The sequence below is a fragment of the Cinclus cinclus genome, chromosome 21, assembly GCF_963662255.1.
Source record: "Cinclus cinclus chromosome 21, bCinCin1.1, whole genome shotgun sequence".
NCBI classification, from domain to species: Eukaryota; Metazoa; Chordata; class Aves; order Passeriformes; family Cinclidae; genus Cinclus; species Cinclus cinclus.
In genome coordinates, this window is record NC_085066.1 from 504,264 (window position 1) to 648,442 (window position 144,179).

Consider the following 144,179-nt stretch of genomic DNA (forward strand, 5'->3'; position numbering starts at 1 on the left):
TCTGTCCTTATTTGGCTTAAGGCCATTGCCCTTGTCTGGTCACTACTCAACCCTGTGAAAAGTCCCTGTCTGGTTCTCCTGTGGGTCCTCTTTAAGGGATTGGAAGGCCTCCCAGAGCCTTCTGCTCTCCAGACTGAAGAGACCCAGCTCTCTCAGCTTGTCTTTATACTGTTTGTGGAGCTGAGAATGCTCCATCTGAATCCAAATTTTCTGACTGATGCTGTCTACCACTCTCTACTTTCTTTCCAGTCCAAATTTTAGGTTTAGTGATATACATCCTAATTTGGGTACCCACCGACCAGTCTCATTTTCTTTCAATGCGTGGATGATTCCATTAAAGTTTTGTTCTCTGTTCTAAGCAGTGAAATTTTAAGCCCACGCTTCATTTTTCTGGAAGTCTGTGTATACTTTTATTCTTTCACTGCTGGTGTAAACCCTTCACTGTGCCACACAGATCCTGCCCCACTGCTGTTTGTGGGGCAGGATCACCATACATACTCTCAATTTCCTTGTTTGCTAGCATGAGGTGTTTCTTTTGTGGAGTACTGTTTATATAGTGCTTGTAGTAGTGTGCATACTTCTTGGTGTGAGACTGTCTTCCTCTAATACTGGATAAGATTTTAAGAGTTATTAATACTTAAAGAAGAAGCTACAGAATTTAAAAAAAATTAAATGCATGCCTGCGTCCTTCTTGGGAATGAGTTTCATCTTGCCTAACCACAAGAATTATGTCTGCAAGTCCTTCTTAACCTGGATTCTGTTGTGATTCTACTATGGATGCAGAAAAATAAGCTTTCCACAAATAAAATTTAGAAAAGGCAACAGAGGCTGGGTTTTGCAGTGTCTGTGAGCAGCCTAGCACTTGCGTCTCCAGGGTGGCTTTATATGTGAATCTTCACACATCTACTTCTGTGTAAAATTGGGCTGCACAACTGGCATTTAGTATTGCATGGCTGAGATAGGAAACAGTACTTCAGGCTCTGATGCATATTTTGTTAAGGGGAGAAAAGACAAGATTAAGAATTTGGGCAAAATACTGATGTAGTCAGGTTAGAACCAGGTCCTTGACCAACAGAAGCTGGAATGCCCACCTCTTTAGCTTAAGCTTTTCTCACAAGAAGGGTTGGGCAAGAAAGATTATGGTTAGATAAGAAACTATTGTAAAAAGAGTGGGTTTCTCTTGATAAATAAATTGGGTTTTATCAAAAGCACCACGATATTTGAGAGCAGTCCAGTTTAAGTATTTAATTTAAAAATAATTTTGGTATTGTTGTTATCTTAGAGAGTCATTGCTGAAATAAATTTCAGTCTCTCTAATCAAATGCATAATTTCAAACTATTATGCTTCTACATCCTGCAGGGCACAGAGTAATATTTTCCATGAGTCAAAAGAGAATGGTGAGAGTATGAGCAAGCAGCAAGATTTGTTGTTTTTTTTTTTCAAACTACACCTTGGCAATCAAAATGTGCATTTTCTTCTGTTACTGTTTCTGGCTTGCAGATGTGGGATTAGATTAAGTGAAATCCACACTGAGGACAAAACTTTCAGAAAAACAGAAAAACTGCTAGTAAAAAGCATTAAAAAGAGTTTTAGTGAAGAGATGTCTTCAGTTGTGATGTGCAAGAAGACTTCTCCTTTTTTCCTTTGGTTTTTAGGACATGACTTATCTTCTGACACAGCTGGTTCTTACCATGCTGGCTATGGTAAATAAAGCATGTTAGCTGTGTTTTTCAGGTTGGCATAGTTGCTTCTTTTTGTTTATTTGTGTCTCCCTGGAGAACACGTCACCTTGTTGTGTTTAACAACTCAAATAACTTGCTTGTGCTTATAGCTTTAAAAAGTCATATTTGGAGTCTAGTGTTTTTTTTCTTTTTTTTGTTCCCTGACATGTTTCCTTTGTTAGACAATGAGTCGCAAGCTGTCTCATCCTATTAATAGCTTATTAATTTTTAATTTAAAAGTCTCCTTTTGTAAATGTACTGTACTGAGTAAATCATTAGGAGTTCTCTGCTTCTCTAAATAATTATGAATTTCAAGGTAGTTCTATCAGTTTAATTCACTAATTTCACACAAATTGTATGAATTAACAAACAACATGCCAATAAAATCTGCTGTTTATTGCAGGGCAACAGTTCTTCTCTCAAATAAAACGTGGCTCTGCAAAACTGTTCCTGGTAGCTTGCTCATAGTGTTCTGTCATTTGTTTTTTTCAAATCCTAATTCCCAATGGTATGTACTAAAAATAAGTAATTGGAAACAAGATCAATAATATGAATTCTGACAATATTCTTCAATCTTTTTTTTTAATAAGCATTTTGAAAGTAATTTAAAATACTCACACAGTTCATGGCAATACAGCATGAACATCTCTTAGGTGCCAGCTAGAAGTGTCAGGGATGCTGTGAAAGAGAATTGAGGAGAGCTTTATATAGAAATTCTCAGTTGAATGCGTCAGGAGCATTTAAACTATTTTCTTAGTGTATCATACTTCAAAAGGTGTTTCAGGGCTGGTTAAGATGATGGTGACAAATTCTGATAAGGAATCTTGAAGCAAATGGAGGACGAAGAGCCCCAAATCTAGAAGTAATGAAAAATATGCTTTAAAGTAACAGTAATTTCTGTGGTTTTCTTACTGATTTGACAGAATAACATTAGGAATAACATTAGGACTGGGAGTCTCCTTATTTAAGAAACTTTGTTACACATATTCAGAATGCTCTGACCAGTTCATGCCTTTTCACTCTGCCTTTTCTACTCATTCCCTAGTAAACCTGCACTATGTGAACTTAAATTATCTTAAAAATAAAATGCAACTATAATTGTGAGGCTGATGTTAGATGTAAAATAGATCTTGTATTTCCAGTATCTCAACTACTTCTAGTTTCATATTTAGCAAAAAGAATGTCATGTTATGAAATGCAGGGTGTCTGTGCACTGTGGTTTTGACTAATTGGAAATCACAATGCTTAAAAAGGCCACGAAAAGAAAAAAAAGGAGAAAAAAAACCCCAAACAAACCAATTCCCCCAAAAAAGCTCCAAAAACACCCACACAGTAACTGTTTAATATCTATTAATAATGAAAGAGTTTAGTCATAACTGAACTCAAACTGTGGATTAATAATGGAATAATTACGAATTCTAGGTAAGAAGAAATGACCACCTGAGCTATGGCTCTTATGTACGTTATGAGCTTCGAGTTAGCCTTGCATTGGAAATGACATCTTCACCTTGAAAATTTGAAGTGAGTAAAATCATATTTGCTCCATGAAATGTATTTCTGAGCTTGTTTCGTTTGATGATTGAAACAAAGCGAGATCTCAGTTTTGTCACAGCTTTTTGTCACGAGAATGCTCTTTTATTTGAAAGCCCTGAGGCACAATGCATGTTAGGCTTTACCCTGGTGCTGAATTAAGCCTTCCCATCTGTTTGTGCTCCCAAGCACTCCAGGGCCGAGAGGGCCCTGTTGACTTCAGCAGGTATTGAGTTTGCCTTTACCTGGTCAGCAATGTTTGTGTGCGTGCTTGAGTTGACCCAGTAAATATTGGGGGGAAACATGTCTGGCTGCAGTTGGAACTTTAGGAATGATGTTTCACTGGCCATACTGTTTCTGGATAATGCTAAGCTGCATTTCACCGTGTGCTCCACCCAATATAACTGGAGTTACATATTTGTGCCTTAGCACAGAAAAGTTTCCTCAGTCTGTATGTAGATTGTAAGACAGCTATAAAAGCCCATGTTATATTTAGAGCTGTTCAGTTATTTCTCACTAAATATAGACAATATCCAAAATTATACTTTTTTAGTATTAAGGGCTCATGTATTTTTCACTAGTTGCTTTTCTGGTTCCATACACTTAAATCACTTTATTTCTGTTGCCCGGCTATATGACATCCTATGACACCCTCTGCAGCATTCTGTAATCTCCAGGAATTTCAGTGCCTGTTTTATCATGCATACTTGATTAAATCCTCCCAGTAGCCTGTAGGCAGCAGAAGGTAGTGCCCCTGTGGCTTAAATTTTCAGTAGGCATGCCTACTGATGAAAAATAAACAGGAACAAACCAACAAAGAACCCCTTCAGACATTTGTTAGTGTATCTATCATAGCTGGATACTGGTTCAGATGTGGTGCTTTTCCAAGGATGTGGTTAGAGCATAAAGGCTTTCAGCCCCTGGGGTCTGGAGACACCCTGCATTCCCTGTGCACACAAGGGAAGGGGGAGTCTCAGAAGAGTGAAATGTAAGAATTGGCAGGTTCTGATAGCTCTGAAAGGCTGGTGGCACGACATGGGAACTGTTTAATTTTCTGACCCTCATGGAAGTTCCCTGATCAATCTGTGGCAAGTATTTTTCTGATCTTTTAATTACCACATCTCTCCCCCTGCAGAATAGTCTGTCCAACGATCAAGTGTGCTATTAACACTTTTTAACAGCCCATCGATTTGCTTTTGAGTAGCCGCTGCTCACTGAGCATCTGCTGGGCAGAGCTGAACTCCAGCATATCATTACAGTTCCCCTTGCTTTGATGGGGAGTGCTCTGGGAAAGAAGACGACAATTCCACACTGAGTACATCTCAGCTTGATGTAACCAGGCACGTGCAGCCTCTGGCTGCTTCTGGATGTAGCTCAGGACCTGAGAGGTTTGCTACATCACTAGGGTTCATAGCAGAGAAAGTAAATTTTAATATTTCATCTTGGGCGCTTGTGCAATCCTTCAATTTTGAAACTGCTTATTGTTGTGCGTGCCAGTCCTTTGTGTTTATTCTAAATTAAGTATTTGCCAGTTTGTATTGAAGTTTGCAGTATTTTCCTATGGTTTCTTCCCTTGTACCAGAAGTATGAGTTGGCACATCTTAACCCTTAAATGCCACAAGCATGCTGTGCCACTCTGGGTGTATCTTTGCTAGGCCTTGTATTGCGATTTGCTTCAGGAGCTGAAGCTCTGAAGTAAGGTATTCAGGAAGACACACAGTTACGGGGATGTGCTGGTTGTACCTCGAAGGCACCTGAGGGGAGGGCGTATGAGGAAGTTTTTCTCCACGAGAATTGCCTCTGTGAATTGCTGGGACCAACTGGAGGCTGGTTTAGTTGTTGACAGCCTGAGAAACCAATTGGAAAAGTCAGTTCGCTCCGTGAATCACATCTGAACCAAGTAAACGCCGGGAACACTCTTTTGCGTTTCCAGCCTCTCACAAGGTAACACCGGCCTGGCCCGAGCCAGGCAGGACTGGGCTCGGGAGGCTGCTGGGCCCCGTTCCCAACCAGGAGCCCCAGTAGCCAAAAGAAGAAACACCCATTGCCAAGATCCTAGCCCTTCCCTGCTCCCGGTGTGGCTCGGAGCAGCCCTGGGGTGGCCGAGCCCGCCCAGCCGCCCTCACGGCCTGGGGGGAGGCAGCTCGGCCCGGTTTGGGGAGCCCCTACGGCTTTGTGTGCTGGGCAGGGCACAGGGAGAACCCCCGGCCCGCGGCTGGAGCTGGGTGCCGTCGGTTCCGAGGGGCAGCCTTGAAGACAGAGCCTTGTTTTCTGCTCTGAAGCCAGAGCCAGATTTCTCCTCTGACTGGACTGTGCAGTTTTTATCTGCCGCAGCACCCCCCCCCCCCCCCCCGGGCGGCCTGAGATCCTGACACAGCTCCGGCATGGCCTGGCCAAAACCATGCAACTTCTGCGTGAGATTTTAACTTTTTTACCAATGCTCAGATAAAACTTACTGACCTTCCATCCTTCCTTGTGTGAGAGGAAACACAGGATTCACCAAAGTGAATGAAGCAAAAGCTAAGTTTCTAGATGCAAGGAGAATGAGAAGACGCCATGAAGGTTGGCTGTTTTTTGTAAGTTACGGGGGCAGACGGTACTACACAAACAGTTCCTTTAAACCATGGAAAAAGACATTGAGGGGAGGGGGTGTTGCTGAGGTGTAAGGTGTTCAGAAGATCCTTTGCCCTGGGGGAAAAAAGGGGATCTCTGTTTCTGGGAATGAAGTGTGAACAGAGAAAAGTGAGCTGAAGAGAACTTTGGCCTTTGAGCAGCTCATCCTTAACAGTAATAGCCCATGAGTTTAGCATGGCCCACAAGCACAGCTCTGGGAAGGCTCTGAAGGTGGGAGCAGTTTCATGATGGCAGATCCTGGGCGGCTGCTGTTCATGAAGAAAAGTGAACTCAGGAGAGAGCTGTTTCTTTTTTTTTTCTTTTTTTCCCTCTCTTAAAAAGATCCCTATAGCTGAAAAGAAGAAACTCCTCTCCCTAAAGTGAACTGGAAAAGATTATTTAAGTAAAGAATTGACTGAAGCATCTCTATGTTACAAAGCATGAAAAGGGGAAGGAGAGGGTAGTCTGAAGATCTATTCTGAATTTATTATTTTCCTTTGTGTTGTTAATAAAGTTTTTCTTTATCCCCAGCTAAGCTTTATGCCTGCTTTGCTTTTTACTCCTAATTCTATTTCACAACAAAATGTAAATATATTAAAGTAGGCAAACCCAAACGATAACGTTTTTGGTGTGTTGGCCGGGAAACAAAAATACTAAACCAAGACAAGGGATAATCCAAATTTATACTGCCAATGCACTGCAGTTGGGGTACGCAGATGATAACCCAGCACTTTTGGTGGTAATTCTGTAGAAAATGCCAAGAAACAAAGTAATAGGTTCAAGAAGTTACTTTCATGGAGAGCTGTTGGCATGAGTGCATGTTGTGTATATCTGCTCAGAGTTGGTCTTGACTTCTTGTCAGCTGCAGTGGGAACCACTTTTACCTCTCTGTTAGATTGGATACAATTGTAAAGTAATTTTTTTTTCATACAAGAAGTACTAGAAAGTAAATTTGAGAATAACGTGTTCTATAATTGAAGCTCTTCTTCTGTTTCAGACAAGAATGCTGCATCTGATGGGATGTCAGCAACACTGGTATATGTGTTCCTCTGTGATCAAGGAGAAATAGAGTTAAGTGTGTTAAGGACTTAAAAAATGTGCTTTGTTTCCTACAGTCAATGCTTGTAGAAGATTACAAACTAGTGGTTCAGTTTTATGACACCTGGATTAAACACTTCTGCCATGTGGAAGATGGCTATTAATTTGAAGTTAGCTAATACAGTCTATGTTACATTAGTATTAGGGCTTGCTGAGCCATTTTCAGCAGTTGTTGCTTTTGAACTGCAGTTGGCATCACTGATGTGTATTGGGGGTATTCCAGTGAAGCCTTTGGAAAGAATTGAGTGATCTGCTTTCTCAGTGTGTATAAAACTGCTGCACTTCAACAGCAGAGCTGTGTTGTCACCCAGACATTGGTTGTGAGTGCTGCTTTTTATGGTGTTTGATTTTTCTGAAGGGTTCAGCTTCTGGGCTCAGCATTATTTTTAAATGTGTTTTTCTGTTAATACCACTGCTTTCTCTAGAAGCTGATATTCTTTTGCAGTTCCAGCCTGCTCCACAAGTTTTTGGTGTCGTCATCTGTAAGACTTGTTTGTGTGTTAATCTGAGGTTTGTGTTTGCATTACAGTGTGGTGGAGGTGCGGGATTGTTAGTGAAGTACAGCAACATCCTCTGCTTGATTGGTTGCTGTTGCAGTTCAGGAAAAACCTCTTAAAAGTGCTCTTATGAAACTTAATGGTTTCATAAACAGGTTTCATTGCCTAAACCTGGTATTTTTTATTACTGACCTACTGGACTTGCATCACAAGGATAAAACAGTTTAGTGGTAATAAACAGTAATTTGTCTTTAATCATATGGCCATATAATTTATTTGGCAAATTATTTTTCAAAAATCAAAGCAGTCTCAAACTACATAGAAATCCACCAGCTAGCCAGCAGTGTTGATAGGAGACTTCATTAATATCTTTTCAAATAATGACATTGTAATTTTTGGCAAACTAGCAAGTCCAGTCATTATGTGGGTATTTGTTTTGAGTGATTTCTCTTTAATTCTGCTTTGTAATAACCTACAACAGAGGTTGGCGGTGGTAATTTGGCACAAGTGAAGGGCTGACACAGAGGCAATGATATTATCTAACCAGAAAACTGCATTGCATCTTGTTTTTTTTTGGGAAGGTCACTCTGTGAAGTCAACTTCCAAATGCAGGACAATGCAGGGATATTTCCATTAATAAGGAAAAATGCAATCAACCAGTATAGTTTTTCTTTAAAAACTTTGGGGGCCCCCCCATGTTTTTCATATTTTATTTTGTTTATGTTGTTGAGTTTTGATCATGTTGTATATAGTAATTTTCAGTCTTTTTTTGTCTTTTTTTTTTCAATACTGAACCACTGGATCGTGGATGATAGGGGAGGGAGGACAGTGTCTTTGAAGCCCAAAATGCATTTATGAATAGTAACAACATAAAAAAAGAACAAAATATATTGATTTCTTTTTCTTTTTGATTCTGTGGTTCTGTGATAAAAGACTGATTGTTTCTGAAAAATGTGAAAAAATGGGTGTTTCTGGTCGTTATGAGTATAACACATCATAAGAAAAGCAAAGATAAATCTGGAGTGTTTACTAGGCTGAATGTGGAGAAGCAGGGAAGAAATATACTTTATAATATTCTGGGTTTCCAATAAATCATGTGAATTTTACTCTGAATTATCAGTTTAAAGTATGTCTATGCAAAGCTCAAATCATAAAGAGCAAGCTAAAGACATTTCACTAAAAATCACTCTTGTGTTATTGCATCTGTTTTACTGTTCCCCCCAAAAAAAGATTAAAATAGTAATAAGTATGTGATTTAAACTTCATTCACAATATGCTGAAAGTTAACCTCTGCTCTAATGTGGTTTGGTTTTGCTTTTTAATTAGGTATATATCTGATGTGGATTAAATTACATTTTATAGTTGCACATTGAGAAATGGATTACATTCAAAAATCAAACAATTAATTTTAAAACACAGATTTCAAAGTAATTTAAGGTGGTACTGGGATGCAGTGTGATATGATTTGTTTCTTTTTGTCACACAGCAGTTAGCAACTCTTTACTCAGCTCAGTCAATGCAAATCCTTTGGTTTAAATACACCAAGGTTACTTTAAAAACATGAAGGCACAACACGACATGTCCAAAAAAAAAAAATTCCCCAACATAAATAAGTGTAGGAAATCTAGGCCTCCAGATGAGATTGTATGAACTTCTGTTTATACATTTGGTGGTATGTGTGCTGGGATTTCTTGGCTGTATTTATAAACACTGATTTCAATCTTCTTCCTTTTCCTGGGGCTGTAGCACCTACACCCTGGGGTGGATGTATATAGAATTCATGAATGTGTGTTCCTGAATGTGTACACCCTCTGCCAGAACTAGTGCAGTCTTTATTAAAGTCCTTTGTTCTGTTGTATCTGTAACATGACTTGATGTTAAAAATGAATGTTAAGGTCCAGTCAGAAAATTTGAAGCATTTTGCTCAGTTTTAGATTTCCTTTCTTGGTGGGGGCCCAAAGTAATGAGGAGAACACATTTACTCTGAAAATGAAATATTAAGATGAAAGGATAAAGATTTATGTAGTTACTTCAGGGTTTTTTGGTAAGTCTAGTGAATACATCTGCTGCTGGTTACTGTTTGTTATCCAGTGCAGGAGTCTTCCTACTAATGGATTCTTTCTGAACAAACCAATTGCAGATTGGGACTGGGCTGTGAGAGACCTGTGCCTGTTAGGAGATAGATGAGGAGACTTTACTGCACGTTCTGGAAGCCTTATGACAGAGGCTGGAGCTTTTCAGAATCCTTTATGCCAAGATCCCAGAGGCTGGGGTTTTTTGTGGATTGATGAATTAGGGCCAGAGATAGCAATGTAAAAATGTGCAGTGAGAATCCCTTCAGCAATGGTCAGTTTCTTTGCAGGATGAAGATGAATGAGAATTGTACAGCCTGGAGAAATCCTGTGATACACAGTTCTATTTTAGCTCTACTTTCTATTTTTAGCTCTACTTATTAAAAACTCATGCATATTTAATAGTAAAAGTATTAATTCATAGTAAGCCTCATCTTTATATAGCCCACTTTTTATTGCTGTCTTTTCATTAATTGTTCATTTAGCTTCTGAAGGATTTCTGCTTCATTTACTGCAGAAACTGAGGAAAGCAGCAAATGCAGCATTAATCCTGCAAGGAGAAAGAACGACAGCATGTGCTCACTGAGCTAAATAATGAATTGTAAAGTGTACACTCGAGGAGGGGAGGCACGGCTGGTGACAGCTTTGGTGTCTCTGACTCCTCAGTGGTCTGTGCTCTAGCACAAACAATTTCTTCATCTCAAGAGCACAGACCAGACACAGCCGAGTGTGTGCACTGGGATGCATTTGCAGGTGATGATGGAGTGTGCCAGTTACCCCAGGAGTGTCTTTGCTGTAGGAGTGGTGCTCCTTAGGACTCCTAACTAGTGGTCTCTTCTCCTGAGTGTGGTTACAGATTGTAAACTGTAAATCAACACACTGTTAAGTAGGGGAAGTTTTTTCAGTCTGTCTTCTTCCTTTCTAGTTGAGATGTAGCATGTGTCTCTGGCTCTGAGGCTGTTCCCTGGCATAGCCTGTGTTTCCTCAGAGCTTCTCATGTCTGACCACTGCAGTGATTGTCCTGCAGCCATTTAGCTTTGAGGAGAAGAGGAATTTGTATGGCATAGAATATGCCTAAGAGTCCTACTGGTGTCTTGCTGCACCTCAACAAATGCAGGCATCTTCTCTTAATAACCTGTTGATATAAATTATCTGACTTACACAGCTGTGGAAGAGAATTTATCCAGGGCACAGAGTAACTACTTACCAATCTGACTCTTTTTACTGAAATGATAACGTGGTCTGTTTCTTGAATTAACCAGCTAAAATGTTTCCTTAAAATTATTTTAGTGTTAAAAAAAAAAAAAAGTAAAGTAGTTGGTGCATAAGAGTTCTGACATAGTGTTTCAAGCCTGAAATTCTGACCTAAAACATATTTTGGAGGAAAATTTGAAGCAGGACATAAGATTGCAATCTTTATTCTTTTAAACAAGCATTATTATACTTGGAAATATTTGTATAGTGTTATTTTGTGATTTGTAAAAGACAAAACTGTTGCTGTTAAGCAACATAACTGGTTTGGTTTAGAGCTGAAGTGTTTCAAGTATTAAAAGAGATTTATCCTGTAAGTAGAGAGGGTGGTATCATTAATACATTCATATAAGCCCTGCTTGACTTTCTGCCTGGATTAATTTAGGCTAAAGATCAGCATATGTGTTTAAAACAGACAAGCAACCTAATTTTTTTGTTTTCTTTTTCTTATTCTGGACTCTTTCTGTGGATTATAAGGAAGTGATTTAGAGAAGTTAGAACAGGTGTTTTCTGGAGGAGGAAATCTTTAGGGCTTTCAATCTCTGTAGTTTCTGCAAAGATTGTATTCATAGCTATTTGATTGTGTGCAATATTTCTAGCCTAATACACTGGACACCTTAAGTTGAACTCAAAAAGGTTTATATGACAAACATAATATTGACATTTTTGGTAATGGCACCTCCTCCTTAAGGACATACTTGGGACAGTCAGCAGGCAAAAGCCATTGCCTTTGGCCATCAGTTCTTCCCGTCTTAGTGTCAGGGATACCTTTGCTAGATGTTTGCTTAGCGGAGTTTCATTCATTCAAAAACTCCATTAAACTGCTGACAAGCAGAAATGTTCTTGTGTTTTAATTGAGCTAAATAGTCTCCCCAAATCTTTATGGAAATGCAGGCTTTGTGGGGGTAAGATTATAACTGGCAAAATTATCTACATTGAAATATCAAAAGGGTAACAGGGGCAGAAGTTTGGAAATTTGCATTTATACAGACAGACAGTTAAATTCACTCCAGCAAAATTTGTCAATTCTTAAAAATAATTGTTTCCTGTTTTTCTCATCTACTGATAATATCTACAGTTTATTTATAAGACTTAGGTACACAAAGCTTTGGGTTGGTTTTGGTTTTACTTTTCCTTTTTCTTTAAGGAGACCAATTGGTCTTTTTTAAACATCTTCCACACCCACATTATGACCAGTTTTACAAGGCTGGAATTTGAAAAAAATGGAGAATCAGGGAAATTGCTTTGCTATGGACTGGGCACTTTTTATTCTACTTTTAGTCTACCAACATGTTTCAGTCACAGAACTCTTGAATTTGCCACCAGTTGATACATATTTTGCACAAAGAAATGCCTTTTTTCAAGTTGATAATACCCCTTTGTGACAAAACTGAATAAATAGCATCATGAATTGAAGCATGTGCTGCTTTGAAAGAAACAGCATTCCTGTGTTCCCTGGTAATGTGGGAATCTCTCAGTGGGAGAGGTGTACCTGGTCTGTGGTGATTTGTTAACATTTCAGTGGGTAAAATCAATTTTATGTGGCAGAAAATTGAGCTCAAACAGGCTTGAAAATGGGACTGACTGTATTGGATTTGGGCTTGCATGGGTGGAACAATGAACGTTCATTCATACTCATTGTATGTTCCAATGACTTCCATCAGCACAGAATGGATTTCCAGTTAAAAACTGAATTAAAATTAATTTACAGAAATGCTTATTGCATATCTAAATATATATATATAGATACCAGGTTTTAATAACTGCCAAATAAATGCTTAAATCAGGCTCTGTTCAGTGTCACTAAAATACAGCTGTCATTCATGGATGTGACACTCATTGAATAGTTTCTGCTTGGGTACTGGTTGCAGAGACTTGGAATGAAACTGCAGAACTACTCTCATAGTAAGCAGTAAATATTTGTACTACTTCTTCTGTCAAGTGCATTATTTTATAAATGGCTTTTTTGGCCTGGCAGATTTCCTTTCTTTTTTCAAAGGAATACATATTTTCTTTTCTGTTTGTCAAGGTTTTTGGCATTGTACTCTTTCTTCTGGTTCCATGTTTATTTCCTTTCCTGAACAGGCAAATGCTAAGTTTTTCTTCTCTGAAGAAGTTCTTTATTTTGGTCTTTACTGTCCCTTGTGAAAAAGCCTTGGGAGAAAACTTACAATTGGATAACTCTGGGCTGTTGCTGTTCATGTTCAGGAAGTCCTGATGACAGGAGGGATTTCAAGAGAGTTGAATGGGTTACCCATTTTCTTTTTTGTCATTTATAGGTTCCTGCAGGCTTTCACATATATAAGTATGAGCATATATTATGGTTTGTTCACAGAATAATTGAATTCTAATTTTCCCATCCTGTGGCAAAGTAGCTTCTCATAAGAAGAAGCTATAAGAAGACAGACTACATTCTGTCTTTCTAGTATAGACATTTGAAGGGGGCTGTATTTTAGATGGATTGTCTGACCTGGCATCAGAAGTCTAAATTGGGAGCAGCTGCATCAGTACTGGAAGGGAAATTCCTGAATACAACCAATCAACAGCAACTAGCAGGAGATGTAGCTGTGTCATGGACACTCAAGATCAAAGCCTGGCAGTGGGGATTCTAGTTTTTAAGTTTCTGTACAGTACCATTGCAACGTGAATTATCCAAGGCCACAAGTTCACAATATGGAGGGTTTATTGGCTGTACCTCGAGTCTCTGCCTCAGCTGTGAACTCCACTCTTGAGGGGTGGTGCTGCAGATAAGATTACTGAAATAAACGAACTAGGGTAAAGTAGTTGCCACACCAGGAGGAGGTTAAGGAGAGCATTGATACATATGAAACATAGCCTGTTGGCTGTGAAATTGCCCCACAATTTCCAGTCAAGTTTTGTTTCTTATGTGAGTAGTCTAGAGGATAGGAGCCTATCTGATATGTTTAATTTAAATTTATGTGCCATTCTTGTATTGCTACTTCACTGAAAGACAGGAATGAGTTTTAGTCAATGGACATCCTCCTGCACGTCTGCAGAGCAATACTAAGATACATCTGCAGGCCAGATGGATCTCACAGCCTGGCAGCTGCAGCAGAAGGGATGAGATGAACTCTCTGTAATCCCTTCTGAACAATTCCAGACAGGTTATCCAGGCTCTCAGTATTCAGCTCCATAGTTCATGTGGCTGAGTTAGCTTGAAATGTTTTAGGGCTTCTTACTCCACCTGAGCTGTGTGGACAGTCCTGTGAGGACATGGGACATTTGTCTTCCTTGACAACAAAGTACATCAGTAAGTACCCTCTAAAACTGGTGTGACTGTAGGGTGCTGGGCTATGCATATGTGTATGGATGTGTGCACTGGTCTCTGTGCACATATTTATGACTTTCACTCTTTTGACCAGAGCCAGTGTACTGTATACCAGCTTGCTCCATGCTGAAGCTTTTGCCTGGTAATTAATTCACTAAGTTGTACTAAAAGCCCAGTGCCTGGTGGGCTACTGGCCAGGGTATGTGGACCTGTCAGAAATATGCACAACTCTTCAAACTGCTGGCCATGATAACAGGGTTGAGCAGGAACTTCTGCCTGGTGTAAGGAAGTTGCCGTTGTTGGGTGGAAGATGGAAGCCTTACTCAAGCAGCTAAGGTCATATGAGAGTGACATTTGTTTCCAGGTTGACACAAAAGTGTATAGGACTAACTTTACAATGAACTGTACAAAAATCTATTGAAAATAGATATTCTTGTACAGTCTGAAGTAACGAAGCCATTCTCTGGCCAAATAATGAACAGACTGTTTTGTTAAAGTATATATTTATGCTGAACTATATGTTGTTTTTTTTTCCCTTAGGGTAGATTTTCAGCCATATTAAATTATATGGTAGTTCTGTAATCTGACCTGATGTTTAACATCTGAGCTGAGTCACCAGGTTTGAGTTCCAAAGCAGACTGGAGATGCATGAGCATGTTCTTTCCCTTTTTCATCCCTCTCTTGAACAGCAACATCCTTGTCAAATTACAGTGCACTCATTTTTAGCTTTACCTTAAAACACCAGTTTCCAGAAGCTGCTAGTTGTGACTTCCCAGAAGTGAGTTCAGAGGATGAGCTGGCATACTAAGGCAGAGTTTTCTCAGAACAGTTTACTCCTGGCATGGCTCAGAGTTGGGCAACAAGGCAAAAGGACATCCCAGCAAAATTCTGTCCTCTTTTGCTCAGTCTTGAGGAACTGCAGCTTCCTCCACAGGTTTCTGCAGCTTTCTCCACAGGAGAGAGAAGGGGTTTGGTTCTCTGAATGGAGGACATTTTTGGAGGACCTCTGCCTCTTCCTCTGAGGAGACCAGCTGCTGGGCACAGCCAGCATAGCATCAGGCACATCATTTACTCTGGCACTCCTGTGGGGATATTTTGAATGGAAATTCAAAAAATCTCTCTTGGGAGAAGATTTACAAACTGCTGTGTCTTTCAAGATGCTTAAGTTGACCTTCCTGGCAATTTTCTTGATTAAAAAGGAAATCTGGTTAAAAGATCATGCACATATAGGTTTGTTTCTGGAACCTAGGAAATGTTTTAAGTTCTCATTCCTTCAGGCTAAGCCTCTTCTAAGAGTATCCAGCAATTGTCCTATTATGAAAGTCTGGGGGTTTTGTTGAAGGATGAAGTAAGCAGATCAGTATAAAAATAGTTTTTCTGAATTTAGCGTGTCTCTGTGTTTCTGGAAAGAACAATTTCTATTTCAAGACAGTTACTATGAAATTAATTTAAAGCTGAATTAAAGCAACTTTTAATTCTATTCCATTTTAAAAGAGAGATATTAAAGAACATATAAGTATTTCAGCTGTATCAAAGTCCTATGTCAGCTGTGATGGTAGCTACCAATAATGTTTAATATCTTTCAAGAGCTTCCCAAATAAAAGTAATATCCAGAACTGGCTGTTCAGGGAAAAACAGTGAATACAAATTTACTGTCAAATGTGTAAAATAGAACTGGGGTGAAAAAAGAGACTTCTACTTTCCCTTTTAATCTTTTTGATATATCCTGAGTATCCTTGTAATTAAAAAGAAAAAAGGTGTCAGAAGTGTAATGATTTGTTTTTTCTAGTTTATTACATGTCTCTTTTGATTTTCATCGTATCACAGATTCTCTAGTTTTGGAATGGTCCCTTTTTTGCCTCCAGGATAGCCATCCCTGAACTTGTTTGTGTAATTTACCTGCAAAAATAATTATTTAAATAATGCAGACTTAATGAGCACTCAGGAATTCTAGGTAGCAATATTGATCAGCTAGGACTATATTTTAGCTGAAGGAACTCATCATTTGCTGCCTGCTGTTGATGCTCAGAACTGTGTGGTTACATAATATGATGGTAGTTGTATTTTTGAAATACTGAATTTAATGATCTACTGGAATAAAATTAAATTTCCACTATGTGATACAACTTAATTCATGAACTAAATCATCCTAAAGACTTAGGATGTAACCATGGTCATGTAATTGAAAAGGCTTTATTACCCTCTCCATGTTAATCAGTGGAGAAAAATAGAGATCCCAAAGAACTGATTTTTCTTGGCTCTTGAATACTGTGACATCTCTTATATTCATCTTTATCTTGGTGATTGAATGGGAAGCATCCAAATGTGTGAGCTTAACTTGGATCTGACAGAATGTTAACTAATGGAGAAAAGTCCTACTAATCAGTGAAATATCTTCTGAGAGAAATTCCATTATGTGGACTGCAGAAAACTTGATGAGTAGAAATTCTTGAAAATATTCCAGCAGGAATAACAAGAATAGGACATCTGGGCGGAAGGGTGAACCTTTCCCTCATTTTTTCTGCAGAGAAAGGGATGCCTTGTGCCAGCTTTATGTGATTTTATTATTTTGTTGTGTTTTCATTTTATTTTATTTTATTTTTATTTTTCATAGACTAAAACTGCTATCTGAAACAGTAGAATACAGGCCTGAGAGGAAGCTATTTAGTTAGAGCTGTCCAGTTAATCCCTTTGTCTCCCGCCAAATGACCTCCTGATGATCAGGCTGAGTCAGTAGCTGGTGAGTTTTACAGGGAGGGGCACATCTGTCCTGCTGGCACAGGTGCACCACAGCCCAAGAAAAGAAAAGCGCTAGAGAAAAGCTCTCTAGTGCTGAAGCGGGCTAAGTGCAGAGTGGTGAAGCATATGAGTGAATCACGGTTAACCATCACCCAGCTGCCTAGGCAGGTTTTGCAGCCAGCAGTGAATTCTGACTATTCTGCTTTTGCCAGAGTTTCTAGCAGGTTTGAAGCCAGTATAGGGACTGGAGTCATACCTTATCCCAGAAAATATAGTATTTTTGAGTTCTGTGCAGAGGAGGATCTTCAAGTTCTAAATTTATTCAAGAAGCGTTTTCTCAGACACTTTGAGCTCAGACAGATGGTCAGTTTGAACCTTACACTGTAGCATTTATAAATCTTTGTACTGAACAAAGCAGTGTCACGCAGTGTGTAAATGGAAAACCAGCATGTTTTTTGTTCTTTGTATTCTTAATGTGTTCTTCAGCCTGTGTAATTGTGGGGGTTGCTTATCTCAGCATGGGAGAGGCATTTGAGAGATACACCAAGCATGATCTGAATGCGTCCTACAGAGAACAAGGGAGATGGTGAAGGTCCCTGAGGAGCGGCTGAGGGAGCTGGGGGTGTTTAAGCCTGGAGGAGCAACCTTATGGCTCTCCACAACTCCCTGGAAATAGCTGGGTGCCGGTCTGTTCTCCCAGGTAACGGGCAAAAGGACCAGAAGAAACGGCCTCAGGCTGCCCCTGGGGAGATTTACATTGGCTATTAGGGAAAATTTCTTCAGCAAAGGAGTTGTCAGACATTGACAGTGGTGACCCCTGTTAGGTTAATGGTTGGGCTGGATGTTGGTAAAGGTCTTTTTCAACCGTAGTGATTCAGTGATGCCGTGAGTGGGGGCCTTTTGGGTAGGACTTTAGGGTGGCAGAGCAGTGGAGCCCGCCGTGTGCGAAGCCCTCGCAAGGGCAGGGAGTCTGGCTCGCCGTGCGGCGCCCCCGGGCCCGCACCTCGGCCGGGCCGCGGCGCCGCCGTGACCGAGGGTGCAGTGGGTTAATGAGCACTGACTTCTCCAGCAGCACCCTGAGCCCGGCTCCGAGCACAGGCCGTGCCCTCCGGGTCCAGCCAGCCCTGCCTGCGGAGCTGCTCCGCTCTCAGTGCTGTGGGAAGAGGCTGGGAGTAGCGCTCATCAGCCACACCAAAGAGCACCACGTAAATAAGCAATTAATCACTGGTGCAAGTGAGATAAAACAGGGCAGCATGTGAACTCTGGCTTGTTTGGTGTGCTGGGGTGGGGTGTTTTTTGGTTATTCCTGTACTGGAACTCTTGGACTTCCATTCATGTATTTTTTTTAAATGGCCTGACATTTCTTTTCAGTCTCCTTTAGTGAAGAAGGTTGGGCAAGAGGATTTTTCCCATCTCTATTTTGTGTATTAAGTGGAACTATTTCCCATTTCTAGTCCCTCTGTGATTAGTAACTGGGGAGTATATTTAGATAGAAATAATCCTGAACTTGGGCCACTTAGAGATTAAGAGGAAATCAGTTCTAGTTCTCTCTAAGCTTCTTCTCAAGTACTGAAGAAAATGCTGTGATACGGGTAAGAAGCTTTGATACAGGTTTCACTTTTAAACTGAAACAGTTTGCTAAAGTTAGTATCTGCTAATTTCCTGCATACCTATATTTCCCTATGCTTTTAATTCAGGTTGAACATTTCAGTTTGCCTTCATGAAACAGTATGTCTGACCAGCTTGGTGTGATGCTCACTGATATCACCACTGCGTTCAGTCTGATGAGCTGAACCTTCATGGCAGGGCAGGTGCACACAGCAAATCCTGGGCATTATCTTTGCAGCACAGGCTGGGTGCAAGTGCTGTTTCTGTGGTGCTTAGCAGGAACTGAAAGTGGGAGGATAATTCTTATTTTCAGTCTATGGTAGGATGTATGTGTTGATGTTCTGTTAGTTATGTTATTAGTGACAGACATCAGGAATTGTTAACCCAATGAACTAATTTCTTTTGTAGGCAGGAAGGCACTGTGTAAGGTTTTTGTCTCTTTTCTGGGTTGCCAATAATTGAAGTGGTGGCTCTTTTTGCCCTTCTGTCACTTTTTATGGCTTGGGTTGTATGACAATCATCTTTTCCCCTTTTACAATATGAGTGTATTTTTCTCTTTACAAATATCCTTAATTAATCTCACTGTGAGCTACTACATAGCAGTGTACTGACATGAGGGCCCCTTCACAACCTCTTTTAATGATTTAGGAGACATTTTAAAAGCTTATGAGTCCTGAATTCTTTTAGGTTTTTGTCTGTTTGTTTGTTTGTTTTTTACCCTGCAATAGGAGCTCATTTGCATGTGAGTTTAACTTGTTGGTTGCAGTTGATTTCAGTTGCTTTATGTGGTTTGTTTGGATCACACTTGGAATTATGAATAGGATCAAACAAGTTACTCAGCGTTAAGATTTGTGGCTTACTTTACTTTCAGAAACTAATGTGTTTTACCAGAGTGATAGACATTAGGACTTAAGAAAATGGACTGTTGCAAAGGAGTTAATGTTTTTCTCATGCTATTTTCATCTCTCAAACTGTGGCATAGTCCTGGTCATAGTACAAGTTAATTCTCATATGTCTTTAACCTTAGATGAATTTGTCCATCTGCCACGTGTAAATTTTCAATATGTTCCAACAAATGCCAGTGCTGCTCTGGGTACAGCATAAGGCTGTGCAGATGAAGGAAATTTCTTCATCCCTCCTATTCAAACTTTGTCTTTAACCTGTAGTCTGCCTGTACGACACTTATTTCACAGTGATTTTACTGCCATAAACCACTGCATACAGTAGTTCAAAAATACATACGTCTGTGGCTGTGGGACAGAAGCAAATGAACTTAATAGCTCTCTGTCAGTCTGTTAATTAATACTGCCCAATATCCTGGCACCGAGGGCTGTGGTTCCCAGGCAGGAGCATGAGCTGCTTGCTGTGGTGGGCAGCCTCAGGAGCAAACTGGGACATCCTGACTCGGGGGTAGAACTCTGTCAGTGTGACATTTAACACTTAAATGTAGTGTGTACTGTCACATCAGAGGGCTGATCCCTGGGTGTTTCACTGGCTTCTAGGGAAGGTGGTGGCTGTTTCTTACCAACCTTTCTGGTCTCAAAGCACTCTGGGATTTTCAAATCTAGTGAATAAAACTTTGCATAGAGAAACAAGATACTAACTTCCCTAACCCTCATTTAAAAAGGCCCTTTTTACCAAAGTTTCCCTTTTGTCACTGACCCCAATATCAAAGGCAGAGTGTGCAGGAACATGGCAGAAAGGAGGTAATGAATCCTGCTGACGTCCAGCAGCAGAAATAAAATGTGTATGCAGCCAAAATATTCCTGATGTCAGGAAAGACTGTGTTATGTACTTTGTGAACTAAACATGGTCATCTCTGCCACTTCTGTGTATGTAGAATTAGCAAACTGATTGTTTGTTTTCTTCCTTTTTTGCATTATTTGGTGCTGAGTCACATATAGTGCATGATGCACTGCACACAACTGGATAAGTTGAACTCTTTTTTTTTACTTCGCTTGTTCTTTGTGTTTCAAAGCATCTCGCATTACATAAAAGCTGAAAAGCAGCAGAAAAAAAAATTTGGTGTGCTTCAAGAGTCCATACACTAAAATGTTATTGAAAAGAAAATTGAAGATGAGTTATGATTTATTGCAAGTTGAGAGTAATGTGAGGGCTTATTTCCAAATGTCAATAATTTAGAAGGAAATACAGGTTCTGATTCTGAGTGTATGGTGTGATGATATTGACATGGCCCTTTCAGGGAAGACACTTCAGGGACGTGTCTGCTCAGGGCTGGAGGAAAACAGCCAACGACAACTCCTTTTCTGAAGAGTTTTTAAGGCCTCTGTTTTCCAGTGGAGGGAGAAGGACAACAAAAAATCTGTCTGCACAGATGAATGGACTAATTGGATGTATATCCATAGTCTAAAGCACCTCAGTCAATGGCTTGACATGTTTTTCTGTGGTATAGAGGACCTCAGAAGCTATGCTTTGTACCCTAAAAGATGAAATTCTTACAAGATGATTTTATAGTAGTTTAAATCTGGGATATGGTATTTCTACTGAAATATGTCCAACCTTACTATTATCTGCAACGCTTAATTCATGCTGATCAAGCAGTGCCTGGAGAGTATTGTTGAAACTACCATAAACATCGTGTATTGCTGTGACTGCTGTAATTTTTATGGTAGAAGATGAGTACATTATGTCTTTGCTCTTAAGGCTACTTCACTCTTAAGGCCAGACTTAAATTAGCTTTGTTACTGTGGCTGTCCTTGCTTCATAGATTGTCTTGGACAATTTGCTTTCTGCTGTTTTGTGGCTTATAAATGTTATTTCATGGTGTATGGCTAACTCTGAATTTTGTTGTAAGTGAATCATGGAGTTTTTTAATGTACAGACACTCAGTTCTTTGCAGTGATAGAGCAATAATGAAAAAGAGTGTACTCAGTCTGTTTCAGGCTTCTGTGGGAACATCTTTGCACTAATACTTCTCCATTTAATAACTGACTGAGTCGCCTCCTGTCTCACTTAACACTTTCTTTTTTCCTTCTTTGTGATAGATCTCTGAACAACTTTTTTACATGAATTGACAGAAGTGGAGATGGCCAGCTCAGCCCGCGAACACCTGCTCTTCGTGCGCCGTCGCAACCCACAGCTCCGGTACACCCTGAGCCCCGAGAACCTGCAGAGCCTGGCCTCTCAGGGCCCCATGCCTGAGAACATGAACTTGCAGCGTGCCAACAGTGATACCGATTTAGTGACCTCAGATAGCAGGTCCAGTTTGACAGCCAGCATGTACGAATACACCTTGGGACAGTCTCAGAACCTCATCATTTTCTGGGATATTAAGGAAGAAGTAGATCCAACTGACTGGATAGGACTTTATCACATAGGTAAATCAAAATTGTGTTGTAATATTTCTGTGTGTTTCTTGCTATTTTGCCTCTTCATATTTTCTTTTCTGGCATGCTACAGAACTAATCTACAGATAAAGCTGAGGTAAGACTGCAGAGAGTTACTGTGGATTCTTCTTTGCTTTTGTCCATGCAGTGAGCCATGTAAAAACATGATTCTAATTAATGTAAATCTGATTCCACAATGACCTGCTGGAAGATGAAATGCCTTATTTCTAAACAATGAATATACATACAGTTTCCTATTTCTGCCCTTGCTGGTGACTGGCTTACAGACTGGAAAATTTGAAGTACCGTACTCATCGTGTAACTTGATGTGCTTACAGTCCAATGCTTATACATTATCTTGGACAAGTAACCTCTTATCATTTGTGAAAAGCAACATTATCATTCGTAAAAGTCTCTGATTTTGTAGAACTGAAATAACATCAGTTCTGAGGGAGCGAAAATTTCTGTTTACGAGGAATTCTTGTCGGAGGAAGTACTCTCCAGAGATTCTTCTGTGTGCTTTCTTTGTGCTGTGCAGGCTTATTTCATAGGAGGAGCTGGAAAGAGCTCTAGGCTGGCACATAAGGGCCTGTGGGTTGTGTGTGGATTAGCAAATAACGTGACTCCAAAGGGGTGGATCAGCAGGTCAGTTGGTGCTGAGAGCATCAGTAACCTGTCTGAGTTGAGATTTTCCTCTGTGTTGTGTTTATTCAAGGATGAAAATGTCCCTGCTGCATGTGTGCGGTGGAGCTCTCCAAAGGACAGCCTTTATGTCCCCGCCAGGAAGGGAGCGCAGCCGGTACCTGGAGCATCATGTGGGCTTTGGTTGCCTTCTCAGGAATCACTTCACGTGCACTAAATTTAACCAGTGCACTGAATTTCCCCAGTGCTCACTAAGTGGGACTGATGGGTTAATTTGTTCCAAAATTGTGCCGCCTCTCTGGACCTAATTACTCATGTAGAGAGAATGGTCAGTGCAAACTGCCAGAGGCAGCTGTAGCAGAAACTGGCAGAGACAGTTCTGACCCCCGAAGTTATATCTGTGCTGGGACTAAGTGGAATGCAATGAAACTGGCCTCTATGATCTTTGAGAGATACTTGCTGTGCCACCTTTTCCCCAGATGTTCCATATCTGTATCACTTAAATGTTACATTCTGTGTAGATGTTCTAGTTCTCATTTTTTTTGGTCTGATATTTTTTTTTCCAATATTACTGTTGTTCCATAAAGTGGACATTATTAATTTGTGCTATGCCCTTGCAAACCTGGCTGTAAAAGTTCTGTGGGAGTTGCTGCACAAGCTGCAGTCTCTCCTGGAACAAACTGTGGATATGCACTAACCTTTAAGCCACCTAAATGAAGTGTCTCCATAATAAACAGGAATGGATCTTCCCAACAGCATTAGCAGCTGAAGTGATCTGTGCTGTAAAATGCATGGGCTGCTAAATGAGCTGAAACATTCTAATTTAAATACATTGAGAGCTTCATCTGCATAAAGGTATAACAGTCTTTCCTGTTGTTTTTTTGTTTTTTTTTTAATGGTTCACAGCACTTCAGGATTGATATTCAATAAGCTAAAATGCAGCAACTCTGTAAAATTCTTACTGGTTATTACTCTAGGCTGAAAGAGATTTTTATTTTATAAGTTTTTACGATTAAGAATATTTCTACATTCAGTCTGTTGAGTCTCTAAAGTATAAAACAATATTAAGTTACCACAGGAAACTATAAGGAACACCCAAATTTATGCCTTCTTGACCCTAAATCCCCATTATACTACCATGTAACACCAGAGTATGTGAATGCTTTCTTGTTAAATGGTGGAAGGTCCAGAAGCTTTTGTCTTCATTGCCACTTGGAATCCATGAACTGTGGTGTGAGTTTTTTTACTGATTTTAAAATAGATCTGAGCAGAGTCTGTCCTTTTAAGTCTTGTAGTTTCATCATTTTGAATGATGAAATTGCACTTTTTTTAACAACAGAGGTAAGGACGTACTCAGTCTGATAGCATGCCTGTCTGTCTTTGATGTAAGTTTTTTGATCAATACTTTCAAGAGTTTTGTTTTTTGATCAACTTTTTCAAGTGTTAAAAACTTCTTAATTTGTATACCTTTTATAGCCACAGTTAAGGTAAGTTAAATTCTACAGGTATAATCCAGAATTTTAAGTTCTTTTTAATAACTCTTGTGAAGTATCTCCAATTTCTACTTGCTTCTTTGGAAGTTGAGAGCACTACTTTTTTGTCAGGACAAGCATGCTAGTTGGCAAATATTTTTAAGAGTAAAAGCTTCATTCTCAAACATGTCATTAAAATTTAATGTAGATGCTTGAGGTTCTCTATCCTGGTCTTTGTTTAAAATGAAAATTATTTTATTTAAGTCTCCCCTTGGGCGCAGGCTCCTGAAGGCACTGGGAGTTGTGTGTGGTCACTAACACAAGGCAGCACTGGGGCTCTGCCAGCTTGCTGCTGTGCCTCCAGTATTCCCCCATGTCTTCTAGTAAAGCACCATTTTTCGATGAGCTAGGAGCAGTTATTTTAAAACCCAAAAGCACAGTCGTGTGGCTTTTTTATTTTTTTTATGTTGCTGGTACAATTAACAGTAATGTAATCTAGATCACTGTTTTGAGGGGAAAAAGTGGTTGTTTCTGTGAAGAGAAGGTGAATATTCTAAAATGAGCATCATTCTGAGCTCAGGCATTCGTACAGAGAGATTTGGCAAAGGTCTGAAGCAACCCAGGTACATTTTCAGCTCAAGTTCTGTAGAGTTACAGCCATTATAAAAGGAACTGTCTTTGCTCTTAACTCGTTAATTTACTCAATTAGCATGTTCTCATTAGTTTTCCAAAATGAGAAGGGAGTTCTGTGCTTCTGAGTGTGGTTTTATTGCTCGATTAGAACTGCAATGGCTTATGAGGAGTCCACCAGAGTTGTTAATAGAAGTTTCTTTATTAGAGGCTGAGCAGAACCCACTGCACACGTTCACCCCGACATGGACGGGCTGCAGTTGGTTCACAAGACTGTCAGAAATCAGTCACTGCCTCTTCTGTTAGTGCTTTACAGGTGATGGATAGGCTTTCACTAAGGAGTAGTAGATCTAGCTTTTCCTAGTACAGTACAACTTCAATGAAGTGCTTGGCCTGCTCAATGGTTATGAAAATAAATGTTATCTTTTTAAAATGAGATATGGCCAAGGGGAGAAACACAGAATCATCTTATTCTGAAGGACTGATTTTTAATTTATTTTGTTTTTTAAGTTCATGTGAATATTTTTTGGGGACTTCTGGTTATTTTGTTAAAGAAAGGAAGCAAGTTATAAATGAATAAATACTTTGTAGAAAAGATTGTAGTTTATTAGATATTAATTCACAAGATACTCCTGTACAGAAGCTTTTGGTTCTTTCAATTTTAAATGCAAGGAATTGAACCTAACTGAAAAATTCTACATAGCAAAAGTCATGCTCAGTTTTTCTAGAATTTTGTATTTTAAAGAATGTTTTTAGATATATGAGTTTGCTCACTTTTACCATACTTCTGTCTCCCTCAGTTTCATCAGTGTGCACATTAAAACATGGCCTGTTTTCTTGCTGAGGGACTGCTTTGTGTGCATGTTCTTTTTCTTTTCCAGTGTAGTCCTCTAAGGATTACCGGAAGAAAAGTGTATGTGAGGTACATGGTGTATTCTGTGAAGGCAAACATCCTTTTTCCTGGCTATTGCTGTGTTTGTACTGGCTGAACTTTTTAAAGTGTCAGTAGCACTTCTGGAACAGTCTTGTCCATCAAGTTTTGTTAAAGCAGCTGTCTGCAGAGGTGAGATGTGTGGGAGTGCAGATAGCACAGCTGTGAAAGCACAGAGAGGTGTCCCACTGAGGCTGCTGCCAGGCAGAAATGGTGTTTGCTCTCTTTGGGTAAATCGGGCAGTGTTGTGTGAAACGTGAAATTGTCAAATCTCAAATGCAGGTTTATCATTTTTGGATTCAGCTTTAAGCTCTGCCTAGGATGGACCTGTTTTTTTCTTCAGGACTGGTAATGAGGATTGTCACTGAAGAGGGGGCTTTTCAGTAGGGATACTGGGCCTGTGCTTGCTTTGAGAAGAAGAGGTAAATTTTCAGTCTTTCTGTCCTAACGAGAAGGAAGGAAGAAATCCTCTTCTCAAAAATTCTTGATTTTAAATCAGGATTTAGACTGAAACCCACCATCTTTTGAAGCTGTAGAATGTCTGTTAACAGACATCCTCTTAGACTCATAAGGTTTTCTTGCTCAGTAGCAACCAGGCTTTGCTTTGTGTAAGCCTGTTTTAATTTTTATTTTCTTGTTACAAGCAATATTTAATATGTTGGAGGTTGTTTTTTATTTCCTCTATTTTTGAGGAATCTGCATATTGCTATGGTAAGATCAAGCTCTGGAATCCTGTAGTGAGTAAAGCTGTGCTAAATATTGGCCCCAGCTGGAATCAAAGAAGATAAATGGATATTCAGTTTGAAGGAACTATGAGATCCCTTGCTACTCTGTTATTATAGCAACAGGCTTCCAGAACTTCCTTGGAAAGTGAGGGCTGCTCATAAAGATGAGCAGGTGGACTCTCCTCTGCTCATGAAATGCTGAGGTTGCATCTTGGTAAGTGTTACGGGTTATCATGAAATCTAATATTAAAAGAAAACAGGAAGTACAAAATAAGGAATAAGAGGTCAGCAGGGAGAAGCAAACCTATTTCTGGTTAAAATAGATTATCTCCCGTGGCCAAATTGCCCAGGTTGGCCTATTTTTGTCCTAATTTAGAGTCCTATTTATGAGACGCATGCCCTCATTCTAGAGATCCTTAGCATGTTTGAAATGCTGGCTATCAAAGATCATTGTATTTGTTTCTATTATCTGCTTTACAGAGGCTGCTTGGCATTTTTGTAATACCTACATCATGAATCCAAAATAGCATTATAAAACCAAACAAAAATTTAAAGAAACACCCCCCCCCCCATGTGAAATTATATGGGGCAATTTAGATAGGCTTAGGTTTATACTAAGCTTCCTAGGGTAATGGAGTTTGGAGCCTCTCCTTTTCAGGTCAGATAAGATTAAAAAGAAAAAAGCTTTTGCATAAACTACCTTTAGTACACTTAAAATAGAGGCTCACATAATACAGAGAGATTATAAAATGTTACAGTACTTCATTCCTAGAAGATTTATTTGGTTTGCATAATAGAAAATGTGCAAAGTAATATCTCCATTATCTTCCAGAAAATTCTGATTATTCACTCAATTTTTTTCCCCTTCCTGTTCTGTTCTTTCTTTTTCTGTACTTTAAAATGTGAGCAGTACTGTTCATGTCTGTTGACTAGTTGCTAGGCATAAAGCTATTAATTTGTGGTTACTTCTCATTCTGGCTTGTGCTAAGGTCTGCAAACCACTGCCTTGAGTTTATGTGTGGAAGAGTCTTTACCCAGCTGGCTCCATGGGGGTCTGTGGCTTTGACTTCCAGGACACTGGCATTGTGCTCTTTGTCATCAGCCATAGTGGATGGAAAAAGCTGCCTTGATAACTTCATTTGCCAGTGACTCAGTAATATTTTGGGAAAGGCCACGTCTTGAGTGGGATAATGAAGTGGAGACAGTCTAATGTAACTACTGTGTCTTAAAATGTGGTGAAGTTTCAGCGGTCTAAAAAAATGTATAATAAACTGAGAGTCTTCAGAAGCTTTCCCTCCAGGTACTGCATTCCAATTTTATTGTCTCAGTTCTTCCTAGGTCCTGACCCAAATACAAAGCTCATTTTTCACCAACGTGGAATTTGGTACTTTCTCCTCTTCAGTTGTGAGCTGGTGAACTTTATTCAAAAATCAGTGTATGGACAGCCTAATATAATTTCTTTACTGCAGAAAATTAGAAGATGTGAATAAAGTGTTTTCTCTATGTATTTTTCATTGCATGCAGCAGATGCCTGAAAAGATGTTCATTACATTAAAATATATGCATTCTATTTATATTAAGAAGAAAATAATTCCCTGCTATAACTCCTCAAAATCCAGGGTGTCATAGGATGATATATAAATTCAAGCTGTGACAGAAAAAGTCTTGCCAGGACATTCAAACTTTTCAGTTAATAGTGTTGTTTTCTTTTCTTTTTAGTTTTGTTTTGTTTTTTGGTTTTTTTTCAGTTTTTGAGATAGCTGTGACCTGAAAACTAGACAAACGTAGCTGCAGGGAGGACATTTTCAGCTGTGTTGTCAGTATCTTTCCACTGCAAGAGGTTTTGGCATGACAACATTTATAATCCTTTGGATAGAAAGTGGTGTTCTTGCCACCCTGCATTTTTGAAGTGACTGTTCTAGCAGATGGAAAGATGGCAAATACAAACCCTGGATAATGAAAAACAATGTAGACCTCTGGATTTGTAATATTCCCTTTTACCATAAAAACGCCTTGTGTGAGCTTGTATTTAAATTTGTTTGAAGGAGGTTGGTTTTAAATTTTTTAATGATATTTCCAGTGCTGTTTTCTATCGTGAAATCAACATGCCATACATTATTTTCAAAATATTTTGGAAAAGCAGTTATTCCAAGGCAGTGATAACCAGATTGAAAAAGGAATTGCATAAATTCATCTATTGATTTTTTTTTCACGTGAGAAATAGATTATGAAGTAGTTTTGCATTATGCATAGTGCTAGAATTCCTCCTGTACATTTTTATGAAGCTCTTGGTTCCTGCGTCTGCACAGATTTATCAGTGACTGTAAGAATCTGAATTAATAGAGAAGTGTTACAAGCTGAGTGTTAAATAGAATATGTTACGGATGTGACTGGTGTAGGTAAAGCCAGTGGGACATGAAAAGATGAGACACAAACATACTAGGACTCTGAAGCTAACACTTTATTGGCAGATATGTTTAATACAGTCTTTTCATATAGTCTGATATTGGATACACGGATTCTTAAATTGTAACTGGAGGAGGTTGACTAAGGTGCCAATACTCATTTTGATAGGTTTCCTTTCCTAGCAAAGCTCATCAAGATTAATCTTGCAATTTATGCTGTTTGAAGGACAGAAAAGACCCAGAGAATGGCGGGATCTGCAGCTTCCCTGGTGGAAAAATTTCCAGGTGTGCCAGAGTGGTACCCTGCCCTTGTACAATTTGCCATCTTGGCATGAGGGAGGTTCTAATTGGGGTGGAGATGCTCGAGCTTTGCAATTGCAGTGACTGTGCTTCCCTGGCACTCACCCAGTGGGCACAGCAGGAGCTGGGCAGGTCGGCGCTGCCAGCGTTTCCTGCCTGTGCCCAGCAGCAGCCGGCGCTCCATCGCGCTCCGCTCGCTGTAATGGGCAGCCACTTCTCAGTCAAGCAGCAAATCCTGTGCTTCTGAGCTTTGTTTCAAGGTGTGCTCGAGCTCTCCTCAGGAGATCTGCTTTCTTTGTGTGGCAGTCATCGAGTTAATGTCAACCTGTTCAGTCTTCCCTTGTGTTTCAAGTCACTGTTCACTAATGTGTCAGCAGTCCATGAAAGTTCATAAAAATTAGTAGGTTCATTGCCCTTGGCATTCCTGCCGTAACCTTGGGAATAAATGAATCCCTTATCTCCCAGTGTGTGGTAATGCAAAAAATGAACCTACAATTTTATATAAGCAAGGTAGTCATTCTACATGTACTGTAGTAAAGCAATGAGGAGAATGACATGTCTATTCAGATACAGTATGAACTCTGATGCTCCATTAAATGCATCCTTCCTTGAGAATTTAAACTTTATCTGATGGTCAAAATGTAGTTCGTGTGACTTAAGTTACACTCAAGGATAATTTTCAAGAGGCGAAGTGTCATCTGTGAAGAGGACTAAGAGCTGAATGCATTCCATGCCTTGCAAAATCAGGACCTTAATCAATGTTTTATCTTTGCCATAAAATGTGGAAGCACTTTCTTGTATATGAAGGTAGTTAAGCCTAAATTGGTCTGACTTTATAGACTGAAATATGTATAGACAAACATTATAGTGCGGTAGTAGGCACATTTGGTTGTCACTGAGATAAATATCCAGTAATGACCTCATTAAAAACAGAAAATATTTCGATGTTCACTGTAGTTTAATTCGTGTCTATAGTTTCATGCATGACATAGTTCAGCAGATGGTAGCCTGCAGGCTGGGGGAAAATTCAGTTTGACAAATTTTTCAACTTAGATGCATCTCTCAGTTTTAGTAGACTTCTAGACAGGCAGTTGCTTCCCATATACTGAATAAGGATGCAACAATCTACCAAAGTCAACAGTGAATAAGATTTTTAGGAGTTATTGATGAGGTGGTACTTAATGTGCAGGCAACTTAATGTGCAACACTTTTTTATGTATTCTTAAACTTGTAAATTTGAGCAGTAGGGTGAAAAGTACATTGTCATGTTCCCTTTGAAAACCCCAGACCAAACATAGCTCTGCTATGTGTTCAGAAGTGAAATCCCAGGCATCCCACCTGACATCTGACATCAGTGCCACTGCATGGGACGTGCACAAGTGATCAAAGTGCTATGGGGGATCAGTGCCAAGGGTTGCAAAGAACTATGACTCTTGTTGTGCATTCATTAATGTGAGTCAATCAGATCAGGAAAGGTTTGGGGTTTGGAAAGCAGTCCTAATTACAGCATGGTGAACTGAGAGCACTCCTTCTCTCCTGCTCAGGCAGTGAAATACAAATCTCAGTGTTTCAGATTCGTGTAGGTGTCTGTGCTCGGTGCTGCTGTTTGCTGCCTGCTGGCTGAGCAGCGGTAAGCTGGCAGAGCATTTACAGGAATACAAAGAGCTCTGGGCTAGTTCAGCATCTCAGAGGGGCTGAGGGACAGCAGCAGAGGTTACCTGCAGGAGTGTGGAACCAGGAGTGGGAGGGACACTCTAGGCAGGAACTTGCCACTGGAGCTTCTCAGCTGCCATGTGCAGCAGTGATCCCAGCACAGAGGGTGTGGTGAGATGTGATTTGTAGGCTGCTGTACAAGGAGTGTGAGTCTGCGCTGTTTGCAATTACTTATTTATGTCTGGGTTTACTTGTACTGCTGGGAGTAGCTGAATTGGTGAGCCTTTGGTTCTACTTGCATTCAGTTTTAGGTTCGGTTTGTTTATTGAGGAATCATAGGGAATTAATGATTTTTAAAATCACTCTCCTGGAAATGGAGAAGAAATCATGGAAATATTATATGTAGGTGCTTTCAAGATCATTACAGAAATTAATAAAACTTCCTTCCCTTCATTAGTCTGCACTTTTGTGTTCTTTTTTACCGTTGCATGTTAACACCATGTGAGAGAATGCTTTTTATTTCAGAGATTTTATGCCAAAAAGTTAAATAAGCAAAATCGTTATCTCCTTTCTAGTCTTCTGATGATGCTTTTTGGCACTGGTTAAAATGATAGTGCTTCTAAAGAACTGCAGAATGACCTTTGTGTTTCTTCTGGCTTCAGTCTAATCCAGTTTAATCTGCAGAGCTATTTAGTACTTATCATAAGCAGTGTTTGGCTTCAGTTGTCTCATCTTCATGACATCATCTTAAATATTTGAGATTAGAAATAACTGTATTGGCATCCATTTTGTTGATGAGGTAAATCTTAATTGTGAAGTAGTCATTCATCTCACTACAAAACTACTAAAGCCTAAATGTGAGAAAAATGAGCTGGCAATGTATAGTGTTAAAATTCATTCCATTTACTCTGAATGTGACAGGATGGTGCTTAAGACAAGTTAGCAGCTTTTCTAGTTATTACTTGAAAACTCTGTTTATGCTGTAAGTGCATTACTCAGAAGTTAATTTATCTTGGAAATTCTAAATTATCTTCAGCTGAAGTAGATTGCAAAAATTATGGGCGAGTGATCTTCCAACCTCTTTTTTCCTCCCTCTTCTCCATCTATACATGGTGTGTCATGTGATGAAAAATAGGTTATAAGATGCTATTTTTTAGTTAATGTCCTTTTGCTTAGGACTGCTCTGCAGTTAAATGTAGTAAATCAAGACTTTGTCATAAAATTCAATTTCCAAAGGAAAACTGTCTTCTGTTTAGCTAGAGCATGAACTCAGTTCCCTTGAGGTGGCTTGATTTGCAAGAATATTTACTAGTGCCTTGAGACATTGATACATTGATACATTGCTGGAAACCCCTGAAGGTGATGAGTCTGTGATGAGGTAATTCAGTGATGTGTTACCTCACTGAAAAGGCTCTCTTGGATATGTGGTTTGACCATGGACTCTGTGCCTCTAGAGGTGAGCACCAGTGTCTGAAAGCTCTCATGAGGCACACAGGCAGCAGTGTTTTTTGTTTAAGTCTAGGGGAAATCCACCAAACTATTTAAGGGAAGGTTTTTTTGTCTTTGCAGGGAGAAAAACTTAGAAAAAACACTTCCTGATTAGCTATAGTATGTTGCTTTTAAAGTAGGCATAAGGAGAGTTATGATGATGGGAAACAAACATTGCGTTTCACAGAAAATATTTCAGGTTCTTTTAGAACTCCTTCCTGCTTGTTTCTTCAGAAATCTAAGACTGACTTATCTTATTGTGTGTGTACATTGGATGAATTTCTTCCAGGATGTGTTGGCTCATTTCCTTGAGTACTTCTAAATTTTCTGAATTTTTTTCAGTCACAACAGATAGCTCAAAAAGCTTTAAGGAAATGAGTCAACCTCCTGAAATAAATTGCTTACTGAGTAGAGGATACTGTGTTTGACATCACAGATGCCCTTGATAGTTCTATGGATACTAATTTACAGATAACCTCTGAAATCTGTTATGTGTGCTCCACCTTACAAAAGGATTTGGGAGACAAATATCCCCAGTGAACTCCTGAGCCTTCCTGTTAGGAAAGTGGGCCATACTTCTAGACTGACAGGTATTATTGTGAAAGGTGCAGATGGGGAGATGACAGGCAGGCTCTTTAATGCAAAATTAAGGATGTTATTGAACTTAAGTGTAAATTAATAGGAGTCATGTAAAGGTGCTGAGTTGAGGACCATGAGGCTTTCATAAAATAACACTGAAATCTGAAGGCTGCATAGGCAAAGTGCTTTGGTCCTTATTTTATTACTCACTGGCAATTTGCATTCTGGTTCCAGGAGCCCTTGCTGGGGGTGTCCTGAGTGTCCTACAGGTAGCCAGAGCAGGTGAGGTTGTTCTGTGAGTGCCTGGCCACGTTCCCTTTGGGTTGCAGGAGTCCCAGCAGGGAGTTTCCTTGCTTGGCTGAGTCACTGCACTGGCAACTGACTCCAGTCTTATATAGTTAGATTAAAAATAAGTAAAAGGACACCATTTTAGTAACATATCTGTCTTATACAGTAGGTAGGCACAGGATTCAGGATTTTCTTTGTTTCCCAAGGGTTACTCAGCAATTCAGAGACAGAAATGAGGATGCTGGCACCAAACACCATGATCTGGGATTTTCTTGCTGATGAGCCTAACTAAAAGTAAAACCAGATGGCCCTTAATATTTAAAAAGTTTGACATCTGGATCTGGATCTGGATCTGAACTTTGAACTCTGAGACAGCAAGTAATAAGCCAGCTTGCCCTGTTTTGTTGCATTACACAGAAAGTCCCTGATGCAGGCAATAAATACCACATCTCTAAACAGAGGTGACGTGCATCTCCAGACAGGTGATGTGCACTGGCAGGCACTCGAGGGAAATCTGAATATATGCACACCACAATAGAGAGAAGAAAGCCTGGAACATCTGCAGAGGAGTTGACCCTGTTGGTGTGTAAAGTGTCTCGAAACAGTGAGAGTTGCATGAAAGCAGGTACAAAATGCAAATCCAACTGCAGTGGAAGGAGGCAGAATAAGGTGTTGGGTTCTGTCTCTGGTTTTGTGGTTGTTGTCAGTGATTGTTGCCTGTAATTTGTGGTTGGGAACAATTAACTTGCTACTTTTCTCTTGTTGGAGCATGAGTGTTGGCCATGGTAGTTCAGTGCTATGATTTGTAAGCTTTTTAATACAACCTTTAGCAGTGAAGTAGCAGTGTGTACAGGCAAAAGGACAGAATACTCATGGTTTATTTAAAAAAAAAAAAAAAACAACAGAAAAACAGCAAAAGCATTGCATCAATAGAAGCATCCCTGTTGAAGATTTCAAAGAAATTAATTGATTTGGCAGGAATGCAGGAAAGAAAAACAATGCTTGACACAAGATTTGATTTACGGGTCAGTGTACCTACCTGTTTGCAGCTCCAGCTTGAGAACAGGGGGTGGTATATCCAAAGTGTCGTAGAGAAAATCAGCAAAAATAGGTGGCTAAAACCATCAGGACAAACTCCTGGCTCATTGTGACAAGATAGGTTTGAGAAGAAACAATAAAAAACTTGTGAATGTCTGTCAAACAAGCCCCAGGCTGCAGTCCAAGGCAGCCTGAATCAGGTCAGGGACAGTGCAATAATGCAGGCACTGAGACAGTAGTGAACACATTACATTTACTCCATCTGTATACCTTGCAAAAATAGCATCTTTGAAAGTATATGTGCAAATCTGGAATGTGCTGTGCTCCTGATCTATTTCTGGATTATCCTGTGTCTGCCTAAAGATTAATTCTGTCTATAAGCACGCTATACTTTTTGGTGGACAGGACTGAGGAAAACATGATGTGCTTCTGTAGAGTGAACTAGGTCAGACTTCAGTCATATGCTCATCCAAAGAACCTGTTCTCCTGGCGAATGCAGTGTTTCCCTAATTGTGCTGTTAAATTCTGCAGTGTCAGCATCCTAGTGCCACATCCCCAGATGGGACAGTCTGTGTTTGCAAGTAATCAGTGACACACAATATAAAATTATGCAAAAATGCAGAAACCACAGCTGGACTGAAAAATATGCCCCTGGGACTTGGTTCACAAATATTAGCAAAGTTTGCAGCTCTCTGTACAAACCTGTGGCTAGTTAGGTTAACCAATCTGAGCAGATTTTTTTTTTTTTGTTTGCAGTTTTATATGCATTTAAACCTATCAATATCTTTTGTTGTTGTTTTTGTATCTTGCTTGCCCATGTCTTGGATTTACACTACCACACTGAACAGTTCTGGCTATGCTCACTGGAACAATGTGTGTCTTTGGAAACATTTAGAGTATTTTATTTCAGGTGCAACATTATTAGGAAATGCTTTGAAAAGATGTTTGCTTTTTACAGGTTTGTTGAGCTTCATAATGAACTCAGATTCTTGGACCATTTATTCTTTTTGTTGGTTGCTTTTACATTTGGGTTAAAATACCAAGACATTGAAGCATGACAAAAGAGCGTTGTCAAAATACAAATATTTTTCTGTATTCCAAACCAGGAAGCTCTCAGAGTTTCTAATAAATTCCCTATGAAACCTGTTACTGTCAAATGACAATAGATTAGTTTGCATTCCTGCTTAAACAACTCATAATATTGAAGATAAACTCAAAAACAACAGCTGCTTAGGGAATATTAAATCCCACAAGATCCTTAAGAGATGTGTGCTGCAGAGACACAGAATAGAATGTTTTATGTCAAGTTTCAGAAACTAGAATTTCTAAAAGGCAGTGAGTAATTGCTTGAAACTGGCAAATTCTTTTTCCCTAAAAAAAAAAAAAATGGGAATGATCTTGAACACTGAAAATGAAATGCTAGCAGATATTGTTATTGTCAGAAGGTTGCAACAGGCTAAGAAGAACTTTGATCAATGTCAGAAACTGTAAGCAGTAATCAAATGCAATCAAAAGTGAAGCTGAAGAATCAAAAGGATGCCCTTTCTCTCCTTTCAGTGATGAGTGTTGAAGGATTCAACATTACTGGAAATTCAGAGATATCTGTGCCATCATAATAGATCCAGGGTTCAAGCCATCAACCATTCGAGAATGCCAAACCCAAACTAACCTCCTGGATCCCTAGATGCCAGCTTTTGTATGTAGGAAAACTCCTTTTTCTGTGTACCTGATCTGTTCTGTGGGTGTACTGCTTCTTGTTTTAGCTCTCATTCCTAGCAATAAATAGCACTTTCACACACTCACACCCCAAAAAGAGAACTAAATCTAAGTAAACACCAAGTAAAATGAGAGCTGAAAATGCAAAAGTGGTTGAGGGCTAAATGAACCTCCACAGGACTTTTGGGGAGTGTGTTTGACACATACTTTTCTCTTTGCTGGTTCATTCAAGGAAAGGAAAGAGGGCTGTGAGGAAAGCTGAAGGTGGGATTTAGTATCAAAAGCAAAATAAGAACATGCAACTAGCTGGCCATAAAAGCAGCAGGTGGATTGTTCTGTGGAGAGGCTAGGTCAGCTTTTTGGGTGATGCTGGCTCTGTAATTCAGAATGGTTTGTGCCTGGAGTTTAACACCCTTGCTGATGATCAATTTGATCAATTATTTTTTAAAATTAATTTTAAATATTAAATAGATATGTCCTAGAGAAAACTTCCAGTAATTCTGGTAGAAACTTTCACTGACAAAAGCTACTTGTTAGAACTGCTGGAGGGGGTGCATATGTAGGCAGTTAAAACACTTAATTCGTATTCCTGGTTACAGTCATCAAGTAAGTAGTTACAGGCCATCTGGCAAGGGAGTGCCTCCTCCTCCTCCTCACCACACAGCTGAGAGCTTCCCACAAATGAGATTTCAGCTCATTAGGATACTTTATGCCCTTACATTGAGAAGAAATACATACCTATAATAACTTGTGCTTTCATCTGAGTTGCATGTTGCTGCTCTGTTCTAGAAAAGAAATATATATACTGAACTTAGTCTTTTGATTGCATATATACATTAAAGATTTTTTCTGCCATTCATTCAGAATTATTATAAATAGCTAATGAATTATTTGGGCCTGCAGGTCTTTCATTGAAAGCTGTGATGTGATCAGAGGGTTAGAAGTATGAGTCCTTGCTAAATGATACTGCTCTTGTGTGCTGATGGCTTCCTTTATTTTGATAGGTAAAGATGATGAAGTTACTTCTGGGTGCAGCTGCTTGCAGTTGGTTGGTGTTTGTATCTCTGAAGCACCTGGGAGATCTTGTTGGTCAAGATGTTATACATAGAGAAGTGGCTGATCTGAAGTGACTGAGTCCATCTTTTGAGCTGCATCAATATTTTCTAGTATTTGTAAAATGTAAATATTTCTGCCAGTAGTAGGTCAGTTAGAATATGAATGGGAGAAGAGCATATCAGGTAAACAGTGCACCAGTGAATTCAGGTCAGTTTTTTTAGAAGATAATTGCAGGAATGGAAGGATTTGTATCACTTGAGTAAATTAGAATGAGGTTTTCAAATTATTGATGTGATGAGTAACTAGTTATGGCTTTTCACCAATTTTAAGGATCATCTGTCAGGTGAGTTTTTTTAATTGATAAAGTTATTAACATATAGACCACGTAACCTAAATTATAGATGCTTACAGTTTATTATCACCTCACTTTTAGCACCAAAGGATTAAAAGGGTAAATAAGCATGATACTTGTCAAAAAGTGTTTGCAAAATTTATGTGAATTTATAATGTACTCATGTATCATTATTAAGTTGTAGGGTGGGTGCTAACAATTAGACATGGAATGGCTCCTGTTAATTAGGGCAAGAAGTTTTGTGGGTTATTAGATAAGTAGTAACAGGTTTGATACTTCCCATAGCTGCTTCTTAGGGAACCCATTTTACCACTGGCTGGGTGTCAGATAATAATGTACCATTGCTACTGCAAACCCTGTATAAAATAGGGTAGTTTCTTCTGCTAGACAAAAAGCTGGAGGAAAAAAGAAAAGGGAGCTGAAGGATGAGCAAAAAAGGAAAGCAGGAAACTAGACAATGTTCTGTGCAAACCTACAGATCAATAACAGCAAATATGCTTGTAATGAATTTTACTCTGTTTCATGGGTAGCCAGCATGCGGCATATTGCAAAATGCTGTCTGGAAATAAGGGTGAGTACTCACAACTTCAAGCTGAATCTTTCAGTAATAGACAGTTGCCAAATACTTGATTCCTATCTGATTTTAAAATTGCATTAATATAAACGGAACAAATGGCACTTGGCAACAGTTTCAAAATACAGATTTAAAATAATAGGCGTATGTTTTTGAAATCTTTTCTAGCCTGTTGTGATTTTCCTACATGTGCATTTCAGTGATATGTATGGTGTTTAGATGGCAGATGTGCATTTCATAATAATTCAAAATGGTGTTCAGTTTTTAGATTTGCAAACAACAACAAAAAAGTGAAAATAGTACGCAGTCATCAACTCTGTTTTAAGTCCTCTCAGTTAAGGCAATTGTGTTTGCTGACAGTTCCCCAAGAAAAGCCTCTTTTGAGTAATTTACAGAAGATCCACATGCGGAATAACGTGCACTCAAGGTTAGTTTATGAGCTAGTAATAGCTGTCAAATGAGCCCATATTTTACTGAAATTAAGCTCAGAAGAGATCATTGCATCATTCAGTACAATCTACTGTGTATTACATGCCACTCAGTGTTGTCCATATTTCACCTCTCCTGAATATTCCCACTCTCAGAAGATAAAAATGTGACTGTTGCCAGAGAGCAGCAACAGTCTGAATGGGAATAATGTTCTGATTGCAGAGCTGGAATCACTCCAAGTACGTTTTGAGGCTGAGAAGAAGGGAAGAGGAATGGCCGTAACCATACTGCCTTTCCTGAAGTGGTTTCCACTGTTTCCACTTGAGAAATGTTTGACCAGAAACAAACACCAAGCAAAACACCAGTTTCTCTGGGACCTTTCTGCACTGCATGTCTGCACACAGGACCAGATGTTTGCTGGTTAATAAATAAACCAACAAGAAGGCCATAGAATAAATGACCCCTGACTTTTTCTGCTGGTTGTAGGATTACATGTGATGTGTATGAAGGCAGCCACAGCAGAGAAAGCCTTCTCTGAAAGTGCACCTGTGCTAGTAGCAAAATTGTGCTTTTGTGGTAGTATTTATTTACCAGCAGAATTTCATGGGGGCAGGATAGGCTATGTAGACAAAAACATGGCTTTGCTGGTATCAGGTCTTCCACAGCAGGAATACATTGTTATATTTTCGAATTTTTCTGGCAAAGATTTGTGATGGGAATGTGGCACGGATAAAAGTGCATGCCCTTTATCCTTGGAAGCTGCAATCCTCTTCTGCATGCAGCTAAAGCAAGCTCAGCAGCTCGTGTGTGCCAGCAAACAAGTGCTTATCTGACACCATATAAGGCTGTGGCTGAGGAGGAAAATGGTGAAAAACATTCCACAATAAACTTAGACTGGCAGATTTAATATGGCACAGAAAAGCTTAGATACAGATTTTTTTATTCTTTTTTTACTTTTTTTTAGTTTAGCTCTGACAGCATTTACCCCCACAATAATCTTTAATGTTAGTTAGGAAAAAATGGCTTGTGTTTCTAGATATTCTAAACAGTCCTGTCCCAAAATAACAGGACTTTAGGATATTGTTGCACACAGAATTTGTTGTTGTGGAGTTTGGTTTTGGGTTTATTTCCCTTTGGACTTGTCACTGTTAAAAGCACGAGAAACACCTTTAGGATACAGGAATGTGGGAGTGTCAGGATGTGTTTAGGGACATGGTAGGGAACAGGATATAACAGTGAGGAACATATTGAGAAGGAATTATGGTTGTGAAGATGAGTTTATCTGAGTTTTAACAAGATGTGAGATGCAGTGAAGTGCTTTAAAAAAAAAAAAAAGAAATGATGCTACAGGAGAGACAGGCTTCTCTTTTCCTTAGTATATTGCTTGTATCTTTGCTGTCTTTGTATCCTCTCATCTTTATAATGCACTAGCCTGCTGAGTTGTGATAGTACCTTAGAATATTGGTATAGTCTAGCTTTGGTAGCCATTAGTGGCTTAAATCTGAATTTCCAAACTGTTCATTGCCTGGTGGCCACTGCTTTTGGCAGTCTCCATCTTCTGCAGACATCACTTACCTTAAACCATCAGCAGCTGAGATGATTATCAGTTGACAGGAGAGGTGGTGCAGCTTTTGCCTCAGCTATGTGCTGCTTCTTTCAGGAAGAGGTTGAAGCACCCCCCATGCTGTATTTCCCCCCACATAACAGCTAGCTTAAGAATTAAGAATGGTAAAATTACTATTCTTAATAGTAAGAATTATATGGTAGGTGACTTATTAGCATTTTGCAAGGATGTTGGGAGTCTTCTGCAATATTATTCAGTACCTAGTAGTCTTGATGTCTAAGGGTGTGCAGTGCTATCTGTCAGAGTTTATTCAGTGTCATTCTCTAGCTTAATTTTTGGTGTAACGTTTATGCCTTTCTCGTAGTAGCCAGTCTGTAGTAGTGCAGTGCAGGAACAGCCAAGCATTGTCTGTGTGCTGTGCAGGATGTGCTTTCCAGGTGAGCCAGGTCAGCTGGCAGGTGGCTCATGATGCACAAGGCACTTGTGCCGTGGGGCGGGCGCATGTGTGAAACCTGAACTGAAGATGGGAATGAAGTGCACATCGTTTATGAAGGAGGATTAATAAGATTTTCAGGAAAGAGGTTAAGCTTGAGGTAATTTCCTTCCTCTTGTTATGCTTTTGAGTTTCTGCCAGGAAGATGGGTGAAAGGACTTATTTTTGTATTTCAGTGCTTTGAATTTCAGCGATGCCTTTACTTTGAATACAGAGAACTGGAATTCCACTTTATTCCTGCCATTGTACTGTCATATGTCTGAAAAAATGACTTGTATTTTTTTTTCCCTGTGTCTTTGTGTCTTGCACTCCATGCTGAAATTCAGTGTTGCCCAGCACCCTCTGGCAGTGCACAACTGCTTTCAGGAAGAGCTACAAGAGCAGCTTCTCTCCTGTGTGAGGCTGTAAGAGCATCTCTTGTACCCTTTTCTGCCTCTTTTCTGCTCTCGCTTTCCTCAGTTGAAGTCTTGTGCCTTGTGTTTCCGTTACTTTCCAAGTTTTTCCAAGTTGTCCTGAAGAGTTAAAAGAACTGTGATAGTAGGATCTTGTAGCTGCTTAGGGAGCTTTAAAGACTGTCCAAGAATTTTGTTCTCAACTTTTTTTTGGGGTTGCTCTCTTGGTATTCAACGGAGAAGTGTTTCCAGCCATTTAGTATGCTGCAGTGTGTTAGATTTCTCTTATTCTCAGCATTCTAGTTCTCATGTTCTTTCACCTTCTGTCCTTTGAAGATACAATTCCAAGAGGTGCTCATGCAAGCACAAAACAATATATTAGCTTTCATCTCTTTGTTAGCAAAAAAATCCATCTTAATTTCTTTGACTGGAAGCATTTTTGAAAAAGCTGAGTAAGAACAGATTCCTCTGTAAGAGGTGGAAGGGGTTTTTTTACACCTGAGTATTAGTAGGAAAACCAAGATTTGCTTTAAGAGCCTGAACCTACAGCTCCACAAGTGTGCATGAAATGTGTGCTGTGAAAGATCTCAGACTGTGGATCAGATTGCAGATTCCTTTAGGAACCCTTTTTGTTCTTGAGGTGCTAGGACTGCTTTGGCACGGTTTGGGTCCTTGCCACAGGCTGAAGGAGTTTTAGGTCAGCTACAGTTGTAGTTCCACCAGGAGGCTATTGGGGAATCTGGGGGAATAGGGGCTTGTCCGAGCTTGTCCCTGAGGTGACATTTACCACCCTGAAAGAGGAGAGGTGGTAATGGAAGCTCAGTGTCATGTCACCTGCTTGTCCTCCTGCCCAGGAGTGCCCTGTACAGAGTTATCCTGGATTTAAGGCAGGTCCATCCCAGCCAGACGTCATGGAGCAGTCCCGTCTTCCCTGAAATAACTGGATTTGTGGGGGAGTCATGTGGGAGAGCAAAATACTGTGTAAACAAAAGGCAGCACTTCCAGTGAGCTCCTGCTGTGCTCGTTGCTGTGGCTGCCTTGCCGTCATTTCTAGGATTTAAGGATCCTCCTGTTTACATCAGCCTGCCCGTGCTGCGGGACCGTGGCCATGCTGAGGAATCCTCCCATGGACAAGGCAAGGAAGGAAGTGGAGGGAGGATGGGGCTTCGGCATCCTGTACCCTTCGGAGGGGAGTGGCTGCAAATAGCAGAGCTTGAAGGACGTAATACCTTATGTGTTTTAGCACAGGCTGCTTGAACCAGAGAAGCCCTTGAATAAAGAAGAGGCAGATGATGGTGTGTAACTGCTCGAAACTGCTGTGGAGTTTGAGAACATCCTTCTGAGCGCCTTTCCTTCAAATGACAGGAGGAAGGGAGAGGACGGACGGACGTGCCTCGTGGAGCTGAGATTATGCAACAGTGCTAGCACAGAGCTAGAGCCTCCAAACTTGAGCTGCACGGGCTCAGTCCAAAAGGCAACTTCTGTAGAAAACACTGGTTGTGATTGGGAACGAGGATGCTGGTTTTAATAGCAATCCTGTAAGACGTTGCTGGTTTTTATTCTTCAGTTTGTTAATTGGGCTGTGATGGAGGAATGCAGTTTAGGATCCACAGGCATCCTTTGGAATGGCCAGGTAAGGCTGGAAGGTTCAGATAAGTGTTGATCTCTAATTTCAGCAATGGTGCTATCTTTCATGAGAAGTACTTTGGTTCCACCAGATAACCTGTGTGTTCACAGGCTGAGATGGGAGTTCTGAAACAGAGAAAGAAGCTCTGGCTTAGTGGGTTAATATTTGTTTATATGGTACTAACTGATACCTAGTGTATTTTAAATGGATTGACGTAATGTGATTTATTGTAGTAATTGCTTGCTGTAGAAACCCTTGAACCTGTTAATTTACTTATTGACTTTCTAGAAGAGGAATGAGGCCTCAGGTGATAAAATTTATCTTCTCCTTAGAATGTGTCCTGATACAGTTTCCAGTTTCTTTAAAGCACGTTTTGGGTATAAGGAAGAAATATATTTAGTTCATTAGATCAGTAAACACTATGCTACTTCTCTATTGGTGTCCCATGGATTTTTATTTCTGGTATTTCTAGAATTAAAATTATTAGCGGTTAAGGAAGTGAAAATATTGCACAGAAGTTAGTGCTGCAGACTTTCCCAGTCATTTACCCAAAATCCACTGTAGGTGTTCTTTGGAGTGTGCTTGGTAGTCTTACGTTTTGGTGACAGTCTGTTTTACTGCTTGGAAGTCTGTGCTCAAACTGAAAAGCAGAGTGCAGTTGCTGGCACTGAGTGTGAGGTCTTTGGAAGTAATGCAGTAAAATGCATGTAAATTAGTTTTTTGTTTTACATTGGAAATGCCATCCTAGAGATCTCCTGATGGTTGGCTCAAAATCAAGTTCGGAAATATTCTCAAATGCAGATTAACCACAAACCTGTCACTTTTAAAGACTAAGTGAAATGATGGAGTAAAACAGGTAGGGGAGAAACATTATTGGTAGGATGTTTACGAGAGGAACTGATGGCAGATCTACAGATCTCAGCCTCTGACAAAACTAGGTGCAGCCTTGCTATTCTCTAACCTTCCAGCACTGTTGATCCTCACTGTAAGAGAACACCTGCCAAGAGAAATAAATTACAGTGATGCTTTAAAAGCTTAGTACCAATATTCCTGTTAATAACTGAATGCATTGCACATGCCATCTTCAGTGCCGAAAATTTATTGACATTAACCTAATATGTGAAAGAAATCACCATTCTACAATATGAACTTAATTTAAAATTTTAAATTGAAACCAAAGAATACAAACACTTCAAAAGATTTTTGCATAAAGCATCTTCCATAAAGGGGTGAAAAATAGGAGATTGGGATGTAAATCCCAAAGGAGGATAAGAAAATTATGCAGGGATACAATTGGTGTTACCAACGTGATTGATCTTTTTTGAGCTAAGCTGCATGGATTTTTCAAGAGCTGTGAGTTAGCGTAGCCATATATGGTAGTGAAAGATGAAAATGGTTAAGTTATAGATAATTAAAGCTGACAGCCAGAATCTATTAGCCTCACCTTTGCTCTGGTATGAACATCTTTATAAATGTGTTTAAGAGATCAGAATGCAAAAGTTTGAACCTCTTAGATTGCTATAGCGACCTTTGCTTTTTGCACAAGAAAAAAAATTAAATCAGTCATGTTTCCACACCCGGAATTTGTGACTTCTGTAGTGTTTTGGTATTGTGAAGTATAGAAGTAATTTGTGTTGATGGAAGTGACCGTTTTATCACAAAACCTAACACGAGTGACAACAGCAACTGTGACCAGAGGAGTCACAGTGGTGGTTTGCCTATGACTGGTCTGTGCACCTAAGGCTTGTTTCAGATCATTAATCGCTAGCAGTTCCTCTTTTTCTGTCTTGTGAAAGACTGTATCTTATTTATTTATTTATTTGTTGCTTTAATCTCTGCAAGATGACTCTGTGACCTGATGGATTTCAGGTAGTTTATCCTTTTTTCCTAAGACACAAAGAGCAAAATGTGAACTCCTCAGAAGCCTCCTGGCCCCTGATGTCAGATACTGGCTTAGCATGGCTTCCAACAGTCCATAACATCCTTGTGCAGAACTGGGAGTAGCAGATGATAAAACATGATTGTGCAGCCAGATAGGCTGGAGAAATGGGCAAACAGGAGTAACCCCTGACATTGGGACAGGCTGGGGGTCAGCTGTCTGCAAATCAGCTTTGTAGAAGATGACCTGGAGGTCTTGGAGGACAAGTTGAGGAAGAGCCAACAGTGTGTCAGTGCAACTTTTCTTAATGCCAGGTTTGGCTGATTGTTAGTCATTGAATAAAGGAAACATTGTTTTTCAAAATGTTTTTGCTTTGCAGTGATTTCAAGGAGCATTACTCAGAGTAAAGTTCCACACAGTGATACATTTATTATTGCCCGCTTTTTGTTGTTAATAACATTATCTCAGATATTCTGATTTGTACAGGGGTTGCAGCTCTATGAAGATCTGTTCTTTAGTATTTTATGTCTAAGAATTACTGAAGGTAGAGAGAAACTGTGCATCTTGCATTGTTTTATTTCTTTCAGAAGTGTAGCCCCACCGGAAAAGATAGTGATGCAGTAAGACAGTATTTTGTTGCATATTTTATGTTCTGGGAAGGGATATTTATATCTACTCTTTGGCCCAGATTCTGGAACAGCCGCCAGTTTCACAAACAGCAACAATTTATGCTAAAAGGAGACTAGAACTGCTTAGAATCGAAGTTCCCTATGGAATATATATACGGAGAGAGAGAGAGTGTGTGTGTGCATGTATGTTTGGGGGATGAGAAATGAGGGACTGAATTGTGATGTTGCTCTTTGTGCTCCTAAAAACTGACTTTTTTTGGTCAATAATTTATCATTATTGTGTACTTCACTGCTTTCATGCCATGCAGTTTTTTTTCCTGTTCAATGTTTCTTTTTAAAATCCATGAACTGATGTTTGAAGTTATTTTTCCATATGCATTAGTAATGTTATTTCTCTCCTATGTGAATAACATCATAAAAGTAGAAAAAAACCCATCTGTTTCAGAAGTATGTCAAAGCTGACCAAAAAAAATTCTGTAATTTGAATAGATTGCTGACAGGCAGTGGTCTGTTAGCATTTTCCATCCCTTTGTCTCCACCACCTTCTGTTGCAGTGGCAGCATGCCTATGGGCAGAGTATCAATGATTTAGTCTTCATTGCTGCAAAGGAGTCCGTTCCTTCATGAAAGGGCTGAAAATCCAGGCACTTCCGTAAATGTGGGATTTTATTAAATAAAGTGAAAGAAGGTGTTCTGCATTCTTGTAACTACCAGCTCAGAATTTTAGACTCAGTTCATGGAGGATGTTTTCTGAAGCTCACTAATATCACTGTAAAAATTGCCATTGACTTTGGTGTGTGACTGATTTAAAAAACAAAGAACGGTTGTTTGTGCCTTATTGTTGGAAATCTCACCAATAAAGGCATATTTCATTGCTTCAGGCTTTGTTCATTTGTTGAACAAGATAAGAATAAAATACCTCATGGTTATGGTCATAATACACTAAGTATCCATCCTTCTGCTTAGAATCATGAGCAGACTCTTCTCCGATTGATGAAATACAGAAATTCAGAGCTAGAGCATGTTTGGTGAGCTGTTTACTGTCAGGAATACATCTTCATTTACCTAGATGAAATAAGAATGCTGAACAGTGTAAAACTCTGTGTTTCAGATAACTGGAATTTTTAAAGGATCTGCTCACTTTTGGTAGTGATATTTTGGATATTTAAGTTTGTATGGTGGACCAGACAGTCACTAATGTAGTGTTGCTGGGAGTTAAGCTGGATCTCATGGCTTCCCAGTGTTCTCTCCAGAAGAAAACAGGGGGCCTTGGGATAGGAAGGCACAATAAAAAAGTAAATAAATTCCTCAACAGTGTATTATTTTAGTTAGTGTGTCATTGCAAACCACATAGAGATTTTTTATAAGTCCTGGGATGTGGGATGATTTACAGGCTGTACATTCAGTGTTCCTCTTTATACGGTTTCGAAAAAAAACTCCAACAAAACTTGGGTGAGATACAGCTTTGTTTACTCTGAAAGCTTTTTACTGTAATGAAGAATAGATGCATGAAGCTTAAGATTTTACTGCCTGGGTGCCCGACTTTCTGGTGCATGCAGTTTGTGTCCTATCATGTTGATTCTGCATGAGAAGTTAAGCCTGTGGGCATGACAAGTGTTAGGAGTACCCTCCTGTCCCTTCTCCTTGTCTTTGAGATCATTATGAAACTCTCCTGAACTTGTCATGATATTGAGGTGTTGAGACCTCCCTCAGCTTTCTAAAAATTCTCAAAATCACCCATAGCTGGAGGCATAACAATATCAGTAGCTTTGCCATGGCCCCTTCTTGATTCTCCAGAGTTTTTCTAAGTTTTGGACAGTGTTGTAGTTCTCCTGCACAACCACAGAAGTGCAGTGTGTGTCTGGTAATGCTCTGTGTGTCAGTTTGGTGGGCTGAGATGTACAGACTGCTCTAATCATAGTTCATGGGGGGTTACACTTAGATGAGCCGTCAGGATGAAAAGGAGAAAGAGGAGCTTTAGTGCAAGTTCATATTTTTAAGATAAAGGTAAGAAAGCTGCGCTGTTTATTATTCTTTCATAAATAGTATATGGATATCTAAAATGTAGGTGGCAGTTCTGTAATCTTAGGTGGGAGTTCCTACCAAAGTGCAAAGGAGTGTCCTTGAATGGATATGAGCTTCACAACAAAGCCACAGTAGACTCGGTTCTTAGTGAAGTCTTTTTAAATTTGTAGAATGCACTCAGGTGTATATAATTAAAGAGGATTTTTTTAAAAGTAAGATTATAGACTATGTAGTACCACTAGAAAGAATTAGTATGTTGTATTTGACATCTTAGGTGTAGTTCTTGTCTAATCTAGTTAAGAAACAGCTGCTGAAATGCACTGGTAAAATGTCACAATGCGTACTTCCAAGGAACTTCCTGTACAAAAGAGTTAAGTTGGATTTGTATCAGCTTTGTCCTTGTCATCAGAACTAACCTTAGTGCCCTTTCTAACAGCTTCTTGCCCTGGTTTTCTTTCACTCAGGTGGTGTTCTGGGTGTCTGAATACAAGCTGGAAAATAAAAAGGCCCTAAGACCTGCGTTAGGAAAAAAAAAATCTTAATTTGAGAAGGGATAGTACTGACATTGCTAAGCTGCTCTGCAGATTCTGTTTGCTTTGAATGTTTTCTCTGAATGTATTTTGCTGAATCCCTCCTTTCTAGCTCTGGCTTACTGACAGTTCTCCACTTTGGGCCTCTAACTGGATACCCCTAGTTGCAATTCTGTGTTTCCTGGCTAGGGAATGAATGCTAGATTTTCACATCATGGAGCAGGACCAGTGTATAACACGGTGTGGTAACTCTGTGATGCAGTTTCAATCAGCTGTACACTCCCAATAGCCTCTCTATTGGACTAGGGAAGTTTTGGAATTTAATACTGTACTTTGGCAGGTCACCTCTTACAGAAAGCCATATATTTACTTTGGCTGTGTGTCTGTCTGCTCACTCTGCATAAATTGATCTCTCAAGTGTACAAGAGAAGCTATTTATCTTTTGCCAGTTAATTCCATTTCTTTATTTTTTTAATTTAATACAAGTAATTTTTTGTATCTGGGCCTCTTGAAACAGAAAGCCAAGAAAACTTCTATTGTAAATACTACTTGCTGAAATTATTTTTTGTCTCCCTCCTTCAGATGAGAACTCTCCAGCCAATTTTTGGGATTCCAAGAATCGGGGAGTGACTGGCACGCAAAAAGGACAAATTGTATGGCGAATTGAACCTGGCCCCTACTTCATGGAATGTGAGTACCTGTTTATGCAATACATATTACAAGGCAGGTCAGCAGGATGGCATTTGATATCCATTTCATCAGTCCCTCTGATAAAGCAAACAAATTGACTGTATTGCTTTTAAAGGGAAACATTTTTCAGTGCGGGACATAATAAAAACAGAGCTGAGCTTAGATGTACATTTGTATTCTAGTGATGTTCTTGGACAGCACATTTCACTTCAAGGGAGGAAGGAGTTGCCTTGTGTGGTGTGATGTAGTATATGCATGTTGAAAGATGAAGTCCCTTCCCACAGAAATTCCAAATTTCAGCTGGACAGATATTAATGATAGGTGTGTGGGAAGGAAAAGGTATTAAGTTAACAGCACTTGCTGATGTTTATTGGTGGGAAGGTTGGATTTGTCTCTAGGAAGTGCCAATGTCCTGTTTGGTTGCATCAGAATTTCTCAGCTCAGGATTTGATGTGCTGGAAAATCTGCTGGACAGTTTGGAAATACTGAGAGTCTCTGTATGACTGAAATAAAAAGCCTTCATTTGAGCTGTGTAAGGACTATTGGTAGTCAAGCTTCAAATTGAAGAGCTACACCACTCCCTCAGACAACCAGGATTTATAGGAATCTGAGCTACTCTGCTGTGGGCTGGGTTTTTCCTTTGTTGTTTTTCTCGTGTTTTTTTTTTTTGTTGTTTGTTTGTTTGTTTTTTTTTTTTTTTTGCTTTTTGATGAAACTATGCTATCCTACCATATGAAGCATATGATCCCTAAAGAAACTGAGGTTCTAATCATAGGATATTGTATCAGAGTTTGCTGGAAGCTCTGATGTGCCAAGCATCAAAGTGGCAATCAGTCCCAGAAGAGCTCTGCGTTGCTCTACCACCTGTTTAGCCTCACAGTAATGAATCCTCTTTCATAAGTTAAAAAAAAATAAAAATACTCCCACTCTTTACTTCTCTGCTGTGAAGCACTGCAGTGCTGCTTACTGTAGATCTTGGCAGAAATTTTTATTCTAATTAACTGATAGAACAGTAATACATGTATTTCAAGAGGTGTTGCATACCCTGTACTGAAAATAAATATTAAAGCTTCCTATTTAAGAACTCATCATTGAATCTTGCCAAGTTACCCTATGTGTTACACAACACACTTCTCAAAAAAAAAGAGCCCAAATGAGATAAAATTAAATTCCATTTCAGGAGTTCGTTACATTACAATGATTGAACTGAAGACAAGAAAATAAAGATAAAAAACATCCCTGGTGCCAAAGACACTGGTATATTAAAGCAGATTAAAATGTCTGTTCATTGCCTCATCTTTCTTTTACATGATCTCCATCAGTATTGTTGCTGACGTGGGCAGTGTGACTTCAGGGATGTTTGAACCTTTTAGCTGTTTATGTGTTGTTCCACAGTGTATTGAGATGAGGCTCTTGAATAGTACTTCCAGTTCAGGTGAGTAATCTAAACTAATGCTTCAAGAACTACTAGTTTGGACTTAAAATCAGCTGCAGCTGACTTAGCACTTTGCAAGTAACTGCACATCACAGTCAGCTGAAAGGAAGTGCAGGATGTGTGTTCTTCTGTCAGGGTGAGCTTCACTAATAAACAGCTCTGCTGCCATACAGTGAATGAGAGACAAGCAATTGTGCTGCAGCTGAGAACTGTAAAAATGAATGTTTATGAACATATGTTGCTATAGCACATAGTATGGTAGATAAATACGTCACCAGTGACACTTGTGTTTTGAGTGAGAGGCCAAAAACTGCGCTGAAGCACTACTGAATTTCTGATTCCACTTTTCGAATGAGAGGTCTCCACAGATCTGTGTCCATCTTTGCTCAGCAAGGCTTTTCCTTTTAACTTACAGGTGGTGAAACAACTACAAGCAGCTGCTCTTTTCTTTTACTTTTCAATTCCTCAGCTCCCTAAATCCCAGCAGGGACAAAGGCAGCAGGTACAGCCGTATCAGTGCGGTGCAGCAGCAGGCTGGCTGTGGGAAGAGCGGTGCTGTTGGGGCTCTTACACACCCTGCAGACAGGTCACTGCCCAGCCTGTGGCAGCCACAGATCCACACTCAGCTCCCCTGTTAACCTCCTCCTTCTCTTGTGCTGCAGATACGATTTGTCTCTCAGTGTAGCACTGCACGTGATGCCGCTGTCATAGCAAGAGGGAGAGACAAATGAAGAGTCTGACATTATCAGTAAACATGTGCCAGATTATCAAATTTAAGATATTTTAGATGCTTTAATCCACCATTGTTTTCCAAATTTGGGAAAGAGCTCTCCAGTTGTGGGTTTCTTATGTTTAGAAATACCTTTGCCGAGAGGCAGAGTATATGAGATACAGGTCATGGTACATGGGGTTTATCATATTTACTCCTCACAGTAATGGCATTCAGCAGACCATTAGCAATGTCCTTGAATTTTTGAAGCAGCAGATCCATAAGGGGGACTAGCATGAACAAAATGTGTAAATGGATCAACCTAAACTCAGTTGGAGACGAGCCACAGCATGGGAATACTTGTTGCATCCAGTCTGCTCTCAACTGGGACCAGCACAGCTTCTTGAAAGCTTTCAGGGACAAAGATTTTGTGGATGCCGTAGGTAACTTGTTGTAGTGCTGCAGTATTGTTCTAGCTAAAAAAGATTTCTGTGACATTCAAAATGAATGTCTATTGCTTACATTTGAGGCCATCTCTCCTTTTAAAATCTCTGATAGAACTGGAAAGAGTAGAGATAGTAACATTTTTCTTGCCTTAACCTCCTCTTCACCAGACTAAACAGGGCCAGATCCTTTAGCCTCTTCTCTTATATCACATTTTATCCATCCCAACCAGCTTTGTAGCCCTCTGTTCTTCACTCTCCATTTTCTCCATGCTCTTGCGCCTAGGGACCCAAAACTAGACACAGTATTCCTTACCAGTACCAGGTAGAGGGGGATAGTACTTAACTGCCACCTATATACTGTGAAACCTACATGTTTGCAGGTTCCCTGCTCTGCCTGTACTCAAGGAGGAGAAGGGAATGTTTTCTGCAAGCCCAAGAAGCATTGGGCCTGCCCTGGCAATGAGAGCTGATGACACTCATTAAAAGAGTTATGCCAAGCAACTACAATAATCCTTTAGGAATTACACTCAAATCTGGCCTAAAGTTGTCATGTCTTTTTGGGAAGAAAAGGAATATAAGTTACTAATGTTGGCTAATGAGTTGTGCTCAGTCTGCATGCACTTAACACCAAAAACTCTGGATGTGGACTTTCTCTGATAGTGTCAAAGCCTAGGGACATTATGTATCTGTTCACCAGTAACATCTCTGGAGGGCAAAGTGCAGAAAATTATAGCATTCCTAATGAGCCATATGCAAACAAATCTCATACAGAAGGAGTACTTCCATTTTAATTGCATTAATGTTAATCAGTGGGAATCAGCTGGGTTAGGCCTTGGACTCCTTCTGCAAAAAGATTTTTATCTTTTAAGGAAAACATTATGTGCCTTGATTTGGGAAGCTGTTTTTCTATAAGCATAATTGTAAATTTATTTATAGTTTCACTAAGTTCTCTCAAACTTATGCATATGTTTAAAGGTAGGCTTGGATAAACATTTTTCTGAATTTCCCATTACTGTGTGTCTGCAGTCTTGTAATTCAGTGTTAAGATCACTTAATTTATTCCTCTTAAAACTCCCTTCCTAGGGATTCAATATCTCCTATTATTCCAAGAAGGTAACATGTAAAGGCATAGTTTGCCATCGACACCATTCAGATCAAGCAACCTATGGAAAGAAGGGAGGGGAGAGTCTCCTCTTCATACTAAAAACAGATGCTAATTCTCCTCAAAGCGTCCAAAATTAGCAAAAGAAGGGTGATCAAAGAAAACTCTATTTGCCTTGGACAAAAATCAGCACAAAAATTCTGTAGGCTCTGCACTGGAAGGGAGAATCAAAGGAATCAACAGTGAAATAAAGAGAAATGAACTTAATGTATTCCAGAAAAACAAGCAGCCTTTGAGGGGAGTGGCTGAAGAAGGGGAGGGAGGAAATATTATGCAGAGGAGAAAGAAAATATTTGCAAAATGCCAAGTCCAGCTCACTGTCACAAACAGCCAGTGCCCTTAAGATGATGTGAGTGGCTCTGAACTGCAGAGCCAGCCAGTACAGAGGCAGGTGTTCCTCTTGCTTTTCCCTGGGGAAGGAGCAAAAGTGCCTTGTAGGCATGAAAGGGAACTCAGTCATTTTAGACATCCAAGAAGGTGAGTTTGAGGATCAATATGCCTGATATGCTGTTTCCTCACATAGCAGAGGTGGCTTTCAAACATCCTGCTCTGAGGCTTTGCTAAAATGTGAGTGAAGGAAAACAATGACTCACCACATGGCTGCATCAGGTTTTTTTTTGCTGTGTAAACTACAGAAGGATTGCTAGATCCAGCTCTATGATTTTCATCCTCCTGTAAAAGGGAACAGGTTCAAGGAGTATTATTCTAAACAGGTGGCAGTAGTGGGAAAGTGCAACACAGCTTAATGCTTTTACATTTGGTGTGATCATCTGGTATTTAGCATGGCGTCAGGCTGTTCAGGTCCCTAAGTACATCAGGGCCTTTACTCTCTGGTGCAAGAGAGGTTTCAGTTGCCCCAGAAATTATTTCATATGGCATTTCTCTGGGTACAGTAGTCTGTGAGCTTGAGATGGAAAGGGTTCCCTTTGGGGCATTGTGCTGGAAACAGAGTGGATGGTGATGGTATTCCATATGGAGAACAGAGGTAACAGAAGAATGGAGTGAAATGATCTGTAGGAAGGCTGGTGATAGAAAAAATACGTGAGAAGAAACCTGAGTTTTATTTGGGACTAGTTGGTAACAGCTGCTGCTCATTCATAATCTGCAGCTTCCAAGTCAGGTTTCTGCAGTACAGGGAAGGACAGGTCATGATGGAGATGCCATGGCAGGGAGATTCAGCATGGGACAGTCATTGCCATGTAGCAGGTAACTGGTGCTTAAACACTTCCATATGCAGCATGCCCAGCAGTTAGAAGCTGTACATATTCTGGTAGATAAAATGGGAGTGCTCACAGTTCAGCACTATGGCTGGTCATGTGCTCACTCTTGATTCTCTACCATGGTCCTGCCTGATTTGTTAGTCTGGGCTTAGGCTGAGAGCCTGCTTTGAGACTGTATTGGCCTTGTATTTATAAGTTACAGTCTCGGTCCCATGAGCTGAAGTACACTGTCCACAAGAAGCATCTTCACCTACTTTACCTGTTTTTTGTTGTTATTTATACTGTTTGATGTCACACTCATTACTGTCAGTAAAATAGAAATACATTGATTTGCATGTATTGTCTTTACCAGTGCTATGGCTTTATGTCATGAGCAATAATCCATAGTGGCAGCTGTTGAGATTCATCCAGAGACTGCCAGTCTTGTCACATCAATCATTTCCAAATCCCCCCTGGGATGTTTGTGGTTAAATTACTTCTGGTGCCACACTGTGATGCTTGGATGCAGTGACTGCACAGATGCAGTGAACAAAAAACTCGTTTGTGGCATAGAATCACAGAACAGTTGGAGTTGGAAGGGACTTTTAAAGGTCTCTAGTCCAAACCCCCTGCAATGAGCAGGGACATCTTCGATGGGTCAGGTTGCTTAGAGCCCTGTCCAGCCTGATCCTGAGTGCTTCCAGGGACTGGGCACCTACCACCTCTCCAGGCAACCTGTGCCAGCATTTCGCCACCCTCACTGTATAAAGTTTCATCCTTATATCTGATCTGAATCTACCCTATTTTAGTTTAAAACTATGACCCACTGTCCCTGGTTAAAAAATGGTCCCCATCTTTTTGATAAGCTCCCTTCAAGTACTGAAAGGCTGCAGTGAGTTCTCCTCGGAGCTTTTCTTCTCCAGGCTGGGCAAACTCAGCTCTCTCAGCCTGTGTTCATAGGAGAGATTCTCCATTTCTTGAATCTCCTGGTGGCCTCTTCTGGACTCACTCCACCAGGTCCCTGTCCCTCCTGTGCTGGGGCCCCCAGAGCTGGATGCAGTGTTCCAGGTGGATCTCAGAGCAGAGGGGCAGAATCCCCTGCCTTGCCCTGCTGCCCACGGGGCTTTGGATGCAGCCCAGGACACGTTTGGCTTTCTGGGCTGTGAATGCCTATTGCTGGGTCATGTCCAGCCTCTCCTCCACCAGCTGCCCCAAGTCCTTTTCAGCAGGGCAGCCCGTGATCTGTTCATCCCCCACGAGTAAAAGCATGAGTAGATTATGAGATATATTCAGAAAACATGGTAATGTATGTGTTTGTGTTGCACTACTGTCATGTTAAAAGTGAGGTTTTGTGTGCAGTTCTTGGTATTGAGTCCCTATTTCCATGAAATTATAACTTGTGCAGAAATAGCATATTAGGACTGAAATTGCCTTACTGTGTAGCTAGCAAACCAGACTCCTAGCTCTCTTTTTTGTCAAAAACTGATAGATGTCAAAGGAAAAAAAATACCAGTTTAATAACTGATCTTTATATACTTTTGGCTTTTAAGGGCTGCTTGTAACTAGAGGTATGAAAAGAGTTTAGTTTTTGTAATAGTTTTAACCATAACCATAGTTGTTAATGAATGTTCTTATGAATGGAATTCATTACTTGTATCCAGTCTTTATATTTTTACCATTTACAGTTTTACCAGTTAAATTCTGTAAAGGTCATGGCTTTCTCACATGGAATTGTTCTGAACCTGGAACATTCATCTGTGCAGTGCCCTGCAACCAGTGCCCTTTCAGTGGTCTGTCTGGGGACTCGTGGTTATTGTCCCTACTCTATTTATAGACATATTCATGGAGTTAGAAATACTTGTTATTCTTCTGCTGTTTTTTTATGTTGCCTCTTAACAGCTATTTTTGAATATCACAAGTAACTGAAACAGGATCAAGTCTTGTACTTTTGCATTTGTGGCAGACTTTGTTGACTTCCTTAAGCACGTAATATTCCAGTGTTTTGTTTTAAAGGTTAGATTATAACTAAATGCTTTGCCAAACAGGAGCATAGTAGTCAGTGCTCATGGCTGTAAATAAGAATCTTTGATGACAGCAAGTGAGGGGGGCTGGCAGGGATAGGGAGGCTCTGTTACCTGAACATGCATTTGTTCACATTCCCTTTGAAGCAGGTTAGATGGAAAGACCACTGGGACATAAGCATTTTCTGTTATTGATCTTACTTTAGCTAAAAAGCTTTCTGTAAGTCACTTTGTAGGTGGTTTGCCTAATGTTCCTGTAAAATAAATGTTATGATACACCTGCTGAGAGAGAGGGAAAGTACCTGGGGGCTGCCAGCTTTGGCCCTTGCGTTCTGCTGCTGTGTTTGCTACTGCCCAGTAGGAGGTAATCCGAAATGCACACGCTGAAAGTGATGCAGAGAAGAGAATGTTAAATGTCCAAACAGAAATGTTGAGTTCACTGAACTGTCACTCTATGGAAAAGTGGCAGGACATGCAGAACACTGCTAAATTTCTGCAGTTGTCTATCAGGTTCAGATGGGAAAAAATAGGATTTAACACAGTTGCTTTTGCACGGATTGCATCTCCCTTTATAGCTTTGTAAAGCGTGAATGTGAATGACTTCATTTGTTCTAGTTTTCTTAAATAAGTTTTTCAGGACATGCTCTCATATTTTTCCAATGAGTTACTGTGCTGTCAGCTTTTTCCCTGGTGAATGTTGGAGGACATATGTTTCTGTCTGCAGAGAGCCATGGATTCAGCCCAAGTACCTTCTGGGCACTCAGCTGCAGTGGCCAGGAAGTTTTAGCTGCTGTGCAGGTTCCATACAGTGAACTGGGAGCACTGCTTTGCTCCACAGACTATTGTATTCCTGCACAGATTTGACTTCATTTTGGAGATATGTCTGGGATGATTGCACCTCTAATATTGGTGTTTTGTTTGAATGGGTCTGTCTGGAGCAAGCTGTTCTTAAGCAAACACACCTGCTTTCCTGCATTATTAGTCTCCTGGCAAGAATGCATTCTCCAAGGATTATGCTCATGTATTTATGTATTCTTAAAATCTTTCTTTCATTAAGCATTCTTTTGATGGGCAAGGGCAAAGTATTAAAGGCAGTAAAAAAGTGGTTAATGAGGAACTTTGGGGAATTAGTGCTGTTTTAAACCCAAGCTGTTATTTAGTGTAAGCTGATCCCTTTATTATTGAAGAGGAAAAAGTATATGGTCCATAGAGGTAGCAGCACTATAATTTCATGCAGGTGTTCTTTTGAAATTCAAATACCAATGTTTGAGTCCCAGAAATCTTTACTGATTCCAACATTTTTGTGTAAATGTTGGAGCTATAAGACTGTGGTTATGAAATGGTAACAGCTATTAGCTTTAAAAGAAGGTGATCACGGTTTCACAATTTTCTGATTAATGAACATACATATCACTTGTTATAACTGTGATAACTTTGAAGGAATTGTAGATTCCCCAGTTTAATTTTTGGCTTATTTTTAATTAAAGAAGTAATTTACTGTAGTCTGTATGATGTCTGGAGGAATGTCAAGAGGTCATGTGTAGTATAAAAAATACATTAATTTTTCCCATGAATGAAACTTCTTTTGTATTCTGAAACATTCTATTTTCTTTAATGATGCAACAAATCTGATCCTGTGGTCAGGTACAGATGTCTTTCCTTTGCTGGGTTTGCTGCTCTTAACATTTTCATTAGGGATCCCACGCAAAGCAATCTCATTAACCAGTTGAGGAAGAATAAGTAGGAAAGAAAAAAGCGAAATGCAGATTTTCCCCTGAAGGCAACACATAAAAGCAAGATGGCAGGAGAAATTAAAGGAACTGGGAAAACTCTGTAGGTGACACATGCCAATGTGCATTCTGGGTGTGGAATAGTTCAAAGGAAAACTGTGTGTTAAGATGGTAATGAACTAATTTCTCAAAATATTGAAGTCCTGTTTGCAGATAATTGAACTTTTGCTGAAGAAGTTTGTGTGTTTATGGGACCTTAGAACACATCTCAGCACACCACCTGTAACTATCAGGAACAGCCACAGATACTTGTTTACAGTATATCTAGAAGTAAGAAATTCCTCAGTCATCAGGAAAAACCTCTTCTAATCAAGACTTTTTTTTTTTTCCTGATAGTACAGCACAAGAGATGTCAAAAAGCTACATCCTCAGCTGCTTTGAACTTACAGGGTTCTTCTGAGATTTCTTCTGTTAACATTAACTGCAGTTTCTAGCATTACTAGCCAAGAAAAGAAACACTTCGTTGTCTCTCATCCTGTGAAGTGTTTGTATTGTTGTTGTGTATAAGATCCAGTCTTGCAAACCCATGTTCATTTTGACAACATCTGTGTGCATATGGTAGGTAGCACATCTCAGTTTCGTGCTGAATTTCAAGCACAGCTTCTCTTGTATCAATCCCACTGACACAGTGCTAACAGCAGATTTGCCATTTCTCTAAATGCATGTGTCGCTGCAGTGCAGTATAAAGCCCAAACTGAGCTTCTGCTGCCAAGTGGGAGAAGAATTCTCCATGAAATGTCTTTAAGTGCCCTGCTTTTTCTAATTATTTCCAGCAATAAGTCCTGAAGTTTGGTCTTTTGTTTGTTGGATTTTTTTTTTAAATTTATTGTACCTGAAAGGGATTGTCAGATCCATTTCTTGAATCAAGCACTATAGTATCACCAGCCATATACAGGTATTGAAAAGTACTGTATGCCTATAGAAGTCATTGAGAGAAAGAAAGAAATATGAGGATGCAAAACTTGTAGTATTGCATTTCAGCCTCTAGATAAATGTACCTGTCAGTGTAGTGAGAGTATTTGTCCACCATCACTTTATGGATTGTCTGTGGACAGAAGCAGCAGCTGGTAACCTTTCATTGCTAGGTTGTGTTCAAGTGATGAATTGAGAGATGATAGTCACAACAGAGTGGATAAACAACTTCAGAAACTCTCTGAAAAATTAAGCTTAGGTTACAATAAAAGTAAGCAATGCAGTAAAAGTAAGTAAGCAAGATAGCTGGAAATTGGAAGTCTTGGTGGAATAGTACATTGTCTTAACCATGCTCTCATGTAGCCATAATATGTTCCGAGTGTGAATAAGAGATGCTCAGGCTAGAGTTCTTGTTACTTAGTATGTACATTTTACAATGTGCAGCGTCCAGTACTTGATATAAATCCTCCCAGATTTTGCAAGTGCTGAACCTCTGATTTTATGTGAACTAGAAATTCTTGTGTGTCCTGGATATAAGCATTGTTGGCAGGTAAGCAGAATTGCTCAGCTCAGGAAGAAACTAACCGATAGTCCTGCCTGATGAGTTTTAGGTCTCATAAACCTTTGTAGGTGATTAGAAATCCTGTCTGCATTTCGAATTTTGCTGTAAAGCTTGTGTTAAATAGAGCATGTTTGGTCTGTGTGTGTGAACTCATCTGTGAGGAGGAGGAAGTGGGCTCAGCATCTTCTCCACCTCCTGATTCCCCGGAGGCACTGTCAGCCAGGCACTTTCCTTTGAAGGGTTGTTCTGAGGTGTCTCCTCTTTGTTCTGGGAGGAAGATAGTAAATAAATGTTGATCTGTAACTGCAGCAGATTTAAAAATAAATAATCCTTTTTTGGCTGAGCAGGCTTGCAGGGTGGGTTTCTGAATAGGGATAAATGGGAGTTTTATCTTGCAGTGATGAAATAACCTCAACCCTCAAGGAATCATGCCATATATGTCTCAAAATCTTATACTATATATATATATATATATATATATATATATATATATAAAAAAACTCAACATTTTGGTACTTCAGGACTACTGACATATTGTTAAACCAAGCAGAGGAGTTGAACTGCCAAGACTTTCATACACATCCTCTGTCTGAAGTGGCTGCTGTAATTCCTGCCTGCCATTGGCCATTGCTGTCTGCCTGTGGCCATCTCTGTACCCAGAGGTAAAACCCTCATCAGCCTTACACAGAGTTATCCCAATGGAGAAAGAAAACAGACATTGTTCCAGATAGGGAAAATCCCACAGGATCAAGGGCAGCCATAATTATAGCTGTTCTGCTTGGTTGGAAGAATGCAGAGGAACTACAGGGGAGGTCAGGCTTCAGTCAAACATAATACTCTTTTGTTTGCAGTAAATGCAGTTTAGCAAACAAAACTTTAATCAGTGGGACCAGAAACTTGGTGCAACATTTACCTTTCCTGTGTTATGATATATAAAGTGATTCCAGCTTCCTTCAGATACGTGTGTCATGTTCTTCCAAAGTCCAACAAAATCATCCTAGTGGCAAATGTCCCAGTATGCCTTTTCCAGGGCTGATGATATAGTAGCAGAAATACAAAGTGCAGAATTAGCTAAGTTATAATTTTTGTCTGTTAAATAACAGAAGGACCCAACACACAATGAGGATATAACCAGCAGCTCTATTTTTAATTTCCTGTCAGAATATTTCTGAAGACAGGTCACTGAATACTGGATCCTTTTGTTTTGTCTCTTTTGCCTAGGGTCAGTCATGAAGTGTTTAATGTGGTTTTTGTTTTCTTTTCAGCTGAAATAAAGATCTGTTTTAAATACTACCATGGTGTTAGTGGAGCCCTCCGAGCTACTACTCCATGTATCACTGTGAAAAACCCTGCTGTGATGGTGAGTTTAGCCTATTTGTTCATTGTATTTGTAAATGATTTATTGATAGGTCTTATAAAATGATGGTACTAATGACAGTATTAACTGTCAGAGCAACTCATCAGTATTTCTCCTATTTTTACTATTGACAGCAATGATTTTTCAAAAAAATGTGTTGCCTTACAAAAACTATAAAGCCTGGAAAGTGCTTTTCATGGTTTTGTACTGCTCATAATAAAGTAACAGTAAAAAGTTACTGGGCTTAACTGAAGTCTTCCATGGTAAGAATTTGACCTTGCCTGCCTTCAGTTTTTCGCTACTTAGTTTTCTGTAATTTAACACTGTAATAGAAATTTTTCTCACTGATTATGTAACTGAAACCATGTCCAGAGTCTCAGTTTCTTCCTATTTCTTAAATATTTCCTAATATTTGATATGAAACTGTTGCAGAGATAGCAATTGTTAGTATAAATGAAACTGGACAAAGCTCTGCTCTTGCAAAAATGACTGAATTCTTTGAGTGTTCATATACCATTGAAATTTAATAGTTCCCTGATTATCGAGAAGTATTGTTATGAGATTTGTTAAAGTTTTAGAGTTTTTTTAGTTGTTTAAGTAGCAGTGGAATAGTTAAAGCAGTGGCAGAAAAGACTTCCAAGCTTGTACTGTGGTGCTTTTACTGCAAGTAGTTTACCTAACAGGTTAGCTCTTCAGCTAAGCTTCAGCAGGGTTCACAGGGCATTTGATTTGTTGATGTTAGCTGCCAAATCTTTAAGATCACAACTGTCAGGGTGGTGTCCTGGCAACTGCAGCATTGAAGATGCAGTTAAGCACAAGTTACTCAGACTGAATAGCATTTATTCCGAACTTGTGCTTTTTCAATGTTGTGTATTATATACAAGTGCATGCTATGGTTATCTGACACTAAATGTGCTGTATATCTTAAGATACCAAATATGTGGGGGTTTTCTCTTAGAATTACAAACCTAGGTGATAGCATCATTTACTTTTCTGATCTTTGTCAGATCTCACTATGAGTAGCAGTTTCACAGATGAATACAGACTTGATACTTTACGGGAGAAAATGTGTCATAGTTAATGTGCCTGACAGCTGCTGCCTTTAATATCAATTTATAAACAAAAGGCAGTAAGGTGGTCTGATAGTGAACAAGAGGAAAAAATGCATCTCAAAATAATCCTCAGAATGGGCTGCCTGCACTATATCATTACTGAGAAGCAGAGTGATTATACTCTGGATGTAATGGAGAAACCAGTTGAACTTAGGTATTTGCTTGACCTTATGTTATCCACCAGTAGTTCTGAGATTCATTGAACAAAAGGACATATGAATTTCTGTCATCTTAAAGTATGCATTTAATGACTTGGTAGCTACCTGGAGATCTGTCTTTCAGAGTCATGGTAATTCTTGAAGGCATATACCAGCTGTTGCTGTTTAAATTTCTTATCTTTGAAAGGTAACACAGGGTCCTGAGTATCGTACAGAATTCATACACCTGCTAGAAGGGGTAATTTATATAAACATTTTTTTTTGCCTTAACAGTGCAGACTTCCAGAAATAGTGAGCTGTTAGTTTTCCTGATGAGAATATTGTATGACAGTTCAGATGATACTTCCTAAAAATGTCATACTGGGTTAGTTACGTGTAAGTAATCCTATTGTTAAACATTAAAACCTCACTCTGTTTCCATGGTTTTGGTGTTGAGCTTAAGCACAGTGCAGTAGAGGTCCCTGAGTTCTCTTGGTACTGGTTCTGTCTGTCATTAGAGAAATGCTGTTTGAGAAAGTGGTAAGTGTCATGGTCTGCTCACTCTACCTTTTTATGGTGCAATAAATTCCTTGCTTACTGGATTTTCTCATACTGATGTTGTATCACACCAGGTATTTCAGTCCATCATCTTTTTGGGTAAGCAGCTAACATGCTATTGTGTTACTTTGGCTCAGAAGATAGAAGGCCTGATGGAGCCTTCAGAAGCACTGTGTTACACCAGATGACATGGCCTTTGTGCTGCAAAACTCTGTGTGTGCTGGGATTAAATTTTTCACTTGGTGCAGAGGAATTGAAGCTGCTGTTTAGGTCATAATGGAACAAATAAAGATTATATAGAAAAGTCACGGAAGTGCTATGGAACACTGTCACCATTCATGCTATTATAGCTGAATTGTGGGCAAATTCCATTTTCTATAATGTGAAGTTATGATTAGCAATAAGAATTGTATTACTTGAAAGGAATCTGACTTGCAGCAGAAAAATAGGTATCGAATGGGGAAGGCCTTTTTGTTGGTGAGTAACATTTTTAACAAGGAAAACAGTGTTTGCTGAAATAAGCACAAAAGAGGAAACTGGAATTCCTGTGTCCTGAATGACAGCATCACTGTCACAGTGGGATGTACCCCACGCTGCTTCCGTGGTATCTGTCTGTAGACAAGGGGACAGTGATCCAGCTGGAATTAACCCATTGCTTTTGATGCCTTCATAATTTTGCTACCACCTGTCACTGCTTATGCATTTGTACAAAATCACTCGCATAATAATGTCATGCTGGGTGGAAAAGGGATAGTTCTGAGTGCTCTGGCGAGACTGGTCTTGCCCTGAGAAGTGGGAAGTGCCCCTGAAGCCAGCAGTGAGGGAAGGGAATGGGCTGGCTGGCAAGTGGCATGGTGTGTCCCCTAACAGGACTTCTGAGGCCCACAGGGATGTCAGGCTCCAACATCATGGCTGTTCCTTCATCACTTTGTCTGGAGAAACCTACACGTTTGCTAATTGCAATGAAATTCCAATTGCCGATCATTGTGGGAAGTATTTGAAATTATACTATTAAGTAACTGGAAGCAATGTAAAAAGGAATGATGACGTGTTCGATGAATGCAAAGAGGCTTCCCTGCAGCCATTGCAGCTCCAGAGTCATTTATCCTTCTGGTGACTTCAAACCACTGCTCAGCTGCTCGGGGTTGCCTCACATTCTTCATCTATGCACACAGGTGTGCCCATTTTTATTCAGTTTATTTGCATCATTGAATAGATCAGACCCTGCTCCATCACTGGTATTAATCCTCAGTGCTGTGTTTAGCTCAAACTTTTTCTGTGTCACTTCTCCTGCCTGGGAGTGAGTGCAGTGCCTGCCCAGGGATCCATTTGTCTTCAAAGATCTCTCCACTGATGTCTCCGTGATAAATTATTTGGCTGGATGCACATCTCCTCTGTCTTGAAAGACAAATCCTTCTGCTAGTTGAAAGAGACACATTAATACATGAGAAACTTTTATTCTGAAGTAGTGCTTTACCTAATGAGGGATTTTGGTGGAAACCAAACCTCAAAATCTGTGAAGCTTAAGCTTTTAGACCACATTTAGATGTCTGATGCGCTTTTCTGTTTAAAAGGAGCTTTTGTTAACAGAGCTGAAAGCTTTTTTAGTCTCTCTTTGATCTCTTTGCCTTTTTTTTTTTTTGTTGCACACTAAGTTATCTATTTGTGGAAAGTGGCAAAAGTTCCATCTGCTGTCACTGGACAGCTCAGTGCTTTGATCTGTGTTACAAATCCATACTGTTGTTTGTTATTTTACAAGAGGGAAAGCTGTAAAAGATCGGTTTTCTCTGATTAATATTGTCTCTATGTGTATTAGCCTATACATGTTCTGTTTGGAAGATTTGGGCTACTGGTATGTTAGCACTGTGGGACATAAATAATAGATATTTTGCTCTAAACTAATGCTGTGGCTGAGCCTGTCTATGGTAAAAAGGCAGTATTTGGTCAGATCATTCCCTAGCATAGTACCTTAAAATGTTATTGTCCTCAGGCATGTACAAAGCAGATGAAAACTTCTGTGATATATATATATTTTTTTCTCCTCTTCAGATGGGAGTAGAAGGCACGGATGAAGGTGCTTCTGGAGCCCAGCACTCCAGGAAATTGGTCAGCTTTACCCTATCAGGTAAAAAGCAACATTTCTCTGTGTTTCACAAATTATTGTTTTAAGAAAGTAAGTTGCTGTTCTAAATAACATCAAAGATGGAATGCTTTTCTTCTTTAGCCTCTGTAGGAGCACACTCTAGTGGCTTGAAAGATGTCATTTCTTTAGAACTTCTGTTTGTTGAAAACCAGCCAGAATCATGGATCTGCAGGAGTGAAAGAAATTGTTTTGATATATCCCACCACGAAAAATTAAGGGAAATTTCCAGTTTGCACAAGGGACAGTTCCTCTCAGATTGAAGAGTGGAAAACAAGTAATTAAAATGCAGTCTGGCTCCACCACTTCGAAAAAAGCAGTAGCTGCAAATGGTGGTTTAGGAAGGGGAAAAATATTTCACTTGTAAGAGAGCTAAGCTGTCACTACAGTGAGATAGCTGTAGGGGTGCAGTCTACCAGCTTCACTTGTTTTGATTAGCACTTTATTCCAGGGAAATCTTGTGTGAGACAGAGGCATATTCAGCGTGAGCAAAGGCAAATGAAATTCACTTCTGAATCTTGAAGAGCTCCAATAAAAATTTGTAGAGATTGTAGAGGTAGAGCAGAAAAAAATCCACTGAAGTGGTCTTCCAGCAGTTACTTGAGACAGAGCTGATAGGTTGTACAGGCTCACACAGTGGATTGTACAAGTAATTCCTCTGTGAATCTGAAAAACCTGGTTTGTTAAATGGACAGTTGTGATTCTGCCTGAGGTGTCCCATGAAGCAGTTTTGAGAGGTGTATTAACTGATGGGCTTGTAACACGAGTCCTGTAATGTTTTTGGGTTGTTCATTTTTCACATGACTTTTTATTTCATCGTGTTTCTATTGTGTGGCTTAATTCTGAATATTGTGTAGGATTTTATTTTTTTTTTTTTTACCAAATCCACAGGTATGGCATTTAATTTTAGAGCAGTGAATTCTGCCTGCATGAACTGTATATGCCAGATGCATTGCAGCATGCAGCAAACTGGTGTAGTTAATGGAAAAAGACACAATCTTGTGCTTCAGCAAACCTACAAAGAACAGAGGAATATTCTACAGTTAAGTTTAAAATCTAATATTATATAAAAAACGGCCTCTTTATTTTTGTTGTTGCTGAAGCTTGCGCTATCGTTCAAGTCCTTAGTCATGACAATACGCTCCTGAGGAAATTATTGTTTAAGTTGGGAGGGCTGCAGTACTGAGGTTTCCCTAGGAAGAAAGAAGCCTTTTCAGAAAACTTTGCCTCCTTTTTTGTGTGAGATGAATTATCTGCTCTGTTGTGAAAAAATTGCATCATGGCAGACTTGGTAAGGTATATTTATCAAAGACTGAACTTTTGGGAAATGTCTGTTTGCTGCATTACCTCCCATACAGTTTTTTATCTCTCCTCCTCATCCAGAAACAAAACAAGTACTGTGTGATTCATTTTGGTCCGTTTCTCTTGGGATTTCTTTTCTTTCTATGAGTGGAAATACCGTAGATACCTTACTGGGAAAAGCATTTATAGGTGAGCTACAAGTTTATGCTTTCTGTTTTACAAATAACTGGAGGCTCAAATGTAGGTGAGGAAGTAGATACTTTTCTTCCTTACGTTCTTTTGGGAAAACACTTGATTTCCTGTTGTACACTGGATCCAGTTAATGTGTGAGTACTTTTAAGTTGCTTTATATAGTAATCTATGGTGAATTGATTTCCTGGGTCATATTTTAGAAATACACAACTTTGTGAACTAACTTTAATTTACTCAGTTCCTCTTACCTTCCTTCTTGTTTTGGTTTATAGATATTAGAGCAGCTGGACTTAAAAAGGGCATGTTCTTCAACCCTGATCCTTATCTCAAGATGTCCATTCAGCCGGGCAAGAAAAGTACATTTCCTACGTTTGCTCACCATGGCCAGGAAAGAAGGTCGACTATTGTCAGTAACACAACTAATCCTGTTTGGCACAGAGAGGTAAAGTGTCCCTTTTGAGAGCTGTCTGCCAGCTGATGCAGTGTACCAGGCTTGCATTTTCTCCTCATGCATTAGTCCTCACCCTCTGAAAGCCGTGAGCTTCTTTTGCAGCTAGGTATTTAAAGTGACACAGAAATTTTAGTAATTTTAGGAACCCTGTTGATGGATAGAAACAGTTATCATCTGCATAGTAAAGCTAGGTATTTAAGCTGTTGGCAGGTTTTCATTCCCTTCTCTGCTAAAAAAAGCTGAACTCACTTAGCCACCCTGTAGATCTCTTGAAATAGCAAAAATAAATTAATTAAAGTTGGATTATTTATTGTGAGAAGACTTTTTAAGTGAGGTTACACTACATGAACATTTTTGCTCAGTGATTGCAACAACTGTTCATTTGGAAAAGGTATTTTCGTGGTGTGTAGCAAGTGACAACTTTTCAGTTTTGTCAGGCTGAGGGGATGCTCTTTGATGTAGCCCCTGCAAGCTATGCCTTGCAGGAAGGAAAACCCAGGTAGGTGTTAGAGCAGCACTCAGCAAGGGGGGCAGACAGGTAGTCTGGCAGAAGCCAGTTTGCCAAATGTGCTTGAATTGGGTAAACTGTGCAGATCCCATGGAAGGAAATCAGTCCCACAGCTGTCATTGAATGCAGGAGAGCCAAATCTGTGCTTTTGAAGATAGTTTTTAAGTGAAACTGCTGACACACATCCACAGCCCTTTCAGGATTGGCAAGCCTGTACTGTGGTGAATGTTAATGTGTTCTTTAGGAAGATAAAAATTGAGTAGGCTTTGGGAAATGTTTCCACAAATCACAAAGCAAACAAGCAGTAAAGCAGAACTGAGCAGGGCCAGCATTAGTACTGCCCCGGGGTGCTTGGCTGTGGGAAAGACTGTACATGTGAATAGTGTTAAAATCTTTTAGAAAATCAAAGTTTGGATCGCTACACTGACTCTTCAGCTTTCTGTCTGTCCACCTATCCAGAAGCTAGAAAGAAAATTTACTTCCCCCCTCCCCTTTTTTTTTCCCTCCTCCTGTTCTCCTTGGTTTTGAAGCTTATTAGAAAAGATAATGTTTACTGGTGCACACATTGTATCAGCTTGCTTTAGCTGCTGAATCCTCCCTGAGCAATGCTCTGACAACAGCAGTTATGATCCCATTACATATTTTGTCCTAGTGGTGCAGGATTGATCCTGTTTTATATCTAATACTTTCTGCAAAGTAATTTGCAATATTATAGCAAACCAAGAATGACAAATTTTTAAATTGTGTTTATCAGAGGAACCCAGTTGTGACAGTTGTCCAGCATGAGGAAGGGATTTTATTCCTGACCCAAGTTTAATTGGTTTTTTTGAAGATGTTTATCTAATGCCTACAGCTGAACTGAAGAGCTATTTCTCCTGTTGTTCATTGTTTAGTATATCTTTGGCTACCTAACCACATGTGTATTAGGCATTGTGCACATTAGGTTGTGGTTTGCTCACAGGTCATAAGTGTGACAGATAGTGTAAGTATAACCAGATGACCCTGCTTTTTCTGAGTAGGTTATGCCATACTTTGCTTGCTTATTTGGAATATCTTAAAATCTAGATGACAAATACAAATTTTGGGTTCCTAAGCTTGTTTTCCTAATGAATTTATCATCACACTATATGTATGAGTGTATGTCTGCCAACACGCTTGCTTAACATTTGCCCTGTACCACTAACAAATCTTTTGGCCATCTTTGGGCAGACTTGACAGAGCAGTACAGATCTAAGAGATTAAATACTCACAAAATGCATGAAAATGAAAGCTGAAGAGAGTAACTCTGTTAATGTTCCCGTATAGGGAAAGGTGGAAGAAGGATTTTACCAGACATCAAGAAATCTGTAAATTAGCACCACATTGTTTAAAGGCCCCAAGTGCAGGAAAAGGTTCTCTTGGAGTTTGCTGAGAAGATTTGTCAATGTTGAGGTGAAACTCCATAGAAAATTCTCCTCCTCTAGTAATGCTGCTCCTGAATGTACTGCATACACATTGCCCTTTTGACTTCCTATCTTGCATACAAAACATGAATGCAAAGCATGGTGTTGGGGGGGAAATTCTGAGCACAGCCTGGAGTGAGACATTTACTTTCTTCCTCCTGCATTGACCTGACAGAGTACAGCAAGGATTCCTTCTCTTTTTTACTTTCCCCTGTGCAAATAGAAGCAAACAGTAGGATAGATGGTGTTCTACTTTCTGACATAGACCCTGAAAGTGCTTTTATCCAGTGCAGTTTCTTACTGAGCAGTTCTTTTCAAGGAACAGCAGAAGGGAACAGGGAACAGTAAAAAGCTAGTTACATATGCAAAAATTCATTAATAAATGATGTTCATATTATTTTGACATGTAGAAACTGCTGTCATCAGTCACTACTTTTGGAGTTCGCTGCACATTAGTAGTAATTAAGTACATTCTTTCTGAATAAAGGTGTATTGATATGGTGTCAAATATGTTCTTTCCTTCCAGAAATATTCTTTTGTTGCACTTCTAACAGATGTCCTGGAAATTGAGGTTAAAGACAAATTTGCCAAGAGTCGTCCGATCATCAAGCGCTTCCTTGGGAAGTTAACCATACCTGTTCAGAGACTGTTGGAGAGACATGCAATTGGGTAAAGGAATACATTCTTAATGCTGACTTGTATTCAGTAGGGAGACTCAGCATCTGGGATACTGAGAGCAAAGAGCAGCAGCCTTTCTGGCTTACTGGTATAGACCAGCAAATTTTTGCTACATCTGTACTAAGAAATATATTGTAATTTTAATAGCTTTATTTCCTGACTGGAAAATGGCAATGCTTCTAGCCCTGTCCTGAATACATGTACCCATGTTTGTGTTAATGTTTGTCTATCTTTTTTTTTTTCAGCTTAATTTCTTTACATAAAAAATGTTATTCACAAGAAATGCTACCCTCTGGCTAACTAGTCAAGAAGCAAGGCATTATCACAATGCTACATGGTTGTGTGCAAATCTTTTAGAACAAGCAGGTATAATTGACTGACTTCTACAGCTGAAGTCTTCTTAATTGTCATTTCAGTAATCAGAGGAGTAGTATCCCTTCAGTGAATTGGCCAGAACTGCAAGGCTGTGACTCCTTATTTTTCAGAGTGCTTTTAGTACTACACAATTACAATTGCCTGTCATGAATAGCTCACTGATGGGACTCAAAATTTGCCTGTTGTGCATGCCTTTTGTAAAGGCCTTGCCTCAAAGTTTGCTCAAGTTAATGTGTCTCCATTGACTTCAAAAAGCCACTGGATTAGGCCCACAAGAAATGATGGTGAAATTAAATGCATATTTTCTTCTTTAAAGTTTAAGGGCATGGCAGTGTCATCAAACTTACACAATCTGGCCTCCTTTTCCACAGATATCCCCTCAAAGTAACAAGTTGCATAAGGGGAGAAAATAAAATTCAGTTTGAAAACAGTTTTCAGCTTTACGTTTTCAAAATGGCATCTACATTGGTAAGTAAAGGAAGAATAAAATTGTAAGAGTAGCTTAAAATTTTGATAATACCTTCTGACACAGAATTTATTACAAACATTTTTTAAAAGAGCCTGTCCATTTATTTTGTAGTAGTATCCAAGAACAGTGGAGGTATATACACAATATAACTTTCCTAACAAGTGCCTCACCTTGAATTTGTGTTTGGTTGAACAAGCGGCTTTTTCTAATAAATTTGCACACTCCTATACACTCAGAAATAGCACCATGACACAGGCTGGTTTCACAGCCTGGTGCAGGGTGTTTATTTCCTTGCTAAACACCGAAATGTTTTTCTGCTCTGGGATTCCTGATATAGTAATTGTGGAAATTACCAGTTTGCTCTGTTAATCTGTTCTCACCATAGTTTTTTCAAACCACTAATCTTGAAGAAATTTCCTGTTTTCTTCTCCATGTTTTAGTTCTGTATATTTGATATATCAAATATATTTAGGAAAGGACAGTCAGTATAAGAAATATGTATTAAGAATATGAGTATTTGGGTGGTTTGCCATACTGCTGTTAGAACTGACATTAAATCTGTTTTGCCTCTTCATCTGTAATATACCTGTCCATTTTCAGTTTTTATGTAAAGACAGACAATATTTCACCAAAGGTCTTGCAAAGTAAAGTAGTGGTTAACGTAGATGTGAAGTAGAAATGTACCAAATATACACTTCGCTGCTAATGTGCTTTTTTTTTTTTTTTTTTTTTTGTTAAGCAGATATAACACCATCATTTTGGTGGTGTCAAGGATGATTTAAGATAAATTCTGCCCCACTTTTAGCTGTGGTCAAAGCTCACAAGTTTGTGTAATGAAATGGCCAGTGGCTTTTAATTTCCTGGAAAACATGATAAATAGGCATGAGAATCATCTAGAATTGATTCAGCTGAATACAGAGAAGGCACTGTTCATGACATGCCTTCCTCTGTTCTTGAGTGGCCTGGAGTAATATAAAGGATATGTAAAAACTGGAAATCTCATATATCTAACTGATGACTTGTAGTACAGAGGGATCTGTGACAGGTCCTGGAGACACTACTGCAGAGATCTTGTATCGTGCGGGCTATAGAGCAGAGAGGACAGGGGAGGCTGCTTGTCCTCTCAGGGCTTTTTTTCTCCCCTAAAAGTTTATGCAAACTGCTCCAGCTTATTTCAATAATAATTGCATTTGTTTTATTTTGCAGTAGGAGTGCTCCCAGTAAAGGAGAGGTGTTTGTACCAGTCTAAAGTTATTTGCATAAGTAACAATATTTCCTGTGGAGGTCTTTAGTAGCTCCATCTTCTTCCTTCAGCTGTCCCAGCTGTGCTGAGGGGAGCTGGGCTGTGAATTCTGGCTGTGCCTAAATAAAATTGTCAGCCTGGGATCTGATCCAAAGTCTCAAGCTGATATAAGTGTCTAATCTAGTCTGAGCCCCACTGAATTCAGTAATTCTTTAGAACATATTTAAAGATAAATTCAATCATTAGTAGCTTTTCTAAATCAGAACGTATAAGTGCTTTGTTGAACATGAAAAATTATGAAGTAACTATTTATGACTTTTGTCCATAGTAAAAAACCACAAGGGGGCAGAAAGGTTTTGTTAATTATAAAACATTGTGCTGGGGAAAGGAGGAGGTTAGGACAGAGGGATCTTTGCAGTTTGATTTCTTTAGAACTTAAGATATTTAGGGATGTATAAGAATTGGTGGGGCACAGTTGGTATTTGGAATTGATCAAACATAGTTACTGTTTTTAGGCTGCTTTATCTATTAACTAAAGGTATTTTACACCATTGTTGGTGTTTGTGCTTTCCCGTGAAAACTGGAGTATGTGGCTGATTCTAAGACCGTAATAGAAATTAAATACTGAAAACATGAAACCAGCAACAATTTTAAAAAACCCAGTATTTTTGGTTTTGCAGAGACCAGGTTCTCAGCTATAATCTTGGCAGAAGGCTCCCAGCTGATCATGTTAGTGGGTATCTCCAATTCAAAGTGGAAATCACATCTTCTGCTCATGAAGGTGAGAATTTGTCATTGATTTGGATCTCCAGATAGTTGTATGGAGGGATTTCCTATGTATTTCTGTGTCTAGGTTTTTCTGTTGTTGAGGACATAATATACTTTCTTATTCATGTATGGGCACCCTACTTCAGATTTTTTTTATTGGGATTCAAAATGTAGATATGGCAAGTACTGCCTTGGAGATGGCAGTTCCAAAACTACTAACACTTAGCATATTGTTTTTTATTTTCTTGGATAGATCCTAGATGAATCTGCTTATTCTCATTTTATGCTTAGCAGTGCTCTGTCTTTTGAAAGCAAAGTGGGAATCCTTTGAAGTCATACTGCACACCTCTTAGTTTTTCTATATCCTACAAAACAGTATAGACTTAGGCAGAGAAAATTCTCTACCTGATGTTCCAACACTGTAGATGCATTGTTATTTTGATTGAAGTTTCTTCCCTTCATTTTCTGATTGAAATAAGCAAGCATCTTCAAGGATGCACATTTTTATATAATTGAAGTAGAATTAACTATGTGTTTCTGGTCTGTGTTTCTGTCTCTGCAGATGCTTCACCAGAAACAGTTGGCACTTTGCTAGGAACAAACTCTGTAAATGGAGACTTGGGGAGCCCTTCTGATGATGAGGACATGCCAGCAGGACATCATGATACATCCACGGTGTGTTCCAATGGCCCAGTCTTTGAGGAATCTTCTGGAGACACAATCCTGAGACACTCTTTAAGGACTAGTAGGACTCTAGAGACAGACCAGGATGAGCTGACCTCTGGTGCTTCAAGATCATCCCCTCCCAGAGGCCGCCAGGACTCACTCAATGACTATCTCGATGCCATAGAACACAACAACCATCCCAGACCAGGGACATCTGCCTGCAGCGACCGTCCTCGAGGAGCCTCCCCAAAACTGAGGAGTAGCTTCCCTACTGACACAAGACTTAATGCTATGCTTCACATTGACTCGGATGAAGAGGAGCACGAGCTGCATCAAGACCTGGGTTTTCCATCTTCTTTGGAAGATGATGGTGGTTTAGTAATGCTTAGTGGTGCTACCAGAAACGTTGGAAAAAATGAAGTAAGTTCCTCATCAGATCAGGTAATGCCAGGGCCTGCAGGGAGCAAAAGGGTTTCAGCCTCTGATGATGCTCCTTTGCCATCAACTGATGACCAGCAAGATGCTCTCCCAGAGCTTCCAGCTCCGGAGGAAGGAGGTGAAAGCCTCCGGGGTTCTCAGGGGGAAGGCGCGGCGGAGCAGGCCGGCGGCGAGTGCCCTGCTCCTCCGCAGGCAGAGCAGGCTCCCGGCAGCGCGGACCCGGGAGCTGCGGAAGCCGCAGGGGGGGGCAGGAGGGGCGGCAGCGAAGCCGAGTCCATTGACCAAGGCTCGGAGCCTTCCCAGCTGTCGTCAGAGACGGAGCAGAGCGATCCCGCTCGCACCGAGAGCGTCAGCGAGGCCAGCACCCGGCCCGAGGGCGAGAGCGACGCCGAGGGCGCCGACAGCTCCTGCAACGAGAGCGCGACCGTGCGCCGCTCCTCCGTGGAAGCGCGCTGCTCCTCCTGCGAGAGCGCACCGCGTCCCGAAACTCCAGCCTTCTCCTCTCAGGAGGAAGAGGAGGGAGCCTCTGCCCCCGAGGCAGCCGCGGCAGAGCCGGGTGCCGAGGCGCAGGACTCTGCGAGCGCCGATGTCTCTCTGCCTGCGGTGCAGTTACCTCAGGAGGAGGCGCCCGAGGCTGAGGCGGGTGAGCTGCAGGACCAAGAGGAAGCAGAAGAGATCTGGCAGAGAAGAAGAAGCCTGCAGGCAGCAGCTGCCCAGAGCCAGTGTCAGGATGAAGAAATGGAGGGAGCACAGGCAGCTTGTGAGGGTGCCGCAGCACAGCTCGAAGGAGCTGTCGGAGGTAACAGCTGCAGGAGGCGCTCTCTGGAGTGACCTTACTGCGCCTGAAAACAAAGGTCGTTAATTTCTCAATTTCATCATCTTTCAAGAGTTTGTTTGTTTTGTTTTTTTTTTTTGTTCCTTTGAATTTATTTCTTTCTTCAACAGACTCTTGGAGGTTTCTGATCTAATGAAAAATCCAAACCTGAAATATCTAAAATGTGTTTACTTTAAAATTGGATGTATTTTAATTCTCGAGAGAGTAGTGAGGGGGTTGAAGAGGAGGAAAGAATTCCACAATATTACCCTGCTCACTAATGAAGATGGTGATGAGGAACAAAACTCCCCTAAAGTATGAAATACAAAATAAAATTTATATTTGTCTCTTTTCTTTTGAATATTTTATATTAGCATTAAAACATAAGGGTAATCAAAAGAAAGGGGAAAGGAAGAAGAATCATTTTTTTGTCAACTTCAGGCTCTTTATCTTCCTTTTTCCAGTTCCTTCTCTATACAGATGGATCCTAGCACATTGGAACCTTGGGAGAAAAGGAATGTGTTACCCAAGTTAACACTATAAAACTCTTATTGATTCTAAAATTATTTTAACAGTTGAGAATTTTCTGTCTCACTAAAATCACTGAAAGTAGAAATGTGTCCCTAATGAATTGTTTCTAAGCAACTTAAATAATGGCTTATCTGTTCAGTTTCTTCAGGGACTGAAGTGTATCAATAGAGTGGGTTTCTGAATGCATCTTTTTCATAACATACCAAGAGTTATATATGAGTAATAACTTATTCTCTTCATAAACAGGTTGTTGACTTGGAAATAATAATTTTGGTGTGTAGTTCAAATACTGTCAATATTTTACAGCATTTTCTAGACATTTGGGATGCTCTTTATTAGGTGTCAGATTGCATCATGTTTTTCTGATGAGTTTGGCTGCAGCAAGGAAGGACACATCTCCCACTCGTAAGGTTTCTGAGGAGGCCAGGTGGAGCTTTGTCCTGGGGTATGGCTCAGGCACAGATTGTTTCTGTGCCCTGGCTTTGGCTGCTCGCAGATGGATGCAGCACATCCCAGAGGTGATGTTTCCAGGGCCAGGACGTGCCAGAGGAATCACTAGCCTAAAACTGTCAGCATAATTTATTTTGACCCCAAGAATAGATGACTGTTAGATATGTCCTGAAATATCATAGTCCTGCAGAAGCTTTAACACAGCTTGCTCAATTTAGAGGCAACTCTAGGGCTTCCCCACATGGACTGAAAAAAATAATTTGTGTTTTGGTTCCAGGTTCTCCTGCCAATGGCCATCAGCCCTTGAGGTCCCTGCCGTCGGTGCGTCAGGATGTTAGCCGGTACCAGAGGGTGGATGAGGCTCTGCCACCAAGTGAGCTCCTCCATACTTTAACTGGGGGACAGGCTGCCTGGGTCTCATTGCTGAGAGTTCGTTACTCTTCCTTTTTGAAAGTGGAACCTGAGAATGAGCAGCTGACAAGTTGGAAGTGAGGAGTGATGACAGTTGAGTCCAGTGTTGCTGTTGTGATAATTGCAGCTGGTGCCCACAGACCTGCTGAGTGCCACTTGTGCAGAGCTGGTGCTGCCTTTCCTGCCTGCAGTGCCCAGGGACAGGGAGATGAGGTGGTGGTGCTTGTGAGGCCCTGCGAGGTATTGGGCACTCTGAAATCTCTGAATACTTCTTGTGTGGTAATGATTTATAAAGGAGTATACAACACCTTTCATATCTGCAGATTAACTTAAAGGTGTCTGTGCTTTCCTTGCATTTATTGAGACAGAGTGAAGGTTTTATATTTAAATAAACCTGGGCATTAAGCAACAGTTAGATGAGCCTTAATGAACATATGAATTGTAATTTCTGTGATGCACATGAAAAATACATTGGTCTCAGTTATTGAACTTATTCACTTGCTTAAATTTTGACGAGTGAAAATCTATTCAGTATTAGGTATTCAAAGAACCACCCTCCCCCCCCCCAAAAAAAAACAAAAAAGTACATAGCTGATAGGCAAACATTGCTTTAAATCAAATATGCAAAAAAAAGTAAATTCAGACACACTGAAGTCTGTGGCAAAGCTGTGCTACTTAAAAGGAGTTGGGAATTAAGATATGTAGTGTAAAACGAGCAGATCCCTATTTCCCAGTATGCTATGGGGCTGTGTTTGCTCTGTAATTGGAGCAAGTAACCAGAAGGAGCCTGATGGCAGGACACAGATATAAATGTGTGTGGAAAGCCAGGCTGATGATATGGTTGTGCTCCCTGCTGGTTCTGTTATAATCAGATTAATCCTGTGTGCAGTTCTTTGAGTTAATTAACTGTCACACTATTATACCACTTCTACATTTTACAGAACTCTGTCAGGGAGACAGATATTTCAGAAATGCACAGAGATATCTGGTCCAGTTCTGTGGTTTCAGAAGAAAACTATACACTGCAATAACTACTTGGGAAAATTGCTGAAATGTTAGTGAAAAAAGCTTTGGCTGTGTAGTATTTTAACAATTCTAGCACTTGCTGGGTTTCTGCACAGTCATGCATGGTGTACACATCACCCCTTTACAGTCAAAGCCAAATACAATCTCTAAGTAAACAAATAATTTGCTAATATGAGTAAAGTCTACTAATAATTGCCTAGATTCAGTTTTTTTTTCCTCCAAAGATCTGCTTTCAGATATGTGGCAGGTTTAATATTTTAATATCGAAAAATCAGTGAAAATATTAAGAACATGATTTTGAGCTGTAAACTGTAATTTCATTTTAATTTGGGTTATATTTCATTTGTTGTTTCACCAGAATTTGAAAGTAAGGAGGAAAAATATGTGTACTTCTTTCAATCTTGTGTTAAGTCAAGTTAAAGAACAAAAGAAAGAATTTAAACATTTATCTTTTATTTCTACCTATAATGTGCAACAATATGCTCCGGTTCTTACATTCCTGGGGAAAAATTAACAAAGCTTGACCATGAAACCTCGATGAATGACAATTTTGCAATTCAGCAAGCTATTTGTAACACATTTAGCTAACAGTGTTTTGATGGAATGTAGCAGATGCTTTACTTTGGAAACCATTGCCCAGGTGTTAGAGCTTGTGTATTTAAAATTAAATGCAGGAAAAAATTATTTTCTTCTGCAAGAGCATGTTACAGAAATGCTGACTGTGTCAGAATTGGACTCGAAAAATCCCATCTTATTATACAGTGCTTTAGGGCTTGACAGTTAAGCAGGATAATGAATACACAAATGTACACTGTTAGAGGGTTTTTTGTTGTTTGCTTTTTTTTTCCACAATGAACAATATTGTTCTTTCTGGAGTACTTGGATGTTTTATTTTGTTTACAAACTCCAGTTTAAAAACTTGAGTATTTTTATTTTATCAGCAGATAATACTTTCACTTAGACTTGCAATATAGATACTCTCATCTAGACACCTTCTGAGCTCTCAAAGACTTTTCCAACTGATGTGCTAAATGGTTTGCATGTTTTCTGTAGTTTCAAGTGTCTAAGAATCAGGCATGTCCATTTCTGTATAGATGTGTATTTTTTATATACATATGTATATGTCTATGTTGTAGTAGTAATTGTTATTATTATTTTTCTTTTTTTTTATTATTATTATTATTATTATTAGAGAGACTTGAAACAATCAGTGGGGTTATAAAAGTGACAGAGCTCAGACAAATCAATGAATAAACCCCAGCCCCCCATAGTTTACAGTATTTTATTGCTCCTTAGACTGGGAGGCTCGCATTGACAGCCACGGACGGATTTTTTACGTGGACCACGTGAACAGGACAACAACATGGCAGCGACCCACAGCTCCCCCAGCCCCACAGATTCTCCAGAGGTCCAATTCCATTCAGCAGATGGAACAGCTCAATCGCCGGTGAGAATTACCCTTGGTGCTTGTGAATTGGTGTGCTTGAAAGCTGCGTTTACCACTGCAAGGTTGAGTGTGGAGACAAGGCCACAGCTGCCCCCCCAGCTGGCCTTATGTGGTTATTTTTTATGTGGCTGTGGCTCTTAGTTTGCATGTGAGCTTCCAGGACTTTTGTGTTCCATCTGTGATCTTAAAAAGTAATACATCTGATGATTATTGTCAGAAATTCAAAAGACTATTAATGCAGAAATCAGAGGTCAATATATTAACCTACATGGCAGAAAATACGGGCAGGCTCTCTTGGAGCCAGAACTGGGTCATAGTTACCATATACTATATATAAAGTCGAGTTTTCCAACTCTAGGTACCAGAGCATCCGAAGAACAATGACAAATGACAGGCCTGAAGAGCACACAAATGCCGTGGATGGAGCTGCAGAGGAAGCTGAATTTCACCATTCTAATTCAGGTTAAATTTTTTTTTCCCCTTCTCCAAAGAAGGGAGCACTCATCTCATAGATGGTTTAGTGAGAGTACATAAGGCAAACCCTGACTTCTTCCTCTGAAAGTTTGTGTGAAAATGAAGCCATTTGTTTTCATTGCTGTTTAGTTTTGAAGGTTATAACTCAGCCTGCTCAATATGCTGAAGAGAAGATTGTAAGATTCAAAGGACTTTTCTGTCAGTACCAGACTTGTTTAGAGAGCAGGACATTTGCAGTGAAAAAATGTAAAATTGTGTGGTCTAGCTTACAAATATTTTGACTCTGCTAATGCAGTTTGAAATAGTAGAATGTAGAACTAGAAGGGTCTTCAGGCAGTCATTGACTACATCTCTGTAGATAGATTGGATGACATGTTCCTAGGCCATACTTGCCAAATGCTGTCTCATGAGTTCTTGTGTTCGCCACTTGTTGGACATTCTTTAATTTTTTTAGACAGTCTACTCATTATTCTTCTTATAACATACCCTTAAATCTATTGCTTCCTAGTCTTTCCTTGTGACTTCTGGTTTGGGGTCTCAAATTAGTTTTTTGGCTTACTCAGGATTGTGTTGAGTTGGTCTTCAGCTTCTGAGGAATATTTGAGAAAATCAGATAAAGCTATGACTCTGCTGTATGGAAGAGGGTGTGTCTCCTAAATTAATCTGATATGCAAGCAGTGTCACCCTTTTTCGAATTTCAAGTCATTGTAGAACTTCAGATTTACCCAAGTGTTCCGTTTTATTACTTGTAGTCTTCCCTTCTGTTGTAGCTGTTTCCTGTTCCATCTTTGTGCATGTGCAGCCAGATGGTTTGTGCTGTGCACGAATCAGCTTTAAGCAAATTTAGGCCAAACCCTAAGCAGCAAATTCAGCTGAATAAACTTTTCATAAGCCAAATTCATAAGCCTCAAACTGCTATAAAGACCCACCTGGTGACCCATTCTGGTTTGCAGATTGCCTGGACTATGACAGAGGGCTTACCTGCTGCATGTCACAGCACCTTCCAGGGTGTGAGATTTGCCTGGTGTACACCCAGGTTTTGTACCAGTACAGAGTTCACTGTCACTTCAGTGAGTGTCTGTAAGACACTTCCAGCCCAAGTATTCAGGCCCAGCCTCAGGAGCCTTTGTGCCACTCTGCCCCATTCATGACATGCTTCAAGTGGGACAGCTTGAGGTCTGTTGTTTAGGAGTGTTTCCAAAAAGCCTCTTGTTCATTTATTTTACCAATTACCTTTTCACTTCCTGGTGTCCTCTCGTGTTTATTTTCTCCATTCCCTTTTCCCTAATACTTAACCTATGCATACTTAGAATTTTACCTTTGTTATTGTCCTCTTCTTTTGTTGTTTTTTATTGATTTTCCCTCAGTTTAGTGTCTCATTCACTGCCTTCTTGCTCTGCTTGTGTGCTATGATCTTTTTACATCTGTGATAGCTGTGGTCTACATGATTAATACTCTTTTGATGGAAAAGTGTGCACATACTGCAATGTGTAAAAAAAGAAACTGAAATGTAGATGGCAGCACACATTTTAGTGTAGTATCACTGAAGACCAAATGTGAACTTGCAGTTTTTCGTTTACGTTAAAAATATGCTTCCAAATATCTTCAAAGAGAATTGGGGACAACAATTTTGACATTGTAGCAAACACCACTCAGTATATTTTCACTTCTTTCCAGTACTGAATTAAAATCAGGGCACTTCTGTAGTTGCTAGGAGAAGACACAAATGTTTATTGAGAGTTGAAACTTAATAGGTACTTCCTTGCCAACCTGATTCTTAGTTACGTAAGCTGCTTCAATACTGCACCAAGACTGGGGCTGTGGTAATGGTAGATTCATTGTTTGTTTTTTAAAAAGGAATAAAACATTTATAAGTGTACAATAATGTTTATATCCATTAGTTAGCATTTAAAAGGAACTTACCTGAATACAGCAACAGTATAGCAGTGCAGGCATGCCCAGGGGACTTTTCTTGCATCTTAGACACAAGCACAAACTTGGTGACCCAAATAATTGAATGTTTGTTTTTTTTAAAGATCGTTGGCCAAAAGCCATAAATAAATGTTACTAAACTAAAATTGTAGTATTTTCAGAAACTTCAGTGTTATTTTAGAAGAAATTCAGGTACACTTACGTGGACAGTCCTCAGTAAATCTGAAATAGTTGTGTATTTAATGCTTTCCTTGCTTGTGTCATTCACATCAGTATAGTTGTTTGCAGGGATCCTTTGGTAATAACTGCTGGAAGTCTTTGTCATTTACTTTGCTCTTAGATTTTCGAAGAGAGAATGTGCTGCCTCACTCTACCTCCAGATCCAGGCTTACTTTATTGCTCCAGTCTCCCCCTGTGAAATTCCTTATCAGCCCAGAGTTCTTTACAGTGCTGCATTCTAACCCTGTGAGTATGGTGGCTACAGCTCAAAAGCTTTCATAAATACGTGCTTATAAATGCAGTTGTTTTGTGTACAAATGTACTGCTCAGTGTTTGATGATAAGATATTGGTAGTACATAGGGAGGCTAGATTCACTCATCATTATCCCCTATCAGAGCCATCCTAGCTCTGCATTATAGCAGTTTTTATTTTCTACTCAATTCTTCATCTTTCTCATGATACAAATTAATTTGTTTATGGAAGCAATAGCTTTCTTACTGTGCTTTGCACTGTCCTGAGAAATCCTGAGGAAGACCTTGCTGCTTAATGGCAATATTTGTTTCCCCCAGATTGCCTGGTTTATATCAAAGTATATTAGAGGTCACACTGAACAAAAAACCGTCTTAATATATATCTTTTCCTTTTTTGCATGCTCTTCAGTGCTTGTTTTTGCATAGGTTCACCCCCGTCCCACCCCCCAGCATTTCTCTGTGTAATGGCATTTACAGTGTAAGGAGGAGCAACGGAAGGAGTAGCTTTTCTTCTGCAGGCCCACTTACAATGAACAGGGCTGTCTTTTGTGGTCAGAGCAGTTTTCTCTTTAAAATCCTTTGCTGCTACATGTCTTTCAGAGTGCCTACCGCATGTTTACAAATAACACGTGTCTGAAGCACATGATCACCAAAGTCCGGCGGGACACCCACCACTTCGAGCGCTACCAGCACAACCGGGATCTCGTGGGCTTCCTCAACATGTTTGCCAACAAACAGCTGGAGCTGCCGAGGGGCTGGGAGATGAAACACGACCATCAGGGCAAGGTAACTCTGCAGTGCTGAGAGGGCCTTGTGTTCATCAGGTTTCTGAGATCAAATGGATGCACTTGAGGTAAAACGGGACAGTTCCGGCGGGGATCACTGGTGGGTGTGTAATCAAGGAGAGGAAGCACTGAATAAATTCCTACTGGGATTTCCTCACTTTGAATTAGTCTTAGTGTTGCTCATTTTCATCATGTTGAATTGTCTGTGTCACAAGTGCCACTTGTGGCCAGTGGAAAAGCCCATTCAGCACTCAGGAGTAACCATGGCCAGTACTGGCGAGACCAACCTGAAACTGGATCTGCCTCTATTAAAGCATAAACCTAAAAAGAAGCAAGTAGAACTTGGCCATAACACAATATGTAATTATATTTCCTTTCCTTAAATACTCTTCCCTGCTGAGAAGAGGTTTTCCTTTATTTTTTCAAGCGTATCCCAGGAAGAGCCTGGTGCTCTAGCTCACGAGGCACAGTGATGGTTCTGGCCGCGGTGCAATGCGATGTGGTTTTCACTCCCCCACGGTAGCGTGGTGCTGCTTGCCTCTCCTCTTCATGGGCTGTCTTCCAAGGTCAGCTGGGGTCTGCCCACCTCTGAACTCCCTCCAGAGCTGCACAGCAAAGCCCAGCTGCCCACTCCTCTTTGGTTCCTCTTGTGTATCCCCTACAGGAGATATCATGCAGTCCTCCCTGAAAGGTCTGGTGGACTACAGTGTAGTTTCTGATGGGCATTACAGATGATCCTTCATCAGTAACCAACCACAGGGAGGCAGAAAGCCATTAGAAAATGTGATAGCAGGAGGCATTATATAGGCTTAATAGTCCCCTGAGCTGAACTTTGAGATTCTGCCTTGCTGTGTCAGTGTGCATACACACAGACATCATACGGATAAGTGCATTTGTGCAGTGTGTGTAAGCACATCTCCATATTTTAAAGACAGATGCAAGTCTTTGTGCTTTTTAATTAGATCTCTGCAAGATATGCAAATACATAGGAATTTCTTAGAGGACATTTTTTATTTTTTCTCTCCACAATGAAAAAAATCAGCAATTGATTATTGAAGTCTTCAATAGGAAGAAAAGGTATATAAGCAAGCTTCTTAGATTTTAACTGGAAGATTAATTAGGGCAACTGTTCATGTTTAATGGGCTAAATATAGTTCTGTCACTACCTATTTTATGTCAGTCTCTTCAAGCATTGTAGATTCATGGATTATAGCTAGGCAGAAGTTATGAGAGGAATTTTTTTGGAAGGAGATTGTGAACCACACTGTGTTACGAGCTGTGTGCCAATGTCCAGATTAGCCCAAAGCATTGAAGCTCCAATGGTTATCTTCAAACTTCCAAGTGCTATTTTATGCTTTTATTTTTGTTTTTTTTAAGGCAGGCTACTACGAGCTGACATGCAACTATACATATTTCATAAGATATTACTATCTTCATGTCTAAACTGAGTTATTATTTAAATAGAATGCTATGGAACACTGCATGCAATACTAGAGTGCTGCATTAACTCAGAACTGAGTGGTGCAGCTCTAGGTGGTACTACCTCCCATCTCTTATATTGAATCAGGATTTTTTAAATAATTGGTTTACAATGTGGTATTGACTTAATGAAATCAACCTGTGTTTTGCTGGAAGCACTTTACATCTTACAAAATGTAAACAGGCTAGATAAAAGACATAGAAGGACTTAAAAAAACCCAAACCAAGCACTTGCTAGTAAAGTAGGTAGATCTTGCCAGCCATGAGCAAAATTTTCAGAAAGAGTGGCTGTGTTCCAGCAGTCTTCTTCCAGTCATATGTCAGGCCCCAAATATAAATTTCATGATGGTTTTCATTCTTACTGGGTTTGTATTCTCTAACCTGTGTACTTGCACTGTGAGGTGGCATCGTTTGTCAAGGTAAGCAAGTCCTGCATCAGGCTCAGATGTAGCAATTAAAATTTCACTTATTGAATACACTTTACAGTGTTTGAACTGTGGAACAGTTTCACTTGGATATGTGTGACTATGCCAGATGGTCAGAACAGGGTTCTTACTGCTCAGGTGGTGGGATTCGTTCCTTGTAGGCACAAGCTGCAGGCACAGGTATTGCTGTTGGGGGTGTAGGAGGCTTGGTGCTCTTTTCTGTAGCACTTTCAGGGTTCTGCAACTGTGGTGTTTCTCGATCTGCTTCTCCTTCCTTGGGAAATGGAGGTATGAACATTTTCTCCCACCACAGTCCATAATGGCATTTAGTTGCTGTATAGCATGACACACTGGTTTGTATACCTACCTGCACAGCAGTCAGAAGAATTGCATTTTCTCTGGTTTGGTTTTCCCAAGCAGTCTGAAACAATGATTCCATGAATACTAGAAGCTGGTGTTGCTGCCAGGAGAGTGGTTCTGCTCTCCTCTCCTCTCATCCCTGGTGAGCTGACCGAGGTTAGAGGAGCCAGCAGAGAGAGGGACAAAAAGAGTAATTTTAGCCTGGACCAGCTCCCCTGATGGGTTCACTGCATGGCTACACAAACACTTGTACCAGCACAAGACAGGAAGAGCACACAGGGGATGAAACAAGTGGTCAGGAGGGGGAATGATGAGAATGTTTCTTTTGCTGACACCACAAGAATAAATTGTTTGTGGAACTGTGGTCACTCACTGCTAGCCAAACACAGAAATGGCTCCTGCAGTCCCTGACCACCTCTCTGCTGGTCCAGATTCTTTGATTCCTCGAACCAGATGCCACTTTCCTGTAATTCTCCTGCTCAAAACAGATCTTTTTTTGCCACTTCCACATGTTTCCAGTATTGTGACAGAAAACACGGAGTGTGTTGAAATAGAACAGTGCTGGTTTCCAAGTGCAACACTGGTGTTACAAAAAGTTTAAATTTCAGGGCTAAAAACCTTTTTGGTTCAAATTGGGTAGAATTGTAGGAGGTTTTGATTTTCCAGCATACATGTTCCTGTGACCTTGTTTTCAGCAAATGATTGACTGGCCAATATGTAGTTGTTCTCATCAGTTGCCTGAATTACATTTTTTTGTTGCCATCATCTTTGTGTTCTTGTCTGACCTTTCCTTTTGTTGTTTTTTTTTTTTTTTTTTTTTTTGTTTTTTTGTTGTTTTTTTTTTGGTTGGGTTTTTTTTTGCCTTTTTGGTTTTTTTTCGTTTGGGGTGCTGCTTGAGGGTTTTCTTTGCATTTTGTTTTAGGCTTTAGGAAAAAAGGTCAATGAACTTACAATAGTTGCAGCAGGAATATGGCAAAAATGCCTGTTGGTCTGTAATCATAATTCATCACTGGATGCAAGCATACACTTGACATATATACAGCCAATTGTGTTCCTAATTATAAGGGAAATACTTCACAAAAGGTAATGGGTTTGCCACTTAATGACACCTTTTTAGATCCTTATAAGGGAATGAAAAGGAGAATACACCAGGATTACTTTTATTAAATATTCAAATCTTCTCTTCTTGACAGTCATAATAAAGCTTCCCACTTCTGATGCTTGTCAGATGAGGATTTCAAAGGACTTTATAGACACGAACAAAGTAAGGCATTAAACAGTTCATCCCTTCAGTGGGATGGAAAAGTGTTATCCCCCTTCTGCAGAAGGGAAATGCAAGCCACAGTAGCGGATTTTCCACAGCCCCACCTGATCAGATGAAACGTGGATCCCCGGTAGGTGTTAACCTCAGACACAATTCATAAGAAAAGGATGGGCGCTGAGCCGTCTCTGCCGTGTCCTTCTGCAGGCTTTCTTTGTGGACCACAACTCGCGCACCACGACGTTCATCGACCCACGGCTGCCCCTGCAGAGCAGCAGGCCCACCAGTGCGCTGGTCCATCGGCAGCACTTGACTCGGCAGCGCAGCCACAGTGCTGGGGAGGTGAGTGGGGTCTGGGCCTCCTCCTCGGGAGCACCAGCTGCCTAGCACCATCCTCTTTCACCTCATTCCATCTGGGGAGGAGCATGATTCTTCTGGAACAGCGCAGCAGTCATCCGTAAGGATTTATTATTTTTTCTGCTAGCTGTTGTTGAGGAAAAATATCAAATGTGAGTTTTTCTTATTTTGTATTCACAGTAACCCTACTTAACCACATGAGAGCATCTGATTACAGATTATGGATTCCCATATCCAGTCTTTCCCTGACAAAATGTGTATTGTCTAGCATGGTGTCTGCCCAGTGTGTTCATATATAACTGCAAAATGGGGGGGGAGGAAAGATGCATGTGTGACTATAAATCTAGTTCTGCAACTTTCCCACAAAGTATAAAAAAAATCTTAACACATACAGCTTTATCAGGCTGTTTTATGGCATTGAATATGTATTTCATCTCTACTTTCTAATCAGAAATACTTGGAAAACACTATTTTGTTGTTAGCTTGTTCACTGGCTGTCCCCATATTGTTGTTGTCACTTCCTTATGCTTGTAACCTTGTGTATGCACAGTGACTTGGACTTCAGTTGTAGTTTATTTATAAATCTCCATACTGTCGGCTGTAGGTTGTCTTTTCAGGAAAGGGCTATTCCACACCAGGAATTAAAGATAATACAATTCAGAATAGCAGGAGAAGTGCTCTCATTTATCCTTTTCTTAGCTCAGTCTTGTGGCAGATGAAGGTCTGCCAGACCTCTGTTTCAGAGCAAACATGAATCTTGTCTGCCATTTCTCTAACAGGGCTTCCACTGAGCTGCAGCAAGTGCCACAGCACTGGCTGCATATCTTGTCACATCCTGTGTGAACATGGTTTAGTCAGCCCCCCTCCAGTGTCAGGTATATTTTGCAAATGGTTTTAAACAGCATTTTCCATCGTTTTAGTGATGTTGTGTATAAGGCAAGAAAGCTTAGAAGTGTCTTCATATAGCCATTTAGATCTTGAATAGGGTAAAGCAGTTATTTCTGTTGTGATTGATTTGTAGCTGAGCAGATATATGTTTTTCTAAGAACAATTTTATATTGTTGTTCTACCCTAGAAATTGTTCACATGCAATTTTTTTAAGCCCCGAAGGTGAATACAAGAAAAACAGAACAGTGTTTCTGAATTATTCTAGGAGCCATGTTTTTACCAGTTTTGGTCTTGTTTGCTTTGCCTGAATGTGAACTCACTTCTTTGTTCTCCTTTGAGGCTTCAGCCACAAACTTTTTTCCACTTCAAATTTAGGGAAACTCTGTTCATGCGCAGAGGTAATGGGGCTGCTAATGTAGCAGCAGAATTTGGTTTCCAGAATGTTTTGTATAAAGACATCTATGAATTACAAAACACAAAATTAAATTACAAAATTAAAAAAGGTATCCCAGTTTTAGTTTTTTTTGTCTCTTTTCAGAATAGGACTGTTTTAAAATAGCAGTAAATTTTGCATCAGTTTTCATCCTTCCTATTAATGGGTCCAGTATGCTAAATAATGTTTTGCTAGTACCTGTCCTAACAGCACAGCTGCTTCCTGCTGCAGTGGTTACTGGGGACAGTGATCAAGCAAAGCCTTGTTGTACGTGTTTGGTTTTAAGTTGCACAGATTCTCACTTTTCTGTGCCTGAGGGCATGTGCTGGCACAGGGACACTCACTGTGGTTATTTGCATGTTTTCAGGTCGGAGAGGACTCCCGTCATTCAGGACCCCCAGTTTTGCCAAGACCATCCAGCACATTGAACACAGTCAGCAGAGCTCAGTACCAGGATGTGGTTCCAGTGGGTATGTCAGCATCCAGCCTCCTGGAGGAGTTCTCCACCACGCAGGGGTGATGGCAGTGTCACTGCTGGGGTTTCCAGTTGCTTGGGATGGGTAGAAGTCACCATTTGTTATGATCCTTCTGTCCACCAGGATTTCCCCACTGCTGAGTTGGAACCTTCAGAGCTGGAAGTGTGCAGAACAAAATAACTGATGTATTTTACTTCCCTAGCTCACATATTCTGTGTTCTCACAGGATGAACTGATGCCAGGGAGTCAGACTGGGGCCTAATTGGACTCCATGTATTCCCAGTGATTTTTAATATTTTTTTTTTCCACAACTAGTCTGAGCATCTGTTTTGGCAGGACTACAGAAAGTGTTAATCAGCTTGGAATTAGTCATTAGCTTTCTGTTCTCAGTTACACACACACAGAGTTACTGACTTCTATGCCACCACGTACAGAATTTAGCTTATTAAATCTTAACAGCTGTCACATTGTGCTAAATCAAGATAAATTAATCTGATTAACTATAACTGTCTCTTTGTACTGTGGCATGTTTACTTGAAAACCTCAGCCCATTTAAATCATGCCCTTTGCCATGGACATGGTGTGCATGCTTTGCAGGCTCAGCCATTAATGAGGATTTGATAAGGGTGTTTCCAATGGCTGCTTAATGTTTGAGCACAGATTTCAGTGCAGTGAAAACCAGGGTCCCTGCAATTTTATTCTAACAGTAAATATTCTGCTTTGACCTTAGATAAGAGTGTGAGTGCTAAAATATAAAATAAAAAATGTTAGCAATTGCTAACAGAATTATAGCTGTTAGCAGTGGAAAGGATCTGTCACAGTGAGATTTGGTTCATAATTAAGAAGTGTGTTCCTTAAAAAAACAATAGAGTTGGTAGCCTTACATACAAAAGTACTAACCCAATACTTCTAAACTTAAAACTGTGAGGGTGAAGTATGTCATCATTGCTGAAGGCTCAGAAGGAATGGCATCCTTCGTTTTGGGATATCCTTGTTTCAGCATGATATTTTTGTTAATGTTTTCAGCTTACAATGACAAGATAGTTGCATTTTTACGGCAGCCCAATATTTTTGAAATTCTACAAGAGCGTCAACCAGATCTTACTAGGAATCATTCACTCAGGTAAGAACATTAGTGGAGTTTCCTCTTCCCATTTCAGTAAAAATGCTAATTACAGTTAGCTACTTTCATTAATTAACAGTGGAACATAACAGATTGTAGACTTCTGGTGCATTCAAACATATTCATAAAGCTGTGGGAAATAGTTGTTTACTGTATTTCTGTGTAACAGCCTGTAACAAGGTTGAGGAGAACAGAGGTAATGTATTATTATTATCAAATAAAGGTACCTACAAGAAAATTTTTGGAACAACTGGCGTAAGAGATTTGCTGGTGTCTTCCTAAAGTGCCAGGATGGCACAGCAAATGTGCCCATTCATTTGGGTATGTGTACAGCTGGGAGCATGAGGCAGAATGGCATTTGGGTTTATCCTTATCTTTGTAAAGCACATTTACAGAAAAGCTGTCCTGACCTCATGATGTCTGGAGGTAGTCTTACATCAATCAGAATTTTTGATGTCTCCAAAATTTACCAAATGAGATACGTACAGATTTTTGCACAGATTTTTGCACAGCGCAACAAGATCTGAGGAAGGATGACCTTTGTTCTGTGGTTGTTATAACTCCCTCATATGTTTAGAGTTGGAAATGGAAACACTGGCAACTTGGATAGTAGTGACCAGAACTGAAATGAAGGTGTCTGTTCTTCCTTGGACACTTAATTTAAAAGCTGCTGGTTTGATTATTGTCAGTCTCTCCTGTACAGTGTTGTGCTCCAGAGGTCTACCCACACTGGCTGGCATAGCAGCCAGCACTGGTGCTCTTTTTATTTTTTTTCCCTGTTCTGTGTTACTTACCTTTTCCCCTGTGTCCTGCAAGTTCCCAAAATTCAACAAGTTGATCTGTTGTGAAGTTTCCCTGTGTGTAGTATAACAAGTTCTGTGATGTCACTTCTGTGTTAAAGATGTGGTTTGCCTTCTAAAGAAATCCTGGCTGCCAAACCTCAAACAACATACCAGCAGGATATAAGCTCTCTAGAAAGTACAGCAGAAATCTACAGTTCTCAGCATGTCAAAACAGTCGTACCTGTATCACTAGAGGCAAGTTTGTCCCACCAGGCTTGGGTTGAAATCTGCTGGGCAGTAGTATACAAGCAGTTTCTGGTTGGCTGTAGTTTTATTGCTTCACATTCGTTTTCCCAGGTTGCTTGATTTCCTTTAGTCTGATAGCAGTCGGTGTAATTTTCTTCATGTGTGTTGTGGGGATTTTTTAACAAATTAGAGTTCACACTGCTCACAAGGCTTGTTGGTATTCCCCAGTTCTGCTTCTAGCAGAACCTTGCTTCCTGATAACAGATTCATGATTTCCCACAAACTCAGACTTTCTCAAGAAAAGATGGGTTTCAGATTAAAAATGGAAGATCTAAGGATAAAACTGTTTTCTGTACCTCCTCATTTACTTGAGATTATATATCCTTCTGTACATTTACTTTGGAAGGAGACTGAAGATATATGCCTTAACTGACTTGCTTCAGCAGAGTTTTAATGAACATAGTTGTTTTTTTTACATTGACTGGGATTGGTCAGAAAAGCCATTCTGATAAGCTGAATTGTTCCCTTCTAATTTTAGTATTTGAAGCTAGTAATTTGATCAAGGTAAATTATCTTCCATTACACCTCTCCTATATCCTTCTAAAGATGATGCTTCAGTAACGTTCTCATTTTTGTGAACATCCCAGTTTTATTTTTCCTGCTTAGTCTTTTAAGACCCCGATTCAGCAAATTATTGGAATCCATGTCTGTTTGACACATTGTGAGACTAAGCAACTCCATGGATATTGCTGTAACACTTGATTAAGACCTAACTGAAATCCTTCAGTATGAATTCTTTGTGTAATTTTTTTTTATAGTGATTAGTACAACTGCCAGTAATCTCTTCCTCTGAGAACCTCAGTGCAGTTGAAGTGGAACGATAATGATATTAAGTATTATTAATATTAATATTATTATTACATAGGTGAGGAGGAAAATCAGTATTTGGCCAGTGGAAGAGGACAAAGATAATTTGGAAAGAGCTCTGACTTTTTCTTTCTAAAATATTTTCTCATTCCCTTAAAAAAAGAAGAGTTAAGAAGTTGAGAATCTATTAAAATATAAAATAAAAATATACTACATGTAGAAAATTGCTGTTCAGAGGTTTCACGGTGGAGTGAGAACATTATACTTATCGTATCTTTATTGGACATGTTGCCAAGATTAAATCTTCTTCCGAGCCAATGCAGGTAAAACTGAGAGGCTGATAAATAATGTAAAAGGCTTCAGGCAAAGGCACCTCTTATACATTAAATATAATTTGTATCTTAACAGAAGGTAAAAGGCACATATATTAAAAAATATTACTGAAATCACAACTCTCACTGGTAACCCCCAGGAAGTCATGGATGGCATTCATTTGGAAGGCTGCATATATTAGTTAACCCAGAAAATGTCCTTCTGGTTTCTGATGTTGCTGCCAACCAAATGCTAAGGTATATTTTGTAATCCACCATTTATTTCCTCCAGCCTTGCCATTTGGGCACCAGTGTAAAGTGGAGCGGCCTCTGGAAATATCCAGATGTCCCTGCTGTGCCAATTGCATGGAGTGTTTTTGACCTTCTTGTCACTGCTGGTAACAAGACATGGGGGAGACAGACCTCTGAGCTGAGCTAATGCTGCTGTTCTTACACAGAGGTCTTTACTTTTCTGTTTGTTTGGGGCTTTTCTCCTTTAGATTTGGAGCAGGTTTTACTATGTGTATTTGGTTCTTGTTTTCTTTTCCTCCAGAAGTGTGAAGCCAAATTAGAATTTATCTCTACTTACTATCATACTGATTAAAAAAATGAAGGATATACTCATATTTCAGAATGCAGGGAAAGGCTCTGCAGAGAAAAAGAATAGGAATCCAAGGAATTATATTCAATACAGATCCTAAAATTCTGTGTGTTACCATGCTCAGACCTTAGGATGGATAGATTCCACAAGAGTGACCAAACTGGGTCTAGGAGAAAGGATGTGTGCTTAGATGAAATAGAGGGGGGAAATAATATGGGTTTTTTTACTGGAAGATATCTTAAATGCAGTGTGGTATGAAAAGACTGGCTTTATAATCACAAGTATGCATTGTCATGTATGGCTTGCATTTGTACAGAGATTCAGAAGAGACAGTGCCTCGTCAAAGAGTTCACTTTTGCAGTAGGAATGTCCTCTTACAGATTTCACCCTCCTACTTTGAATTTAGACTTGGACTTGTGCATGAAGTTGAGGGATTGATTTTTCTCTTTTTTGTTGTTGTTGTTTTTTGTTTTTTTTTCCGTCTGGGTGGCTGTACTACCTGCCAAGAGCATGAGCATTGAAAAGATGAGGGCAACGGGAGCATCCTTCCTCAGAACTAATTATCTTTTTGGTTGTAATATTTTACTGCTAACATGGACTTGCTGTGGCAGGGAAAAAACAGTAGGGAAAAGCATAAGCCAGAGGTTTCTGATATACTCTGTACCTTTTCTTGTTGCCGTGGTACACTTGGATGCCTTTTTTATTTTGAAAGCCTTTTTGTGCTTACACAGGGAGAAGATCCAGTTCATCCGGACAGAGGGAACACCTGGGCTGGTGCGCTTATCCAGTGATGCAGACCTTGTCATGTTACTCAGGTAGGCACTGCTGCTGCCCATGCACATGTGAAGCATGCTGTGGCAGCTGCTGAGAAGCTTTCAGGGAGCAGTGTGTACTGCTGATGTCACCCCATCATTGTCCCTTCACTCCTTGGACTTGCAGCTGGGAGAGCTACAGCTCAAGGCTCAGGTTTTATTTTCCTCATGTTCAGTTCCAGATGGTAGCTGAAGGTCCCACTTTTCACAGGACAGTGGAGTATGAAAGGCAAGTGCAAGAGCACTGTGCTTGTGATTTATGTGGGTTTGCCCAGACCACCTTTAATTGTCCTGTTGCATCCAGCCCTGATGCTTTAAAAGGTGGTACAGCTCAGTCCTTTATTCAACAATGTGCCTTGTGCTACTTTTAGAATGCATCTGTTTAGTTCTTTGCTTTGGAAAGTGCCTGTTTGTAAGGGCACATACTTGAGAGGTTGTTTTTATTACTTAATATCTCGCTTGCCTCTTCACTTTGCTGTCAAGCATTGTCCCCTTTAGTATAGGCAATATTCTTACAGACTTCAGGAAATGGGAAGCTGATTGTTTAGTAGTTATCATTTAAGCTATTAACTCCAAAAATCAGGCAGAGTTTTTGCTAAAACTGAACATTGAACCCTTTTATCTTGATGCTGTGCTCTCATCCACTGTAAAAGTGCATCAAGAAATTCACAGGTACCTTTAAAATTGAATCTAGTGAAATAGAATTTACATTAGTAGTTGTATTTTGAGGCCAGGTTGCATAATGATAATCCTTTCTGGTCCCTAAATCTCCAGATTATTACAGCTATTTTAAAAATCTCATTTAAAATCTATGATTGGGCCTTTTTGACATGTAAATATTGTTTCTTAAAAAGCTTTTAAGATTTTTTTGTGTAACTTGGAGGAAGGCATCACATGGCCATGATCATTAAAAGAACTGTCAGAAATGACCCATTAAAAAAAATCCATGTAAAAAAACCCCGAGATACTTGTTTGGTGAACAGACTTAGTAAGAAATATATTTTATTTGAACATTGTTTTCATTGCATTAGATAGTGTAAGATTGGCTTACAGTTCTTTCTATAGCTCAATTTTTGAAAATATTTTTACATATTATCACAGCAGTTTGTGTTGTATTTTGCATTCAAAATACATTTTGATACCAGATCCATTCTGATATTAGATACTGTGTCCCGTTTTGGATGCGCTTGTGTCAAATTTGGGAAAATACTGAAATTTTTATGTATATATATGTATGCATACATAAACACTCAGACAGAGATGCAGTAATTAGGCTGCAAAATGTTTGGGTTTTTTTAACCAAAAAAGTTGTGTATCAGTAATAGATGAAGCATGAAGTAACTCAGCTTGAACAGGCAAGGTGTGATATCTGGTTCAGCAGGAGAGTTAGTAAGCATAAAATGTTATGCTAACAAGCTTACCAGTCAATACACTTAACAAGTTCAGATGTGATTCTTAATCCTGGAGGCTTAGAATGTTTCTGAATAAGGTTATTGACCCCTATGTAATGAGAACATAAAAAAAAAAAAAGGAGGAAGGCCCATGAATTTTCAAGGCTGATTAACTATGTTTTAGCCTTGAGAAGAAATACCCAAATAGCAGTTACTGCTTTCCAGTACTTTGAAAATATGCTTGAGGAAATGGCAATCAAATATTTTGTAGCGCTCTAAGTGTGCACAGTGGAAACAGTAAGTGTCTATCAAAGAAAGCAGGTTAATAACTGGAGATTTAGCCCTAGAAAGTGAAACCTGCCATTTATTTGAATAAACGTGTTCTTTCTTCTTTGCTCCTTTCTGCCAGCTTGTTTGAGGAGGAAATAATGTCATATGTGCCACCACATGCCTTACTTCATCCTAGTTATTGCCAGTCCCCGAGAGGCTCGCCGGTGTCTTCGCCTCAGAACTCTCCAGGTAAACTGCTCAGGAAAAGTTTCTGCAGGGGCCCCATGAAACCCCTTCTCATTCTTGATAAGACAAAGGTGTAGAACCATTTTTGAGCAAAATCAACCAGCACAATTGCATTTGACTGTCAGACTTGAACCTTTGCCTTGGGCTCACAAGAGGCTTTGCTGGGTGTATTACAACTTCAGGGGCTGTGATTTTGTTCTGACTTGTAAAAAAACATGCAGATTTGTTTCTTACTGATATGAAACAACTCAGTCACTGCTCATGCCAGTGTCCTGATGCCTGGAGAATTAAAAGCATGGATCTAATAACTGTACATTCAAATGGCAATGTAATGGGGCTGTAGGACAATGAAGGACAGTTTTATACTGCAGCTGTCTGAATATTCATGTTAGAATGGAATGAAACTGATACTTCAGATTCTAACTAATTTGCAGATCAGAGCTAAATTATTGCAAGTATGACAAGTTCCCTTTGAAGGCCATGTTGATAGATGTTACTATGCTTAGTTTCCTCAAGATAGTAGATCAACAATTCGGAAGTGGCTTAAAGTGATTTCTACACATTTGATAACAAAAGTGTAGATAAATAGAGAACATTTGGGTGTAAGCAACTCCAGGTAGTTCCAGACAACAAGAAGTTTTTATCAGAAAAAGAACTGTGATTTTCATGGGTATTTCCCAGTCCACAGTAGTAAAAAGCTTTGCCTGTTCATGGAATCAGATTAAATGCATTCATAAACATGTGGTAGCTTTTCCTGCTGTTGGACAAAGGACCTCTGTAAAATCTCTCTGAAGAAACTATCTGAAGACCTTAATGATCTTATGGCATTCTGCAAAGCAGGGAAATGCAGTATTCACATTTATGAATACTTTCAGTACGTATAAGGTTTAGATATAACTGTTTCCCTTTATTGAAAAGAAGGGAATGATGAAATCTGTTTGTATGCATCTTACTTCCAACTGCAAACTGGCAGTCTTTTATAGATAAAACCAGTTTTGTCTTCCAGAGTAAAGATTTCTTGATCACTGGTACATGCACCAAAGCATGCTGGGTATGGCTTCATTCCAATGAAGTAATTTCAAAATACATTCAGTCTTTAACATGTGATATTCTTACTGACTCAAAATAACAGCAGATAGTAGAGAATGAACAGCATTGGTTTTAGTCTCGTTCTCCCTAAAATTGTAATCTCTCTTCTGGCTCACAGAAAAATATAGAGAGACCATTGAATCTCCCTGTCAGTCTGCAAGCATGCACATTTGTGTTGGTGTACAAATGACTTTTTTGATGAGAAGTTGTAAATAGCCCATGTTTCTGTGGAGGCTCTGTGTTTTCTCATCAACTAAGCTGGCTGTGCTGCACTGCATGAGGTGGGGTGTTAAGGATCCATTGTTCAGATCAGTCACAATTACTTGTACTTTCTCTTTTGGGAAAGATGAATAGTCATGAAGCTACTCTTTATATCTGCTTTAGAATATAACCTCTTTGAAAATCAAGGATGATTATCATATCTCTGGTAGTTTTTAGCTATTCCATTAACATATTTTGTTCCCAAGGTGGAAGTAATAACTATTAATTGCCAAGGAATTTCTTGGCATAGGCACCTGATTTGCAGTGAGGACTTGTCATGTGTTGACAGAGTATGATGCTGATTTCTGAACCATGAAGTCGTGTGTTATCAGATTCATGTTTTGTGGTGCCCTTCAAAAATAAATCCTTCAGAGATTAACATTAAAGTATATCTTTGTTGCCTTTTTCTGGTGACTGCATTTTTGTACCTACGGACCCAAAGCAAAACAAACGAGAGGGAAAAGGCCAATAGTTGAAAGGCTGTTTACAGTCTCTTAAGTTTTCAGGAGATCTCAGCTGAGTGTACCTTCAGAAGTTCTCGGTGCTCTCAGAAAAAGTGGAAAACCACTATAGATGAATCAACGACCGTGATCTGTTTTTCCAGAGGGATCCTTCTTGTTTCTTTTGGAGCCTTCCAGATTCCATGATATTTGCTATTCCTCCCACACTTCACTTCAAGCCTGGAACAAGTGCCCAGTGTCTTTCTGGTCAGACAGGTCATTTAAGGACCCGTTAAATGGCGTTCAGTGTTGTTAGTGAGCTCTCTTTCTGCTCCCTGCAGAGCTGGGCTCTGCTCCTTCAGCGCCCACTTCCGCAGGATGTCTGTCACCTTTTCCATCAGACCCGTGGGCTTTGTGGCTGCTCTCCTTCCCCTCTCTGTGCCACAGCCTGAACAGATCCACCTCCTCTCCTCTATTACCTGAAACCTCTCCTCCTCTGTTACCTGAAACCTCCTCTCCTCTATTACCTGAAACCTTCCCATGCCTTCCCCCACAGTAGCAATCAATGTTTCTGTATTGGCTTAGTGTCGTGCAGGGAGCCAAAAGTAAACTTGCATGAGGAGCTGAGTTAAAAGGCAGAACTCTGCATTAAAAGTGCTGCTAAACTGTTCATCTATGCTTTCAGTACATTAGAGGTGACCACTATAGAGAAGTAGTTGGTAACTTATGTGTACTTTAGGGCATGAAAAATTTTAAACGTCCTCCAAATTTTTTATGTGGGATGTCAACACAGCCATGCAGGGAAGGAGTTTATCTGCCTCTTTGGTACCCTGCTTCACCACTGAATCAGTGGAAATAATTTATCCAGGGAGGCAGTGGAAATCCTAATGATGGCCATTTTCAGAACAGATCAGACTAAACACCTGATTTGTGTATACTGGACTTGTACCTGCAGTTGTAGATGTTGTACATGCCATTATTTTGGTGCACAGATCATATCTCTCCTTGCTTTTAAGAAATTGACCCTTAGAAACAGTTTTTCAAAATTAAATTTGTGTATGTTTCTGCAGACACAGATTAGAAGTTCCACAAACTTTGGTAGTCTTTCCATTCTTCCTGTATTTTTCTTCCTTGCTACTTCCCAGGGAAAGACTTCTATTGAGGAACTTCCAAATGTTTTCCTTCTTGTTCTTGGTATAGTCAACAGGGGTAATGTAGAGTCCAGTCTATTTATCTTTCATTTCTGAGTTGTTGTTTTCATGGTAATATTAAAACCAGAACAAAACAGAACATTTATCATATGAACTGTTATAAAGGTTAGACTTAGTGTACTTGAAAAACAAAAAGTCTTTGTAGTTACTTGTGCTGTTTTTTAATCCATCTTTTGCATTTACCTGGGATTTTGCTCTTGAAGATTTACTTTTGAAAGATGATATTATTGGAAGTGAGCAACCAGAAAGTCTTAGATGCAGAGCAGATTTAAAGATATGCAGCTTTTACTCTTTATAAAGGTGACTAAACCAAACACACACATGCATACCTTTTGTTATTAAGGAGTCTTTCCAGTAACAGGTGGGACAACCATCAGTTCATGTCACTACATCTCTTTCTTTGCTCGTTCCTCCCTGCAGGTACTCAGCGTGCCAATGCCCGAGCTCCAGCTCCCTACAAAAGAGATTTTGAAGCCAAGCTGAGGAACTTCTACAGGAAGTTGGAGACTAAAGGATATGGACAAGGCCCAGGGAAACTGAAGTACGTTGAAACAACTCAGGAAACTGGATTTCTTTTTAGGCAGCTTGCCTTGCCTCACACATCTGCAAGCTCCTTCCCATTAGAAGGAATGCAGCTGTTACGGTTACCCAGGCATTTCTGGGAATGCAAAACCTGTATTAAAAGACTTCATGCCAGCATGTGATTCATAGCATAGGATACAGCAAGTTCTGAGCACCTCTGTGCTTCCTCCAACTATGATTTTGTGCAAACAGTATTACCAGTACGGTGCCAAAAAGAGCTTTGGGAAGAAGCCTGCAGAACAGGAGGCATCTGAATTCTTCCATTATAGCAACTCCTATGATATAAACAGTTGTATTTTCTCATATATTTTTCCACTAAAAAAAATAGATAGACCTATCTTTTGTGCATCATTGCCTGTCCTGATACCTCAGTTCTCTTTAGTAAAGAGCATTCATATGTCAAGCATTATTAAATTCTAAGGATTGCCTTAAGAAACTGCTAATACTTTTATTTTAGCACTCTTAACACTCTGAGCACTGCAGTGCTTGCAGTGAGGTCTTCCCTCCTTCATTTATTTGCTAAGCATGTGATTATGTACTGTTACATATAAGGATTGTCCTCACAGATACTTTCAAAATTACCAAGTCTCGTGCCAGTTATCAAACCCATAGCCATGAAACACTAGAACATGATTTAATAATTTCCTATTACAAAAAGGGGGGGGGTTTCTGTTTTGTTTTGTTTTTTGGATTATTTTTATTTCCTTCAGCAAGTCACTTCTCTTATTCTTCAGAAATCTGTGCAAAGCTCAGATTTCATTCGTGTGAGCTTGTTACAAGTTTTGCAAAACTGAAATGGAATTAAAATGGTATTGTTTAGACAAGTCTTAAGAAGCAAAGGTTGAGCAGTGTCTGCCTAGAATATATGGAAATCATGAACAGTTAAAGCCTTATCTATGAAAGCTTTGTCCTGAGTGCTTGGGCAAAAAACTGGTGGGGAGCATTTTTTGTACAAAGGACATTTTACTGAAACCTAAATGGGAGCATTGGAGGAGATATACTGAACTGGAGCTTCCTGATCTGGATAAAATTATCCAGCAGAACCAGTTATCTCTGAAATCACCCTGTTACTATCCTGCAGTGTAAATAGATGTTTCCAAATGCGGTTCATGTTCACAAATTGCTGTTTCAAATTAATTTTTCCCTTCAGATTAATCATCCGGAGAGATCACTTGCTAGAAGATGCCTTTAACCAGATCATGGGCTACTCAAGAAAAGACCTGCAGAGAAATAAACTCTATGTCACGTTTGTTGGGGAAGAAGGGTGAGTAGAACAGGGAAGTATTTGTGGTCTGGGAACTCAGTGTCTTGCAGCTCCTCTCTCACCAAACTTGTGTAGAGTCAAAAGAGGAAGGACTGCAGTCAGGAAATGCCACATACATAAGCCTAGAACACACAACTGTTCAAGATGGCTTCTTAATCACTTTGCAATGTAACATGCCCTGCCTTTGCAGAAGTGATGTGAATTTTCCCAGTAGCTGGTGTGTGTTTCAGAATGTTGGTGGGAAGGCAAATAAAAAACCAGCTTTCTTGTGTTATTCATATTTCTTTTCTCTCAGTGCTGATGTGTCTCCAGGGCTTACCAGGAGACAGCTGCCATTTGTTGGAGGGAGAGTGCTTTCAGAGTAGACAATGGGCTCAATCCGTAATTTTAGCCCCTGTCTGAGGCACTGGGAACAGAAAGCCCTCAGGGCTGCAGGAGGTGCTCACTGACTCTCCAGCCCACCGCCTACATTGCAAATAAAAGTAACTGGGCTGTTGCCAGTTGTTAAAAATACCCAAATATTCCCCACGCTTCAAAGTCACATTCAGAGAATGCTCAGTCTGTGTCTAATGAAAGTCTAATGTGTTACAGGTTGTGAGAGATGCTTTGCAGAGCCAAGATATGGTTAGATTTCCTTTGCAAGTGAAACTGAAACAACGTACTCTTTGCTGCTTTTGTCTCTTGATTTGCATCCCCTTTGGTAGATCTTAAAGCCCACTTGTCTGTTGTTGAAATGGTTCGTGAAAATGTTTGTAAATACATTCAAACTTTTATTGTGATATTCAGAAAACTGCAGCAGAGCTCTTGGAATGCTGTAGTATGTGCTATTGCCACGCAACGTATGAGTCTTTAAAACGCCAAGTTGTAATAGAAACATCTCTTACAAGATTAGATAAAATTAGTATGTCTTTGAAAACCTCTAAATACTCCTGTTTGTTTAGAGTTCGTCCTGAGGCACTTAGTGTTAATAAAGACCCAATGAAGCCTTAAAATAAGGAATGTTGACAGCTGAGAGCCAAGTGTGGACTTGTTCATATAAATAATATCACCATGCTGTCTGAGGAAAAACTCAGAACTGGAATGGCAAGGCTGGTGTACAATGAGATTATGTTGTATTGACAAAGGAGGGTGGGGATGCAGGAGCAAGGTCTGTTTCACACAGCCCCTACCAGCCTTTACTTTCACAGCTACAAACTCAAATCACATTTTAAAATGAAAGGGAAATGTTTAAAAACATGCATGAGATAGAGATTGATCCAGATACACCATCTCCTTTCATCAGATGTCAGACTTTTGCATTTCACCACTCAGCAACATGAAGAGTGACCTGGAAGTGGGGGTGACACCTCCTGTCCCCATTATATCCAGCTTTACATGAAACTCTGGCCTTAATGGAAAAGAATCAGTTAATTAAGAGCAAAGTCAAATTAAAATGATGTCAGTCCTTTATGTACACATCTGTATTTTTAATGAAGAAAGGATGTGTGCAAACAGTATTGTTTCATCAGAGATGGTGCAAGGATATGTATCACATCCAGGTACTCATTTGGCCAGGTGAAGAAAGACAGGTCAGGGTGGAGGAGAGGAGGAATACTGAAAGTTAATTGTTTCCTATTTGCTCCTCCTTTTTTAAGATTTTAAGTAGGGGGTTGCTTTTGCATTTCTTTTCATCTTGGTAAAGAGATGTAAGTCATAAAGTAATAGGCAAGGAAATACTTACATAATACATTTTAGTAACTGTTGATTTATTAGCGTATAAAATAGTAAGGGGGCAATAAAAATGGGGCAACTCAGGCATGGTTATTGCTGTTCAAGTGATTTCTGTCATAAGTCTCATAATGTTTGTCTTCCTCAAATCTTCAGTTTCTATACCCATCAATTGTGATGCTCATTTAGTGATTTTTACGCACTCATAATTCATGTGGTGATACATTATGAAAATTTAGATAGAATATTGTTCCTTGTTTTTCCTGAGTTCTTTGAACTACTAGGAGAAGCTACTTTGCATTTAAGAGTGGTAAATCTGAAGTATTAATGGTGCTTCCTAGGAGACATGAATCATGTTGCCAACAACATATTACTCTCCTGAATATCCAAATGCCCTACAGTTGCAGCTGTTGTGTGGTTGCATACCTCTTGTATGAAGTTTTCTCACCCTTGTGCCAAACCTTTAATTGTAGGATAAATCTGACTGGCAGTGCAGGACTCTCATGATTGATTTATTTAACATGACTCAGAGTAACTGCATAGAGAGGGAGTTGTATGAAATGGCTGACAGTTAAGCAAAGTTTCCTTTCTATCTCAGGATTTCATAGTGTGTCTGATTATCCCATAAGTTTGCAAGAATCTTCCAGATGACCCTTTACTTGATCCTGGTATTCATGCCAAGATTAAGATCCAACAGTTATCCATGGTATTAAACAATTTTTTAATATTTTTTTTCCCTAATTTGTTGATGGAATCTACCCCTTCTTGCTGGGGTAAGGATCTGTTTCAGTACTTCCCTGCTGAAGCTTAACAGAAATGAAATGCTTCCAAGTGAATGAAGGGAAAATGTTTTTTATTCAGTTGAGGAAAGAGGGTTTGTCCTTAGCTTCATAATGGCACCTAGCCTTTATTTTCCTGATGGTTTTATCCTCAAAAACAACTCTGATTGTAGTTGTCTTCTGTAAAAGTTTATGAGCCAAAACATTTGTAGCAGAAGTTCTTTGTGAAAGCTGACCTTCTCCATGGTACTTCTGTCTGTGCATTGTTTTAGTACTTGAGTCAAATATTAAATCTTTTCTCTATAAAAGATTTCTCTTTCTCTCTATTTGTTAGGGTTATAATATTTTATGTTCCCCACTGGAAAACCCCTAGTTTTCTGTTTTCCAGCTCTAACTAAGAGCATTAACCTAACTCATTTCACTGGTGACCTGCAGAGTAATGTCGCAGTTCAGTCTCAGTGCATTGTCAGCAATGAGTTTGTTTATCACTCAGGAAGAAGGGGCTATTTAGATTCATTAGAACTGGAATTTTGAAATAGGAGGGGAAAAAGAAAACAAGAACAACAAAAAACCCAACATAGGAGGTGCACTCTCCAAAAGACATTTAAATACACTCAAGTTTGGAAGACAGACAAGAAAATTTAGACCAAGAAACATAAATCACTGAAGTAACCTCAGATTATATTGCTAGGGAAAACAGAAATATTATCCCTCAGATTGTCATACGGTTGCAAGTCTGCAAAGACAATATATGACTGTTGTTTATTTTCATTGTTAATTTGTCAGATGCAGATAAATCTGTTTGGCTCTTTTCATGATTTTCTTCCTCCCTATCCCTGCCGCCCCCAATTATTTGGTTATGTTCCTGTGGCAAAGAGGCCATTACAGCTGGAGCCAAAGCTTTTTTCTGAGAGCAGCCCACATGGAGAATTTAATTCCAGTCCTCCAAGCCATTCCTTTTTAAAATAAGTCCCTTGAGAGTTCACATACTTTGAACTTTCATACATACTTTGGCATTAGGCAATCTGCATGGATAAGGGCTTTGGTTAAAATCTTACGAAATTTTAATCAAAATATAGTGTAAGGAATGTAGATTTGAAGAAAAAGAAAGTTTCTTGCTTCCTAGTAATGTCAGGTTTCTCTTTAAAGGTTGGACTACAGTGGACCATCAAGAGAGTTCTTTTTCCTGGTGTCCAGGGAGCTCTTCAATCCATATTATGGTTTGTTTGAATATTCAGCCAATGATACCTACACAGTACAAATAAGTCCCATGTCTGCTTTTGTAGACAATCACCATGAATGGTAAGAATTATTTTCTTTTTGTTTTTCAGATACATTTTCTGTTTTTCCCACTTGTAGAACAGCTGCTCAGATCTGCTCAGACATGTAACTCAGAATCTGATCTTTATAACCAGCAGCAAAATAATTGCATTTCTTTAGACTTCTCTGATTTTGGTTTCTCTTGTGGTTTTTAAATGATCTTATTTCTCACAAGGTCAGCAAAATTATGATTTGGAACATGTACCATGGGATTGTCTCACAACACAACTCCCTGCATTTCTTGTACATTAGCAGTCATTTCATGAAAGCATTATTAACCTCTAGTGTATTAGGAAAAAAAAAAAAACAAAACAAGAAAAAATAACAACATGTTGACTTTTTGTCAGCTAAGGAGATGAAGGGAGGTTTCAGGCACATATTACTATAATTAATTTGTTTGAGTCTTCCTAAAGAGCACAGAGATCTCCTCAGTGGAAAAGCCCCAGCATACCTATTGAAAGGAAATCTGTGGTGATGTCTTAATTGGGGATAGGAGGAAGACTGCTGATCACACAGCTTTGAAACAGTCTGTACATTCACCCATGCTTCTAAAATACTTGTTGAGGGTTTTTTGCATAATCCCATTTTCACAATTATAAGCTAGCTAAAATCATCCTCAGTTGATTTAAGCCATGGCATCACCATAAATCTGTAAAGCTGTGCTTAATTCTCTATTAACAGAGAATTCTGCTGTGTAAGTAGTTGGATTACGTTAATAGTGGAATGACAGCTGCTCATCTCTGTAGGACAGCTATGCACTGAGTTCCTATTTTTTGAAAGCCAGTTATGAAGAATGAGTATCAGAGGGGAATCTCATTACTAATTTTACAAATTACAAGAAAATTAACTGGTTGGAAGTTCAGTTAGTTGGAGCAACCTGCCTGTTGAACTCCAGTCCTTCGAGTCTCTATTGGAAAGGCAGAACAGCCTGGCATGGAGGTGGGAGAAACCCTTATGTGCTGTGCAGCTTCTGCCAACATTTTTTATTCATCCCTGGCTTCTGCAGTGCTGGACCAGAGACCTTGGGAATGAAGGAGGCATGACCCCTGTCTCTTTCAGGAAGTACTGGTTTTGTACAGCCCCAGGGGGAATTCAGAAAATGCAGCTGTGACAAGCAATTTATACATGGCAAGGGGAAGGCTCTGCATATCACATCCTCATCTTGCAAACATTGTACAAGCAGGTATAATAAAGCCCTAATTTTTCCAAGAAAAATGTTGTAAAGGATACATAAGCAGAAACTTCAGGAAACATTTACTTTGGAAAAAAACACTAGACTTCAGTCTAGTTCTAGAATTGTGGAAGAGTGTTCACAATGGATCTTGATTCTCATGGGAATATTTCCAAAGACCCTCCTATTTTAAGGTTGCTGCCATCTGATCTCCACCCTGGCAAACTTCCTCCTTACACACCTAACAAAATGAAGATAGTAAGGGAAGAGAGGTGAGAGAAGGAGATTTACATCCTGTTGACTTAAAGCTGGAGAGCACTGCAATACATGGAAAACTTTCTGGCACTGTTTGTGAAAATAGGCATATAACTCCTTAACCACAGTCAGAAGAGGGAGCAAGGTGCCACTGTAGGCAGGAAAGACAGGCAGCATGAGCTGTCAGTCTGGGAAAGAGTAGAAAAGACCTTGGCCTCTCTACAGCATGATGACAAGTTAATCCTGACATTAAAATAGACAGTGGTTATCATCTTGGGAGATAACGCGTTTATAACGTGGCTGCTCTGGCAGGGGCTGGTTGAATTAAATATGGATTTGACATTTTTGAGCAGTTGCAACTTAGGTATCTGAAGGATTCTCCACACCCTGCAGACTTGCTTTTTTATTTTTTTTCCTTGTGCCTTACTGAGAATTTTAAAGAAGCACAAGAAATAAACAAAAATACCACAATTTAGACATAGCTATCTGATTGAATAATGCTGTTTGGAAATACATACAAGTTTTGATGGCAGAGCAGTGTACCAGCCACAAAGTTTCAGTATCACAACTGTAACTCTTTCTCTTCCAGGTTCAGGTTTAGTGGTCGAATTCTTGGTCTTGCTCTGATACATCAGTATTTGCTGGATGCCTTTTTTACAAGACCCTTTTATAAAGCCCTTCTCCGAATGTGAGTGAAATTGCTCTGCCTTATCTTTTGTTTGGTTCCTTCCCCATAAATGATGCCATTTTGTGTATGGATTATTTATGATGCTTTATTGACAAAAGAGACAGGCCATTAATTCTAATTTAATAAATTTACTTTATTTAATTAATTAATTCTAATTTAATTAATTGACTAATCCATTAATTTTTTGAAGAATTTCCTTGTTTCCACTACCTCAGAATGTTGTTTGTGATCAGTGTAAGAACCTCGTGTTTTATTTAGCCCTGTTCCCACCTTTCTTCTACAAAATCTTAGATTTGAAGATGTACAGTGCAATGCTCCTGAGCTTATTCCAAATATTAATAGAGTTCTTATTCATTTGTCATGTAATGACTCACAGATAGGGTATGAATCACTTCTCAACTTAGACTGCACCATCCATTCTCAGAGGTAGACTGATTGTTGGCAATCTCCATTTTGAGGAGCTGTACTTTGATGAACTTCAGACTCAGTTTCTAGAACTAGTGCTTCTGTTCTGGCTGAAACAGTGAGAGCTGTGCTTGCTCAGCATGTCTGGAAGCTAAAACCTAATGAACTTAAGGTGCTTTACTTTTTATTTGAAAGCTGGTTTTGAGAAGTCTGGAAGCTTTTTTTTTCTTTCCTATAAAACATTGCATGTTTGAGTAGTGGGGAGTAATTAATCCATTCCTACTCCATATATGTTTTGCAAACACCTACATGCTAGCATCATCATTTCAGTAAGAAGGACAAGGTAAGGGAAAGTATGGCAAAAGGTAAAAATATATTTCTGTGGTAAGCTGGAAATCTAAGCAGTTCAACAAGTGATGAGAGATGAGGCAGTGTAGCCACAGGAACAAAAAGGACACTGCTTGCTTATTAAAACAGTCTTGCAATTTCCTTTATTATTTGAATTCTTTGTCTCTTCAATGTATGCATTTTCATAATTCCTGAATATGAATCACAGGAAACATGGGGCAGACTGACTGTAAGCTTAAGAAGTAAAGTGTCTTCAAATTAAATTCCAGAGTTTTGTATATTTACAGGGTGATTTTGTGTTACACAGTACCTGCTGTTACCAGGCAAATAAACAGAGATTTGAAGTTGTCCTCTTTATTGATGTTTCTCTTGGCTCCCATTCATAGTCTGTTTTGTCTGAGTTTAGTTACTGAGCACAGGCTGCTGCCATCATCTGCATTTGTGTGTTTTCTTCTTCTTTCTTCTGTCAGACTCTGTGACCTGAGTGACCTGGAATATCTGGATGAGGAGTTTCACCAGAGTTTGCAGTGGATGAAAGACAATGATATACATGATATCCTAGATCTCACATTTACTGTAAATGAAGAAGTTTTTGGGCAGGTGCGCAAGATTTTTCATTTCCTCAGTGCATTCTACTGCTAGATAAATGTTTATTTGGACAGAAGAAAAAGTGTCCCTCCATGCTGCTTTGAACTTGTATTTTAAAAATTCCTGCTGGTGAAACCAATGTTGAAATCTAAGGAGAAATTATTATTTGTACCTGGTCAAACATGTTTTTCTGGTTAAGGAGATTTTTTGGAGAGTATCTGAAATATCAGACTTTAGGATTGCTTTGCTAGAAGTAGTTTATCTGAATTTGATTGCAGCAAAGTTGCCATTCAGAGGTATTACAACACCTTTGTTAAGGTATTATTCAGAAAACATCACTACTTTAGTCACTGTAAAGATTGTTTCTTCTTCTCAACTTATTCTTAATACTAATGATGAAGCTTCCTCAGACTAAATGGAATTTAAAGTATTATTTAAAAAATAATTTTTTGTGTGTTCTCTCACTTCACATATTCCAGTTTGCTAGTCAGGCTTGGTTAGTGATTTTGACGAATTACTTCAACTTAAAAATTAAAATTATTACAATTCCATCTTTTGTCTTTATAGTAACTATGTTGTCACTTGGTCATTTTTTGTCCTAAGATCACAGAACGGGAACTAAAGCCAGGAGGTGCCAATATCCCAGTCACTGAAAAGAACAAGAAAGAATATATAGAGAGAATGGTGAAATGGAGGATTGAGAGAGGAGTTGTACAACAAACAGAAAGTCTAGTTCGTGGTTTCTATGAGGTAAAATGCCTCCAAAATTAAATTTACTTTCTTTCTCCTCATACACATTTCCAAAATATGGGGTCCCAAATACAATCAGAAGTGCCCTTGCAGATATTGGAAGAGGAAGGGAGGGTAAAAATAATATTTTTTTTTTTTTAGTCATTTATGTAGACTGTGGTTATGTATCTTCTTTGCTCTGGACAAAACACTTGACCACTGTATGATTAGCATTGAAGTCCTGCTGTCTTTCTTCGTTGGGTCTCTGGGACTTGTTTGTTTAAAAAGAGAAAACCTGAATTCTGAATTACATTAAATGATGCCTGGTAAAAACCTTAGTGGCATACTTTATGGGGAGGCACAGCTCAGTACATGAAGAAGTGCTGCTATGCATTTGATTTCCTTTTACAGGTGGTTGATGCAAGGCTGGTGTCTGTATTTGATGCCAGAGAACTGGAACTGGTTATAGCTGGAACAGCAGAAATTGACTTGAGTGATTGGAGAAATAACACAGAGTACAGAGGAGGTAAGCTGAATTTTGACTTTTTCAGTGGAAGTGGTGGGGACTAGGAACTGCCCAGTTCTCAAGACAGTAAAGAGTAAAGAACCATGGCATGAGATACATTCATAGTAACTTTTGAACTTCTCTGGAAAGTTAGTGTTAGGGGACGGTAATTCATTGCATCCCCTTTCAGATCTTCCCTGGTTGTTCTTGCCCAAACAGCACGAGAGAACACTCTTCTCCACAGACAGTACCATGCTCAGCTGCACAATGGGAGGGTACCTCCCAGACTGGGCAGAGAAATGGAAATGGTAGCCATTCTTAGTTGGATATTCCTCTTTTTTTTTGTTTGTTTTTTTTTTTTTTACACCCTCAAAGTTGACAGGAAATTAGAAGAAATCCCAGTGGCTGCAGGCTAGTAGTCGAGGTAATTTGAGAACAAGATTTGGGAACTGTGAGATACTCTGAGAGAGATGGTTGCAGCATCATTTGTAGCTTTGGATAAATAAAGAGCACAGTATTGGAATATTTCAAGAATTGGCATTCCTGTTAGTGACTGATTAATGGAAGAAATGCTTGCACAAGGGATCTCACTTCTTTTTCTCATGGCATATTCATTCTCTGCCTTTAGGATTTCTAAGCATTCTAGGAGTGTTTTTCTCTCACCTCCTGCCTTTTGAAGCAATTGGATAAGGAATATGGCATTATTGTGACTCAGGCTAAACTAGGAAAAGCTTACTAACTATTCCCTCTACCACTTTCATAGCACCTAAAATTATAAAGGCTCTTGTTGTTCTAACAGGTTATCATGACAATCACATTGTAATTCGGTGGTTCTGGGCTGCTGTAGAAAGGTTCAACAATGAACAACGACTAAGACTTTTACAGGTAAGAAATCAGCTGATTTGGGTAAAAATAATTAAAATTTGATGCTAAACTAGCCCCACCATAGTTTAGGATACCCAGAAATTATGGTGATGTTTGCTAGTGGGAGTAGCCTGAGTCAGAAGCTAAATATAATAATTTCAAGTGTCAGAAGGTCACAGCTATTTTTACAGACTTCTAAGTTTAAAAGTACATTTAAGATACAATGGCTGATGTCAATAATCCTTTACTATTGTTTGATTAAAAGTACATTAATACTCCTAAAGATAGAAAAGGAAAACTGTGTAATTGGTTATGTCATTAGGTAGAAATGTTAATAGTATTTATACAGCTTAGGAAGGAGAAAGCTTAGATGGAAGTTCAAGGCCTCAAATTAGGAAATAATGATGGAAACCTTAAAGTCAGTCCAATTCCATTTTCACTAAACCTGCAGGTTCCAGTCACCCTGCTGCTGGAGGACAAAATGTCTCAACAGAAGAATATTTATACATGTGGGTTTCCTATTGAGTTAATTTTTTTAAGTTCATGTTACATCCCTCCTATCTGTAAAGAAACAGACAAACCTCCACTGCAAGCCATACCACGTTATTGATCTAATATGAAATCTGGTGTTTTTAACAATTCAGAATTTTTATCTGATCACTGAATTATGAAGAATTTTCTTTTTTGAATCTGTTTAAGTATGGTTTTAAAGCCTGTAAAATGGCAGTGTGGAGCATCTCATTTGATGGAGAGACAGAAATGTCCGCTTGTATGTTCCTATCATATCTGTTAGTCAAAAGTTTTTATAGTGTCCACATCATTACAAATTAAGTAGTCTCTGATCTGTCGAAAGCTGTGTTTGATCTGTTCATGACATGTTGTAAATAAAACTGCTTACCAGTCAGTAGTTCAGCAAATGTCAGTGGGCATACCTAACCTTCAGAATTTAGTCCTTTTCTTACAGTAGTAAATTGTGACTTAGGAAGCAATGGAAATCCATGTAGCTAGAAAGGCATAACACAAAGCCACCAGACATTACTACTTTTTGTATTAATTCCTTTTAGTGCAGGAAACAGCAGCAAAAAGCTCACTTAGACTTAAGTCTGAGTAACTGGATACTGATAGTGTGTTATTCCACGGTATTTATGCAACAGAAAACCTTTGGAGGAAGTTAACCTGCTAAGCTGCCTCTCTAGAGGCCAGCCAGGAAATGGTGTGCCTGCCCTTGGCCTCCATGCAAAGCAGCGTTTATTGCTCATGCCTCACGAATTCCTTGCTTGCCAATGCTTTTCCCGAGGCGTTTGGGCCGCGGTGGTCACTGAGCGCCTCCCCCAGCCCATGTGTCCAGGCCTGTCCTGACGTGTGCTTGTGCTGCAGTTTGTCACAGGCACGTCCAGCATTCCCTACGAAGGCTTTGCCTCTCTCCGGGGGAGCAACGGGCCCAGGCGCTTCTGCGTGGAGAAGTGGGGCAAGATCACTGCTCTTCCAAGGTACAGCTCTGGGGACTGATGCCAGGGTGGCTTCACAGTGCCTCTCTGGGGTAACGCATCAGCTGTTAGACAAGCATTAACAAGCTTTCACTGAAGAAGCAAATATACCTTCCCTTACATGCAAATTTCCTGCCCTGTTGTTGCAGTGTCTGATGCATCCGTTTTGGTTTGAACTCAGTTTTGTTCTCTTAAGGTGGACAAGGCAGTGTGACTGTGGCTGACATTCATACCCTAGTGTTTTATTCATGGAAAATTATCTTAGAATGTTAGCTATTTCTGACTTTTATTTGTTACATTTGATTAAATGTGCAAGTATTTACTTACTGAACATGCAGTTCACAAGATAGGAGCAAAAATTAATATGAATTAAAATGAAATAGCTCTTGTGACTATGTCTGACTGAAAGCACCCATCATATTTTTTGCATCAGACACAGGCTTTATAGTATAGTTTAGTGATACAATTTTTATGCTTAGTCTGATGTTGAGTGTTAACAAATACCAAATAGGCAAGTTGTGAGTGAGGATAGTTGGGGGTGAGTAATTTTACTTGAGAAGTAGCAAGAGAGACAAGAGAAGGTGAGAATTTCAAAGAGAACAAGAAACAATTGAAATAGATGAAGAGGGTAAAGGAACGGTATGAGAGTCCAAGATATGAAAGCAGGAGTTGAGTTGTGCAATCCCTTGGAATTTATATTGGGTAAGGCAGGTTTAGAGGAGTAGGATGAAAAGATTTGGGGAAAAAAAAAAAACAACTTTCCAATTTTTAGAGCAGAAAAAATAGTCCTTTTCAAAGGTCCGTGATAACAATGCCAAGTAATAACATGTGAATGATGAAAAAAAACACCTTCAGCTTGGTTCTTTCATTGACAAAAAATGACAGGTTCTTGTCTTTTCTCTACTGTGATGAGGCTGATAGCTGTAAGATTTTCTTTCACCCAGTTCTGTGATTGTGCAGCCTCTAGAATGGATTAGGAGTGGTTAGACACAGATTAGTGTGTGGAGTGTGGGCAACCTAACTCTGCTTAATCTGACCTCAGCTTTAGTATGCTGTGTACAGCCTCTGGAGGGGGCTTTGGGCTGGGCTGATGCATGGAGGGAACTCAGCCCTAATCATAAATCTTGTTCACTCCTCACAACCAAGACACCTCAGGAATAACTTGCATTCAGAGTCTCATCTTAGACACGGGGTGGTGGTCAGAGACACACAGAGTGCACAAGGTCAGAGGCAGAAATGTCTCTTAGGTTGGCTCCTGCCATCAGAACTGCATGGAGAACGTCATGGGCACAGAAGTGGTGCTGTGAGATCCACAGGCACAGCAGGTGGCCGTTAAACAGAGCCATCTTTCCTGTTCATGGCACAAATGAGAGCCAGGCAGCTGAGGATTAAAGGGATCCAAATCCTGAAAATTGATGTTTTGTACCAAATACTCTAATGTCTTGTGGGGGCCTAGTGTTATCTTGTAGCCCAATAAATCTTCTTTATAGTTGGATCATGATTAGCCTATGGACTAGCTTTGATTCTCTTTAAAAAGTAAACGCTGTGACTTTTTTTTAAAAAAAAAATTACTTAAAAATTCTTCCTTTTTTGTGTGAATTTAAGTAAGGAAAGAGATTGCATGTTTTTTTTCCATATATTCTCTGAAGCTGAAATTCCTGGTGCTTGCAAGCAAAGCTTGCAGCATGGAAAAGGTCAGGACCCGCCAGAACAGGATGTTCAAAATTTCCTCTGGAAAGGTTATGCAGAACCCTGGTTGTGATAAATTACAGAATGAAACTGCTTCCAAAAGTGCAGTATGTTGAGAATCTTTGCTATCACAGGCCGTTCATCAAGTTTAGGGGAAATGCCAACTTCTCACATTTAAGAGATTGTATCATTCGTTGAAATTTCACTTATGTTTCCCTTGGTTAGGAAACATTTGATTTTTGTCTCTCTGGATCATTTTTGCCATACAAATGTGAGAATTAAAATAAAAACAACGGCGTGTGGCAAACACCTACTGTCATCATGAGCAAGCAGTTTCTGGTATCCACACATGGGGAACCTTGGTCTCATAAAGAATGAAACATCTTCCATCTTAGTAGTGCTTAAATGGGTTAAGCCCCAAGCTGAAAGCACTGCTTGCATTTTACATGTGTAGCTCTTGGATGCAGTGCAGCTTCAGCCTGGGTCTCAGCACCTCTGAGACTCCCTGTGCAAGCACCAGGTACTGCTGGCTTGGAGGTAACACATCAGTAACTACAACCCCCAGCAGCAACTTTCAAAAGGTTTCCAAACAAGCCCAGCATGTGTAAACACATCGCTGGATCTGCTGGGAGCACTGCCCTAGGACTCTGTGACTCTTACTGATTCTCAGATAACTGAAGCTTTTATGTTAAGGCACCATCACTCACTCCTAGCAGTGTTGTACTTTGCAAATTGCCCTCTTCACAGGAGTGCTTATGAAATTTGATTGTGCTCGGTGGCAAAAGTGAGGATTTAACAGGTCAGTGGACTTTGTTTTTTCCTCTGTTTCTAAAAACACTGCTGCAGTGCTGAAAACATGTCAGAATACCCATCCCCATCTCTTCTTCCTGGTGTGAGACACAAAGGACAACTAGGATAGTCACTTAGGTATGTGACTGTGGCCTAAGCAGCTGTGCATGCCAACACAGAAGTTTTTCACTAGATGTTTGCCTAGTTCCCACTGTTCTGACTGCTGTGTAATCAGCTCTGCTCAATCCAAATAGTGAGATTTCTGTGAGGCACATGTCAGGTTGCCGAGCTTGTTTTGCTATCTTTTACACTAACTAAGCAGCTTAACTACTGCTACCCCATTGCCACTTCTGCTTCCTTCTTCTGCACTGAATTGCAGATTAGACTGAATGAGGGGAGGAACTGTTACTCTTCCAACCCACTCCTGTGCTGAGAAATGGTTCCAGGTTCATTGCTATGTATTATTTATTCATGCCTGTGATGATTCACTTGAAAATGATATTTGTCTGACTTCCTCATTTTAAGCCTAAGTCAGTCTCTTTTACAACATTAATTAAAATGAAGGGCAGTTTAATTGGGAATCTGGGAATTTAGACTTTAGGAGCCAATATGGGTTTTTATGTTGTCATAAGATTTGAGCCCAGGAAGATGAACAGTTAGTGCCCGTGTGGTTTGAAGTGTTGGAATGGGAAAATACTACCCAGAAGGAAAAAAGGATGTATTTGTCTCAAGGACTTAGGAAGTTGTTTGCTGGGGTTGGAAAAGCATGCGTCACCTCAGAAGACAAAAGTCTTGTTTTTGTCCTTTTTAATTACTTGGTTTTCCACAGTAAGTGATTCCATTTTCAAAATTGCCCTCAAAATAAGATAAAACTCAGTTCTCTTAATAAATGTAAACAACATGCCAGCTTGCTATTAAACCAGTTCATAATGAATCCCTTGCTAATTATATACTGTGTCTTTTATAATTTGTGGTTTTACAGCCCACACAGCGTGATCCATAGTTCTAATGAGTGGCTGTCAGCCCCATGGAGCAGAAGCATGTGGTTAGGCTCTTTATTGCCTAAGTTTCTTCAACACTCTACATTGAATTCAAGGGATCACTGAGTTCCATTTGCTCCTGGGTTTAAATCAGTCTTTTTTCTTCAAAAGAGAGTATTTTCAATTTTTTTTAAGTACTCTGTGGGAAATGGAATAATTTAATGTATACCACATATATTATTTTATAAAGTTTTTGGAAAGGCAAAGGAGGAATAAAAAGAGAGCTTTCCTCCAGGAGTCTTAGAGGGATGCCTGGGTAGAAAAATTTTACCAGACCCCTGGAATACAGAGTGGGGAGATGCAACCTCTGCTACACAGCATGCAGCAGCAGTGTTCTTCTAAGGGTACTGTATTTGGGGAGGGTGCTAAAGGCAATATTTTTTTAGGTGATTGAACGTTTGCTGTTTGTGCTGTGTTTATAGTAATGGTGTGACCTAGTGTGCTGCTTATACATATCTTCAGCCTGATATTTTTATGACACTACAAAGCTGTAACTGAGTGGGTGTTTCAGCTTCAAGAAGTTTCAGTTTGTAATGGACTCTCAGGTTTTTTAACAAGTGAGATTAACCCACTTCACTTCATGTTCCATTCCCAGAGCTGGGAGCTGAGAGGCACTTAAAGTGGTAATTGAAGAATTTGGTCACATGGAAGGGCAGCATTTTCTGGCACAGAGGAGGTCTGTAAAAGTCTGTGGTAGACAGCTGGATTTCTGGGACTGGTTAGGTGAAATGAGGAGTTGCATTTGCTGTGAGGAGGGAGCTTGTTCAGTCCTTCCATTAACATGTTGCATATTTACACTTAATACAGATCATACTCATGAAGGGCAAGGCACTGTAGGAGAAGTTTGGTTTTCAGCTGGATTGAATTTAAATAAATAACTCAGTGATGTATTTAATTGCAAAAGAATGAAGTATTTGTAAGCAGAGACCTGCCAAAATACTAAAATCAGTCTAAAGTGAGGCTTTGTTACAAAGCTTTAGAGCAGAAGAGATGCCTCTTCCATCCTCAAGAACCTGTACATTAATAGTTACATTATCTGTTTCATTAGAGCAGGCTCATCCGCCATAGTCTTTTAGAAAGTACCTTCCTTAGCTGACCTTGAAGTCAGGCAATGATATCCATGATTCCACTACAAAGAGAAACCTTTGTTATCTCCCTTTTCATTCCCTGAAAGAGATTTTGAGAGACAGTTCCAAGTGTGTCAACAAACTTGAGGTAGATGGACTTCAAAAACTGAGAAATAAATTGCATGGTCACTCTCTTAAGAAAGCAGGGTGATTGCTAGAGGTTTGTGCATGGTTTTGTGTAATTCCAAAAGCTGCTGGCCTCCAGGGCAAATACGTCCGTTGGGAATATCAGCACAAGCAGTAATGCCTCAAGAACATCAGCCATATGCCAAGGAAATTGTAGAAGGAAGAGCATCTAATTTATCTGTCTTTCACCACTGTGAGATTGTTTCCTGTAGATCTGGAGATGCTTGGAAATATCTTGTTTATCATTACAAATACAGTATTCAAGTATCATCCATACTGAAAAGAAAGGCTACGTCTCAGAAGACACATTTGAAGCCAAGATTTCAGATGAGACTGCTTGAATTGTACCATGCCAAATATTATTTTTTTTTTTTTTTTCTCATGTACATTTGATGGGTAAAATTTATCCCATGCCTTTTGGACTGTCAGTATGTTTCTAAAGCACTTCATAAATGCTTCTTACTGGCTTATTTTAATGAGAAGAAAGTAGATTAAACCTCACTACCTGTTCAGTTGGAAAACATCATTTGACAGAACAAAGTCTTCTAAAATACTATCTGCCCATCTCTAATCAAGCACATACCAGTCTGTGTGTTCTCTTTTGAACTTTTCAAATAATGCACTTCTTCACCTCCTCTCTCTTTTTCCCCTCAGGGCTCACACTTGTTTCAATCGTCTGGACCTTCCCCCTTACCCATCATTCTCTATGTTATATGAAAAACTGTTGACAGCGGTAGAAGAGACAAGTACTTTTGGACTTGAGTGATACACAAACCACAGTGCCCAGATCATTGGACTTTTGTGGATCTGTCTTCTCAAGGAGTGAATGAACTTCTGTATTGGATTTCCTAGAGGAAAATTGTTTCATGGTGCAATTCAAATAATGAGGTTCCACAAAGGAGCTTGTGAAAGAATTAAAAAGCATTGTGGTAGTGGCAGAATTCTCAACAGTGAAACTAGAGTGTGCCTGGTGTGCCAAGGGAAAGCCAAGTCTTGCAATCCATGGGTTTTTGGGATGGCTACACTTCTTAAGTTTATGTTCTGAGCAAACCAGAAACATGATGCCATGTTGTGATCCATCTGGCTACTGCAAAACTGACATGTACCCAAGGACTGGATTTCATCAAAGTTGTTGAATAGAAAATTCAAGTCAAAATGTGAAATCGTTCAGCCCCTTACCTACCCAGTAAATTATCAAAAAAAGTGTACAACCGAATTTTATATATATTTTTTTTTTTAATTCATGAAGGTACATTACTTTATGCCAAATGTTATAACAGCATATCCAGCACTTGCTTTACCTAAGACTACGAGTGCCTGTGTGGGGAACACCACAGAGCTCAAGTTCCTGGGGCAGAAGTGAGTTGGAAGGAAAGTCAGCAATAAGGGATGTAACAACAACGGCTTGTGCATTGAGGAGGTTTGTGGAAATGCGTTTGCCAGTGGTGTATATGACAAAATATGGGCTGTTACAATGAACTTAATAACTTAATAAGACTGATTTTATGCTTTATACTGCATGGAAACTATTTTAAGAAAAAACTAGCAATTTATCACAGCATATCAGGAAAAAGCCCTAACACAGTAACTTCTGTTTATTTTTATAGGTTCATTATATTATGTTTCTTAGAGTGTAAACAGGAAACAAGCAAACAAAAGTGTTATTTCTGTTTTGTCACTTTCCACGCTTGAACAGACATTCTGCTAGTGTTTATTCTTTAAGCACTCTCCAGGGAAGAAAATGCCTTTTATTTTTATAAGAGTAAAACAGCTCCCGAAAATATTTTGCACTGAATGTACCAAAGTTGAAGGGACATTATGATCTGACTGATAGCAAATTGCATCACTATCAAATATGTATAAAAATGGTTAGGAACCAGGCTTTCTTCACAGTGCCATGTCTATGGATATCAGGACTGTGCACATAAGTAATAATTTTATAATACTATATGTAATATTGTAAAATGCATTTATTTTAAATGCATCTGGGTCATTTTTCATGCATTGGATAACTTAATGCAGTGGAGTTTAATACAGACGTTTCATATACTCCCCACAACTTTTTATTTGTACAGCACCATAAAACACTAGCTCATTTGGAAAACCACAAATAACTTCTTTAAGGTGAGCCACTGGTCATAATGCCACTGTCCTGTATCAGTGAACACCTACAAGATGTAAACTGTTTGTAGTGTCCAAGCTTGCATTTTCACTGATAGTTTTCTTAACAAATGTTATTTGAAGCAGTTTTTATGGCGTATCAACACTGCATGGACACCAATTTCTTTATGCTTAATTTTGCTGAAACACACGAGGCTTGCTTGCTTCTATTTTTGGTACTTTTCCTCCAGATGGTCTTGTGGAGCACTTGTGCAGCTGTGTTCTGTTTCTTGCACAGCTGCTGTCACGCACTGCATCCACCACATTTTACAGTTCCAGGAGTTGCCCTTGGATACTGGATGACAAGAGTGCCAGTGCAGCTCCGTGCTGGCCCTTTTGGTAGCACAGCGAGCCCTGTTCTGTGGGAAAAGTAGCTTTTGGAGTAGCCTGCTCACTTTGGAGGCTCTTGAAGGGGCAGCTGAGGGAGGTGTCCTGCTTGTTCTGGTGGGAGGTTTTTCCCAGCATCCCTGGAGATGATGTCAGCAAGAGACTGCCAGTCCACCCTCCAAGGCAGAAGGCAGCTGCAGCTGTGGTGGTGACTGAGAAAACCCTTCAGAATTACTGAGGAAATGTCACATGTGCAAAAGAAAAGAAAAATCAGAGGGAAAGCATTATTTTATTTCAAGAATAATTGAGCTTCTGCATGACATCTGGGACTCACTTTAAGTAACTTAGGTTTTCTTAGGCTACTTCTGGCTGGTATGAAGTAGCAAAGAAAAATCCAAACACATCACCCTGTTTCTACACGTATATTTATCAGTCTTTGCTAAGGTTGCATGTCACGGGTCCTAATGCACATCTCTTTTCAGAACATGAATGAGCACTAGGCAAACTGACTTTTCAGCAGGTCACTCCAGCACGGCTCATGTTTCATGGGACCCATTCACTGAGTTGCTAAAACTTGAGCACTTGAAACAGAATGCAACTTCTGATTGGTTGAAAGACTACAGAATTTTCGTTTTACAATACTGTGTTATCTGTGGTCTTAAAAAAGAGATTTCCCAGGTGGAAACTGTATCTACAAGTTTTGAACCAGTTACTCTTTGGAATGAAAAGTTTAAATATTTGGCACAAAGTAAGTTTATACTAGTTTGCCTTTTAAGTTATGCTTTTGTACAAAACTAAAACAATAAATGCATATTGTCAATTTTTATTTAAATATATCTACTGCACCCATTTGTTCTGTATTTATGCATGTTAAAATAACTGAAATCAGCCACGGTAACCTGGTATTCTGTAAAGATGTGACAAGGTCACAAGTGGGGCAGCTGTCAGTTAGAAAACAGATAAATAAGTAATAAAAAAAAAAAAATCCAGAATCTTTGTAGCACTAACCCCAAGTGAGAAGAGACTAAGTTGAAGTTGCTGTTTCCTCCTGTGCTGCCAACATCCCCTGGGGGACTGCAGAAAAGCTGAGTGAAGACTGAGGTGTCAGCTGGGTACAGCTCCCCGTGCTGCCTGGAGCACTTGGCTCTTTGTGACAGTGTAAGTGATGCTGCTGCTCTGAAGGGATTAACAAGGAGGGAGTACAGGAAAGGAAGCCTGAGCTTAGTCACATACCCGTCTCCTGGCAACTGCTTGGAATGTTCTCCCTTTGGTTTTGGAAGCCATTCCCATTAAATGTGTCCCAAGGGAAAGCCAGCATTCATGTCCTGCAGCTGACTGCAGCAGGCAACCAAGATGCTGTTGCTGATGACAGTGTAGCAGGGATGAGGATCCACACAGAGAAAGGCTGGGGAGCCTTTCCAAAGCTCTTTATCTTCTGCGTTTTTTCCAGATGGTGCTAAGGAGCTTTGCATTTAGGAAGAAAAAGTAGATGGAAGAATCCTTTCAGCCAATGACAGCTCATACTAACTTAACCTGCAGCATCTCCATCACACAGAGGCTGGCAGAGGATGTCCCTGCAAGAGTTTAAGTGAGGGGCCCATGTTTCCTGCTTTGCTGGGAAGTGCAGCTGCACATCACCAGCCAAAAAGCAGCTCCCAGGTCACTGCAGCCTGGGCAGGCTGGCAGCAGAGTGGCCTCTGTCCCCCTTTCCCCAGGTCCCAGCATCTCAGCACAGCAGAGATGTGCTTTATTCCCCTGACGCTGCTGGCAGTCAGGTTATATTTAGAACACTCCTAAATACACCACAAAAGCTTAGAATCAATGAAATTGTGCACTGTGGCTCCTGCTGTAGCAAGCAGTCACCCATCCAGCTGTGAGGGGAGTGGTGCTTTTCCCCACAGCAGGCAGGGCACAGCCATCTGTCACACCACCAGCAGCACCTGGCAGGGCAGGACAGGAAAGCCCTTCAATCCAGACCTCTTTCCCCACCTCCTCCCTGCCTGCTGTTTTTCCTTGGTATTCATCAAATATTTGCCTCCTTTTGCTTTCAAACATAATTTTCATTATCTTTGTACTGACCCTACCATACACGATGTTAATATGGCTTAGAGGGTACGTGGGGTGAACTCTTCTGCATTCACAGGCCTGCTCATGGGCACCACATGAGCTGCACATGGCAGCAGTTAACCCCGGGCACGCAGGGGTGGGGAACATCTGTAATCTTCAGGGAAACAAAATCTAGGCAGCAGCATCCTGGCAGGACATCACACAAAGCTGCTGCTAGGAGTTGGACTGGCAGAGCACTGGACTGGTAGTTTGCTCAGTTTAAAATTATTGGAGAGAGAAGAGGCTTGTGGTTTCTTATGTATTTTTAATCCTTTAGAAAAAGTGTTTTTTTTAAAAAATTCCTTCTGAAGCATTTACAATGGTACCATCTGGCTGTTAAATATAATCTCAGCAGTATTAATTGCAGATGTTTACTGAGTTTCTGCAGTGGTAGCTGCAGAGTTTTATGGAGCACGCTGTCTCTGGACTGAGGGAATCCCTGTTCACATCAGGGCAGCTGTGTTTGAATGGCCAGTGTAAGTTCCCTTCCCATAGCATAAAGCAAGTTAATTCTTTTCAGTGAATGTAACTTATCTGTATTAAATTATATTAATAGTGTTGTTTTTCCTGCCACTTTTTTAATGTGGAGGGTTAATATATTCCTATTAGCACAAATTGAGCAGAAAGTTGATCTCCAGTCATAAGATTGCACATATAGCTTTCATCTACTGTTGTTTCCCCTTCTCATCCTTTTCTGTCTGGGCAAGCAGTCCAAGCAAAATTTCAGAAGAATTACTCAAAGCTGGCTTCTTAAACTGTTTGTGTTTTAGCTCAGTTATGTGCTATAAAACAGAACTGCAGAAATGCTATGGGTTGACTTGCTCATCAGTTTAAGTAAAATATTCTTTACGATTTTGTTAATGCAACCACAGTGGCTGCTGTTGGACTAGTCTAACCTTTTGCCTAAATATTTTACAATAAAAAAATAATTTGGGAGCTTGAATTTGATATTACTTGTTTCCTGGAAAACTAAATATATGTTAGGTAAATAACAGAGGAAAAGAATAACTTCACTGTAAAAGCAGTAAAACCCACTTTTGTTTGCAGTATGCAGAATTACAATGCTGACCCTCCAGACACAGAATTTTCACAATGAAAGATGGTTTATATTTCACATGTCTTCCAGATAGACCATAAACTTCACAGTGCTCCTGTTCAGCTTCAGACTGGGTAATACTATCTAGGATGTTCATGACTATGAGATGTTTTTTATTTAAACATTTTTAGTATTTTTACTAAATGTTTTCCTTTAGGACTTTACTTCATTGGCTTTGCTCAGAGCCATATTATGCTGTAGGTATTTTAAGGTAAAATCATAATTATTTGATAATTCTGTTTTGTATGACTGACCTGGCCACTGTTTAGAAAGGTTCTTCCTGATTGTTGGTAAAAGGATGACAGTCAAGGACTCCTGGAATGGTTACAATCCATTGAAGTATCTGTATGTATTTAAAATGCACTTAAAAATACCTCCTAAGGTATTAGTTGCTACACTCATTGATTAGCCCCTTTCTAAGTCAATAATTCAAAATTTCAGTTTGTTTCCTTTGAGATTACATTGCAGAATAATTCTACTGAAATTTAACCAGAGATGTATTCTGACAAATTTCTCAAAGCTATGATGGATGTGAAAGGGAGCCGAGCTGTGCTGCTCTCAATCCTTTCACCCATTAAAAAACTTCTGAATAATTGAAGTTTATCTTTTGGGTTTCAGTTGTTTCTTGATTTCAGAACTTTGAGAAACTTCTCATTCAGCCCATATTAGAAAAAGCCTTGCCTCCTTTGAGGCTTTTGTTAAGCACTCAAGCATTTGTTCAACTAATTTAACATACTTTTGTGCTGACATCAATTAGCTTTTATATGTATAGACCTACAGAACTCCACAGGACTGTGGTCTCCCTTATTCTGGGCTGCCTTACAAAGCCATCCATCCTGTCCCTTTGGATTGCACATAATCCTACAGTCACCCAGAGACAATTGCTGACCACCTACACTGACTGTAGCTGTAGTGTCACAGTAAGGCTCAGGGTTTGGGTTTGCTTTCAGAAGTTGACAGGTTCACTGTTACACTGATATCAAGACTGAGTGGTTTAAGAAAAATAGTCACAAGGGGTTTTTTTCTTTAAATAGTTGATTGGGTATCCAAGGGTAAAACTTCTTTTGATTTTGGTTCTGAAAAATTAATGAGGCAGGGGATTTTGCTTGCACTGTTTTATATTGTCAGAATTTGCAGTCCCCATGGGCTGCCCCAGGCTGTTGGCCAGGTGGGTGCAAAGCCTTAGCAGTGAGGCAGGTGATGCTGATCCAGAAATCACAGCAGCAGCAGATCTGTTCCCACAGTGAGGACTGTGCCTTCCACAGCTGGAGGTTTCTCAGGCAGCCCTTGAACTGGATTTTTCCCAAAAGCTTGTTCTATCTGTGATGCCTGCTAATTGCAATACAAGCAGCTCATGACACACTTCATTGACTATTCAACATCTTTCATTTTAAATGAGGATTACATTTTTCATAGTTAGAAATGCCCATCCTGCAGTATAAGGTCAATAAAAGAGGATTTTGCTGAGACGTCATCATATTTGATTGCCCTGCTCACTGTAGTCAGATGTTGGAGCTCACTAATTTTAAAGCAGATTACTGTATGAATAAGAAAAAAAAAATCTCTGAAGCCTCATAAATAATTCTAAGAAGGAATGTAATTGTAGGTGCTGTAATGATAAGGCAGGGCAGTTCCACGCAGCACACGAGATCCAGTCATGGAGGAGTGTTGGAGTGGAGACAGGTCTGAGAGTAGGCACAGAAAAGGACTGCACTTGGAGGATAGGGAGCAGGACAGTGAGCTGTGATGACCCCGGCATATAAAACAGGATACTTCCTGCTTGAAAATAATGCACTTAGGAAAGAATGACTGTTTATCCTGAAATACAGTGGTGCAACTGCAAGACGTGCTTTAAGTGATTATTAGCTTTTGAAAATCTAAGTACATAATCAGAAAATTTACTTCCATGTGGTTTGGCTTTTTGTTTTGTTTTATTGGGACTGGGTTGTTTGTTTGTTTTTATTTGGGCTATTTTCAGGAAAACGAAGGCTTCTAAATAAAATAAGGGTGGTATCTGGAAGCCCTCTTGTTTGTACAAGTAATGGCTGTTTATTACTAGCTGCATTTGGCAAGGGATCAACTTCTGATAAGAGGTTAAATCATCACAACCAATGGTGACTTTCCTTTCCAATGTGATGGGCCAAATCCCTAATGTTTAGATGTGTCAAAATACAGATTTTTAATCTTTTTTAAGATTCTTGATGTTTGCATTATGGTTATGTAAGAACCTTGCATTTTCACCAAGACAAGGATTGATGTGGCATTCCCAAAGTTTGCTTAGAGTATTTAGAGTATTCTCAGTGACTTAGGTAGCTTTAGGCAAGCTGATGAAAGTCTTGATTCCATTCACACTCTAATGACACTACACAAAAAAAAACAAAACGGTGTAGAGGGTGGGAGAGTTTCATGATGGGTTTCTGTACCTAAAAGTTGACCTGTTTTTTTACCTAAAAGACAAGACTATTGAATGAGTCAATATGAGAGTCAGAAGAATTCCTTGTGAGTTTTCTTCTTCAGCATGGTTACAGAGATGGCAGGAGTTTATATAAACTTGAAGTCCTACATGAGAAGACATCTCCCATGTTGAACCATACTGGTTCAATAGTTCCATCCAGCAGGACATTTTTCTGCAATGAGTATGCAACACTCAGGAGACTGCTGTTTATTATCAGCATTGCAGGGAGGAGGAGAATTATGATAATATTTAACTACATAAACCACATTTGGAGGATGCTTTTTCTTTGCATGCTGTTTATCCTGGGAATGACATAGCCTTGAGGGCATCTATGAATTCTGATCAGCAAGGCTGCTTTTTGAATAATTGACTGAACATTTGTACTTGTAAGGGCTGGTACAGTTTGGAAAGGGAGCTCTTTAGAGAAAAAGAAGGTAATGAGGGATGTGTTGTGGAATACTGCTACCCCCAAATGAGTTGATGTTCCTGCCCTTGCTAGATTACAGTTAGGGTTATTCAGCATGTTTGAAAGTGTGTAGAGTTTTACAAGTTTTTGTAGTGGGGATGCAGGCATCCAGAATCTAACAGGGTTATAGGTGCATTTTCCTCATTTTTGACAATTACTTGATATAATTTTATACCAAGTTTTTTGTTTTTAAAGACTTTCAGGCACTGACAATACGGAATGCATATTTATTTCTAAGCTTTAAGTAGAACATGGTGTATTTTTTAATCCTTTCCATACTTTTCAGTTAAGTGTTCACAGGACTGTGTATCAAATACAATTCCAAGTTTTTCTATCTTTCTACAAGCCAGTTTAAGTTTCATCTGAATTTGGTACATGACTTTCACAAAACACTAAATGGGGAATACATGCTTCAAGCGTTAAGATGATTTCCCTCCTTTTCCCCATTTACATTGCATTACATTTCATGATTTTTTTTTTCTTTGAAGCAGAGAGAACAGATAGAAAATGTGTTGTGTTACAGGGGCACACAATGTGTGTCATTGTGCCTGGCTTCAAGGAATGTACTGTAATGTTTGACTGCTCACAGATTTACATAATTTGAATACAGGACTGTTGTGTTGTATTCCCTGTTACTCAAAAACATTTGGGGAAAATAATTTTCTGTGTATAATTTTATTTTCATACTGATCTCTATTTTGTTTAAGACCATGTTTCATCATGAAATCACTTAATTAAAATAAATCTTCTTACAAAATCCACTTTGTAAATAACCTCTTTTATTGTGCCTCTGAATATACCATAACGTCCTTTTTTCATGTGAGTACCTTTAGTTCATTCTGTCTTTTGTAGAATTTCAAAACCTTTAGAGAAACCACAAGATACTCTCTCTGACATCTCCTTTGCTAAGTGATTTCTGGTGGCCCGTGGACTCTGGCATATTACAAATCATGATTCTGGAAGTGGGGAAATTGAGGATTCTGCAGCCATATGCAACATAATTTGAATATGAGCTACATATGAAAAAAGAAATCCTATGACAAACAAAGCAACAGATATCACAGCCAGAACATTGAAGAGGCCTGAACTTTGTGGAAGAGCCTCTGCTTTGAATGGAGCATCAGAGCTGATAGCAAAATACTTCCCAGCAGTGGCTCTTACACAGGAAAAGCTCTCTTTTTTACAGGGAAATACCTTTGGGGGAAATGCATTCTTTTGTCCTTAATAAAAGTCAGTCATCCCCACCAAATATTTCCTCCTACTTTTCTGATAGATAGTACTGGTTAGAAAGAGAGAAACTGGTCTTTAATTGGCTCTTAGGCAGAGTTCTCCGCACCATGACAGAGCCCAAGGAGAATGGTTGACTTGTCACTTCTGTGTGTCACACAGACTGTTTGGAGAATCTGATAGTGAAGTGATATTTCCATTTTAAAAAAAACATTTTCTAGAAGGGATTTTGCATTATCTTGCTCCTACTGGAGCTGTGGTGCAAGCTAACCTCAGTCATTGAAGGAGAGCTGCTGCAGGAAGAGGTGAGGCTTTGGGACCGGAGCCCTTCCAGAATCTGTTCTGTGTTGTCATTCTTGATGTCAGACTCATAAGATGTTTTTATCCGGGTCACTGCTAACTGACGCCACGTAGTGCACAGTCACTCACTTTCCCTCACTGTAAACACTGGAGTTGGTCTGGAGCTCATGTTGGGTGCCACTGAGGCTGCTGTGGGCAGCAGTGCTGGGTGGAATCCAAAGATATACCACTGCACTGAGGATGCCTCGTGTGAGAAGGTGGTGAAGAGATTTTAGCGTGGGGGAATCAGATTTTTTTTAATGACCTATATTAAATAAAAACGAGTTGGAGAAGGCTCAGACGGTCTGAGCTTGCAGCTCTTAATGTTGTGTGCTTGTCCCCACCTCAGTGACACAGTTCCCTGTTCAGAAGGGTAGGCTGCCATCTTTTCACTCCAAACATCATCAAGCCGTGACAGACCTGAGCTGAAATCAGCATTCCTTGAGGGAGCTGGGCTTTTCCCATAAGGCCAGCTCCCTAAAACACCTGGGGCTCTGATCACCAGGGGCTGTGCATCACAGCTGTGCCAAATGGCTGATCAAGTGGGAATAGTTCTTTCCTGAAAGCCTCTGGAGGCTGAAAAGAGCCAGCAGCTTTGTAATGGATTGATAATCAAGGTAAGCCAAAGAAGTAACTAAGAATGGGAGTTATGAGGCTAACACCTTTAATTGCTGTTTTTTAATCCTCCCAAAGACCAGATGTATACATTAGGAATAATAGTAGTTCATGATCCTGTACTGTTGTGACCTTCAGCCTACCACTTCCCCCTTCTCCACCCTTTGTTTGTACTTCTCAGTTGTGGTGTATCTAAGTAAAATTCCAAAGTCCTCAGGGTGGAGTCCTGTCAATTATACCCTTCTGTAAATGCCATTCATGTTTCTATGGCATTACAGAAACAGATAACCAAGAGTACAATAACATGCATGTCATGAAGCATTTTTGTTATTGACTTGGTTTTCAAAACTTCAAGGGAGAGTAGAGCAAATCCTGAAGAGCATCAGTAAAGTCAAAAAAGCAGCTAAGGAGACAAACATAAGCACTGTCATTTACTTCTTGGCACCACGTGCTATAATAACCTAAAGCAGCTTAATTGTGGTCATCGTTTAAATTTACTCTGTGGCTCCTTTGGTATGTTTGGAATGTTGCCTGCTTTTCATACTGCACAAAGAGCACTTCTCAACAAAACAAATTCTGTCCACATGTTGTTGTTGTTATTTGACAGATGTATTTGAAATTATATTATAATCAAGAAAGGGCATGATCTGGAACCCTGCAGAGATGGTGGAACATTGTGGGAGAGAGTAAAGATTTTGGACTGCTTTTGTCAAAAATATCCACAGCTAAAAATGCTAAAAAGCCAGATGGAAGTCCAAGCAAGCAGGAGTTAGATGCTTTCAGTAGGTACCTCAGCGTGCCAGCTACATGGTGTGACACAGTCTAGACTCTTCAAGAATACTTTGTTTTCTTATCTTCATTTATGTTACTTTCATCTTAATGCAAGCCTTGCTGTGTCAGCATGACCTAGGCACTGTAATAAACACAGCAATTACCCATTTCACTGGCAGTGCCATGGCACAAACAGAATTAACCCAGTAATGGTAATGGTGCACTGCTGAAATGAAATACACAACTCTTAAACCCTTACGCTACGTTACTATTACTGCCTTCATGACAAATCTATTACAAAACGGATGTTTGCAAATTTCTAGCTCGTTGGATTGCTTCAGAGGAAATAAATTTGACAAACAAATTGCAACTATTTTAGAACTCTTTCTATCTTCGGCTTATTTCTAAACCATGCTTTAGGCTATTTTGAGTCCTCGGAAGGAGTCTTTGAAACCACAGGTTAGACTCTTTTTTATCTTTTTCTTCTGTGGTCTTCTCACGAGGCTCTGAAGACCGTGTTTCCACTTGCATGCATGGCCAAAAGACTGTCAAACGTGCTGCCTGCGAGCCGCGTACTTCTACAGGAGCCCGGAGAGCGCTCGGTGCCGGGCAGCCGTGGCTGAGAGCTGATTTATCGCTCGGCGTTTGGCTGGCCTGGGCCGCTGCTGTGGCCGCACGGCGGCCTCTGGCCCCGCGGCTGCGGCCCTCTCCCGGCCGCGCCCCGCAGCAGGACGGAGCTCCAGCGCTGCAGCCGCGGCTCATGGCCCCGGCTGCCCACCCCGGGCCCTGCCCCGCTGCCTCCGCGCTCGGGGATGCGGCTGAAGCGCCGAGGAGCCTTCGCTGCGGGGTTTGGCTGGCGCACAGCCCCGGGACCGGGACGTGCCATCGGTGCCTCGCGGCCCGAAGCGGTGCAGCGGGGCCCCGCGGAGCCCCGAGCGCCGCCACCCCCGGGCCCTCACGGCCGGGCCGGGCCGGGCCGGGCCGCGGCACCTGCCGCTGGGGGGGCGGGCAGCCGCCAGGGGGCGCTGTCCGCACGGAGGGCGCTCCCGCCAATCGCCGGGCCTCTGGGCGTCGCGGCTGGGCGTGGATTGGCTGTTTTGCCGAGTGGGCGGGGCCTGCGGCTCGCGCCGCTGCGGCGGCCGCTCCCACCGGGTTGCGCCTTTCAAACGGCGAGAGACGGCGAGAGGGCAGGAGCGGCGCCGTGAGGGGCGGCGGGCGGTGGTGAGTGTGCCCGGCCGGGAGGAGAGCGGGAAGCGTGTGTGGCCGGGGGATTCCTGCGCTGTCCTGCGCTGTCCTGCGCTGTCCTGCGCTGTCCTGCGCTGTCCTGCGCTGTCCTGCGCTGTCCTGCGCTGTCCTGCTGGTTTCTCCCCGCCCGGTGCCGGGTCGTGCCGGCGGCAGCGCGGGGCTGTCTGTGAGGGGACTCGGGGCTGTCCCGCTGCCGCCCTCCGTGGCCCTTCGCTGCCAAATACCTTCCAGGCCCGGACCAGGGACTCTGACGCCTTTAGAAAGGGTTAAAGGAGCTGACTTTTTTCCCCAGTTAAACTTCCCTAGTTTAGTGGAAAGCCTTTTTTTCCCTATAGCTGGTTGAATCTCTTTCTCCTCTGTAGATTAGGTGCCTCTTCGTGGGTTTCTGCCTGCTATGGATACTTTGTTCGCTATTCTTGATTATTCTGAGCTTAAAAAAAAAAAAAAAAATGTGGTGGTTTACCAGAGAAACAACGTCAAGGCAACATGAGGCAGAAGTTCTTAATAAATGCTCTATATGAATGATGATGTAAAATGAAAGCTTATGTATTAAGCTCGATAATGGTAATAAACTTGATAATGGTAAGCTCTTAATCGGTGCGGCCAGTTATCGAACACAAATGGTTTTCTGCTGAAGTACAGCAAGAAGATACGATTTAGGAGTTAAAGTTATCGAGTGAACACAGCCCTAAGGAGAGTCGCGTCAGGTTTCAGACCTCAAAATCGCCCTCTTAAATGGTAAACTGTCATATAAACGGGGGAGAAGGAATGTTTGCTGGTTACAGAGTGAGTCAAGGACTTGTTTATTATATTGTATTGTGACCTTCTAATAATTTCTTAAAGAAGCTATTTCCTGCATATTAAATGATACTTAGAAGTTATTTTTAAACTGTGCAGTTTGGACCTTTTTTTCTGCTAAATCACATACAATGGCTGGAATTCAAAATAGTTCTAATATGAATATCCATGTTCAATCCCACATGGGAATGTGAACAATGCTGGATGTGTCCTGGGTTGCATTTGGATCATAACCAGTTCGAGTGCTCCCCCAGAAGTGTCCAACAGGGCATTTCTCTCATTTAAACTGCAAATGTATTTTTGTGAGTTTGCTAACTGTCTCTGAGTTGTAATTTGCCTTATTTTTTTTCTTTCACTAATAAAGGTAAACCTGCTTTTTAACTTAAAGAAGCCATCAATTACTACTTCTGATATCCTTCAGTAACCTTTTTCTGCCTTGCTTTTGCATTTCACCTGAAGAGATGCTTCAGGCCTATAAATGTGAATACCAAACCCCCAGTATTTTTATTTGGTTTGGTTTTGTTGGGTTGTTTTTTTCACTGTAGTAGAAATGATGTGGGTGGGTGTATCTTCATAATGTGCTGTTCTACTGGCTTGTTAAGGTAATTTAATCAGGATTACTACATCATTTGATTCTAAATGATCTGAACTTGCAAAGAGGACCTTGTCCATTCATGCTTCTCTCTGACAATTAACTCAGCCTTAAAAAGGAAACTTAGAGGAGCTATGAGTGAGCCTGATAACAAATGTGAAAATTCCCACTGGGACAAGAACCCCACTTTGTACTGTTGTTTTTCCTGTACCTATTCCTGCTGTGTTGCAGTTAACAAACAGGGAGGAGTTTTGGTAAATTCCCCCAGGAACAAATACCTGTTAAAAGTGTAAACATAAAGGAAGTGTGGAACTTACCCAGAATCCAGAGAAGAGTTTCAGAAAGATTAAAAAAAGGTACATCTCATTAATAGTTAAGTAGCTATTAGCATTTTTATTAGAACTAAAGCTTATCCCTAGTATCTTATGGATATGCTCCAGGGAGAAAAAAAAAAAAACAACCCAGCTTATCTCGAGTGCTTACATTATTAAATTAGCATGTCGTAATTAGTATTCCTTTCAGGTTTTATTTTTACAGTAATTAAATGTGTTGTTTTCAGGCTGCTACTGAACAAAGTTCTGGCTATTCTAGTTTCATAGGCCTAAACTCACAACATTTACATACTTTCCTGTGCTGTGACTATGGACTTTCCAAAACTCTTAATTGTTTTTGCTTCAGCAGGTGACTGGTAGAGGAGCAAGACCTGCTCTTGACAATGTCAAGGAGAAAGCTGGAGAATAAAAGCCTTTCTGGCTTGTTGGCCACATCTCTACACACACCAATCAAGACAGATAACTTCCACAATTTTTATGTGCTTGAATCAAAAGAGCTAGGAAGGTAAGATTATTCCTATTTATTTCATTTGAGCAAGAGGAATTTCTGCTGTGAGAAAATTCTATGTAAAACCAGGCAAACTGTTACAGAGGTAGATGGAGAATTAAGTATGCCCCTCTCCTTCCCTGCCCCCTTCTTTGTGTCACAGTGGCTTCTTTAGGGACCAGGAAAAGGGACAGTGAGGCACAAATTGCCAACCTTTTCCATGTCAGAGAGGTCTGGAGGATTTCCATAGGCATAGAGATTTGGGATTATCTTCCTTTCCCTGCCTAGTCCACTTAGATTCCGGGTGCATGGCCTAACAAGAGATGACATGGAATGATACTGTAACACAAAGAATGAGGATTTTGAGTTAGTAGTCCCAGGTGTTTGGGTGAGTTTTCTGAAATCCAGAAAACGACAACCTTTTCTCTCCCCTTCCCAACCTCAAGCAGTTAGAGTGAGTTTCAAACCAGCTGCTGTTTCAGAGCAGTTTGGCAGCTTGCTTCTCTTGCTCTTATTTGCAGTAGTAAAATAGGAAATAAAACAACAAAGCCCCCAGAACCCTTGGTATTTATGACACTGTTTCAGACATACAAGTGAATGTGTGTTTTGAAATCGCTGGGTTAATTCGTAGCCTGGAAATACTCAATGAATTGGGTGTGAAGCCATGCAAACATGATGCTGTGATTGAGTTTCCAAGCTCCCTGAACAGAAATGTCAGTCTCTCAGCAGTGCCTTGCTCTGCTGCAAAAGGATCCTTTGCACCTGCAGCTTGTTTTGTCAGCAGAGATGCCCTTCTGGATGTGGCTTGTGAGCTCTTCAGCCTTCACTGTTCTCTTGGGATTTTTTTCTACTTTTCTAGCATGTGCTTTATCTGGTACACTTTTACAGGCATGCACATTGCAGCTCATAACTTTCTTCTGTTCTTAACTTTTGTCAGCTCTGCTTTTGAATTCTAAACTCTACAGAAGCAGTTTATATGCAGCACCCTCTAGAACTCGGGTATTGTTCCAGTGCTGGATTTTCAGACTCTGCATACTTGTGAGATGATGTCTAAAGCAAACAAAAGTGTAATTTTGTGTGAATTCCAGAGTAGAGTTTTAAATTTTTTCTGTGCGTGCAAAACCAGGCATAACAAAGTAAGTGCCAAAATGCAAGGAAAATGGAAGCAGGACTGTTTTGTAGCCATATTTGTGATTTCTTCTGGCCTAGCTATGTGTGTATTTTTTCATGTTTTTAAGCATATAATGCTTTTTAAATGATGTCAAATCCATCTTATCTTTGTAACCTCTCTAAAGGATTCAATATGCATTAATTTTCACTTGCAATTTTATTTTTCCTGTTGAGATTATGTAGTAAATAGTTCTCTTGTTCTCTGCTTAAGCTTCCCAAACCCCATTTCTTTCTCCCACGCCCTTATCTGTTGGGTCCTTTGGTGTTTAAGACACTGACTCATGAAGCTGGCAGGTTAGGTTCTGTTTAGTGGCTTAAATAGTTCTGTCCCTGGTGTGTGCGTGGCTTGGCTTCTTTTGAAGTTAGTTAAATTTCTGTGGTTTCTGAGCTGAGATATGAACACATCCTGAAATGAGTTTTTCTTGTAGAGCTGGGCTGTGAAGGGGGTGGTACAGGCAGGGAGTGGGAACTGCTCCGCTGCGTCACTGCAGCGCTTCTGAGCCGACTCATTTTGTGTTTCTGCAGCAATTTCCACAGCTCTAAAAGACTTTGTCTTACTTTTTGCCTTAATTGGCACACTGCTAATAAACAAGTGGAAATCCTTCCATCTCACATCTGGAGATACCACTGACCCTTCAAAGTTCTTAAACCCGCACAGAAGGAAGATGTGCCAAAACTACTGGGGAAGATCTTGCTGTTCTCATGAAACTGAACTTGTTCCCCTTTGTTGATTTTAGAGACACTTTTGTGGCTGGCAGGGCTGATGTGATGCTAAAAAGAGAATGTGAGCTGGAGGGGGGAGTGTTTTAAACTTGGATGTGTTATGAAATTGAGCTCAGTAACTTCAAATGCTCTGCAATACTAAGCTGGGTTAACAATTGGGAAAGACCGTGGCTGTTTCAGGCTTGCAGATAGTTGCTAAGGTAAAGAGTGTGCATGTGTCAGACTAAATAACTTTCACCTCAAAGTTTAGTGCTTTCAAAAAAAAAGGATAGAGAAAATCTACAACTAATGGATGTTGAAATAAATTATGACAGAAGGCCTGTTTTGTTGAATTTATTAAGTTATAGCAGTATGATTCAAAGTAATCATTAAATATTTAATAATTTAGGCACTTTTGTACAGTTATTTGGAAATGAAAATAACTGCTCATCCCTATTTTGATTAAATACTGAAGTCTAGATTTTATTAAAAAAATATCTTTTTTTGTTTGGGTTGTTTTGTTTTTCGGGTTCTTTGTTTGTTTTGTTTTTCGGGTTGTTTGTTTGTTTTGTTTTGTTTTTTTTTTTAAGAAGCATTCCTTTTAAGCACTGGGATTTTTGCACCAAAAACCAGGCAATGTGCTATTTTCTACTAGAGAAGCTAATTTAGTTTAAAGAGCAGAGTTCAGATAGCTCGTTCTGAGCTGTTTCATTATGTTTGTTCTTAGTATGCTGTGGTAACAAAAAATAGGGATGGACAGGATTTTTTTTGGAGGTAAATGTAGGTTGTGCGTTTTGTACATAGCTTGATACTGTTTTTAGAACTTTACTCAGTTTATTGCAGCCTTTCAAGTAGTTTTTTTGTAAATAAAGTTTTTTTGTACAATTTGAAAGCCCTTTATATGTATGCAACCAGGCATTTCTGGGAGTGCAATACTAGTGGCTATAAAATTGGTTTTTTTCAGGAGTTTATAACTTGGCTTAAAAAACTGCAATTTTTCCCTCCTAATATTTTAAAAGATCAGCTTGGTGTTTTAACTACAGTATGTGGTTTTCTTCTAAAAACATTTCTTTGCCAAGATGTTTTTGTTTCCATACCTAAATAGCTAGCTAGGAAATAAAGCAAAACACTTTGCCTAACTGTAATTGAGGATGAGAATGCTAAGTAGTGGATGCTTTTCTATTAAGATGTTTTGAAACATTTTGCAGATACCTGGGATTTTTGTAGCAGTACTACATGGTTTATGGAAGGAAATTCTCTTTATGACTGTATTTTTTTCCCACTGAAAACCTCCTGCCCCACCCATGCATTTAAATGTGCTTTATTTTCCCTGTTCATTCTCTGCATTTCATAGGGGTTTGCTTTGTTTATTATTGTTCAGTAGGTGTTCTTATGAGGTTGAGGATTTTTAATATCTTGCCAGCCCGAGCAGGGCTCTGGGCAGCCTGGTGAGACCTCGTGGCCAGTGCTCTTTGAGCAGGAGATTTTTAGAGACCTCCAAAAGTCCTTTCCAGCTGAATTATTCTGTGAAGTGAGAATGTCCCTGTAACCTGATACTCTGATATAATGTTTAGCTAGGCTGTATAGAGGGAATTTTACTGGCCTCACCAGAGCTTCATCTAGCTTAGTATCCTTCTACAGAGCCTGCAAGTGAATGTTCAGGAAACAGTGTAAGAGCAGGCCAAGCATGGCATGTCCCACTGTATTTTTTGTTTGTTTCCAATTATTTTCTATGTCTTCTTATTTCTAATGTTAATTTATGCACCTTTGATTTCCTGCGTCTCAATGTTTTCCCTTTTATTTTGTAGAGGAAGATGTGCTGTGGTTAGAAAATGTGTAGCTAAATCCACAGGCCAAGAGTATGCAGCTAAATTTTTGAAGAAAAGAAGAAGAGGTCAAGACTGCAAAGCAGAGATTCTGCATGAAATTGCTGTCCTTGAATTAATGAAATCCAATCCTCGCATAGTAAATCTCCATGAAGTCTATGAAACAGCAAATGAAATCATCTTAGTGTTGGAATAGTAAGTATGCCTTCATCACATGTTCTGTGTTTGTAGAAAAAAATATTGCAATAGATTAATTTTTTGCATGAGTTGCCTGAATGCCCAGAGGGATTGCAACAGTACCCTGTGTACATTATGCTAATTTTTCATTATCATGTGCTTTGCATTTTTTCCTTTAAGGATGTTTCAGGCAAGCTGACTGGAAATTATGTTCTTGGAATACCATAGAAGGTCCTGAGTGCTTTGATGCAACTTAAATCACAAAAAAGGAAAAAAAAAGTCACTGATAACAAGATTTCAAAGAGGCTGGGCAGAGCCATGCCTGTTAACTTCAAGATAGCCCTTGACATTTTTTGTTGACTGAAGACTTAGTTACTTTGTTTGTTTTGAGCTCCTCAGTTTAGTGGTTTTGTTGTTTTAAAACTGACTTTGGAGCAGTTTCCTAAAAAAATCTCATATTTTTTACACAAAGCTTTCCCCAAAGCTTTTTATTAGCTCTGAAAAATAAATTTAATTTGGGAATTGAATTTGCATTATCTGTCGTATCATATGTGTAGATTTTTGTGTGGAATGTAAGGAACAAAAATACAGCGTGTGAAATCAATCTTTTTCTAAGCTTTAAGTTTCATGTACAAAGTATTTGAAGTGCTCTTAATGGTGATCTCTGTACACCATGATATATTCTTTGGAAAATTTGCAGGAATTTAGCTAGATTTTATCTTAAAAAGCTTTCTTTCTTCTTGGAACCTAGATGACCCCTCACATATGATTTGGTATTCTAAGGTGTTTTCTGCAAATCCTTTTCTGCAGAGCTTTCAGCTCTTTACCCATCTGGGTGCCCACCCATCCAGACCATAATGTCACTTGAGTGCAGGTATACTGTGGGAGCCAGTGCTGACAAACCTTGTGAGAGTTGATACTCATTGCATCTTCTGCCCTTCCCCTGGTGTCCATGTTGCCATAAAGTCACCCGGGGGGGGGGCATTACTGACACCTCACGTAATCTCAGCAGGTTGGTGGCTCTGTTCATTTGTTATTATCTGACTTTTTAATGGACTCATTCTGTTAGCAATGAGGTTTAGGCTCAGTGATCTGTAGTTTTGAGGAAGCCCTTCATCCTTGAGAGAGAGACTTCAGGCACTCAGAGCAGGCTGAGTAATGATCTCAAATCCAGCCTGAAAGGAGACAGCAGACCCAGCAGCCAAGTGTAGGAATAACTCATAAACCACAGGAACACAGGTATTTCCATGCAGCTTTACACTACTCTGAATTATTTATTAACTGGTCTCATGGAAAAAACTTTAGATTTGACTTGAAAAGAAAGGCTTCTTTGACTTGGGACTGATGATAGAACTCGACTTCTGGAAGGCATCTTCTCATTTCAGGGGACCAGAGCGTCATGAGGTTACCAGTCAAAGTGCTTTTTGCTGTCTCAACTGCTGTTCTAGGCTGTTATGTTTCAGCATAATCAGATTTTTTTTTTTTCCCTTATCTAACTGTTTATATAAAAAGTGTTATAGCATAAATATGTAAAAGGCATATATTCCCAGCCTCTCTGGTATTACAGATCTGTTAGGTAAATATGTGTTATTGAAAACATTTTTTCCTTGCTTAAGTTTCAAAATTTAAACTTAATATGTAGGTGTTCTTGAATGTGTTTCAGTGCTGCGGGAGGAGAAATATTTGACTTGTGTGTCCCAGATCTGGATGACAAAATTGGTGAAAAGGATATTGTAAGGCTTGTAAGGCAAATACTTGAAGGACTTTGCTGCTTGCATGAAAACAATATTGTTCATCTTGATTTAAAGGTGAGGCTGCAGCAGGCTCTGTTTTAGCACTTCAGTTTATTACGTTCATTGAAGTAATTAGTTAAATACATAAAAAAGATGAGGTCAAAAAGGAGATTGAGATTAAAAGGACAGAAATGAAATATTGTAAAATAACATTTAGCAATAAGTGTTGCACAATGGAAGCTCAAGTGTCATTTAGTACCCTGGGCTTTTTTTTTCCAGATTGTATTTTATTAATTAGGAATGCAATATTTTCTATTCTAGCCTCAAAATATTTTGCTGAGCAGCATCAATCCTCTTGGTGATGTAAAAATTGTAGATTTTGGGATGTCCCGGAAGCTTGAGAATTCCAATGAGCTGCGGCACATCATGGGAACAACAGAGTACCTCGGTATGGAGGGGCTGCTTCACAACATCTCGTGGGCTTGAGAGAACAGGAGCAGTTCGTGTAGCACACTTAGCAGTTTACAAGCTGATAAAGAATGTCCTAGGACAAGGCTACGTGTTTTGAGCTGCTCTTTTTTAAAAGCAGTCAACAAATGTTTGCACCAAAGAATCCTGAATTATATCAATAAGTGCACCTCTCAATTTTACACTATAGTATTTGCTGTGATACAGGTTGTTAAATTGTTCTGATTAGAATTGAAATACAACATTAGTATGAACAAAGAAATGTTCTTTGAATTAATGTAACATCTTTAATGTTATTCAATATGGTGATTTAATGAGATTAAAATACTCCTTGGAAAGGGAAAGATTGCAGTTAACACTTGGCCCTCTCTGAGGGACAAGTTTCCTTCATGATTTGCCAGCACTCAATGTTAAGAGCACTTCATTCAACAGTGAGTAACTTGCTACCTACCTTATGCTAACAGCCTCTCTTGCTAAAATTGGCTTGGTCATCTTGTTCTGCAGTTTTAACGTGCTGAAGGCAGCTGTATAATTCAAAACTTCTTAGGAAGAATATTGATGTGCATGCATCTGATTAGAACACATCTTGAAACTTGGATAAACTTTAGCCATGCAGTGCCACTTTTGTGTGAACTGAGTAATCATCCATGTCTAGGCAAACGGAAATAACTTTTTGCCACCCTTGTGGCTTGGAAATTACTGAAACTACATGTTGAATCTCATAATGATGGTTGGCCAAAGAATGGCAGAAATGTAGTGTATGAATCAAGACCATTTGAATAAGATATTTATTAAAGCCTTTTTCTTCTCCCCATCTCTTTAGCTCCAGAAATCTTGAACTATGATCCTATTACCACAGCTACTGACATGTGGTAGGTTTTTATCGTCATTTTACTGAGGTTTGGTGGGATCCCTTGACAATTGAAGGGCCTGATGCAGTTTCATCCTGGCTTTCAAGAATCCCCTGCTGTTGGTGGGATGGCTGAAGGAGGGAGGGATGGGAAGAAACCCTCAAGATATAACTCAGGGCTTACAGGAGTTTATGGGTCTGTTGCACAGTGGGGAATGCAGGTGGCTTCTGAGCCTGTGGAGGAAGGGTGTTTGTTCTGAGGGAATAACAACAGTGGCTGGATAACATACTTTAGTTATTACTTACTGCTGGGTGACATACTTCAGGTATTAGCTACTCTAGGACACTTCCCTACCCACTTTTACATTGGTAAATAATTTTTTCTACAAATTATAAGAGGGATGTAGACTTCCTACTTCTTATTTTTGGAGAAATATCTGCAGAATGAATCATAAAAAATGACAAGTACCTTGAACTGACCCACAGCTTTTTGTGGCTTTTTAATTTTATGAGCTATGTTAAAGACTAGCTTTGAAACATTTCCTTTAAAACCTAAAATGTTCAGCATCCTAATTAATATTCATTGTTAAAAGTTGCTAATTGCTCCTTTGAAATCTTCAACTCATAATAGTAACAAAATCTGTTCAAGAATGTTTTTAATCACTTATTATTTGCCTGCTTTTGTGGGGAGATGTAAAAAAGACCCCTACTGATGCTCTGTTTACAATGACAAACCCAGCAGCTGCATGTTTCCACACTGTAATGAGTACTAAATTCTGATGTATCAGATGATAAAAATGTTTTTATTATGCATCAAGAAACCATCTTAAGATTTATAATAGATTGCATGATCTGTGGTGCTCATGTTCTTGGGAGAAACATCTTAGCTAGAAGAAATGGTAACACAACTCAGATGTCAAATGTTCACAGGGATTGATTAAAAGTCTTTCCACTGTCATCCAGAATTGCAGTGAAGGATGGGTTTTATTTGCATGCAGATTAGAAAGTCTTGTCTTTTTTGCATCTCTGTCACCCAGAATTGCCATATGTCCCAAGAGTGGGCTGTGTAAAAGTGGTGTTTCCTTTTCCTAACAATCTCGGTAGGAAGAAAAGGATATATTGAAATCAACCAGTTTTCAAATTTGAGACATCTACACACATCCCTTTCCTTGTGTCTGTATGTGTAGTCATGCTTGAATCACATAAAATTGAGGTGTCACATGTTGCTGGAATTCTGAGTGTGGAATTCTGAGTGTGTCGGGAAGTTTGATCTGCAGCACAGTAAATATATGCGAGGTGTATTGTTTAGATTCTCTAGTAGCTTTATACATTTTGCTCTTTAGTAGGTTTATACATTGTGTTCTTATCTCAGGAACATTGGTGTCATCTCATACATGCTGCTGACACAAGAATCTCCATTTGTGGGAGCTGATGTTCAAGAAACTTACCTTAATATATCTCAAGTTAACGTGGATTATTCAGGTGAAACATTTTTATCAGTTTCACAGCCTGCAAAAGACTTCATTCAAAAACTACTCATAAAAAATCCAGAGTAAGTAGCAAACTCCTCCAGGTAGGAATCCTAAATTTGTGGAGCACCTAGAAAAAGTGAAGTGATAAGATCAGTTGGGTATTGCACAATGCATTGGCATTTTCAGCTGGATATTTAAAAATTCAGGTTTATGCTTTTCCATAATGTGTGATAAGAATTTCGGATTCAATCCCTGGCTAAAATTGTCAGGTACTACTTTTACAGATTATGTTGTTATTAGTCAGGCTTGTTTTTTGAGGTTTTTTTTTTTTTATTTGAGTTTCTTTGCATTTTCAGATGACAGATTTTATTGAAGTATACTCTAGAAAGGTCACATTCTTTTCTATCATTACTGTAGGTTGGAAAGGCAATGCAACATCTTTGCAGTGCTTTCTTGTTTCCTGACTTAACCTTTATCTTTTTACTTAAATACATCTCCTATTATATATTTGTACTTGGCAGTGTTTTGCCTTGTTCAGTCTTCTAAAAATGTTCTCAATTTAAAGTGACAATTGTAAGGCATGCTCCCTTAACTCTGTTCTTTGGGAGTTCAGACTATAATCAAGACCTTGTAAAGTAGCTGAACTTTGAGAAGTGAGCTGGCCAGGAGTTATTGATTGCAGTGCTAGATATTGTCACTTGTGGTGAGACAGCAATCCTTGTCATCTTCAGAGAGCCTCCAGCAGGCAGGAGTGACCCTACCTGGCTCAGAGAGGCTCTTGGATAGGAGGAGTCATATCTGAGGAGTGCTTCCTGTCTTAACATCTCACATACATGGTTTGTCAGGATCTGAAATGATTCACAAAACCCCAGTATCATGAGGGAATCTTGTCTTCCATGATTGTGGAGCATCTAGAAAAACTGAATCAGTGATGAAGAACCTGCTTTGATAACTCTTAGTGTGGACCTGTGGGATATTGGACCTTCTGTCACAATTACTGCTCGCTTTCTCCTGGGCTTCTCAAGAGTCTTCATTGTATCCTCAATAAGCTGCCTTTCTTTTTTTTTTCCCATTCCAGCTCTTGATGACTGTACCTCCTTGAATTTTAAGAGGAAAAGTCTTTTTTCAGAGAGTCAACTCTATAAAGTTACACTTTTCTGACTGAAATATATTCCCATGTTTTGGTAGAGTTGGGGACATGTAGTGGGCACTATTGCCTTGGAGCCAGTTTTCTGGCAAGTTCTGTGGAAGTTAACAATGCAGAACACAATTCAAACATGCAGTAGCACTGTACTAGGTTATCCAGAGGAGCAATTTTCTAAGTCTCGTTTGTTTGCTAGGATCTACATTTTGAAAGGGTTTATGCCAGATGAGTTGCAAGAGTAAAACACTAGAAAATGTCAGAGTTGATGACATCCTGTTATCTTGGCTATCCTTGTAAACATAATAACTGAATATTCACGAGCTTCACTATTTATGGTCTGTGTAAAACATACTACTTAAAAACAAAAGCACATCCCCGTTTATGTGGACCATGTTGAAAACATTCCCAGGCACTATGTTCCTTGTTCTGATGAAATGTTAACCAGCTTTAGGGTAAACCAGCCACTAAATTTAGATGCATGTAGCCAATACTTAACTGTGTTTTGTAGTAGCTGAGGTAGGGGTGAAAATACCAATATTGACTCTTCAGTGTAAATTTAATTCAGGATTTTTAGCATCAGAGGTATTTTAGTTTTTTGGTACTGGTGGAACTAACTGGAGCACCTTTCCCTTTCTCCTCTGGAAGGGACAGGCCCACTGCAGCAGACTGTCTCTCCCATTCGTGGTTGCAGCTAGGGGAGCTCACGCTCCTGTGCAGCCCTGAAGAAATTTGCTGCTCCTCTCAGCTGCCAGGACACACAGCAAAGTGCTCGGAGGAGTGGGGTGTAAAGCCCATCTGCAATGGCAGCTGCAGCGACAAGGAGGACAAGGAGAACATTCCGGAGGACAGCAGCACGCTCTCCAAACGCTTCCGCTTCGACGAGTCGTTGCAGCATCCCCAAGACTTCATGACAGACTTCGTGTGTTAGTGTGTCATACAGACTTTTCATGGCATTAATTCAGCATAATCTGTTCCAGTGGTGAAAAAAAGATTCTAGCTTGCCAATTCATGCAGATCATTGGCATACTGGAAATGCACTTTGATTCTTTTATGCTGGTGCCTCCTTTTCTATCCATTGCTGGCAGTGGATTTAACTCCTGAGGAACTGAAGTTGTTGCGCCAATAAAATGCTTTTTTTTTTTTAAGAAGATATAATTAAATATTTTTGCACTTTTCAAGTTCTAGTTAAAAGATACTGGAGTGAACAAACTGAAACCTGCAAATAGGTTTAAACATAGCCTTTACCAAACAGTGGTTGAACACATGCACGCTTTTAGGACCACCCTTAGTAAGAAATGGGGAAGGGAAGCAGGGAAGCTGAATCCTGCTGTTTTACTGGAGTTGCTTGCTACCATTCTCACCACCTTAAATAGAGGCTAAATTTGTTTTGTTTTGGGACTATGGTACATCTGTTGAGGCCACTTGGAAATCTGTTTTCCCTCTAGGATCACTGGTAGTTCTGCCTTATAGATCTGGTCTATTTGGGCATTATTATGCATATTCTGTGTGGTTATGCTGTGTTGGATCTCTGCAACACTTGGCATAGAAACAGGTAGGTTATCAGTGATTGGGCTTGTGGTCCTTGGCTTCTTACCATAAATTACATTTGGAGATGAGGTTCCTATGCTGATGTGAATATTTGAACTTGGTAGTTTTCTCAAACCTCTGAAATAGTATAATCTACCTGTATTGATTTTTCCTTATCTTAAAAAAAAAAAAAAACACACAAAGCCTCTAGATAAAAGTGGTAGAACTGAGTAAACTGAAAATATCCATTTTTACCAGTGAAACTGCAATTAACAACTTTTCTCTGTGCCCCTCTCATGTAGAAGTGCATCTTGCTGTCAATTACTGTTGCCCTTAATTACTCAGCTTTGTGCCTGCTCTGAGAAATGGACTACAGTGTGTTAGTATCTGAAGACAAACTACCTAATAATTGTTTTAAACCTTTAAAATTGGTTTAGTTAGTGGTATTTTTTTTAAGTTCTGTACCTTCCACTTGTTTCTGGCTCTGAGGTAATAATGCCTGTGCCAAGTTTTGTCTTAGAGCAAATACCTGTTGTGCCTTAACAGCCTGAAACTAATGTTCATAAAATAAGCTCTGTAATCATAACAGAGGCTGGGAGCCTTTTTTGGGCTGTGAATTTATTAAAATTCTTAGAGATATTTTGAAAGTAAATACCACTTTAAAATATTTTGGGATTTTTCCACTCCTAAAAGCTTAAATTTAATTGTCTTTGAATTAGATTTGTTTTCTGTAATAAAATACCACAGTCTGATAATCTTTTTCAAGTGTGCCTGTGGATTTGTCAGTAGTTGGGCAGTTTGGCATTTTGGAATATGATTGAGAGGTGAACCTGATGAGTGGTGAAAGGTTGTGTCTTTTCTTTCTTCACATCGGGAAAGAGCAGTTTCTTCCCGGACAGATTTTAGCATAAGATGTCACCATAATGCGTGGGGGGATTCAGGACTGTTGTCTTGAATTGGGGGGATGCTCACCTTGACAAGTGGAAAGCAGACTGAAGTGTAAGGCATAACAAACTTTCCAGCTTGTGTTTGTTAGAAGTTCCCTAAGACTTAATTTCTTGTGAAATGAAGTAACAGATTTGTTCAGCAGAGACAAAGCTCTGGTAGCTGGGTGTGAGTGAACCACACCAGGTCTCCTTTGTGTATTAATTCTCATGGAGCTTTTTTCAGTGGTACTGATTGTATATATAATTATAGAATTACTTTGCAGGAAGCAGCTGTTGGATTGTGCTCAGGTACTTTACACTCTTACTATTCAAAGTCCATGGCTCTTCCCAGTTGGAGTCTTACCTGACCTTTTGATTTTTTTATTCCCATCATCATGGACTCCAGTTTGAACTGGGTAAGGTAGAAACACAGATTATTTGATACATATGTAGAAGTTAAAGTTCACTTAAGATACAGAATAAAATGCCAAAAAGCCGTGTAGATAAAGGTAAAAAAGAACGTTTAAAAAAATTGCTATAATTTAAAATTCTTCCAAAATATTCCTGAATTGAAATTACAACTATTTTTTAGCATCTGGAAAACAAAGCTGATAGCATATGCCAGAATTGTATGAAAAAGCTGTTATTCCTTAAAATTTTTATCACAGTATCTGATGTTTACATTTCTTACTACTTTACAGCTAACTTATCTTTAAATAATTGAAAATGTGTTTTATCCAAAGAATTTAAGTTTTGAAGACTTTATTTGTATTTTATATATTCTTAAAATATACCTTGAATCAGGCTTTGTCTGGATAAGTGCATTTGATTTATTTTAAAATAATTGTGATGCAAATTAACTCCAATTGAATGAAAATGCATACATTGTTAGCCACTGTTAGTCTGTTTTGCTTCCTGCCATACTACTGGAGCTTTCCAAGTGTGAAGGAATGCTGAGGTAACATTTTTCAGATGACTGAAGTCATATTTCTATGCAGTTCATGATCTTTTTATATTAAAAAAGGAAATAAACTTTGCCATTTTTTCAAAACTTCAATGTTTTTATTTATTCACAGAATCAGAGGCTGGTTGAGGTTGGGAGGGACCTCTGCATATCATGTTGTCCGAGCCCCCTGCTCCAGCCATCCCCCCTAGGCCTTGCTGGCTACAATGATGTCTGATGGCTTTGGATCTCTGAGGAAGGCCACTCTGTCTCCCTGGCCACCTGCTGCAGTTCAGTCAGCCTCACAGTAAAAGTATGTTCTTGTGCTCAGATGGAACCTCACGTGTTCCAGTGTGTGCCACTCCCTCTCGTCCTGTCACTGTGCATGCCTGACAAGAGCCTGGCTTCATCTCTGCTCCCTCCCTTCAGGTGATGATATGTGTTGATAAGAGTCTCCCTGAGCTTTCCTCTGGCTAAACAATCCCCACTGCCTCATCCTTTCCTTGTAAGAGAGGTGCTGCAGTCCCTGAATCCTTTTGTGGCCTTCAGCTGGACTCCCAGCTGTGTCTGTGTGTCTCACACTGGGCACTGGGATGCCCAGAACTGGGCACTGCTCCTGGGTGAGTGAATGGAAGCGTCACCTCTGTTGCCCTGCTGGTGCAGCCCATGCCATCAGCCTGGTCTGGGGCATGCTGCTGGCTCCTGTCCAGCTCCAGGATGCCAGGGCCTTTTCTGCAAAGGGGTTTTTCCCCTGGAGCTGGAGGGATGGATCAGTGCGTGGGACTGCTCCTCCACAGCCCGTTTCTCCAGCCTGCAGAGGTCCCTATGGATGGCAGCAGGTCCCACAGGTGTATCAGCCACTCCCAGTTCTGTGTCACCTGCAGCCTTGCTGAGGGCATGCTCTGCCCATCATCATTACCCAGGATCTCGGCGAGTGTCAGAGGCCTCGCTGAGGTCTCAGCAGGCAGCGTCTGCTGCTCTCCCTTCAGCTCCCTGCTTCTCTCCTGGCAGTCATTTCACTGCAGAGGGTTGCTCAAGTCTGACTTCCCCTTGCTGAATCCATGCTGACTGCTACCACTGAATCATGAACTTAGCAGCTCGCTTCCTTGGAACTCTTTTTCCACGTGTCTGGGGCTTATGTAGAAAATGTTGGTGTTCCTATTTGTAATGATCCCATTAGATCTTGCTGTACTTAATGAGGTGATACTTTTTATGTTGAATTCTAGTGCTCTTTCTGAATGGCTATGTAAGACAACTTAAAAGCAATCATTGATATACATATTAACTTCTTAGAGCACTAATGGTACATTCGTTTAATTTTCAAGTAAATTTTAGTCAAGTGAATGGCTGAAATCAAAACAACAAACCCAAAAACAGGTGTCCTTTAGAAAGGGAACTGCACTCAAAAGAGAGGTTAACTCCTGGTGGCCTGAATAGTGTGTTTCTTCCAAAGGCGTGTTTCATTGACAAAGCTTTTCCATTGTTTGAAATGCACAAATGGGCTTTCTTTTTTAGTAAAAGAAACAGTGTATTCATGTGGTTGCTTTGGTGTTGCAGCATTAACTTCAGAAGTTATCCGAATGTTTGCATTTCTTGCAGTGAGAGCTCTTATCAGGAATGATGCCTGTTCTTTTTAACATGTCAGGAAAGCAAACAATTGTTTAATGGTCGTTTGAGACAATTTGAAATTTCTGCCTTTTCAAACTAAGAAAGAAGATGTCTTGGAGAAATGCATTACAGTGGCTTTAAACTGAGAGTAGGGGTAGATCAGATAATGGGAAGAAATTCTTGACAGTGAGGCTTGTGAGGCAGTGGAACAGGTTGCTCAAAAAAGCTGTGGATGCCCCATCCCTAGAAGTGTTCAAGGCCAGGTTGGATGGAGCTCTGAGCAACCTGATCTAGTGGAAGGTGTCCCTGCCCATGGCAGAGGGTTGGAACTGGATGATCTGTAAGGTCCCTCCCAACCCAAACCATTCTATGATGATAACAGACCCTTTCTTACCAGCACAGCTGTGCTTGTACTATTGCCAAGTGAGGGAAGTTAAGTTTGAAAAAATATTTTGTAAAATGGGACAGAACACAAGTGTGCAGTTACTGTGTTTGTTTCAGAAACAACTTGTCTTGGGCATTAAGAACCTGGCAGCTGAGATGGTTGAAAAAACTGCTTGGTCTACTCAGCATTTCAGAAATGAGCAAGATACAGAATGAATCAGAGTGTAGAAAGTCTACCAAATTTAATGGTAATATTACAAGGCTGAGTTGCCAAGTCATCTACCAGTGAGTAATGTGCTATGAGAGATAAGGAAACTTTTTAATAATTAAAAGCAGGTACAGGAATTATGACATTAAAGTTCTTATCTGGTGCCCATGTAGTGGATTAACAGCAAGGTATGTATTATTCTTGTTTATAAGATGAAAGTTCTTCTGATAATGAAAAATACTACATGTGTAAGGATTTTCTTTGTAATGTTTCTCATATTAGCAATCTGCATCTGTCTTCCTCTGAAGAGTACAAGCAGGTATGCTATTTCCAGTTTCCTAAACAGACAGTAACCCCCAAAATGTCACATTCTAGCAAAAGAACTCCCATGCACAGCAGTACGTGGCCATGTGTGCTGAATGTACCACTGCTTGCTGGAGGTGTAGTTCTGATATTTGGAATAGCAGGCAGCTCCCTTTGCATGGCTTCCAGCTGGGCTGGTCCATATCATAGCCACTACAGAGCAGAGCTTGTTTGAAATCCCTATGCTAGCTTGAGTGTGAGGGCATTTCTCATTTCAACATCAAAACCAGGTTTTGGTGCAGGCTTGGGTTTAGAAAATGCACTGGGAATTCCAGGTGATCTTGAGCCTTCTACAGCTGGGCAAAGCAGAAATACCCTAGTGGTTCTTTGCTTGTGGTATTTTAATAAAGGGACTTTTATGTTTGGAACTTGCTATCTAGACTCAAAATGCTCTGTGTGCAGTTCACAAGATAGGTTACAGGCCTGAATTGGAGCTTATTTATAGGGATTTTTCAGCAGGATAACTGTAAAATGTTACACACCTTTTATGTATTGCTGTGAAAATATATGGAAACCTCACTTAAAATTCTCAAACTATTTAACATGGCAAAAACTGTTTCAGTTCCCGTAGAAATCCAAACCTGG

At 39.8% G+C, this 144,179-nt stretch overlaps 2 protein-coding genes across 4 annotated transcripts; both read left to right on the top strand.

Moving 5' to 3' along the window:
* The first annotated feature begins 21,465 nt into the window (after positions 1-21,465).
* HECW2 (HECT, C2 and WW domain containing E3 ubiquitin protein ligase 2) lies at positions 21,466-113,843 on the top strand. Its single transcript, XM_062506594.1, has 28 exons — positions 21,466-21,757; positions 47,765-47,872; positions 59,374-59,468; positions 63,322-63,397; positions 65,179-65,348; positions 67,834-67,976; positions 70,753-70,853; positions 71,403-72,743; positions 74,017-74,112; positions 76,473-76,623; positions 76,982-77,085; positions 79,370-79,494; positions 80,101-80,286; positions 84,018-84,152; positions 85,856-85,958; positions 86,991-87,087; positions 90,626-90,709; positions 92,507-92,616; positions 96,035-96,155; positions 97,347-97,460; positions 101,096-101,248; positions 103,282-103,380; positions 104,604-104,733; positions 105,325-105,471; positions 105,862-105,976; positions 106,755-106,840; positions 108,197-108,309; positions 113,732-113,843. The coding sequence occupies exons 1-28, from the start codon at positions 21,466-21,468 to the stop codon at positions 113,841-113,843; spliced, it is 4,707 nt and encodes a 1,568-aa protein (XP_062362578.1).
* Positions 113,844-125,812: 11,969 nt separating this feature from the next.
* Positions 125,813-139,919, top strand: STK17B (serine/threonine kinase 17b). Of its 3 annotated transcripts, none has more exons than XM_062506596.1 (8): positions 125,813-125,860; positions 127,956-128,111; positions 131,774-131,986; positions 133,632-133,776; positions 134,023-134,149; positions 134,993-135,041; positions 136,392-136,571; positions 138,281-139,919. In XM_062506596.1, exons 2-8 carry the CDS (start codon positions 127,990-127,992, stop codon positions 138,561-138,563), a joined length of 1,119 nt encoding a protein of 372 aa, XP_062362580.1. In that variant the 5' UTR covers positions 125,813-125,860; positions 127,956-127,989; the 3' UTR covers positions 138,564-139,919. The 3 variants fall into 3 exon arrangements, with proteins under 3 accessions (XP_062362580.1, XP_062362579.1, XP_062362581.1); XM_062506595.1 differs by having other exon boundaries at positions 125,827-125,860; positions 127,953-128,111; XM_062506597.1 differs by lacking the exon at positions 136,392-136,571 and having other exon boundaries at positions 125,827-125,860; positions 127,953-128,111.
* Positions 139,920-144,179: the final 4,260 nt, after the last annotated feature.

Coding starts and splice junctions, on each gene's coding strand:
- HECW2 (XM_062506594.1), top strand. CDS start 21,466: ATGGCCAGCTCAGCCCGCGAACACCTGCTCTTCGTGCGCCGTCGCAAC. Junction 101,249..103,281: donor GTAGACAATCACCATGAATG/GTAAGAATTATT, acceptor TTTCTCTTCCAG/GTTCAGGTTTAGTGGTCGAA. Junction 105,977..106,754: donor TAACACAGAGTACAGAGGAG/GTAAGCTGAATT, acceptor TTGTTCTAACAG/GTTATCATGACAATCACATT.
- STK17B (XM_062506596.1), top strand. CDS start 127,990: ATGTCAAGGAGAAAGCTGGAGAATAAAAGCCTTTCTGGCTTGTTGGCC. Junction 131,987..133,631: donor ATCATCTTAGTGTTGGAATA/GTAAGTATGCCT, acceptor AATGTGTTTCAG/TGCTGCGGGAGGAGAAATAT. Junction 133,777..134,022: donor TTGTTCATCTTGATTTAAAG/GTGAGGCTGCAG, acceptor TTTCTATTCTAG/CCTCAAAATATTTTGCTGAG.